Genomic DNA, 138,796 nt, shown 5'->3' with positions numbered 1-138,796 from the left:
ATCTCTATAATCATTATGACTTTAAAACTAGAAGTGACGAAGATGACGTCACTAGAGATCTACATCGAACTGCACGTGGAAAAAATATATATACCTACTTCAAAGATAACGTAATTTAGATATCATTGATCAATTCAATTGACATTAATCTACATCAAATAATTACTGCATTTTACCAATGACTAATACCTATAATCTTTCTGCTTAGATATTCATTTTTTATTCAAAGTCTACGTGATAAGTGTGAGATATACCTACAATATTACCTGAATTTATTAATTCCATAGACATATGGGATAATTGTCTTATGATGTTAATCACATGCTTAAAAAGTTTTATGTACCTATGTATATTTTTTGTTGCCTATGTATAAACAAAGAAAAAAAGAGACAAATAGTGAGTCTGTGGAAAATTTTACCAAATGTAGATAAAAAATAGTAGCTAATAGTAAAATGGCGGTAATTATTGCTATGTTTTTATTATATAGCAGCATCAAGCTTTCTCCCTCATAGAAAAGTATGAAAGTCATGATTACAGTTCTGTTCTTTATACTACCAGGATACCATACTATGTCAAGATGTTTGATAGACTGTTGGAGAAGTTGTCCAATAAATTGCGCGTGTAAATGGAAATACTTTGTCCATAATAATTTCATAGAATAGAATCGACCTACCACATACACTCAGACGTTACGTTTACTATCTATTCTTGTTTTAACCCCCTACGCAAAAAGAGAGGTGTCATAAGTTTGGCGTGCGTGTCTGTCCGAGGCACAATATACGAAATATTAGATCTTATAGAAAAAATCTTACAAAAGAAAGCAGAGTAAATAATTCTAGTAATTGGCTTGAATTTTTAATATTAAATATATCTCTAATATAAACTATTTTTATTAATTATTATTATATATAGGTACTTATTTTATCAAAACAAACTTTAGTTATTGTAACATGATTAAAGTAGTATTATTACCTATTTGAGTTTTATAAGTCAAGTGAGGCCAGTCGTGCCGCAGGGGCACAGTGTGACTGTAAACGCGACAAGTCGTGGGTTCGATTGTCACTCATAGAAATGAAATATTTAATATTTCTATTTTCTTCGCTCTGATATCGATGCGAAGCGCAGCATTGGCACCGCCACTTAACACACAGTAACTCAAGAATTTGAAGAATTCGGCAGAAAGTGGGCAACGGAGTGTTTTAACACTACTACCTGCCATGTGCGAGATACGTGTAGCGAGAAGTTAAAAAAATATATTACCTGTAGTCATACGTATTATAATAACTGCAAGCAGGATATTATATCTGTTTTATAAATTACCATGCCTTGAAGTATTGTGGAAATCAATTATAAGTTGACATTGTTTTAAATTTTTCCAACTATGACATAATTTATCATTACTTATATATTGTTAAGTTGTTAATGACAATAGTAATAAATATAATGACAGATAAATATGTACTTTAAACGAATATATAAAAGTGGGTACGTGTAGTACGGAACTTATTTTAATGAAATTTCGTAGACTTTAACGTCCCATCCGCAACACACTGATAGGGGGCGTCCCTCTTAAGGCGATTTGCACCAGTGGGTTAGGCTGGTGTAGTAAGTGGCGACGAATGCGGCGTTGGGGACCGCCACCCATCACGCCATGTCCGGGACAAACGGGACGGGACCGGGACGTCGGATCTACGTGAAATGTAAGAGGGTTGTTTCTATGGCCGAGACCAAGCGAAAGAGATTAAATTAAAAGATATTAAATTTTAATCTCTGTATTTATCAAAATATGTACATTTTAGCACTTAAAATAAAACGGTAGATCTTCTTCCTGTTTCTTTAATAATTAGATGATTAATATAAAGATAGTAAAAACGAATGATTTGCAAATAATGAGTTTATCATTTACGATATTTTAAATTATACAATCTAATATTAACCTTCACGTTCAAAATTGTTTTGTAATTCGTCGTAAAAAGTTTACTGATAAGATGACATAATAGCTGCTATTAAATGAGTAAGTATTACAATCAAATTACCTCTTTATTTTTATAATTTACTAGGTCTTACTTGCGGCTACGCCCGCTTGATCCCATAAATATAACTAAGACACATTCTAAGACCAATAACTGTGGTAACAGGTACTTACATTGAGGCCAGTAGTGGCGCCGGAGCATAGTGTGACTGTTAATGCGACTGGTAATGGGTTCGATCCCCACTCGAGGAAATGAAATATTTATTTACATTTATATTTTCATTTCGCGTCGAGACAAAGCACGGCGTTGAGTTCCGCTACTCAGCACTCTGTCTAGACTAGGTTCCCTTTGCCTACCTTGCTGTGTGTGGGATACAAAAAAAAATTGAAAACATTATTAACCTAATTAATATAGCCTTGCTCGATAAGTAGGGTATCCAACACAAAAAAATCAAGTAGAACCAGTAGTTCCTGGAATCAGCGCATTTAACCAAACAAACTCACTTAATAATATAAGTATAGATATTCAGATAATTTTTAGATATATCTAATAAGTTTATGACAATGACTGTGTTTTTATATTTTTGAAATAAATGAAAATCTATGACTGTCTCTGTAAAGATAACAGTTCTTTACATCAAAATATTCATTCATTTGTCATCGTTACATTTATATACATTATGTAATAGATAAGTATATTTTTCGTATATCGAAACGTAATGTCCATATTGCTCCTGATTATAATATCATTACATAATTAGTCTCTACAATTACTAAGTTATAAGGAAAAATAATACATTTTTTACTTACTATTTGGTTTTTATGCAATTTTATTTTTGATTCTAGATTCCGTTTTCAATAGGCATTTGAATTTCTCGCAACCCAACATATCGTTTCTATATGGTAATTTCCTGACCTCGTAATATTTTTTATTTTAAAATTATACACAAAAAAAATTAAATAACTAAATTAAATATAAAAGGTAGCCTTGATGTGTAAAAACATTTTAAATAAAAAACAACATGCAAATATTATTTAAATAGCCTGTAAGACATCATCTTATAAGATGGTTAATGATAATTATACTTCACACCCTAAAGTTATTTTCATTTATTTAAACTTGATAAATTTATGTTTTATCAACTTTTTTAACCACTCAACACGCAGTCTTCAGAATTCGGGGAAGTGGAGAAGGAAAGTGTCTTAATGGTAACGGAGTGTCTTAACCTACTCTCGACCGCTGTGCCAATTTGAGAACATTTAAGATTTTTTGTTGCAAGTTCTGAGCAAAGTTTAAAATTTGATAAATTTTATATAGTTATATAGGGTATAGTTGTAAAAGTAAAACAAATACAACAATTACTCTATATTTAATAGTATTAAGTATCGACTAATTGAATATGGTCAAAAAAATAGGTGATGAGGCTCAAAATTTCCAAATATCAGTGTCCTGTATCATGTAATAAAATTGTAACTGATCGCTGTCTATGTATGAAAGATATACGAGAATATCTATTATTGGGGGGCATTTATCAATATAATAGGACTCAAAACAATATTTGTTTGAATTCTTTGTCTATTAGTCTGCGTTTGTGAACGTTAATCACAGAAACGGTTTAAACGATTTAAATGTAGTTGAATTCTGCCACTCAAAATGCAAAGCCACTTGAATTTCGCGAAAAGTGGGGAACGGAAGTGTCTTAACACTAGGTTCCCTCTGCCTGCTGTGTGCGGGATACAGCGGGAACCTGAAATATAGTTTTACACTATTATATTTGGCACTGGCAAACTTCCATTAACATTTAGTGTTTGTTCAGTATTAGAATATTTTCGTATTCTAATAACATTATAAATCCGAATAGATTAGTAAACAATCAATGTTGACAATTAGATTGTATAATAAATAAAAAACAAATAATTTTTAAAACGATAATTTATTGATTTAACCGCAAATATATTAGTTTATATACAGTAAAGGACGACAACAAAATGCAAACGAGAGCCACATATCAATATCAATGCACACTCTGATATTAGCAATTTCCTGTGAACTCTAAAAGTGAATAGCTTAGAACTAATGGAGTCTAAGTCGCATAGCCTACGAGTCCACTAACGTCGCAAACAAACATCAAACCTACGACATCTAATTTTTCCAACATATTAAAAAAATACTGAATAAATTTTAGAACACAAATATCAAATCGCTTTTAGTATCTACTTAACATTTCTATTATGTACATTATTATTAAACTAGAGTCAGGAATATTGACATGCTCATTATAACACCAGTTCACCATTTACTCTCACATCAGTCAATAGTATCAAAAATATAAATGTTTTTTTTTTCTACTATGCACCGGAAGAATACTCAAAGGAACTTTTTTTAAGCCACAGATAACTATTTTAACATAGAATGAGAAAAGTAAAAGTTATATTTTCCAAGTCAGTCACATACTGTATTTTAGTGATTGTTTGAAAAATAATTCACAGATAGCGTTTAAGAAGAAGGCAACCATTCAAGACCATTGTACTTTGTTAGTATACACACAACATTTCATAATAAATTCTACTCAATACACACTATTTCCTCATAAAATTCCAATCAACTGATATAATATGCAAATACAACCTTTTTACATTAGTACATACAGTATCAGATTACTACGTTTACAAACATAGTCGTAGCTAAGATAAAGTTATTCAATATCTATTGCTCTGATTATTTTCTAAAAGAAGTGTAACTTTAATAAGACAAACAACGTCAAGTAGCTACGGCTCTGTTTCCAAAGTCCCCATGTTGTTAAGTGGAAATTAAAACTGTAAATGTATAGACGAAACTGGCAAATGTTACGAAAATCTAAGTTAAAAGGCCACCGTTAACAAGGCGATATCTATAAGACAGTATGACATAAAATTTACATTATTGTATCACCGGCACTGCACACGCGCAACAGAGATGGAGCGTACAAGAAATCAATAAAATGCAGATGGCAGTGCTATTACTTATTATAATGAGCATCCTGACCAACTTCTAAATTTCCTACACGAGGGCATCTAAAAAAACGCAAAGATAGAATAACTTACGAGCGCCGAGTAACTCCTAATTCATCTATGAGACAATAGTACATAAGCGTATTATCTGTATTTTGAGTGTAATTTGTGGGAGTACAGACGCTGGAAATCAACAACGAAAACGATCAACGGAATACCGGGTCAATAGAAACAAGTCCAGTACGAGTTCGAAACGAGTCAACGTATAAACCATAAGCATACTGTAAGAAGTAAGCGTCTATTACATATAAGTTCACAACATAAGAAGAGGGCTAGTGTACGGGGCGTCGGTGGGGGCGCCTCACGAGTCGGCCGGCACGTCCCACTCCGCCAGCCCGCGGTCCACCAGCTCTCTGTTCAGAAATATTACTTGCTGTGGACAGAAATAAACAACACCTTATTAATATTATTTATATCGCTGTAATTCATATTCTGGCCGTCGTAGCGCAACGGAGGTGTGAGACTGTGTGTGTGCGAAGATTGTGGGTTTAATTGTCACTCAGGAACATGAATTATTTCCATTTTTTCATTCTGATAAGACAAAAGTTTATTGCCGCAGTTCAAATTACAGTATCTTTAAAATTGGGTAGAAAGTGGGGAATGAGTGTCTCGCGTCTCTCTGCCTTCCGTCTGGCTTTTATAGAGTAGTTAAAACTGTTTCACTTAAAGTGATGCTGACAAAAACACTCTGTATATTTACATTAAATAAAGCCAACTGTGTGATATATGTACTGTATTAATCATACAAAGTTATATTACCAAGATATTATTATAAAATAGTAAGTCAATATTAAAAAAGGGCAACATAAATAATTCCGAAATAATATCATTGACTGAAGTAAGAAATTGTTATGGCTACAATGAACCCCACAACACTCTAGTCTGCCACATGTCATTCGAAAATGTCTGTCATTATGAAAAACTGTATATATCTACCATATATAGTTTGGCTTGTGTGCCTATCCCACACCAGTGAAACATAAAATATTTCAATAACTTAATTCCCAAATCAACTAACTCCATCTATGTGATTTTTTTTAGTAAAAAGCACGAAGCATACCTGAGGGTTGAGCGTGAGGTAGAGGTGCACGAGGGGCACGCCAGCCTCGTCGTAGCCCGCCACCTGCGCGTGCAGTAGTTGCCCCGCCGTCAGCCCCGCCATGATGCGCAGCGCCTCGCCACTCCACTCCGCCTCTGCGCACATACACCAACGTATTACAGACAATATGTTCAAAGTAACGACGTTTGTGCTCTTGGAGGAATGAACTATTTTTATTTCCTCGCTTGTTACCAGAACAAGACAGCGCGAGAGGATGTGTCTTAACACTGGATTCCCTCTGCCTACCCTATGTGGAATACAGAATGACGCTAAAAACGACAAAAATGTGTTTGTTCTATGTTTTTTATTCTAACTTCATTCATTGCTTTGCACTGAATTGGAAACTTTAGATGTTCAGATCAGATCAGCAGGGATATAAAAGAAACTCTAAGGCATTCTAGATTCACATTCAGATACCAGACCCATTGTGTTGTAGATGAGCTTAGAGCAGTGTCTGAGACTTGCAACCTGAGCATAGGTTTAGGTGGAACCTTTAACATGAGCATTATTGCTAACCTCTACTGTTCAAGCTACCTAAACAAAGCAAAAAAAGCTATTTCAGATACATTGTACCAAAATGGTGGAACAAAGATAATTTACGTCATCATGTTTTATCTCACACTGACACTGTTTTCCAATTATCACACCAATTTAACGCACTTACAGGTATACTTCAACATGAATAGCATAATAATATAATTTGTAAAAATGCAATATATGTAACACAAATATAAACGTATTACGTATTAAAAACGTTTTTAATATGAAAAATACATGCCTAATCTATATATATAAAATCGAAAGGTCACTCACTCATCACGAAATCTCAGAAACTACATGTGCTAGGAATCTGAAATTTTGCATAGGAGTTACTTATAGGACGTAGGTGCTCGCTAAGACGGGAATTTGTATTATTCGACTTCTAAGGGGTTGTTTTCGGGGTTGAAAGTTTGTATGAAACTTCGTTACTAATGACATTTGTTTTTGTCATTCGTTACTAAATGCTAGGAGTCTCAAATTTTGCATAGACGTCACTAGGACGTAGCCATGGAGACAGAAATTAATAATAACATAGTTCACGCGGATGAAACCGCGAGCGGGCCGCTAGTCTATATATATATAATCGAAAGGTCACTCACTCATCACGAAATCTCAGAAACTACATGTGCTAGGAATCTCAAATTTTGCATAGGAGTTACTTATAGGACGTAGGTGTTCGCTAAGACGGGAATTTGCAATATTCGACTTCTAAGGGGTTGATTTTGGGGTCGAAAGTTTGTATGAAACTTCGTTACTACAAATGCTAGGAGTCTCAAATGTTGCATAGACGTCACTAGGACGTAGTCATGGAGACAGAAATTAATAATAACATAGTTCACGCGGTGAAACCGCGAGCGGGCCGCTAGTAATGTATAATATTTCAATCAGTAGGAAAGCATTACCATGTCAGTAGAAAAAATAATTTGAACAAACTAATTATATTTGTATTAAGAAATGTAGTATAACTTTCGGAAATATATAAGCATCAATCATAACTTTCAAGACTTTTCTGCTACTGGATTAGATATTTTCTAATTTTTTTTATATAATAAAGTGGGTGTCTCATTTTCGTACTTTATATAAAAATTTTGAACATTACTTATATGTTGCTTTGTGTTATTCATACCTTAATACAGTGAAGACAACAGATTTTAAGATTTTTAAATGATCATACATTTATTTATATCTATGTATTATTGGATAAAGTCCAAAATAAAACTAATAAAATTGTTTCAAATAACATTGCTCAAAGTAATAAGAAATAAAGCAAACCAAATTCATAAAAATATAAGTCAAGGACAAACTGATAATAAATAGAAGTAAAGTGTTATTATATTATATAAGTATTATGGTATTAGATTTTAGAAATATATATTTAATTTGAAGCAGCAAGCCCTTATATACTGATGGGTACATGATTTTTTAATAATAAGCACAATAAGCGAAAGCTGGATAATTTTATGGAAAAATTTAAATGCAATGACATGTGTGTTAATATTGATTGCTTTATCTAGAAAATATATAAGACAGACTTATATAACTTTAACTGATCAATTTAAACAAATAAAATAAACAGAAAATCATGAAATTTTATGAGACTAAAATAATATTTCTACAATTATGATTGACTTAAGATTTAATAAGCAAATATTACAAAATAATTTAAATCATCAATTTCAGAAATTATATGGAGACTAACCATTATTGGCTGGTTTGACAAAAGCTAGAAGTGCCTCCGTAGCCTGGAACGGCAGAGTCATGAAGTCCGAGCGGATCTGTTTGAGCTGATCGTTGTCGACTGTGAGGTAGCCGCCAAAGTCCACTAGCTTCACTACAGATGTGTCATTTTCTTCTGACGTGGATATGACTTGAGCACGATACCAGTTGTTCTCAGTTGGTGCAGCACAAATGGATCCCTCTGTTTGAATACAAATATGATTACTTATCTATATTTATAATAAAATCGTAACAATTATAAATAAGAAAAAAAACTTACTACTATATACTTACTTTTATATTTCAGCAATTTTCCCTTAACATTTAGTATTTGTTTTATTTTGGTTTATAATTCTATTTTAAAGATTTTAAAGATATTTTTCAACTTAATAGCTTTTAAAATAAATGTTTAATTGAATTGTTTGAAGCATTACTTTTTAATATAAGTATAGATATTGTATTTAAAATGATAATAATCAAACTTAAAAGAAAAATACATATAGGAGCAATTAAAATCCAAAGTGTTGTCAAAATGGTGACAAAGAAACTAGTTAACCTTAAAAATCAACATTAACAAGCTATCCTCTAACTCTTATGACCTTGTTTTAACTTAAGCAAAACTATAAATGTGACATGGTCATTTAAAAATATCCAATTATCCTACTAATATTATTATATTATATTTATTTTAATTATCGTCACGTCACACTCTGGCAGACAAAGCTCTGCGCTGAGTTCCCATACTCAACATGCAATATCTCTTAAATTGGAGAGCATGGGGAACAAGTGTGTTGCTGCTTTTTTTATTTAAGCTTATATTGAGCCAACTGTCCTATTTTACTTCATATTAGATTTGAAAAGACTTGTTCCTTGAACTATTAATACAAATGACCTTAAAATATTTTTTAAACATTAACACACATTGCCAAATATCTATGTCAATGTACTAGTTTTATTAAATGTAAAAACTGACAAACAATAAAAAATATATGCCAATGTGTTGCTTTAATTAATAAAAAGAAATGAGAAAAACAACCTTAACTTTCAGTTATTGGTTGATTGATATAAGATTAATGTAAGTTAAACCAGTTTATCATATATCAAGGTAATTATGTTAATTTAAACCAGGGTTATTCACATACTAAGATGTTTCATAATATGCAAATAAAACTTAATATTTCACAGAATATCAAAATAAAAAAATGTAATAGTTTAGCTAATTAGTAGACATCTAATAAATTATAATAATTAAGCAATGTTTCCTTAGCTTTACTATATATCATAGATATCGTAGGGTCAAACTACTACTAGGTCATACTACTGATCAAATTTAAGACATTTAGTATTGAATAGCGAAGTCAATTCACTGATGTCTTACGAGGATGGAGAAATGAAAATAATTTAACTCCTGATTAAGGATCGAACCCACAGCCATTGTGTTAACATTTAAATTTACCACTAAGCCTTCAAACCTTAACTTAAAAGCAATTATATATATTGTGCAATCAAATCACCTTTCACCGGGCGTGGTAGCGCCGGTACGTCGGGGTCTTGGTATGTGGCGGCCATGAGGCGGTGCAGGGCGTGCAGCGACGGGAACGTCGGGTGCAACGGCTGCTGCAGGAAGAAGTGCCCCGCGCTCACCAGACACGTCATTATTGTGTCATTGTTCACAGACTCCACTAACTGTAACTGATTGTTGTAGCAATTAATTATTTTTTTTTAGCTATACAATGTATCCAGTATATAGCAGGGTAGGGTAAGCAGTCCAATATATATTAGAAGTTTAGCTTAAATAATTAACATTTCACTTTTATAATAATAAATAAATTATAGGTGTGATAATTGTTTAGAAAACAAACATTGAAAAGATAATAGCATGTTTATATGTATATGTTACTGGCAATCTGTATAATTTCATTATTCTATACAATATTGCAGCAATTTTATAGAACACCTGGGGTGTCTAGGCAAAGTATGAAATAATATGAATATTATTACCATGACATACATTAAGTAATTAATAAAATTCCTAGGGATTGTATAAAGTACCTACTGCTTCCTCAATGTATAAAATAAAAACTTTTAGACTTAAAAAAAACTACTAGAACTTAATCTGCCCATAATATCTGCTAAATTTGTTGCCGCAGAGTGCTAAAGATATGTAGGTAATTAATAATAAATATCTGCATGAAATGCAAGCAGGTAAACAAGTCACAAAACACATTTACTGCCTGCCTTCCCACACGTCCCTCACTTCCATACTTTCGTGTTATACCTTCATTTCTACACATTCAGTATTTTGTAGAATACCTAGGCAAAGTACAAATTAAATAATATTCCATAGAATACTTATAAGTTTTTGCTATTCTATACATTGCTGAGGTATTGTATAGTATAAGATGCCGGTAACATATATAATGAAATAAACAATGTAAGTTATAGCCAACATACTTGAAGGAATTCTGGTACAAAAGGAGTCAGTCTTTGATATAATTCTGCACTAATTTCTTGAGTTGAAAACTGAGGAAACTTCTTTTCTGGGAATTTTTCATTAATCATTTCTAAAGCTGCTTCAATTTCTGACTGAGAACCTGGAAGGTAATAATATGAACACCCTAAATGATTTTTATATAATTTTAGATATAAGTATCTAAAATTATATAAAAATAATTGTATAAACAATATTAAAATATTAATTTACCTTCAATTGCACAAATTTTTTGTTTAACTAAATCTGGATGTCTTCTAACATAAACTGTTGCACCTGTTCTTGCTTTTATCTTGGTGACAAAGGAACCATATTTTCCTATAAGCAGACCAACCAGGGCCTGTGATATCACAAATTGATGTATTCTTAATCCTGCCTCAGATGGGACTAAGTTTATATTAGCAGGAGGTGGACTGGCTGCTTCTGAACAACCTTTGCCACTATCACTGGAACCCTGGAAAACAATATATGATCATTTTATGTATATGTTTATTATATATAGATACAACAATTAAAAATATATGAAAATCTTCACCTCACTGTGATTATCTGAGAAATGACACATAGAGGGGCTGGCTAGTAATGGGTCCACAGGACTATGATTTGCCGAATCTCTTTCTGAAATTCTTCTATTTTGAGATGTTGAAAATCTATCATTGTTACTAAGTTCATTACTATTACTAGATGCTTCTACTATATTATTATTAACATGTAACTCTTCATTATCACCTAAATTATTCTCTTCAGTCACATTGTCATCAAACACTGCTGCTTCACATTTTGTACTATCTATTAGAGAAGTATCTGCTTCAGTATTAATAGATATATTTTCTGTTTCTACTTCATTTTCATCTTCAGAATTTATATTGTCATTATTAATATATTTCAATTCAGTTTTGAATGATGGATAAATTAAGTTAGATTTTGATTCTTTAATTATAGTAACATTGCTGTTAGAACAAATCTCTTTGAATTTTTCCACACTTAAAGACATCTTTTTTTCTTTCTCAAGAGATTTTTTCCTTATAACTTTTTCAATTTCTAAATCTACTTCTTCATCAGTCATTTCAAGGGGTGATGAACGTTGAGATCCACTACCATTTGGTATTATATCTATTGGTGCGGATTTAACAATTGAACGTTCTATTTTACATAAAGGTGAAGCCATTATATTTTCAGCTTCAGTATTGAGGACCTCTGCCAGCTCCTCTCTTAAGCTTTTTATTCTTTCTCTTCCGCCAGGGTCAGATTTTGCATATTCTCTCTTTTTTTTTAACCAGAAAATACCTAATAAAACTGCTATTGATGGGACCGACCACATAATCAACTGACGACAAGGTGCCATTGTGAAAAGCCACTTTTACCAATAACCTAAAACAACATAATTTTATGTAATATTTGAATGTAATTTATCTAGCAACAGCAGAATTTTAGTAATAATACATATTTCTTTAAATGTTTATGTTTAATGCCCTCATTTTTAAACTGATAACTAACATGTGAGATTGTGGCAAAAAGTGATAGCAGATAAGTCATCACAACTACATATAATATATTATAGTACATTTAAACATGAGTATTATAACGGGAAATATTTTTTGGTTATACATTGTGTGTATACATGTACACAAATAAAAGAATAATAAACATTTTTCCTTTTAATTTAAATTAAGTTATGCTGTGGCAATATCAATCTTTATTGTGTGTCAAATCATATCTTTTAAATATCAATGCCGGCCAGTTCCATACGGAAATAGAAAAAAAGCACGCATGGGTAATAAATGTAAAAGTCGTCCAATCAGTAATTGCGTGACAGTTTTAAGACACGTCTACATTACTTTCTCGACCATGCTTTATATGAAACAACCATGTGTTTATTTTATACATTTAAAATTAAGTCTTTTATGCAATGAGGGTCACGAGCATCGAGAAAACCTTCATGAACAACACGTAAGCATTTGTACCAAATTAAAAAATGAAAGGTTACGCAATTTTATGAATGCCAAAATTACTAAAAAAGAAAATTAGTTAGGGAAGATGACTTCAATTTATAGTTTCTGTATTATATATCTTTTATGACTAAAAAATGTATACAACTTTTTAATATTAATTGTGGGTTTTTTATTTGTCCACATTTATATAGTTGCCGGTAAGAAGAAATAGTTACTTACTTTATTACACAAAAATACAAAACTATCACTTTTAATTAAAAAAATATTTAAACAACCAAAAAATATGTAACTGTTCAGAATTACTAATAAATTTCACTCAGTAATTAAATACCAACTATCCACGTGCTCACAATGTTTTTTACCGAAGCACAACAAAATTCAATATGGCGATGACAAGTTGGCAACCTAAGATTTGGAATAGATAAATGCTACCATAAAGCACTTTATTATTGTCTATGGTAAAAGTATAGAGAATATGGTTTGCGATTTAAAAATTATAAGACCGGTAGCATTATAAAATCTGTTCCAATGTGAGTCAAATATGGGTTATGACTCAAAGCCAAAGCCTTAATGTCCAGGTAGCCGAAATGAAGATGCTTCGTTGGATGTGCGGAGTAACGAGGCGCTATAAGATACGCATCGAGTACGTTCACGGTAGCCTCGGAGTACGCGACATACGCCCAATGTTAATAACCAATCCTAATCCAAAAATTGCTACCATAGATTGAAATAGACAGAGATGGAGGTAGGCATGCAGGTTAGTGATTGGATAGACATGTCGGACAGTACGAGATAGACGTTAACTGGAGATAGGAGATACATTATTAATATTGGGCGATAGCTGACAAGCTGCAAGAGAGCCGGCTCAGGTGGTACGGACATGTAAAGAGAAGACTAGAGACTAGACTATATAGATAGGGCCCAGGTTCGACTTTATATGGAGTACTGGTCTCATCTCTGGGCTGGCCTCCCAGTATCAGGTTGATCCATTTGATTACATACATTGTAGAGCCGTTCTAATCGTTGGGAACCAAATGTTCTGTAAAAGTCTTGACACTTTGGCTTTGCGTAGGTACTCCTCGCTGTGCGTTCTCTACTGCATATATCATGGGTATGCCGCGGAATTTTCTAACCGCACAGTATGTCACGAACAAGGACCATTTTCATTATCTAGACACATGGCACTCTACTAATGTGCGATTCGTAGGAACTTTCTTCCACGTGCCACGCATGTGAAAAGGCCTACCTGCGGCAGTGTTTCCATGTCGATACCTTCAAAAAGCGCGTCTATCTCCACCTCAAGGCCCTCAATATATCTTCTCTGGTGTTACACGGGGTCCTGGACGGCGGTGATCACTTATCATCAGGTGACCCGTACACTCTCTTGCTTTGTCTTTTTCCATAAAAAAGGTAGTATGTTTATTTCGATATTATAACAATACGCATAAAGTTATAAACTAGTTAGATTAATGATTAAAAATCTAATTTGAAATGTCCTTATTGATCCCTGAGGCTCAAAAATAAGTTTTGCTTTTTATTTGTTTTTTAAACGGTTTTTTTTAATAAATATAATTCGAGGAAATAAATATTTAATATTTTAATTTCCCTGTTCTGGTAACGAGGCAAGCCGTCGAATGGTGTTCCGCCACTCAATATACGATGCCTCTAGAATTTAGCGGATAAGGCGAACGGAGTAGCTTAATACGTACTAGGTTCCCAGGTTCTCTCTGCATACTCTGTTATGTGCGGGATACAGGTGAAGGTAAAAAAAGCAGAATTTGGGAGTCTTGAGATTTCAATTCTTTCATCGGCAAAGGCAAGAAGCACATACTAATATACCATATTACAGACTTGGTTTTCTGTTACAAAAATGACACAGTTCTTCTATTTCCCACATTAATTAAGTGTGGGCAGAATTTCTGGAAAGGGTTAACGCCCACTTGAACCACACTATCATTTATTTAATAAACTGAATTACATTTATGCTATATCGTATATGTTTGAAAATATTTTATACCTTGGGCTACGTTATGGTAGTTTTTGAGGTTTAAAACTCGTTGCGGAAAGCTATGTGGAAATATAACATTAGAAAACAATTTTATGATATATTACGTAAATAATAAAATTTTATGGAAAAGAAACAAAGATGCCTGTACAGATGAAGAAGGAACTAAGATGTTTTGTAAACAAATTACTATCGCTTTTAATGTTTATTTCAATAAGTAAAAAATTTGGTCTGTCTAAAAAGGTTAGGTCTCTAAAGTTCTTTAGAGCTATCAGTTCAATTCTGGGATGTATTTTGAGGCAGCATCATAAGTATCACTTTTATTGTTAGGTAGAGAGAGTAGCTAGCTAGAACTATGAGGGCCAGCGCAGCGTTAGCAACTACCAAATCTCAGTAACTTTTCCGAAGTCTGCCCACCGCGGGTGAACGGTGGATCTATGAATTGGATATTTTAGTCTATATGAGCAAATACTTATCTAAAAATATAAATAAGGCAATAAACTATTAGAAAATATTAATTTTGTTCGTAGGGTATTAATATCCGCATTTGTTTACAAAACCCAGTGACGTCACAGCAGAGCAGCATAGTCTCCGTCAAAATGGCACGAAATTTGAAATGGTAAAGGACCTTCCATGGGCAAATAAGTCCAAACAAACCTTTTTATACATTTACTTAATAATAATTATGGTGTATATTATTGTATTTCTTGTAAATAATTCAAATAACTACTCCCTTTTTTAAGTTAATTCTATTACATTTTTCTTCCAGCTTAATAAAGCTAAATAATTCCGTTAATTGTTTAAATTAAAATATTCAGAGTCAATAGTAGGTTATCTCCCTCCATGTCCACAAGGCTATCTCGATGAACAAAATCAGCTTCACGCCGTATCCCGCTGTATCGGTGAACAAGCTGCTGGTTTATTTTGTTGGATATTGGCCTATGTAAATACTCACCATATACAATTACTGTACTTTCGTGTGTTTTGACCATAAAGAATAATTGTAATTGGTTCAACTATTAAAACTTGAGTCTCTCATATGAGACATTCTCATATGTATACAATTAATAAATACTTAACCTTCTTCACAGTAGTCAGTACTTTCTGAAAGTAGTTATGATATTTGATACATTAACGTTTTTTTTTTGTGTGCTTCTGAATAGGGATTGAAGTCACAATCTGTCGCGTTTACAGTCGCACGCTTGTGCGACTGCGCCACAACTGGCCTCAATACATTGTTATTAATTTGTTATAATTACTTTCGACACTTTATTATTTCTTATAATTTAGCTAAGCTATTATAACCAGTATAATCTTCATCATATTTTCCAGATCTTTAATTCAGCGGGATATGTTCTTATAAAGGTTTGGTTCTTATAGTTTAGCTGGACTGTTATAATTTTCCATCAGATGTTCCAGATTTTTATACCTTAATAGATCATGATCAACAATTTTTATTATAGACTTCAGAAGATTTGCGTGTACAATAAGACACATATAAAAATTTAAAAAATCATAATTTCATGTTCTATTAGCAGATATATTCAATGTATGAACACAATATTTTTTACTGTTTTATTATAGTATAGATGTGATATTTATATTAATTATTATAATACATGCAAATATGTTGGTGGCAACAATTACAATTTATTAGAATATAAAATAAAAAAATTAACACAAACCTTCTTTTCAAGCTCTATATATTTTTAGATTAAATAATTAAATCGTAATTTTGTTATTGAAGTAAAATGGTGTAGTGATAAAAGAGTTATCTGTGAATATTATAAAATTGTGAAAGTACTCAATTCTCCATATTGAACATAAATTAAAAAAGTATTTTTTGTTATGTTTGCCTTTCATGACAAAATTTTTCTTTTCTAATTAAATATTATATTTAGTCAGTGAAATATACTTATATCACTATAGATAAATTTTATTCTATTTAAATGGCATTGTATGTTGAGTGGCAGAACTCAATGTTGGGGTTTTGCGTTGATGCCAGAGCGATGATGTTAATATAAGAAAATAATATAATTTATTCCAAAGTGGGGATTGAATCCAAAACCCTTGTGTTACAGTCCAACTTTTGCTCCTGTACCATGATAACCTCTAAAGCTAAATTTTATTTTATTTTACTACTACTTATGTTGTAGCATGTTAAAAGAAATGAAGATATGTTTGTAACTTTTTAATGTGATATATGCTTTCAATAGCTGACTTGTCCCATATTAAATCTAACATCTTAACTTCTCTGGTGATACAATTTAAAATATTATTATTAATCTAACCTTTTGCTTGATAGGGTAGTTACTCCATTCATTTAAAAATTGTGTTGTCGTACATGTCATGTTGTATACTAAAATGGAGACACATACAATAGGTAGGAGACATGAAAACAAAGTAAATAAAAGGTGTCCTGCAAACAATAAACAAATCTTGTGTAAGTTGCCTATGTATTTGTAAAAAAAATTAACATTTTTAAATTTGCCAGATCAGAAGTTTAAAGTAATTGTAAAAACAATATTAATTAGTAAAGCTTATCAACAGTAATAAACTTTTCAAACGGAGGTCCCAGAATATTCAAAAGATAAAAATTTGTGAAAATTAAATTATTGTATTAAGCAATGAAATTGTAAATTTTGATTGTCTTGCGGACTCTTCTCATCAAGCTGGCTTAAGCCTACCTGAATCAGTGTTAGTTTAATATTATTTGTCATTCAAAAGTGCTTGCAAAAGTAAAGTTAAATAAAAAAGCTATTTTGAGCTTATATTACACGGTAACAATGATCTGAATTACAATTAAATATAAAACAAGAAATAACAACAATTTTTTACATTTAGTTATTTAATTATGTACATTCCTTACAATTTTATACTTTTCACATGGATGAAATTATGGTTCAAGGAATGTTAAGTGAGATTTTGTTTCAATTTAGCTATAAATGTAGAGATATTTTTATACATTTTGTTAAATAAATAATGATATTACTTCAAACATGGTTGAATTTAAAACAATACTGTCTATAAAATCTAGACACTATTGTATACAGCTACTTGTAATTTAAAGAACAAATTACAAACACACAAGGTAATTTATTTATAACGGAAAATAAAATTACATTTAACTTACTGTAGATGGTAAAAATATGTAAAAATATTTATATAGCATCAACAGCATCTGCTTCATCTTCTGAACTAACTTCGTCACCAAATTCAATGTCTTCATCCAAGCCATCAACCGCATATACAACAGTCTCATTAATGCGTACAGTTTCAGGGAATTCTCCGTAGGTCTTCAGATTCCTTGCTTCGTCAGGAGTATATTTTAAGATGACGTCAGCTTTGGCATCTTGATAATCTCTTAAACCAATGAGTATAATATCTCCTTGATTTATCCAGACCTTTTTTCTTAATTTTCCTCTGATGTGGCAAAGACGTTTTATGCCATCAAAGCACATGGCCTCTAAGCGGCCATTACCGAGCATCTTTGTGACTTGGGCGTACTCCTGTCCGTCTTCCTTGAACACTAACTCACGTTTTTCTGTTTCATTTTCATTCTTTCCCCTCCTTCTATTTTTACCTCCTTTTCCTTTATTTTTCGGCATAATTTATATAATCTTGAGTACAAACATATACAATTAGGACTACGAAAATCTCATAAAATAGTTGTGTTGACTGACCTGCCTGTCAGTCTTGATCTGCACAGATTACATACAAATAAAAAGCATAGACAAATGTACGTAGATAAAAAACTTACACATGTAGGCTTTACTAAATTTATGGTTTGTTACCATTTTTGTTTTAAGTATTATTAATAATAGAGATTAGGATGGATTAGGATATATAAAATAAAATATTATGTTCATGTTTCGGTAACACTTACTTATTTTTACTTTGAAACATAAACAAAATGACAATAAGACACATCGGCCACCCTCGGCGACTCACTCAGTCGTCGTATTAATGACAAAATGAATGTAGACGGGGTTAGTTATGTTGCTGGCTTCAAAACTTGCGAGTATTTAACTTTCTAAACTGGGCTAGGGCCTCAAAGACCTCACGTACATGTTTCCGTACATAATTATTTTAAAACACGATATGTTTTTATAATATTACAAGATACACTTTAATATTTTAATTGTTTTATTTGTATTTATAAATGATATGTTTTTCTGCATTGATAGTTTTATATTTTAGTAATATAAATATTATATACTAAAAAATATTCTATTTTTTAGTTTTTATGATGAAATGGAAAAGAATGATCGATCAAGCACGCCAGGAACAAAAATATAGATACTTTATAATCAGCATCAAACAAAAGAATTGGATAAGGAGATTTTATAGAGAAAATAGCACTTCCTCAAATAAAAAGACGCGTTGTATAATTGACATTGATTAAACTACTCTAAGAATTGAGAATGACTTTGACCCGCGTTTCAGGATGTCATCTACCATTTATTGAACATGAAGCTGAAAAGTAGTTCTGGCTTCTTGAAAACTTTACCCAATAAAACTATATAGAAAGACAACACATACTTATGTTGGCTGCAATCGTCCTGTTTGCCTACAATGTTGTTTATGGTACTATTGAAAATCAGTGTTGTCAAAATTTTTATTTTATTACATAAGAGGTTGTTTTTGTTTAATTGTTAGCAAATTTTGTTAAAAAAATATATTATCTGTCCTTTTTTATAGTTTTATTTTCTTAAAAGTCCTCTCATGTGGTCAGGGACTGAATTTATGACTTTAAGTTCTTTAAATGGTTGTGATACGTAAAGTTCAATAAAAAGTTATTTTATTTAAATGGATTTTGTGTGATTTGAGCCTATTCATATAAATTAAGACATAAAATTGTCTTCTTGTACAATCAGTATCATCGAGTATCAATCAGTATCAGTAATAAAAAACCACTTGGAGTAAAACCAATAAATTCAGGGGCCTCACAGGCCCCACGTCTACAGTATTGTTATAAAAAAATGACATCCATAGTTAAAGGTTACTTGTAAAGAAATAAACTTAATGTATTATCCGACGATGGATAATAGAATATTAACAACAGTAAATTAACAATAAAAAATGTGTAAATCTTCAAATATTTTGGTTTCCTTGTTAAATTCTTTGGTTGACCTTTTAGGTCCAATCTAGATTAAAAACATTAGGTATATCTTTGTATTGTTCTTTTTGCGTGTATTTCCATACATACTAGTACGTATATGATAAATGGTATTATTATAAAATGGGGTGTACCCTATTTTACCTAATACGGTTTTGCCTTAAATGCACTTGATAAAAAATCGTTTCTCATATTAAATTAAAGCCATTTTCTCATACTTACTTAGTATGGTTTTTTATAGATTGCGAATACGGTGTTAAAGTTTCGGCTAGTGCTAGCTATGTTTAGTGATAGGTTGCAATATAGCATAGCACAGTCGAGTCGGTAAGGGGCGAGCGTGGGTGGACTGCAGGGGTGAGGCCAGACGGCGAATGAACTGCAGGAAGGGTTAATGCTCGCTTCCCCTGCAGCGGCCTGCGCTCGTCCACCTACGATCCACCGAATACTTTTACCTACTTAAAATGACGCACAAAATCATAAAAATATCTATGACATTAGACGCACCAGTGATTTTATAGTATATTTCAATTTTAAGTCACATAAAATTTATGTAGATATTAAAAGAGAAATACGTTATTTGAATGTTAGTAACTGCTATTTTTGAGGAGCTGATATTTCAGGTTGGATGGTAAATTTTTGGTTGGTTTGGTTTTAAATGTCTCGAGCGGGCCAGACACAGTCCCAATTTTCCAGAAGTATTTCACGCACTTAGTTATTTTTTTTAATAACTTTATTTTTATAATAAACTAGTGGACCCGAACGCAGCTACGCCCGCTTGAACTATACGAATATTTATTAAATATATTTACGAAATTATTTTCAATTTTCAATAGAGAGATGCGTTAAGCAAGCTCTTGGGTGACGTTTTCTAACAACAAACTTTGCAAATCGTTGCTTAGCAAAGATGGTTGTTATTAACATGGCGGAATAAATTGCATGTCAAATTAATAAGTATTTTAATATATTGGTATATATCGAAAATAATACAAATATGAGAAAAAAAAGTATCATATGTTCAAGTATCTCTATATGAGTATTTTATCACAATTAAATTAGCGGTTTGGCCCTGATTGCGTAAAAGACAGACAGTCAGACAGACAGAGTTACTTTCGAATTTATAATATAGGTATGGATTACTAACAATTCCACATATAAATAACCCGCTTTTCCCCTAGACAAAATATGGCAACGCTGGTCCTGGAGCAGGGGCACAAAGTGTTTACAGTCACACTTTAGGTTGTGGCTTCGATTTCCTCTCGAGAAAATGATATATTTAATATTCCCATTTTCTTCTGGTGTCGAGTCAAAAGCGTAACGTTAAGTTCCACCACTAAACATGCTATTCCTCCAGAATTCGGTGGAAAATGGGATACGGAGTATCTTAACACAAGATTCCCTCTGCCTACATTGCTGTGTGCGAGATACAACGTGACGCCAAAAAAACTTAAAGATTTCATTTTCTATGCTTAACTTTGTGCTGGCGAAATTTCTGTGGTGGGGTGGGGTGCCAAGGCCCCTTCATTCCTACAACCATGTCTTATCCCAAATACTACTTGTATTTGCAACAGTAAGAAAATTTTTACAGTTATGTAGTTACAATTTTTTTATTGAAGACAGCCAATAATGGTCTATGTAGATAAAATATGATATATTATATATAAATTTTATATCTATACTAATATAATAAAGCGGAAGAGTTTGTTTGTTTGTTTGTTTGAACGCTAAGATCTCTGGATCTACTGGTCCGATTTACTATGTTTTTAATTTGTATGAAAGCTGCATTCTTGAGAAGTGCTATAGACTATATAATATTAAATTACACACATGTACTAATAAATTAAAATACTTTCTAATTTGACATGTAATTTATTCTGCCATGTTAATAACAACCGTCGTTGCTAAGCACCGGTTTGCAAAGTTTCTTTGTTGTTTTAAGAAAACGTCACCCAAAATGAACTTATATTTTGATATTCATCCTTATAAAAATAAATATATTATATAATATTTAATAAATATTCTTATAGTTCAAGTAGGCGTAGCCGCGTCCGGGTCCACTAGTAATATATAAAATGAATATAGCAATTTGTATCCTATATCTTATAAAACAAAGTCGCTTTTCGTGTCTGTCTGTTGTTTCTAACTCTTCTTCTTCTAAACCACCCAACGGATTTTGATGCGGTCTTCACCATTAAGTCGAGTGTTTTTCGTAGAAGGTTTATATATAGTTTATTATTTGTACATTCTTATGTAAATTAACATAAATACGATAAATGTGTATAAGGTCCTACCCGTTGAGACACTTTCGCGCATGCGCTGCTCTAATGGTAAGTACTACATGAACAAAATGTACTGGAGTATTGTTCCTCTTAATAAGATCTACAAAAAAGTCCGCGAGAGCATATTCGTATCTTTTAAGAATAACGTGTAGTGATCAATTTTCTGTCTATAAATAATAATTTCAATATATTTTTTATTGTGAGGGATATTTTTCCATAATGGTATTAATCCTTATCCTTTAAAATACTTTATTAATTTTCTACATTAAACGAAGATAAAATTTGCTTTTACAATATTTCGAAATAGCGAATAGCTTTAGAGAAAAACGCATTTAATTGTTCACATCCCGCCGTTGACACATCAGCTGTATGTTACTCAAGTTTCACTTATCCCTTATTCTCAGCATATAAATAAGTATATTAGTTACGTTGGCCATTTAATGTAGACCAAAACTGTCTTTTACTGTTTTTCATTTTAATAAGTACTTTAGAAGTTGTTACAATATCAAAAAAATCCTTGCTGCGAAACGGCTCGCCACTCGCCATGCGTCCGCCGCGCCCGTTTGCCTTACACGCATCGGTGGTTCAGTGGTAGAATGCTCGCCTGCCACGCGGGCGGCCCGGGTTCGATTCCCGGCCCATGCATTCTATTTAATTTTCCTCACAGGCAGCCACGTCGTGCTTGCTTTTCATCAGGGACAGAATACCCCCTTCAGCATTAACCACAAGTTCGAAAAAAAAAACCCGGCTGCCTCTATAGCAACGAAGATTTAGTTAGATGCGTTTGCACGTATTGGATAATTGGAGTTGAATGTATTATTTCACATTTTTTGTAGTAGTTATTAGTAGGTAGGTTTTTGTTTATAATTTCTTCCGTTTAAAAATAGTCATTTAACTATGTAAAAATAGTCATTTAAATATATTTTAATAAGTACTTGAAAAGATTAGTAGCACAGATTTAAAATAACGGTACCTACTAAAAAATCCTTGCTGTGTAAAACAATTGGAAAATCCTTATTGAAACTACAAAAATGCGGGTTGCATAAGGGTTTAATTAATTTTCACATTATCTTAAGTGCTTTGCAAACATACATTACATGAATAATCCAGAAGTTAAAGCGGGCGAAGCCGCAAGAGGGTCGCTAGTATTATATAAAATGAATTACCTACATACAAAGTAGCTTAACACATCTACTGGGTAATTATCGTACACAAATTAAAATATTGAAAAAATTGGTAATGGTCATGGTTGTGAGCTCGATCCCCCACTCGAAGGCATCCATCTATCCATCGGCCTTTCAATGTCCACTGCTGGACGTGGGTATCCTCTAATGCTCGCCACTCACCACAAGTTACAACAAGAATAATATAATTTCATTTAAATTAACTAATATAAAGAAAACTGGTATTTGCTACTTATATTTTCGTAGAAGCTTATAGCTTATTAGGTTATAAGGGTGTCTTACAGGTGATTAAAATCATTCTAAGTGGCTGACAACGGATAACATTATTTATAATATTAATTTCAAGAAAATAATAGAAAAATTAGCACTATAATTTAACGAAAGCTAGGTAGGTACAATATTTTTATGCACCTTTACGTAATAAATACCGACCTGAAGTCTCTGAAACAACCAGCATCCAAATTTCATATTCTTTGATACCTACTGATAGTTCTTACTAATATTGGGTGTATACGTAGAAAAACTTTCAAGCTTTATAATATAACGAAAGTGGAGCTGTTCTCGGCTCCCGCTCTAATATAATATATAAGTACGTTGATAAAAAACTTTTTTAAAGTTTTAAATTTATATTTTTTAACATCGTGGTCAGTTAGTAGTAGTAGTCTTCTTTTTGAGATACGATACCCCAAAAATAAATATATAATTAAAACATCTCGAATAAAGTAGGTGACAGGCAAACACATCGTGATAGGGATTGCGCTGTCATTGCAAATATATTTCGGGCAGGCGCTGCGCAAGTTTACATTAATTCATTATTTCGCTAAAGGCCGTCGTGGCGCAGCGGCACAAGAGTGTGACTGTAACGCGACGGTTGTGGGTTCGATATCCACTCGAGGAAGTGAAATATTTATTTACGTTTATATTTCCATTTCTTCTCTCTGGTGTCGAGATAAAACGCGGCGTTGAGTTCTGTCAATGCCTGCAGAATTCGGCAGAATGTGGGGAACGGAGTGTCTTAACACTACTAGGTCCCCCCTGTACCCCTCTGCCTACCCTGCTGTGTGCGGGATACAGCGTGAAGCTGATTTAATTTCTATTTTAATTTCGCTAAATAAAACATAGAAGTCATCTATGCTATGAGAAGAAGCCGAAACAATTATGAGACTACATACTATATGGTAAAAGTAGCATAAAATATAATCTATAATATTTTTACAATGACAAAACAATTAATGAATAGAAAATTTGTCAATAAATTACTTATATCATTTCCCCGACGTATGATATAAATCTATTTAATAGTAGCAGGAACAGTATTATTTAAAATATTTCAAGTGGAATTATACTACAATTAATAATAACTATCTTAGAAAAACATCAATTTGTATCCTGTTTGTGAATCAGGTGTCCAATCACCAAAACATCCTTACCTATATACAATATTTGAGCTCTTATATTAATATAAACAATTCCATACCTTTAAATCATTTATTTGTCGGTTTCCATAAACATTTTTATTACAAAAGCTGTTTATATTTCAGGGGCGCTACCCTACATACAAAGAAAATTTAGTTCAGTTTATATATTAAATAGGATAGTAGGCGGTATATAGGCCTATTCTTCGACAACAAGGTCAGGGTACCAAAGGAAACGGCGCTTGCGCGATAAAAGGTCAAGGTCGGGTACCCTGGAAGATTTTCATTGAGTTCGACGACCCAGGTTCGTATTTCAGGGCGAGTTGCTTCGGTACAAATTGGGACGTGTGACCTTCACCGTGTTGACCGAACAACACGGCACGTGGAACGCGGCGTAGGCGTTGACGTTATTGAACTGGATCCCGTAATATAGATCCTGGCTCTGTGGTACCGCTTTTACTTACGTGGTATTGCCTATTGTTTGCCGATCTATTCGGATATCGAGTGTTTGTTACATGTACGTATGTACATATTTGTTTTCTTTCTACTTTTATATACTGATAAATGGTACCGATATATAAATAACATTTTTGTTATTTTTATGTGTAACATATTGTTTTACTTAAACATAATATGTCTGTATGATGCATAAGTACTGAAAAGAATCAATTATTATTCTTATTTACTTTAATGTTGTTTTTCACCGTTAAGTAGAGAAATATAGTAAATATATATATGATTATAATGCACATTTTTTTGTTTTTTTATTTTTTAAAGAACATTTAAAAAGAAATTATTAAAAAAAAATGTTACCCCATTTTTATAACCTTTCAATCTATATACGGTTATCAATTATTACGGAAAAATATTTAAATGGATTAAATAATTTGTGAGTAATATAATCTTTAATCCAAATATTTAAATTAAATAACAGGTAATTAAGATTAAACAAGTTATTCACATGTATGTAGGTAATGTCAATAGCGAGCGATTAGCGGGCGGAGGCGCGCGGGGCTTGCGCTCGCGGTCACGGTCGGGGACGCGGCCTTGACACCAGCCTCTCCCGGGCTCCGCGAACACGTTTTACATAATTGTTTCGTTTACATTCTAATTTCTATTTACTTTGTATATAAAATTATGTTGGACTAGCTTTTAGCTGCGGCATTGTCCCCGAGGTGATATGAAAATTATTTAGAATTATCTATGACACATGAATTGACGGTGTCGAAGTATTCAAGGTAACCATGGCCCTGACGACAAGTACAGTGGGTTATATTTAAAAAATTAAACGTAACATAGTCCACTCACTTGCACTATAAATAGACTATCCAACATAAGACGTTTTTTTCAAATCGAGTCCAGGAGTTCCTGAGATTTGTGCCTTTGACCAATAAAAGTCATCAGCTATGTAATACTAGTTTGCTGCCTGAAACTTTTTTTTTCAAGCAACTTATTCTTCCAATGAATTTCAAAGTTCGCAAAGTAATAAAGCTCACACAGCCACTATGCTGGGATTGTATAGTATATTGAGTACAAATTAAGCCAGTTTATACATTTCTTCGCAGAGAAAACGATTAATGTTATTAACTCTTATTGCATTATATAGTATCAAGTACAATTTAAAATCAGCTTCAGCTGTATCCTACACACATCAGGGTAGACAGAGGGAACTAGAGGGGGGACTAGAGTTAAGACACTCCGTTCCGCATATTGGAAAAATATATATTTAACTGTAACTTAAGATCTGTGTATGTAGTAAATTTCATATTATATGTAATGTGAAAAAAGGAAAACTTAACTTACTTTAACTTTGCCCCTACCTCTACCCCTACCCCTACTTTATCCCTAGCGGGGTAGTCAGAGAGAACGGAGCGCCAAACGCTACGGTCTCTACATACCTCTTTCGCCTCGTCCACTGTCATCAACCTCTTCATAAATGCCCTTCGGGGGATCCTCATGCTTTTTACGTGACCTTCCTCCAGTATCTTCAATACAGTGTTTTCAAAAGTAAACCGAGGTCTCCCCCTACCTCTCTTACCACTCACTTTTCCATTATAAATCTAAAAAAAAGGAAAAGAAAAAATTAAAACAAACAACATTTATATGCTAAAGGCGTAGGTACAGATTTTTTTACTACACAATTTACACACAATATAGCTACCTATATTAATTTGTTTTTCGGTGCAGGGAAGTATTAAAATAAATATATTTTTATTCATAAAAAAGAGGCAAAAAATAAAAAAAATACGAGAACTTATTTTATTTCGATATTTCTATTTATTTTTAAAATTTGTCTTTTTAAATGAACTTTTACTTCATCCTGTTGTTCTAATTCCGAAACATTATTTTTGTATAAAACGAAAAATTTGAAGCATTCATAAGATAAAAAGACAGAGATTTTTTTTGTGAAACCCGAGAAATCTCTATTTTAAATTATTTTCGTTACTTTCACGCACCATCTCGCACATAGTGGAAAGCGTAAAGACAATAAGTTCTCTATTTTTCGCCCCAAGCCGAGAGACGTTAAGTTCTGCCACTCTATAGTCAGGTCAGTGTTGAGTAGCGAAACTCAACGCTGAATTTTCAAGAGTACCATATATAACTCGCCATATTCAACTAACACGTTTACAGTGCAACACCCCTAATGCCAAGGTAGCCATTTATAATTTTTTAATTAAAAAAATAAACGAGAATATTGTTTGTATGTTGTTTACGCTTAGACTTTTGAGTTCTGTCTTACCATGGTCGCGGAAGTATGTATACTAAATGAATACGTCAAAAAACTTATATAAAAAGAAGGTATAGGTAAATAATTAACTATGTAATAGTTCTAGTTTTTATCTATCTACTAGGAATCGTAATTGTTCTATACCTTGAGCTCTATATCCGATGAAAAAATTATATAAAAAAGATGATTGAAATCAAAATAATCCATAAAAAGCAATGCGATTTTAAACATAAAATAAAACATTTACCGTTATAACATTTTTAACATTAATTTTATTTTTATATTTCTAAAAAGAATCTATAATTTTTGTGAAAAAAAATATTTTTTTTTACAAGGATCTCGCAAAACATTTTTTCGATTTTATAACATGTGTTTTAAAAAAAATACTTTCATCTTTCATTTTCTTGTGTCAATGAAAAATATTCATCAACTTTTACTAAGGCAGCTTGTTATTATTTACTATATTTTAGTTAGCCTAATATGGTTTGTCGTTTTTTATATATCAGGTTTTTATATTTCATAAAAATAAATATTATATATTATACTTTTTATTAATATTCTATCATTTGAATATTGGCGTTGGTTAAGCTTTCCTCGTCACGGTAGTAACTTCTCGGGTTAAACAAGAGATGGCGCGCGCTGCACCTCTGGGCTCAGATAAGAGTTATCGAATACTGACTTTGTCGGAGATATTTTAACTAATTCATACATATTTCTCCAGCACCCCCCAACTTAGCAAATGTGCTTTTATACATATTATATTAGTATATTTCGTTCACTTCTTAACTATCATATTAAAAAAAAACAATAGACATCTACATGAAAATAAGTATTAACGTAATGTAAAGGGAGAAATTACAGTCCTATTATTTTTAAAAGCAATGTATGAAGTTCCCAGATGGGTTAGTAGAATGCAAACCGATACCATCATTATAACTCATCAACTCACTAACTCTAAACTAAGTACTCACTAAACTAAGAAATAAAAAAGTAAGAGTCATCATCTCGAGTGTCATTGTCTCGAGTCGCGACTGTAAAGTATGCGAGTTGGTAATCGTTTTCATTAGTGCAACAAATCAACAAATGCTAAGATCGGGAGTAATGTAAAAACCGTCATTCAGAGCATTGGCGGTCGGATACGGGTTCCCGATGGACTGGCGGTCGGGGGCAGAGGCGCGAGGGAAGGGGGCCGGGAGTGCATCGGGACGTTGACTGTCTGGCTCCTGACTGCGTTATCTGCAGTTGCCCTTTCGTACGATGCACCGTAACCCTCCTGCCACCCCCACGCCCAGGCGGGACACCAGACTACTGCAAACCTCTCACCATTCTAGAGTTCACTATTGACCTGAAATAGCGCCGTAAACAAAATTTGGCAACTTCGATATCATTTAATTGAATGCAGAATTCAAACAATGGCGCAGATATATTAGATTATCTTAATTTTATAATTTATGATATTAAATTGGCAATAGCCAATGTTTACTTAGTTTATAAAAAATAAAAGTTTATAAAAAATATGCTTTGTAGAAAACATTTACAGAATATTTTTAAATGTAAAAACAATATGCAAAATATTTTTAATAAAAAAAAAAGGAGCTACAATTAAAACAGGGATAATGGTAAACTCCTTCTATTGAAGTTTAAAAAAAAGGAAAAAATCTATGTCTTACGTAACTACGTTTTAATGTAATTTAACAATTTTATTATGATTTCAATAGTTTATATACTTTGTGCGTATTTAAACTGTCGAATTGAATTGATCGATATTGCAATTGCATATATGATATGTACATGTCTTAAAATCCATGGTGGAGTCCAGCCATCCATCCATCAATTAGTAGAGAGATCCTAGTGACATGGTACTTTATCATTATCCATTTTATAAAGTTCCCACGTGGCCGATGCTTCAAAATATTTTTTTCTTAATTACTGAATTATTTGCATTACACAACCATAGCCTTTGTCTAGTGATGTCTATAAATAAAAGACGAGCCCTGACATTTTGCTAATATTTCTTTTACTTATTCAAATTCGTAGCTTTATTAACGTCCAGGGACGTTTTAAAAGTCATCAGCAGTTTTTAAAATATGTATTTTCTCAGAAAGTTTTGTAATTAAAACGTGTGTACACACAATGAACGTTGTGTGGGCCATTGTTTTCTAGCCGTGGCTTCGTGTGATAACGATAACGTATAAATTATAGGCAGCTAAGCCTTGAACTCTAAGTGTATAGACCTCTGAGTGCCTCCGTCATTATTTTAATAAACCTCCATATTTCAAGCGTCATGGTTATAGCTGTGTTATAACAACAGTTTATGTATTTATACTGTATTCGTATAATTATTGCTAAATAATACAAATATAAATGTATAAATCAAAATTGATGTTACCAAATATGTATTTTTTTACGAACTGAACAAATATCATTAGAGTATCCTACTAATATAATATTATAAACGTATCTTAATATATAGTACCATAACTTGTTCCACTTTCACGCAAAAACTACAAAACGGACTTAGATAAAACATTACAACAATATAGCTTATATATCAAAATAAAACATACGCTACCATTTACGTAAAGATTTTGTATAATTTGTGTTTTGCGTTTGCATTTGTGTGGGCCGCTAGTTTTATTTTATGAAATAATTGTAACGCTTTTCACACTTGCTTATATTACCATTAGAAAAAATATTTTACGAAATATATTATTCTGCATATTCTAGTAAGAATTTGAATAAAAGTAGAATGATTATTCAAAATATTTTAATAATATATATTATAGTAAAATATAATATATCGTAAATTGTTTATAAAATCTTCAAACAAACATCTATATAACAACCTGCGTATCTTCACCATATTACTCATAATTGGTGATACCACAGTGTAATGAACATTGTTTAAGGTCAGTCGGTACCTGTGACATTGTCAAGGTTCTTGAACGTTGCTTCTGTTAAATGTCAAAAAGGACGAAAATTTCTTCGAGTCTCTTTTTTTTACGTAGTAAACAATATAAGCATTGTTTATATTGTGTAGTGCTTATGTTATTGCATATTTTGTCAAAACAATTGTTTTTATATTCGTTCGTTAAAAAAAATGTTTCTTATGAATTATATTATAGATTTCAAACTGAAATTCTAATTCAAAATATTCTTTATTCAAATAGACTATTTATAAGCTCTTTTGAATCGTCGAATGAACATAGAAACAAAAAGCTACCACCGGTTCAGAAGGCAGTTCTGCTGAGAAGAGCCGGCAAGAAACTCAACTGTTGCTGATCTTGATTATATTATAGATAAGATGTTACGATACATAGATTACAGAGAAAACTAATAAATTTAGAAAATAATTGAAAGTATTATTAACTAATAAATTTAGAAAATAGTAGAAGCTTCAAGTAAGAATCGAACCCATAATATATTATCATCGAGCATTTATCTCATTGAACTTGCATTGATACACTATTCGTCATATTTTTTTAAAATTTTAAAAAACGCAAATAAGCAAATTTACCATTATATATTTTTTTCATTTTGCCAATTGACACCTACTAAATTGTGCAAATTAGAGGAATAATTCTCAAGAGACAAACTTTGAAAGGTTCGTTATAAAAAAATATTATTTAATTTTTTAAATTTAACAGGAATATTATTACGAGGAACCTTTATTGACAAACTCTATCCAATTACACTCCACCATAAATCATTATAATAATTTATATTAAACAAAAAGACTTGCATTTTGGGCAAATCGACCTTGAGATCGCGTCCTCGGGCCGTGTCAACGACAGCGGCCTCGGTCGCCCTCCCCCGTCTCTCACCCCTTGCAGACGCCTTGCGAAAATTCGGGCGATTGCAACAGGAATTAGGGCTGACACTTGCAATTTGCTTTGAAAATATGATAATAATTATTTATAATCTGTTTGTTATATAGATTAAAAATATAAACTGTCAATGTAACTATACAATCGAAGTTCAAAATACAACAAATAACATCATAACCTCAAATCTTACACTATGCATAAAAAATAAATGACGGCTGATAAAGAAAATGTGTTTTCTGTAAGTCAAACGTGTTTTTTCTTTTATCAATTTGTTATTAATACATAAAGTATTTAGTATTTCTAGGAATAAATTCAAAATTATGATTAATTACTGTAGTATTTTATAAATATTTTTATTTAGTAGTTTACTGATAACGCGAGAAATCGGCGGAAAGTAGAGATTGGAAGTGTCTTAACACTAAGTTCCTAGGTTCCCTCCCTGCCTACTGCTGCCTGCTATGTGTTGAACACAGCGAAACTAAGAAAAAAGATACTTATCTCGTGTTTTTACCGTAGAGCCAAACAATCGAATATTATTTTCGTTATGCGTATTATATTTTAAATACATTATTATCGATATAATTAGTGGGTACTACAGCTTGTGACAGCGATTTAGCAATATAATAATGAAGCTACAGTAGTAATGTAGTTTCCATATATAGTTAGGTTTTCGCTAAAATCGAAAAGTCTAATTATAATCATATTGTAATTAATATCTTTATTTATTATGTAGATAGATTCTCTACATGGGTGATAGAGATTTCCACAAAAATTTCGATAGATTTCAATATTTTTGACATAGACAAGTGCACTTTAAATATATGCATACACACCACCACCACACTTCAAACAGAAATATACTTTTTACACCATATAATCGAACGTATGGCTTCTTAAGTCAGAGCGCGTAGACGGTTATCAAAAGGCAGGCAGGTTCATATCCCACTACGGAACGAAGCGGAAATTGAACCCGAGAACTCAGTCTTAATAGATTTTGTAAAGTACTAAATTTTAGTTGTTCTTGACTTGTACTATGTTATTTTAATATCCTTAGATAGAGTTATTACAGTTAATTGAATCTTTAATTTTTGAAAGCTATCTTTATAGAGTGCATACAGGACAAATCTGTAGGTATTTTATTAAAAAATATAGTAGTTTTTCTAAATGGGGTGTGAATCAAATACAAATTTAACACTAGTATAATTATAACTCACATGAGGTATGTACTTAGGTGAGAAAGAGTAACAAAGTGCAATTATGTATAAATATTATAATATCAGGCAGACCAAATTAACTATCTCTAATGTATGAGAAATTTCATCTCATGGCTGCATCAGCGATTAACTTTCATCGATCGTCATGCAGAGGCACTGAATAACTTGACTTTTACTTTATATACATATATTTGAAATCTTAATGTATTTTTTTAATGAAAGCACATGTTCGTGCTTAGAAGTTAAGAACACACGCAAAGGGTAAACCATTGTTATCGCATTACTTAATACGATGAACGCATTAACTTTATGTCGTAATTATTATGAATGCTTTAATACTTCAACAGTAAGATGGTAGGCTGCCTGATTATTTACTCAGTTGCATTTATAAGAAGTACGTTGGAATGGGTCGCGGAGAGCGAAGGAGGCAGGGGTATGAGGGCGACGACTGGCACCGAAGTCCGACATTGAAATACCCTTGCAAGGGCATTCCACTACTGCAGTCCTCGAGGCTCGCAGGGTCGAAACATTTGCGAACTATATTTTGAACTCTACCGCGGGTTTCATTGAAACATTGCACCTTTGCCTAGTTACTTATCTTGTACGTATTACTCAGCTCTATAGTAAGCTTACTGACATTATTATTATTATTATACTATAATACTTATTATTTTTCATTAATAATTTAAGAATGGCAATTATAGCAAATACATTTCTTACAAATATTATTTCATGATTCGACGGTTTATTTCTATTGCTATATATCAGCATATCTAATTGTTAAGCAAAGCGCGGCGTTGAGTTCTGCCACTCAACACGCAATGCCTCCAGAATTCGGCAGAAAGTGGGGAACGGAGTGTCTAAACACTAGGTTCCCTCTGCCTACACTGCTGTGTACGGGATACAGCGTGAAGCTGATTTTATTTTTTAATTTTTAAGCAATTGTGATTGAACAGTATATTGGTACTTTCTTTCTAAACATTAAGTAGAAAATAAATTATAAAAGGATTTTTACAACTCTTATGTGAAGTGATTTATTCCGTATATCCTCTATAGATTTGAATGTATCGTAAAATAACTTTTTAATCCTTGAACGAATGTATCTACAGTTGATAAAAATAAGTTAGCTATAGAGTTTTAGTGGCGTTCCTTGTATCCAGGGGAAGAAGTACACGTCTAGCCAGTGCATATTGATCGGTTGAGGTCGCGACGTCGGCTACACCAGGGGAAATTGGATGCACTTACACCGAATGTCAGAATTATAAAAATTTTAAATTATAGAATCGGGATTCAATATTGTGCTGTGTTAGAACTAGAACGGAGTAAAGCTTAGGTATTTGTTTTTCAGTTTCTCGCATATAGCGGGATAGGCAGAGAGAATCTACACCCGAGTTCCGGAATTCAACGCCGCGCTTTGCCTTTTTATCTCAGCGAAGAAATGAAAATATTAATAAATAATAATTCATGCCCGATTGAGGAATGAAACCCCAACCGTGGCGTTTGTGCCACTGCGCCCCGATGGCATTAGGTATATTTTAAATTTTTATAATTCTCCGGATGAAATTTACACTCTTATCATAACTTATAGTTTGATACATTACAACTATATCAAGTTGGCAACTTTAAAGTCAGTGTATATATTATACTTTTGGCTTCTCTGTTTTGCCGCATGGCAGAGAGAAATAGTGTTAAGTGCCTATGCCTAAGCATAAAAGTTTTAATTCCTATATTTAATGTATGTATTTTCGAATAAAAACTAACTAACCATTAAAAGATAATCAAATATATTTAGGGGTTTCGTAAGACCAATCTACCTATATCATTGATTTTAAACTGTAATTAAATGTTATTATAAATATTAAATGAAAAATCTCTACTACTTCTATAAAAAGCGGTGTGACAACGGCGTGATGCATAAGCTTGCATGTGACGCGCATGCGGCCTGGGACACCCTCCGTCCGCGTGTCCTCGTGCCCTTCCCGGGACAGCCGACTTTCACTCCCGAACTATACATTAAGCATCTATATGACTTACACGCAATGCGTATTGCCCTTGTTCATGTGAGAAATTGGTAATAATAAACCTATATGGGTGGTGGGCACTAGACGTTTTTATCTTATTGAATTATACAATTATACAATTTATAAGTAGAATTATTAGACAAAGATTTTTGCTGATGTTGTTGAGACTATAAGACATTTTGTTATTAGTACTTTGCAAGAATGTTTTTGCAATAAATTTTTCCTTTTAAGATAAAAATTTTCACTTAACATGTAGGATATCGTAGTTCATTCAATAGTTTGTTTTTTTTTAAATGTATACAATTTTTTAAGAGACAGTTTTTAATTAATTCCGATAGATATTGCCTGAGGCACAGTTTTATCTATTAAGTATTTATCTTTTAAACTACCTAAGCATTAAATGATCAAACCAAATAAAAATAAAGGCCATCGTGGCCCAGTGGTACAAGGGTGTGACTGTAAGCCCAACGATTTGGTTCACTCTCGGGGAAATTAAATATTTGATGTTTTCATTTTGTCGCTCTGGCAAAGAGCGGCGTTAAGTTCCGCCACTCAACACGCAATGTCTTAGAATGCAAAATTGTATATATTTGGTACTTATAACTAAAAAAAAAAACTGTAACGTAAAAAAAACAATAAATGAATCATTAATGTAAATATAAATAGACTTCAACTAGACTACATTGAAAACTGTCGCCAAAATATAAGCATCAGCGTCGGCCGTGAGCCTTCGGTGGCAGTGACCCGATAACGCCCTCCACTGCACCGGCGCCCTCCCTCGACTCCCGCACCATCCTCGCACCCACCCGATCCTCCACTCAAGTCAAGAAATTGATAAATCCTTTTTTAACATTTATTTATAAAACAAGGTAATATAGAATAATTTAACAAATATATTAAATATTCGCATTAAATTGTAAGCATTTTTTTATTATAGCTACCTCTACTATATATTTAATTAAGGCTATCGTAGCGCAGGGGCACACGCCTATGAATGTAATGCGCCAGTGGTGGGTTCGATACCCACTTGGGAGGAATGAATTATTTTTTATTAACATTTTTATATATTGACACTGGTACCAAGTGAAACGCGCAGCATTAAATTCCGCCAATTAACACACAATGTCTCGAAAATTAGGTGAAAATATAGAACGGGGTATCACTAGGTTCCCTTTACCTACCTTGCTATATATATGATTGCTATAAAGAAAAAAACTATTTATTTCTGTACTTTATACCCTGAAGTATCATTATATAACGCGGTCTGACCGAATACACAACGCATTCATTCGACATTCGGCAGTCTTAGGGTCCGTGACGTAGCGGATAAGCTCCAAGAGCGTCGCCTGAGATGGTTTGGCCACGTTACGCGCCGGCCTAAGAACTATGTCGGATGCAAGTGCCTTGCTATATCAATTCTTGGAGCGCGACCTCCCGGACGCCCAAGGAAGCGCTGGTTGGATGTCGTGATGCAGGACATGAGAGCCAATGTTCTAACCACCAAGGACGAAAAAGACCGTGCAAAGTGGAGTAGGTTGAGTAGGAAGGCAGACCCTGGTAATAGCCGGGATTAATGCCAGGAAGAAGAAGAATATATTTGGTAGAAAGATATACTGTAGGTAGGTATTAAGTTCTTACACATTTATATGAAAGAAATTTTCTATCACTCCGGCGAGTTCAGGGTCAATTCAGTATCAAACGTTTTAGTCGTAGATAAAATTTTCGTGTATTATCTTCTTTTATTTAAGCGATATAATATATAATGATTTAAGCACATCTCAGATACACGATGTTCAATTGTTGCTATCTGTTAGATGCATATCAGTTCTTATCAGTTGTTATCAGTGAGCGTGCCGAAGTGACCATCGGTTATCGATCGCATATCACCACGGTTCTCCGTAACGAGAGAGAATATGTATTACCTAATTTACATATAATTATCTATATATATTACTATGTTTAACTTAATTGCAATATTTAGTACATTTTTTTTTATTTCGTAATGCATTTATATCTTATTTAATGACTATTTAAAATGTCCTAATACGTTATACATGTAATAAAGCAGTAAAAATATTTTGTCTGTTCATTTAGTATTTATGATTGAAATGGGTGGTGTTACAAATAATAATTTAATTTTTTGTCTTTCTGAAAACATTGAACCGATTTAGTTAAAACTTTCACTAATTGCTTTGTTTTTTCAGCAAAACATTTACAGTTTGTCTCATCAAAATCTGTTTATTAAAAAAAGTTATCGTCAATTGAATGAAGTCAATGCCTGAGTTTGTCTGCAAATATATAGCAATCTATACTAATTTAAAGCGAAAGAGTTTGTTTGTATGTTTGTCATTCGTTCCTTCGTTCATTCGTGTGTTTGCTTGTTGGTTTAAATGCGAAGATATCTGGATCTACTAGTCCGATTTACTAGTTTTCGTTTTGTATGAAAGTTATATTCCTCATGAGTTCTATAGGCTATATAATATTACGATGTAATTCTTAGTTAGCCTTAAATGACGCAATAACTGTTTTAAGCACGTGCGCAAATCTATTCCATCATTAAGGAAATTTTATAAGGATCAGCTTCGACTTTTATTGTACGTAGCTTGGACGTATAATTTTTGAGAAATTGTCAAATTAAAATAATTTAGCGCTCTGCTTACGGCCGCAAGCCAAGGCTCGGGTCCCCCAGGGGGCGCCCTTACCACCAGTGACATCCACTTTAGCAGCCACGTAGTGCTTGCACTTTCTCAATCTTTTGGCAAATGTAGCATAATAACTATAATTATATGATCATATTGATATGGACTATAAAATTTTCTATTAAAGTTTTCACGGAAGAAGAACTGTGTGAAGGCTGTTTAATAAATTACGCATATGGTATTTTGCTTAGTATCTAGTACATGCTTTATGTTATATATATGATACATATTATTCTCGTTCAGTCAAGGCTATACGAAATAAAAGAATATTATTGTTAAATTCCAAGATAGAAGTTTTAAGTGGCGGTACTGAACGCCGCGTCTTGCTTTGCGAAACCAGAGCAAAGAAATATTAATTAAAATTTAAATAAAATATTTTATTTCCTCGCGTGGGGATCTAAACCACAACCAGTCGTGTTGACAGTCACACTTTGTGCCCCTGCGCCACGACAGGCCTCATACTATCATAATATGCATATATATTTTAAATCTAAAATAGTATTGTAACCTTCAACAATTTAAACAATATTTATTAATACACATAGTTTATTACGAAATTATAAGTATATTTTTAAACGACATAACACTTTTATTATAACATAAAAAAGACGAAAGAAATTAATGTAACTTTCAGTCATTTTGACACATAGATGATATAAGTAGATAGCCCTAAAGTCTGTGATGAAATATTTATTTTTGTTTAACTGAAATTACTGAAAAAATATACGGGTCTATTTAATTTCTACTTAAAATATTAAATAAATTTGCACTTATATTTGATTTATTATTATTATTTAATTAATTATTTTGTAGTGTATCTATGAATGAGTCACTGACGGAATCCGAAATGATAACACAATTTTATTTTTATCTTTATCAGATATACATTCCTTACTGTCTAAAAATTTTAAATAATAAAGATTTATTTGTGAAATAATTAAATAATAAATATTAATTTAATTAGGAATCTGTAGCTTAAACATTAATATTTAATTACCTCTGTGTACATTTTGTACATAAGTACGAAAATCCTTCATATTTATTTATTATGCAGCTATAGAATTCGGCGAAACAATTTTTTTTTTATTTTTGGCTTTACATTGTATCAATTTTCATTTTTATTATAAGGGTAATTTAAATTTATAGCCTGTAACATATAGAATAAATCAAATACGTCTGTATCGTTTATTTTATTTTTTTTAATAGATATTTAAGGGTCCATAACATATAGCTATTAGATAAAAATATTTCAGTTAATAGCCGCAAACACTAGCAGAATTTTTAATAGGGAACTTAAAGAGCATTGCACTGAAGAGGTCAGAACCTAAGGTTAAAGTTGACGTCGGGTGTCGGGCGTGCTGCAGGCTGGGCGGGCGGTGCAGGACACCTGAGGGCGCGGGCAAGGGCGCGGGGACCCGCTGCAGATTCACTTTCGTCCGGCCGCGGCCGCGCCACGCCAGTGAGAGAAAGTTGGTCGCGGCGAGCGGTGCGCGCCGACCCGCGCCTGTACTACGCACTGTACGACTGTACTCGTATGTGAGGATTGTGGACGTTTGGAAAAACTTTTTATAGGGACAAAATACTTTATTTATTTTATAACTATTAAATTATACGTAAAATGCAGTGCTATCCTAAGCTTTCGCCGAAACGGGAGCCGGCGGACCACGGGCTCGAAATGGAGATGATGGGCAGTGCTCGAAGGTTGGAACTGCCGGCACCCCCAGGGAAAGAGTTTCGCGCTCCGTGCTTGCTGCCAGCGCCGGCGCCGCCGCCGCAGCCGACACACTCTGTCATCCAATGTATGCGACCGCCGCCACCACCCCCGCCGCCGTCTCGACTCCACAAGCCACAACTTTTTGAGGAACCCTCAAGTTCTATTCCAGATTTAGGTAAGTCGTTGTTGTTTGTATACCATACCATGTTTAAAACTTTACATTTACTTTAATATTCTAAATATGTTTACATGGTTATTAGATTAATTTTTATTATACATGAATTGTTGTGACAATTGTTAAATATAATATTTTATTATATACTTTTAATGTTTTCTATTAAAATTTATTTAATATGTAAACATATTTAATCATTATCTTCAATATAATATGATGATATGGATAAAACATAATTTAGTCTACCTTGACCATCGTGGACTTATACTTCCTGCTTTGGAAAATTGTAACGTAGCGTTTACAGTTATATGGCAATTTCCGGGTGATGACGACGATCATTGAAGGTCATATATATTACAAATACATAATATATAAACAGTGCTTTGATTACTCTTATTATACACGGTAATGTAAACAAAGTAAGGTTACGAACGTCTACATATAGATGATAATAATGATATAACGATATCGAATGCGGATGCTTAATAAAAGGATTTTTGCACAACACTCAAGGATTTATTATTGTATATACTAAAAGTATGTATAGTGAAGGATCACTATATATCTCTACGTATAAATATTTTTATTTGCGATTTTAATCATTAATTTTTATTTCATATTTTCCTCTTTTTTTTGAATAGGGTTTGGGAAATTTTAAATAAAGATTTTCCCTTATAATATAAACTATTTGAGAATTATATATTTGTCGAAATTTATATATATACCAAAAACATATACAAGTAGATATTGTTTATAATTAATTAATGATTACTATTTAGAGATAGTACCAGATCCAGTAGAGAGAGATCCATTAACTTTTATCTTAAACTACTCACGGCATTTTCATAGTATTTCAAAAAACAATGGAAATTGAATTCTAGATTTAATTATATATATCAAGTATATACACAATAAAACACTACCTACTGTGATATATTTATATGTAATGAAAATATAAATTAAAAATAGTATAAATTTGGTCTTTTCAACAATCATCTTTGTCCTTTAAACTTTTTTTCATGAGATAAATGGAACCACAATATTTATGTAAATTTCGCAAACAAAGTTAGAATGAAATTACTAATATACTCATTTAGAAATCACTAAGTATAATAAATCAATACTTACATATTTATACCTGTCACGCTATAACAGCCAATAACATGACGTGACGGATAATCTTAAGCGAAAATACTTAAAATAAGCCGTTTAAAACATTATTCATATAATCATATACGTAAGACAATCTTGTTTTCATTATTAAATCTGTATTTATCGCATTGTAAATAGAATATCTTAATTATGAAGTTATAGCACAGCCGAAACTACGCAACGTAAAATTCTGGAACTTGGCATGTAGATTTCTTAAGCAATCTTCCTCCCCCCATGCTCCAAGAGAAGATTTTCCGAATTGAGAAAATCGTACATATATTATAATATGTAATATGTATATAAGATATTAATATACAAAATATTATATAGAATGATTATATGGAAAATATTAGTATAATGAATCGTTCTTGAGTCGCAAAAAGTGGGGAATAGGGTGAGTCATCAAGTTATTCCCTCTACCTACACCATAAGCGAAACTTATTATTTATTTACGTTACTTTATATAACACAAATAGATATTTGAACCTGTTTTTTTAATATATGACAATTATGTATAATAAGGACAGATATAACAGTCTCTTTTTCTTATATTTTCTTATATTTATTTACTAGTAATTGACCTTTTTTTTGTGAAATCTTAAAAAATAATAATACCTAACGAACAGATTAAATTATTCATGTCATATTATATATGTCAACAATGCAGATAGACCCCCAAATCTACAGACTGCAATGTAGAGCAAACATACCTTTTATTATCAAATATATAATATGAATAAATAAATATAAACACTTTTATCAGTATAGCTATTGTTTAAAAGTCACATATTTGGCAGGGACGTATTGACGTGTATGAAAAATGATTATGCTAACAACGTTTTCGCGAATGGAAGATTAAATAAATATAGCAAGGTCAGAGCGACGAACGCGTGGTGACGGCGCGTCATTCGGTGCCATTAAGGTCACGTTGACATTGGTCCGATAGCAGTGACAAAATAATAGTCATATCATATCTGGTAATGTCAGCGGCGCAGGCGCAGGTGCACGCGACCCCTGCAACCGTCTTCGTTTCAGTAATGCTGAGGAATATTTAGCTTACATAGAGTACCGCACAAAGTGTGCTGCAAAATCGACTGGTTGAGGGTTCGATCCCCACTCGAAATTAAATGTTTATTTAAATTTATATTTCCATTTATTTGCTATGATGTTGGGACAAATCGCGGCGTTGAGTTACGCCACTCAACACGCAACGCCTTGAGCTATAGCATTTATCTATATGTAAATATCAGTTCAACCCTAATTTAATATTGAATATTATGTTTAGTTATGTATTTTGCCGGCTCAAATCTTTAACAATCACGACGACCCTCAACTCATATATACTCATATATCTTATATATGTAGGTATAATACGTTATCACAACCTTCAATAAGAGGAAATTATTTCCTACTGATAGATTATGTACATATAATACGTAGCGTCACTTGTCTATTATTTTTATATTTTCTTAATAATAATAAAAAATTTTCATTATTTACTTCGTTGAGTCAGTCTGTCTGTTCGTCAGAGCATTAAATTGTCCTTATTTTAAATAATTGTTATATCTACATAGTTCCTTAGAAAAGTGAGATATATGACTAATTGTTATAAATTAAACTAATATCATTTTTGTTGTATTCACATAAATATTACAAATATATACTATTGTATAATCAACATGTTATTGTAATCATATAACTTATATATAGCGCAAAATTATCTACATACGAGTACGTAACAACGATAGAACATACAGGGAAGTGTCGGCACAACCTTGCGATAGGTCACCTCGCGTCACTCGCAACACTTATAATAAATAAATTGCTTCATAACACAAACAGCTATGTCAAATTCAATTAATTGTGTAAACAGAGTGTTAAACGGTCAAATTCTTTATGGAGTCGGTCGGCAACAAATAAAATCGAAGAAAGAAAGAAAGTATTCAACCATCGACCCTGCCTCCTACGGCCTTCACTTTGATCCCCGCGCCACCCCTTGTTAATTTGACCGAGTGGAGGTCATGGCCACAAAAAGTTAACGTTTAACAAGATTGATATTGAAATTTAACTAAATAGTATATTTTTCTGTTGCTTTTTTAATTTTCATGTATATTATTTTTTTAAATATATTCTCTGATTTGTAATTGTATTGTATTGTATTGTATATATATTAAAGACAATACGAATGTGAAGATTTTAAAGAAAATTTCAGAAAATAAGTTGATGTAAAGAATCTTATAATAATAATTAGAGCGGGTTATATAAATATAGCCAAAATACACCAATGCCAGTGTTTGAACTAGCACACGATATAGGAAGTATATTAGAGCTATCGTAAGCACACAGCTATACGACAAGGTCAAGGCACAATTGTAACATCACTGCCGAGAGCTACAGCCGGGTAGGCAGAAACTCGGTGAGGCAAAATTCAAGGCAGTATTTACTTATATACGCATATTTAGTGGTTCTATTGTCAATGTTTTTTGTATTGAGACGTTATATTTTCTGGTTTTATGGTATTATATTGTTGGTTTTAAATAAACTTATTTCTTCAGTTAAATGCCATCTTTGTATTATAGTTAACGTTTCCAGGTGAATGAGGAACTAGCTGTTTCAATTCTTAGAGTTTTCTTTATATTTAATTGATATTATGCTATAACAGTACACATGATATTTTTTTAAATATATTTGTTATGTGTGCCTATATTCGCTAAGGTTATAATGTTATTATATAAAAACTGAAACGTCGAGTTTGAATCAAACTAGAAGCTAAAAATATTATCGTTCTTGCATCCGCGTTTTTGCAGTTCGAGTGCATTGAAGGCCATTGATAAGAAATCTCCTATATTGCAAACGGCACTGCTTAACTGCATCACATGTGTGTTATTTTAAATCTTAAAACTTTTGAATACAGTATTTTATCAACTTATCTTATTAATTTATATGCAAATTTGTTAACCTTTTTATTAGTTTAAGTTCTAACAATATCCTAAATAACTCGTATATGCTATAGTTAATATATTATGGTTTAACTGACAAGACGATAACGCCCCTGACCCACGCACTCCGCTCGCGTTGCCATGGTCACGGCCGATCGATGCAGGGATGCACCCGGAAAGACGTCTCGGTCAACATTATTTATCGTCTATACACAGCTATGGATTCCTCTTTTAAGTAATTAAATATATAAATAAATATAGGCGGAAAGAACTTTAATTATTCCACGAATTTGTATCTCGATTATATAAATATTTTGTAGCTTTAACTAAATTAAACATTATCTTATACTTGTTGTATATTAGTCTATGGTTGCCTATATATTACTAAATACATAATGTTCTCAAATCTCAAGTATGTATACAAATATCATACTCGGTAATCGTTATTTTTAAGCACGCGTTCGTTGACCCTACCCCAGAGTTGTCATGTTTTACATTACAAATATAAGTGAATCAACAAAACACTTTAAACATTATGGAATGGATGGTTGTTTTATACAAATTTAAAAAAATCAGTTCCCCGCTTACAGCGGGATAAGCAGAAGGAACCTAGTGTCAAGGCACTCCGTTCCCCACTTTCAGCAATTCCGAATTTTTCGACGCATTACTTGTTGAGTGGCGGAACTCAAGGCCAGGCTTTTGCCTTGGCGTTAGAGGGAAGAAATGAAAATATTAATAAATAGTGAATCATTCCCCGAGAGGGGCTCGAACCCACAACCATTAAAGTCACGCCCTTGTGCCCCTGGCCTCGGCCACGACGGCCACGTTTTTTTGTTTTTACTGCGGATATTAGAATTGACAGTATTGCGGACCCTACATACAAAAATATGATATATTATTTCAATAAATACGATAGGTAAATGAAAATAATCTTGTCCGACCTTCACAAAGTTCCAGATAAAAAATAAAGTCACGTAGCAAATACATTAAGCGTTTCATCGTTAAATAAATTGCTTCATTATTATACAACTACAGTTTATGCATTGTTTCTTGTAAATGTCCACCATGAAATCAAATTGGTTCTAGTTCATTGATTATTATCACTTATCTCATATAAATATAGTTTAAAGTTATACAAACAGATGTTATTTGTTATCATTATATTCAAAATTAAATAATTTTTCAACTTTCTACAAAGAATGAACAAAAGAATGACATGAAAATAATATTATCTTACGAAATTCTTAACAAAATAAGAATAAATGGATAAGAGTAACTATAAATGTATGCACACACGATTTAAACGTCATACAACAACATCAACAAGCCAACGCATACTGATTACGTATGGCCGTCTCTCTTTCACTTGCATCTTCTAGCGAAACGAAAAATTACTATTATTTCTATTATTTAAATTGACGAAATTTGTAGTATTATTTTTTTTTAATTTTCGTAAATATTTGCTGTATAATCGAATATTTCTGTTTAAGTTTCAATAAAAAATCACTACTTATTATTTATTTATCTTATTCCGTAACAGACAGGGTACGGTCAAGGCAACGCATCCTTCATAACATAAAAAGAACCTACGATCTCCGGCTTCACACCACTTACAAACTACAATCATTAAAAAACAGAAAAAAAGCAGACTATAAATAAATAAATTTCCTGGATTAAAAGCCAATCTTCTATTTTGACGCAATATCTTATAACAAAATATATAATCTGTATAACTGCTGCAACATTACATACATACATACATTGAAGCAGCAACAATGCACTTCGGTGCAATCGAATACCAGGCTCACATAAAACGGAAGGGTAAACATTTTGTTTGCTGCGTAACAAGTGCATTTTAATGTCAGCGTATTTTATCTGGTTTGTTGAAGCGACTTTAAAGGGGTAATCGTTCGTTCACATATCAAAACTAATTACCTATGCATCGTGTTTACCTGTGTGTGTTGTTTTTTTTTTAAATAATAATTTGAATAATTAATTTTAATTGACGATTTTGTTTGACTTTCAAGCATATTTTTTTATATATTATAACATTTCTTAATTAAATAAGAAATAAAAAATACTTCATCTTTTTCAACTTATTATTTGGTTTATTAAACTTCACATATGCTAGAGTCCAGTCATGGCGCAGGGGAAAAGCAACTGTGTGACTGTCAACGCGAAAGGTTGTGGGTTCGATTCCCACTTGAAGAAATGAAATATTTCTCTGTTGTCAAGATAAAAGCGCGGCGTTGAGTTCCGCCACCCAACACGCGGAGATAAAGTGGCGAGTAGATTGTCTTAATAGTAAACTCCCTTTACCTATCTTGCTACATGCAGGATACAATGTAAAACCAATAAATAATTCATGATTTTATAATAAACTTTTCATCCATTTTTCCCATAAATTATTACATTTAAAACATCTACAATATTAATGACTGGGACAAGGCATACAAGTACATAAGAAATATTCAATATTAAATAATAAACACGATTGTCGTCTTACTATTGAAGATCGTGAGAATGTATTCTCTCAGTCGACGAGGTAGCAGACGCGTTAAATCTTGCTTTTTTTAATTTACCAAGTATGTTCAGCTTCACTCTATATTCCGCAAAGAGCAGGGGGCAGACGGAACCTATTGTTAAAACACTCCGTTCACCACTTTCCACCGAATTTTTCGAGTTGAGTGGCCGAACTAAACGCCGTGCTTTTGTCATCTTGATAGAGCGAAGAAATGAAAATATTAATAAATCATTCCCTGGAATAAGAATCAAACCTGCAAACAGCGCATTACAGTCACACCGTTGCACCTACACGATGACGGCCTCAACAAAGTATGTGCAGCGTAAGTAATTATGACATCGGACTGAAAGCAAATATTCCTCTCGCTTTTACTTGATTACTTATTGCATGCTGTGACTATACACACCTACAAGAACACTAGTGTGTGTTAGACGCAATCGATGTTGCTTTCTAAGCAGTGAAGGTGAGGTGCAAGCCCGTTGCACTCGTAGTTCAAGTTTAGTGGTGCGCGGGCGCAGGGGCGAGAGCGGGCGCAGGAGCGAGCGCGGACGAGGGCGCGGACGCGGGCGCGGCTATAATAGAGATCGTTGCACATCTAACGCCCTGTGCAGGGGCAACGAACGCGCACAGCTGCCCGGGAAATAGATCCCGTCTTGACTATTTCAGAACGCACTTGCTTAGATACCAGTCCCTCACGCTTCTAGCGCCACCAGTAATATGAGGCAAAAAATTCAATGTTGAATGATAACAACAGCGATATTTCTAGTACCTATAAAAGCTCCCACATGTACGTGTGCCTTATATAGAATAAGTATCCGGTGTTCATAATTTCTGTTGTTAATTCTTTGCGTACGCGTACTTTTTTTTATTAGAATTAAAACATTATTAAAGAAGGCCCTCGTAGCATAGCGGCACAAGAGTGTTACTGTAACGCAACAGTTTGGGGTTCGATCCTCACTCGAGGGAATGAATTATTTCATTTAGTAATATTTTCACTTATTCGCTCTGGTACCACATTACGCCATTGAAGTCCGCCATTAAACACGCAATGCCTCGTAAAATTTTCCCTCTGCCTACCCTGAAGTATGCGGGATACAGCGTGAAGATGATTTATTATTTAAGAAAAATAAACATCTAATCATTGTATTAAAAAAGTATTTTATTTCTTAGGCAAAAAGAAAATGAAACTATATTACAAATATAGCCTATACTAACTGCTAGTTATATTGTCGACTCGGCCCACTTCGCGAAGTTCAACAGGGCGTTGCACTTTAGATGTGAATCTAATGCGCGCGCGTCGAAAGTGATTCACATACTCTCACCGCGCTATGAGATTTCAAATCGCGCATTAATATTTATTGGCTTGGTATTTATGAAACTGAATGGGACGATATGGATGGGTTTTATGCCCTTTTAAAACCTATTTTTTTTTCTATTAATAAAGACAAATTAAATTGTAGGGAAGTTACTATAAAAATTATATTTAGGCAGTAAATAATACCCATTTTTTTAATTTATAATACCATTAATTTTATAATAATTGAAGACATTATTAAATTTAATTTTAATTTTAAGATATAGGGAACCTAGAAACCTAGTGCTAAAACACTGTTCCTTTTAAGACAATTCGGTTCTCCACTTATAAGTAGTGTAAATATACAATTTCAATAATAAGCAAAATTAACTCCTATTTTTGTTTTAAGTTAATTAATGCTAACATAATATCAAAATGAAAGCTATTCTTTTTAAATATATTTTTACTGCTTATTTATTACTGCCTTAAATAGTTCAGTTCTAAAAAAACTATTTCTAACTATTTTCAGATATATTTAGTGCTGAATCACTGAGCGTCCTCTTTGTCACAAAAGAACACTCATCACTACCAAATGTATGGCAATGTTCCTAAGATATATTAAGCATAAAATAGAATTCAAATATATATTTTTAACAATAATATACAAGTGTATATTTCTATTATAAAACAAATTAAATTTTATGTAAGAATAACAAGTTTTTACATTAGAAACTAATGATATCATTTAACCACCGTGAGAGATAACGAAGCTGCACGGTTAGTTAGCTCGCTATTACTCGGTATATACGAGTAAGTAGCGTGAACCCAGTTGACTTGACTGGGCTAGGAATGTGGGACTAGAAAAAAGACTGCAATGTTAGAAGTATCTAAGCACGAGTGCACTGGCCGCGCGGTGCCAGTGACCCGGCACCTCGTGCGCCGCGCTCGTAGAAGCGCTACGGACCCGCTACGATTCTATGTTTGTTTGTTTAATTTTTTTTGTTATGTAATTTGTGTTTAATTTAAAATTTAAAGGTAATGGTTTATGCTTTTTATTTTATATTTTAGTTTTGTGTCATTTATTTCGTCTGACAGAAATATTTACACATTTCTCCAAAATCAATAAACTTTAATATCACTATAATTATATAAATTAAAATTTTCAAATTAAACTTTTTATTTCGTCTCCAAATTCGTCTTAATTTTACAAAGAAAATCTTTTAGATTTTCTGATATTGTATAGACTTATTAATATAATAAACCAACCATTTTTATTAGGAGGAAGCTAACAATAATGATAAGTAGGTTTTGGGAGAGCCCATGACGCGTACAAGCTAGATCAATAGTACTGGGAATCCCTCTTAAGTGTCCTGAATTCAGGGTGACTAATATCTGCAATGGAGTCATATTGAACTGTTGTTGTTTGCTATAATGTAGAAGAGAGGAGGAGGAATTAATAATAAAGTTTAGAAATTATTTAACAATAAAATTTTATTGATCTTTTGATTACTTCTCAATTTAAATTCTGCTGCCCTCAAATCAAATTTCAATAAAACAAATTAATAATTATAAAAACTAGTTGCAAATTATGTCATTCAGGTCAGCCACAACGTCTTAAATTGATAAGGGAGAACTGTATAGATAAATAATTGAACAACATCATAAAAATAAGCTTAGTTTTTGAGAAAAACAGTGATATTTATATATTTTTACATTTAGAGGGTCTAAAAGTTCTGAATAAATGTTGTCAATGTAACACGCGTAAACGAACGCGTGGTTTATGTAAACGTCAATTTAGACGACAAAAGTAATTCAAAATATTAACATTTTGTTTTAAATGCAGTAAATTGAATTCAATGAATAAGAATGGTACTGACGTTTATTAAATAATTCTAAGGGTAATTAAAATTAATAGGTTTACTGACTTTAGTTTTTAATTACCTTAAATGTGTTTCAGTTATGTTAACATAAAGGTAGGTTTTATACAAATGACTAGATAAAAATATGCTTTAATTTATATCTTTTAAAAAATCCTGTATTCTAAACGTTAACAAAAATTGACGTTATATATCGAAGTACTTTTTTTATATTTTGGCAGGCTTACAGGTGTTTCAATGTATTTTTTTACGCTTTGCCTCATATATAGCAAAGTAGACAGAGAGAACCGAATATTAAGACACTTTTTGGCAAAGTTTATCCTAAAAACCTACTTCATAATGATAATCATCTTCCCGCTGTATCCCGCACACAGCAAAGTAGGTAGAGGGAACCTTGCCTTAAAACACTCTTAGACTTGACTTCTCATTTAGTGGCGAAATTTACGAAATTAGGTTATTTCTATTAATATCAAACTTTTAAATTAGAAATCAAACTCGACAGAGACAATTATGCATTACTTTTTTCTATGTTTCTCATATACACATATAATTTTATTGCAACCTTTATTGCACCTTTTATTGCAATTACTTTATATGAAATTCAGTAAGAACGCGCACTAAACGAATCGCACCGCTTGCTGTTTGTCAGAGTTCGCATATGAAATTAGCGATGCGATGCGACCGCACGACCCGGCCGACGACCTGCGCCGTCGCGCGGGTCTTGACCTCCGCTGCGCTGCCCCCTGGCGCCTGGTGCCTGCCGCCTGGTACCTTAGCTGCATTACTCATAACAATTACCAAAAATTTAAAATTTAATCTTTATTTGTTTCAATTATAAATAAATTAGTTAGTAAAACAGTCGTGGCGCCTCCTGCGCCCGGGGAAATGTAATATCTATTTAAATGTATATCTTCATTGATTAATTCTGGTGTCGAGGCAGAGGGAACAGAGTGTTATAACACTAGGTTCCCTCTGTCTAACCTGCTGTGTGCGGGATATAGCGTGAAGCTGATTTTATATATGAAACGTTCTGAACTTGAAATTGTAAATGTCTACTAATCTATATATACAACAATGTGCTGACTGCTGATAGCTATAATAATATAATCAGCATTCAATTTAAATTAAATTACAATTAAAATATTTATTTACATATTTAAATATCAATGTAAAATACATTCAATAGTAAACGACATTCACTAAATAAATAAGCCTCAAGTCAATGAGACTACTATGTCCATTACTATATAAAAAATTTTTACGAGCAGCGTGAGAAGGGACTCAAGAAGCAAGGTAGTTAGTATACAATTCAAATCCAAGTTGTTTATCCTTTTTTCGCACGGTGCAAGTGCTGATGCCGATGTTGGGTCTACGTAACGAGGGTACAGGGGCCGTAGCACGAGCGGGAGTCGTCGGCCCCGGCCAAGGCCCTCGCGGTCAGGGACGCGCTATCTAACTCGATTGCAATTACCATAGTCGCATAGCATTAGAATATATTTTTATATGTACTGTGCTGTTTGCAGTTAATGTCAATAACTTTAGCACTTCGGTTAAAGGTCTTTTTCTTCGTTTTTGTGAGGTTATAAATTGTTGTTTATTAATACAGCTAAAATGTTTTAAAATTAATTATATCTACGATATATACAAAATGTATGTGTAAATTTATATGTTTATGATAATAATATAATTGTATATCATCAAATAGGAGACCAGTCAAGGTGCAGGGGGCATCATAAGCCTGCGTAAATGCGACAGGTTCTGGGTTCGATTCCCACTTGAGAAAATTAAATCTTTAATATTTTTGTTTTTCTCTGGCTGACACGAAGCGTGGCTCTGAAATCCACCATTCAACACGTAATACCTATATATATAGATACATTTTTTATATATACATAAATACTATACTATGAGAAAAAGTAAAAATAAATAAATAAAACGCAGAGGGTTTAAAATGTAAATGTAATGTATATTGTCTGCTGACGTACATACATATGTACATATGTCAATAATTACTAATTTATGTGTACAAAACTAAAATGCTTAATTTAACACACTATTACGTAGGTATACGTCGTAGGTGTAAAATATATTCAGATTAATTATAACTAGAAAGGGGTAGACCTATAATTATCATTTCAATAAATAAAAGAATAAAACCCTCAACAAGGAGTATCTTAAAGGCTGTCGAAATAAGCCCTCCAAGTCTTTGTAGTCGCATAGTAAAAGCGTAACAGACGGTATTGTAAGGTGTAATCACACAGCGTGTGTAATGCAAGTCTGTATGTATGTCGACACGTTGGCGGTGCGGAAACGAGGTGCGTCAGGCTTCTCCCGTCTAGCCCCACACCCTCGACCACCCTGTCTGCAAACACCCCCCGCCTGGCTTGCACCCTGCCTCCCTGTAATTCACTCTCACTAACCCACTGCAGCACAGTCAATCATGCATATCGCATAGTCTAATTCAAGGCGATGGTCATGTCGGGAACAGACTGGGGGAATCGTTTTGGTTCCTTATATTTTGTATACTATAAACTATGTTAAGTATGTATCGTAATATAGACTATCAAGACAAGAGGTGGGTAGTTGTAAAGGAGTTTTATTTATATTGGTTTTGAAGTTAACACTAAACTTATTTAACTTATCTTTAATGTTTTATAAATTATTTCAATGATGATCATATACTTTTATTTTACGTCAGTTAAAAATTTATTAACTTTTTCTCTTCTAGCACCACACACTATAAATATATTTTTTTAACTATCTTCTCGTATCTTCTGTGGATGTGTTGATCTGAAATTTATATTTATCGTGCCCAACAAATTGTCCTCAAATTCAACAATTAATAGCGATTACTGAAAGAATATAACAAGACATAAATATATATAAAATATCATTGATATTAATTATATTTTTTATCTATTTATGTACGAGTAATCGACCAAATATTGCTAATTTCTAAGTAAAGTTAAAATTAGCAATAAAATACGACAGACGTTATTTCAAGCCTATTTAAACTTTTATTGCTAGTGAGGGTTCTGTCGGTGTCACTCTACATCACTTAAAGTCGATGCATTCTGTTTTTATAATGTCTGCAAGTCGTTGGTGAAAGCGCAAGGGAGGCGAGCGGGAGGCGGGGGGCAGGCGCTAGGGAAGTGCCCCCACGTCTAGACTGGGTCGGTAGTTTTCCGGGATTCAGCCAGCTTTAACTGCAGTCTGTTCACCCACTCACTGCACCATTATATACATGTAGGTATGGTACGTAGAACCGTCTGAGGACCCTCGTCGCATCAGACGCAGTTTTGTATTACTTTTTCTTTACGTAGACGGCTGTATTCAGGGTGGAGAATGAATGCTCTTGTCTGTAAGGGATCCTTTAGGCGGTAGGACAAAAATGAGCCAACTTGCGACGCTATTTGCTGTCTGTGCTATAAAAGGGGAAAATATCCGATGAATGTAGGAATAGAATAGCTCTTAGTCCCTTACACGCGTAAGGGTTTACCTACTTTTTTGTAGATTGTTAATTATTATTTAAGAGCACCTGCCTATATAAGAGCAAACTGTTTTTTGTTTCATGTTCTAGTTTTAATGAGAAATAATCTTTATTAAGTTATCTTCTATATATCTTATATTATCAAAAGCATACACTGTTCTCATTTAATATTATATGTATAAAATATATATTAAACCCAATTAAAGTATTGCATATAAAAAACTTTACAATGCTTTGTATACTGTGAAGTAATTTCAAATCTTATTCAACTAAATGAATATTTTAATTAAATATTAATTAATTGCTACATTCAACTTTTATTTAATTGATAAACTTGAAGTTAAAACACTATTTCATAAGAAATTTATGAACTGAGTAGGTTACCTATTAGTGTTCTATGAAATTTCAATTACCAGAGAAACCACCGGATGTATGTCTTCTATAGCATCTCTGGTTGCAGGCTAAACAATTCATACATTGAAATGTCCCATGAACTAGTAACAATAGCCTATTTATAGCTGAATGTGGTTTTATCATAATTATACGGAGAATGTATGCATCAGGCTCTTTTACTTTATACTGCTGTTGATAATGTGAACGCAAGTTTTCTTTCAAATACGTGTATTTGTTTTTTTTTTACATTTTGAAAGTGTGATTGCTTACTTAGGAAAAAATATTTATTAAGGACTAGTGGACCCGAACGCGGCTACGCCCCCTTAAACTATACGAATATTTATTAAATATATTTATGAAATTATTTTTAGTTTTCAATAGAAAGATGCGTTAAGCAAGCTCATTTTGGGTGTCGTTTTCTAACAACAAACTTTGCAAATCGTTGCTTAGCAACGACGGTTGTTATTAACATGGCAGAATAAATTACATGTCAAATTAATAAATATTTTAATATATTGGTATGTATACGTATAAAAAAATCTAATTAAGTATTTTTCTTTTCTATGTATGGAATAACACTTCAAAAATGTAAAAAATATTTAAAGCCATTATTCTTGAGTAGGAGAAAATTGTCAAGAGGCGCGAGTACTAATCTCTTTATCTGATGAAAAAGGAGTACCACGGATGATGGTGACAGGAGAGATAGCTGTGAGCTTAAACTTTTTAAATATATATTTAGGTGTTTACAATATTTTTCTCATTGTACAACAGAGTTCTTTTAAAACAAAACATTAATATATTAAAAAAGGAAATGTTATTTTTATAAAAATTAAAAAAAAAAATAGAAACGTAAAGTTTGTTTCAACATTACCTAGTACTAATGGATTCAATTATACTTCTTATCCACTTTTCCACCGCTCTATGGAAGAGGAAATTTGTTAGTTGATTCCCGTCTGGCGCATTTCGCTGAACTCTCTGTCAGAGCTGACGTTTATTTGCAATGAATATGAAAATTAATATATATTAACTATGTGTGCTCGTAGCACGTTACTAATGTATGTACGTTGAATTCAATTCACCCACTCAAATTAGTTATGTCAAAATATAATTATGAGAATGACTTTATTAAAGTTACTAGCATTTAACTAAATATTTTATATTTATATAATTTTAAATCATCCATTGTTACTCAACACGCAATGCCTCCAGTATTCGGCAGAAAGTGGGGAACGGAGTGTCTTAACACTAGCTTCCTTGTGCCTACACTGTAGGTACCAGTACGTAATTGTCTTAAATCTTTTATCTCTGAAAAGAAAATAACTTAAACTATATGTACGAATATATCATATTTTATACGGGTATTCCTATTTATTTGACCTAACTGTTGAATATTAAATAAGTGAAATAGTGATGAATTCCTTCAACCATTAGCTCCGTGATCCACTTATAGATTCCAAGCTTGAACAGTTGCTTAGTCTTCCTGCCAACGTCGGACGATTACAGTCTCGAAATAGTCAGGCTAATTGTGTTTCATAACAACTCTGAAGGGTCGTAGGAGGTATATTTAGAGAGTGCGGCGCGGGAGGAGGGATAGGGCGCGGGTGGAGGCGAGGCGAGGGCGGGAGGGAGAGGACGCGGAAGCGTAGGGCGGGTGGAGGGCGTTGACCGTGAACGTGGGGCGGCATCGATCGAGTCGGGCGGCCATACCCTCGCGCAACGGGAAAGTGCCCGCCTCGCGCCTCGCGTCACCACCCGGCCTGCACCGCCGTCATCGGCCAATGATGTCATTAATGATACACGCCAGTGACCAGACAGACACAAGCACTACTGCAATACTACATTAGTTGCTTTCATGAAACGTATGCCAAGAACTGTGTTTATTTATAATGATTCTTTGCTTTCGAACTGAACGTTTTAGTTCCACGAAATTTGTAAAATTTGTGTTGTAAATGTGAAATTTAGAAATAATAAGCATTTTACTATTTCTTTTTTGAATTCCAGCATTAATTTTTCTGAACACATATTCTACACATGACTAAACATAATAAATGCCACATTTCAACACAGAAGCTATCTTAACTCAAACCCTCTTGCCTTCCTTCCCTCGATGTAATAACGAAATTAAAGTTAGTAGGGTGCTTTGGTCACGGGGGAAGAACGCGGAAGTCTACATTCTGTATCGGAACTGCGTCGATTGGGGAAATGTGTTAGGTGAACATTTTTTATAGCTTATATCGAATATTAAGCCCCCTTTTAAATAAAACCTTTATAAATATAAATAAAATAATAGTGGAATATGTATACTTATTAGTCATAATAAAATATATATTTTTAAAAAATCTTATCTTAGAAGCGTTAGTAGTTATGTACGTTACATATTAATATATTTTTTATAAAAATAGCATTATTGACAAGTAAACATTTTAGTCCATTAAAAATAAATTCAAATTATAAACAAATATGCCTCGTTACGATCTCTAACTGAGTTTCTGAATTCGGCGCGTACTAAACATACTTCCAATCCCTGACCTCGCCGCGCGTGAGAGCGCTTCCGCGTGGTACCATGTGGCCTTTTCATAATTAAACAATATTGTTGTCTCCTTTTAAATGAAACTGATAACGTCGTTAAGTCGGTTGATAGGTTAGTATTTCGCATATAACATAGTAGCAGGTTTAAATCTCAACAAGTTTTTTTTTTTATCTAAAAGCATTTAGCAAGTAAATATACCCTACAAAGAAATAATAATATAATATTTATTTATATAAGAAAATTGGTAAAATGTCTATAAAAAAAATCAAAATCTATCTACTCTAATACAAGACAAGACGCTCACACCGTACGGTTGCGCCATACACGAATTCCTTACAGACATCGAGATGCGATAACGCACGAGGGGCGAGCCGGCGCGGCGTGGGGAGTTGAATGTCGGGCAAGGGCGGCGTGAGTCACGGCCGCGATCAATACTGCAGCGGGAAGTGCGTGCCACCTGCCACCTGCCACCACCGCCACCACCACCCACCCGGCTGGCTGCACTTTGACACTGCCTCTACTGCCCCTATGAGTCGATTTCTGTATACAGTTAATGCTGAATGTGAAGCGGTTGTAAAGCGAAACACTATTTTACAAGCCTTTTGAAGTCAAATTATTTATTATTGTCGTTTTTCACTAGTTTCACGCTGTATTCCGCATATAGCAAGATAGAACGAAGTGCTTTAACACTAAAGTCTGACTTAGTCTACCTTAGTGTTAAAGCATTCAGTTCTCATTCCGCCGAATTTTTTGAGGCATCGCGTATTTAGAGGCGGAAATCAACACCGAGCTTTTGCCTTTATGATAGAGCGAAAAAATGAAAATATTAATAAATAATAATTAATTCCTCTGAATAGGGATTGAACCCACAACCGTCGCATTACTGTCACACCCTTTTGTCGGCTTGTGTCGGCCTTAAATTTATTATCAATCGTTATTTAAGGCTCCCTTCAATTAAATATTGATGATGATTTGTGAGTATGGAAAATAGCGTTTTGGTTATTGATTTCTCTATAACCATGAGACGCATACATAGATGTCTACATTCATTTTATTTCTCTGCTTATTTACTTTAGAGACGATTATGATACGGTAATAACAATAAGATTACTGTTTAATTTATTGAGTGGAAAATTTAATGTGTAATAAATGTAAATAAGTTTTTTAGTAGATACTATTCGTTTTGCAATTATCATAATAAACTGTCAATAAATCAACGTGCTTACGCTTTCTGCGCCCTAAGACACTTACAATAAAAAATATAATAAAAATTGAAATTTAGATTGAAGTCAGTCGTAGCGCAGAGGCCCATAGTGTGACTGTAAACCGATTGGTTGTGGGTTCGATCCCCACTCGAGAAATGAAATATTCATAATGTCGAGGCATGATTCTGATGTCGAGGCAAAACGCGGGGTTGAGTTCTGCCACTCAACATGCAATTCCTCCAGAAAATGGGGAACGGAGTGTCTTAACACTGGGAACCTAATGAACCTCTGCCTACATTGCTGTGTGCGGGATACAGCGTGAAGCAGATTTTTTTACATACTTAAAAATATAAATGAATATAATTAGTTTTAAAAATCTCATCCTCACGCAGGCCAAGTCAGGGCAAGCTGTTAATTTGATATAAACAATGCTTACGTCTGCTTTGCCCATGACATTATTGAGGCACGTATAAAAAGAAATATTCTATTTTTCTTGAATGTTACATATCTACGACATTTGCTTACTTTTTATTTTATTTTATATTTAAGAACTTGATACCAAATAAGATACAAAAGTGACTACTGAGCTATGATTCGCTATTGGTTGTGATTATAAAAAACTTAATATTTATATTTGAGACCATAGAGGCGAAGTGGGATACTGTACTAAACGTATGGACTGTATACGCGGGTTCGATGCGGCCAGAAGGACTAAAGTATTTTCATTTCCACACTCTTGTCAGAAGAGTCGAATTCAGATAGAAAGCGGTCTCTTTTTCTACTGGGGCTATGAGAGTTATCCTGTCTTCCGTATGGTAAACAAGGCGAACCTATTCAATTTTATTTAATTTTAAATATATAATTCAATTTCCTAGTTATATTACATTTTTGCATATAGGTTTATATTCAAATTCTTTTAAGCGCCACCAGAAATCGAATGCCTCGTTATAAGTATTATGTTATTTATTCATCAGCCATTTGATTAAGCGAAAATATGATCTACACTGAGCGTTAAAATATTTAACACCAATGACCTTACATTTGATAGCACTAAGTACATATACTATAGTTAGTGCTAAAAATTCAAAGAAACGTACACCTACAAGTATATCAACAATACATATAATAAAAATGTATTTGATTGTTGTCTTTATATGGAAGATAGTTCTGCCACTCAATACGCAATGCCTCCAGAATTCGGCGGAAAGTGGAGAACGGAGTGTTTTAACACTAGGTTCCTACCATGCTGTGTGCGGGATACAGCGTGAAGCTGATAAAAAAATATTTTTATATTTTTAAACTATTATTGAACATTTATTAATGTAATAGAAGCCAAAAAAAAATTTAGTGGTTGTGTATGCGTTTGGGCACGCACAGGTCATACATTTTTTATTTAAATACAGATTGTTTTATGTACACACTTTTCATTCATGATTGAGATTTCACTAAAGTTAAATTATTATAAAGTACTTTATTCGAGTAAATTTCTATAAAATATCTGTTAAATATACTAATCGGGAACAGAGTGTCGTAACACCAGCTTCCCAGGTTCCCTCTGAAAAAAAATGATTTTAGTATAAGCACAGATTAAAGATTGTTTTAGTATTTGCAAAAAAATATTTACTTTAAAATACTGAGATAGCTTCTGAAACATTATAAATCATTATTAATACAAATCATTAATAATAACAGACTAACCTAGAATAGACATTTAATTTAATAGAACATAATTATAAGAAACAAGTAAAATAACTTATATATAATTCCTAATATATAAATAAATATTCGTTATATTTTAATTAACAATAGAACAACTAAATTTATATTTTAAACATCCAGTCTTGTAGATACTAAAACAATGTATTAGCACCTATTTCTTTATTGCTATAGATAGCTATGAAGTTAAATATAAATATGTCACGTGTGACGCAGATCAATCCCCTACATCATTTCATTCACCAAGAAAGATATATTTTTATACTAATTTATAATAATAGTGACCTTTTATAAAAAATATTAATATAAAATAGATATTGACCTAAACGCGGCTGAAATTAAATATTAATTTACATGGATATTTCTATTTTTTCGCTCCGGTGTCGAGCCAAAAACGCGGCGTTAAATTCCGCCACTCAACCCGCAATGCCTTCAGAATTCGTTAGAAAGTGGGGAACGGAGTCTCAACACAAGTTACCCTCTGCCTACTATTATACGGCGCGAAGCTGATCTTAAAAAAGATATAACAATTTTAAAATCGAGTTTAGTCCTTGGCTATTAACGTGTAAGCAGTTTAATTACCCTCTCTGACATTGTATGCTCTGATGGCTTCCTTTATTATATGATTTGTTATCTAATCTCTTATCTAATCAATGACTCGTGCTTACGGACAAGGTCAATATCAAAATTGCTGATTACGGAAATATAAACGAAACGTAATTCTGTTTGCAAATTATATTTTGTTGAAGGTTGAAAAATAAAATCGTTTTGTCATTTAAATGTTTTTTTTTTATGAAAAAACAACAACTTAATGGAATAAATAAATAAAACGAAACAAATGTAGAGAATAGCGTAAACACAGAATACGTCTAAAACTGCTTAAGTAAAAACTGATAAGGAAATAAAAATATTAACAGATTAACAAATAAACATAATAAAATTAATAAAAAAACTGAACTCCACACTCTTTCATATATAATCGCTGGACCAGCACTGCGCTATTAAGACTTTATGTGGCAATGAGAACTAATAATAATAGGTGAACTTGACATTGAGAGCAGAGGCTCGTCATTACGCCGTTCGCCGTCTCTATCGCACCGTCCGATAACGTTGAGGTTAGACAAGGACAGATAACGAGTCGCTCTGTGTTCGCGACTGTTTGTAGGTCAGTCGTGTATTTGTTCCGGACGATAGTCGGAAAGTCGACTGGAGGTTACAGTCCATACTGCATATGTATATGGTTATTTATGTTTCTTATTATCGTTATATATGTGGTCTGAGATGCTATTACGTCTCGGTGAACGTAGATTTAACAATTATTTATTAAAAGATGTAACATATTTATTTATATGTAAATGACAAAGTGTAAAGTGATTTTTTTATTATATATTATTACATTTTAATGTATATAGATATGTTAGCAACTGTTTTTATTTTATTATACGGAATTCTATTGTCATTCTAAAGTTATTTAGGCTTTCACAAAAAATATATAAGATTAAAAATGTAGGTATTTTTCATGAAAATTTACATTAATAAAATTACGAGAAGTTTTAAGTAAATTTAGATCTAAAAATATTCGTTTCTTAGACGTTTTGTACGACTACATTAATTGGATAAGTCTTAATACAACAAAATAAATTTCACGCTTTTTCCCACACATTTTTACACTCCATATTTCAGTGCCCCGAATTATTTATGACTTGTAATACATATGTAAAAAACTATTACACAATATTATTAAAATATTTCTCTAGCTCTTCAAGTTTACATGAAAGCGTGATCTGGTGGAATTTTCGCGAAATTATTTGCCCCAATACTTTGAGATTTTGAAGCCTCTTTGTTCAGGAAAAGTCCGCAAGATGGCGTTGTGTTCACCAAAGCCTTTGAATTAAGGTTGTGTCCTTACGAACCAGATGGAGCTACTATGTAACAAGTTTTAAAAATGTTCAAAATTTCTAATAACAATATTAAAATAATATTTTGTATTTTTTGTTTATATTAAGTGTAATTATATTTTTTATTAAATTATAATTCATTATTGATTTTATTTATTTTTAAATTACAACTGTCTGGATGTACTATACATTTTTTTAATTTTTCGTAATTGTTGTTATATGTATGGTATAATCTAACAATTTTATATATTATAAGCCTGAATTAATATTAATCTTTATTAAAATTATTTTAAGTAATACAATGATTTAATGAGTAATCTATTTATTTCCGACAACCGATGGGGAAGAAAGGTCCTCGAATGGCGACCACGTCTCGGCAAAAGGAGTACAGGCCGCCCTCCAACCAGGTGGACCGACGACCTTAAGAAGACAGCGGGAACCCGCTGGATTCAAAGGGCGCTGGACCGGACGGAGTGGCGAGCATTGGGGGAGGCCTATGTCCAGCAGTGGACCTTAAAAGGCTGATGGATCTATTTTTTTCGCAAATTTTGTTAACTAGACGTAAATAAGGCCCTAAGTAAATAAGGAAGGACAATTAATTGATTTTATTGGAATGATTTGATGAAAAATTATTACTTAACTAAAATTTACAATACTTTTTTACTAGAACATAAAACTACATGAATATTACAACGGCATTTATTTTTATTTACTTTAAGAACATTATAGTAATATTTAAGTATAATTCGTATTCAATATAACTTGCAAAACATAGTATTCCGTAGTACTCACCGCCGCACTGATGACGCACGCACGCCGCCAGCGGTCGTCGCTCCCTTTACAGAAAAATGACGTTCTTGACTCAGTTTATTTATTGCATATTTACCCGCGTTTACGTCATTGTTATTTATGTTCGCCTACATCTTTTTATAACTATATATTTTTTAAATCACATATTAGATTTTATTTTTATGTCACCGCCATAACAATTATGTTCGTTGGTCAACACTAATCTGATATAATTCTACTCTTGATATAATTGATGCTACCGAGGTGAGGTTGATATATGGCTAAATGACCGTGATAAGTGTGAGTTCAAAACCTACTTGTAGGAAAAATTATATTTATAATATACGATAAGTTTAATATCGCCACTCATTACTAAAATAAAGGATTTCATGATAAGTATATCCTGCAAATTGCCCAAAGTACCTTAAGATTATGAGTATACTTTATTTTTACTTGCATAATAATGTGTGAAAAATTAAGCATCGTAAATTAAACTTTGGACAGGAAAAATAACTATATATGCTATTTATCAAAAGAATTCAAAAACTCACGCAATGCAATTATTGTATATCAGTAACAGATTTAAACAGGTAATATTCCCTTAAAAGATTAAATTATATTTAATATTCTTTTACGTGGCCATATTATAAAATAAATGTATATACATTTTTAGGTTTAGAAATAATTCGACGTAAATTTGAAAAATGTGTAAATTAATTTTAGTAGCGCTACTTGATCACAGATGGCGCCGCATGTAGGAGCTTTTACTGATAAGCATGGATATATGATAAATATTTAACTTCAATACAACTCATTAAAAGCTCTATTTTATCGATCAATTAATATTATAATTAATAATATATTATATTTATTAATGTAACTTTTACATAAATTATTTTTGTGTAATATATGATATAGTTGTTTTAAATGGCTTATAATTATAACCATTTTCAATGTTAATGTTATTAATGTCAAACTTTTAATACTAAGTAAAAAACAAACTTAAGAAACAAAAACAATAACTTTAATGAGTGATAAATTAAGTAAATGCGAACCAGCTGTTAATTCAATACCTTGAAGCTTAATTAATATTAGCGGGCGAAGTGGTGAGAAGCAGTAATCTAAAAGACCTTCAGCACTATATCGATATGATAGTAATGTAATAAAATAAAACGGTATGTTGGAGAAGGGCGGGCGATATCGTAACTGTAGCTAACGATAGCGGAGTCGCGATGCAACCTTGCAGAGTTTGTTGCTCCGGCGAGGAGGGCCGCGCGGAGGAGGGCAGGGGGAGGGCAGAGGGGGGGAGGGCTCTAACCTCAAGTGACATGGTCTTGCGACGGCTGACATATCGCGATGCACTGTCTATACTGCCTATGCCTACTTCACTATTTTAAAATGACTAAACGATAAATATAAAATAATTTTAGGTCAACCTTTTACGTATATTTTATATGAACAAATTGTGTTAAACAGATAAACTTCAAGTTTAAATAATAAATAATTGTTTTCGAAAATAAAAAGCATGTTAATGCACATTCGAATCTATTATGTTCTACTTGTTTCTATATGGTATATAGTCTAGTCTATCTAATAAGCTTGTTGAACGAATGAAATCTTCAACAGATATTAGTCAACAAGTTTACCTCAAACGTTGGGCAAATGTGAAATCTATGCAGTGCAGTTACTTAAATTGCTTATAATATTTTGCTATCAATGTTATTCTACCATTCGACTTCTTAACTTCACTTTCAGACGCCCCGAGGCCGCACGGTTGCCTGGAAATAGGACGTATGATATTTCTTTGTTTTCATCAGAGTTAATTTCCACCGCCCCTCGGAGCTCGCTCGATCTCGTTGTTCATCCAATGACGTGACCTATTTACAAATACAATAGAATAGTTGTCACTAGTCGCCTTTCTCCATTCCACCACCATATACTGCCCTATTATCATCATTGAAATCTTAAAAATATTTTAAATTTTTCTATATTTCTATATTACTTCTTGTATTTATTACAACAATGTGCCGGGATTGTTCAGGATTTCTTTCATTCCGTGCGTAGCTACCATTAGTGGGGTGATTATTGCGAAGGTCGTGTCGCAGCTGGATCACAACCAGCGTCACCAGTCCAGCTCCTCGCTGATATCAACGTACAGAGTGACGATACACAGCGGTCACGATATTTTAAAACTCCATCTAGCACGCTAGAGATAAAGCTTATTTCTGAATAATGGTCGCGTCGGTCGGTGGCCTTACCTCATTAGAGTTCATGCACCCGCGCGAAACTGGGGCACGTACCTCGTGCGCCCCCCTCCACCTGCGCTCGCCGCCCCCTCGCCGTCCCGTTACCTACCACTAGCTTTCATTGAAATGTTACTATTACTCGAATTTGTAATTTCATATCTACTACGCTATTAAACTATACGAGCATATCGTAATTCCGAATTAGTTGACTTATTGGGCCAATTACGTAGTTGTCCGAGTCGAGATCGCTCTTTGTTTGTGTTAACTCGAGCACCGATGCTGTTGATAAGTTATCGGACGAATTGTATGTGGCAGTCATTATTTCTTTTGGTAAACGATAGAAGCTATGCTATTGGACCTACAACAAAAGCATACCATGAAAATTATTTTATAACAGTTGTACCAAAAGAAAGTAAAACAGCCGTCAAATTAATAATTTTATTTTTCAAAAAAAATGGGAGAACAACAAGAGAAATGCCACGAATACGAGTCCACTGAACCAGTATTGCGCGATCCGGTGGTTGCGCAAGCGCACGAGAAAGTGCGAGTAAAAGTTGACGCAACCAGCGTCACCACCGCCACCGCCACCACGTCACGCGCACATGCGCCTCGTGGTACACACGTAGAGTACACCGCTCACGCATTGACGACACCCGATTAAAATTGAAGGAGTTATACAATCTTTCTTATAATAATGAATGTTTCTCCAATTCTTATTATCGATTATATGAGAAATGAAGGCATCACATTTCTCGATTCATTTAGACCGAACAATAATTTTATGAACTTGTTTTTCTTATTATTATAATGGCGATGAAGTAAGCTGTATGTTATTCACTAAAATAACCGCAAACAAATACAAACAGGCTTAGTTGTAATGTAACATATTAGTCATATATGTATGTTAGTCATCTTGCATAAAAATATCACGCTTGGCCGGATTAAGAAGTTATCAGCAGTGGCTGAAGTCATCAGGTACCTATCTCCAAGGTGTTACCTCGATGTTGTTTACTAACCTTCCCACCACGATATGGTCTGTATCGTCCGGTCCTCTAGTCCATTATCTGATACCGAATTATATTTTAAATTTGCTAATTTTGTTGAATATATTTTAAATATATGCACTTTGTTTTAGCTTTTAAACAACAAAGCTTTCTTTAAAAATTGACATAAAAGGCCTTATAAAATATATTACATATTTATATCACATTTCTCTGAATTATAAAATTATAACTAAATAATATAATTTAACTAAATTAAAAAACACCATAAGCATTTCAATATTCAAATAATTTTATAAATAAATTTAAAATATTCATACTGAACACTCGTTTACATTATGACCTGAATAACTGTATTGACGAAATGTATGTTTGTCGGTCATTTTATTTCATTTTTGGGTGAAAAGATACGTAATCTAATTTAGAAAAGTGTAAGATTTTAAAGTTAGTAATTTCCAAAGTTGAGGGTTGAGAGGGCGGCGGGCGAGAGGCGAGAGGCGAGAGGGAGCGGAGGTGCTCTGTGGCGACAGAAATAGGGCGCGGAGGACAGAGCAAGGCTGCCCCGGTTGCCGTTCGTCGACCCGCGCCCGTACCTACGAGAACGTATCTACGGACTACGGAGTACGGGCTGTTGTGCGTGTGTGCGTGCGCGCGTGTGTGCGTGTGTGTGTCGTGTCTATTGTTGACGATGCATCGGCTAATTAAAGCTGCGTCGACTAACTATGATTTTCTCAATTAATTAATAATATATGTCTAACATAATAATAATACCAATTCCACTTTCTCATTGTCGAACGATTCTCGAAATGTATTAATGTCATTTATTTTTAATCCGTAAATTCCCTGAAACAATCGCTTTTCCTGTTTGTAATTTTCACTATAAATGCCAATACGACATCTATCGCAGAATAGGTGCAACAAAAATACTGAAAATACTTAACCATAGCAGCGCAGTCGCCCCCCACGCCCCAACCTCTCCCCCGCGATAAGGGCACGAGTTCGTTGCCCCGATAGAGGCTGACCTCAAAAACGAGGACACTGCAAAATTAGGACGATGTCAACATAACGACTTTAGCGCCGTATTGCTTCACGCGATTTTACACTCTAACTCTTTATTATACGATGTATTTTAAAATGCAACACGTTGTTGGACTACATATATTTGATCAATTAGGCAAATACGCTGACTTCGACAGCAGTTAGCTAGGTTGAAGTATTTCACTCTAGGGTAATAATAGGGTTTGTTAAAAATATGCAATTTTATATGGAACGCATGTCGAAAATATTAAATACAAATAATAAATATAAAATATATAAATATTATATTAAAAATATTATATATTTAAATCCTAATATTTTTTTATTATTTTGTTACAGGTAAGACGAATTTATTCCAGTACCATTAAGTTTCAGAACACGAAGACAAACCTCCCGTACGTACGGTATGACAATAACTTTCTCATATTGTATATTCTTGCTAAAATTTAGAGACATGTAAAATAAATAAAAAAAAATTAGAGACACGTCTCTTGCTGAAATCATACTTGCTCTCTATGAAACTAATCTCACGGCCTCATTACCTGAAAAGTTGAGGTTATTGAATTCCTTGAAACGCTTATTAAGGAGTAATATAATGAACTATACATACATACAATCTACAGTTTTTAATTTTCAATTTTTTTTTACGTTACAATGAGGCTGAAAAAGAAAAGAGAGCTTTTTTAATTGAATAGTTTTTTAAATCTACAATCTCTCAATCTGTAAGTAATACAAATATTTTTTGAAAACAATGTATATTGCCAAATTATCAGTAAGTTGAAATGCAATTTGATAGAATAGTTACTACTGCTGCTAGTATAGATAACACTCTCCTGATGTAGATCACGTCACAATCTGTGATAGTGTTTTTTGTTTATTTTTATTTTGAAAGAACATAATCACTTTATTAATAATTAATTAATAATTTATTTAATTATTTAATAATTTCGAGGCCGTCCTTGGCGCAGCGGCACAAGGGTGTGACTGTAACGCGACGGTTGTGGGTTCGATCTCCACTCGAGGAAGTGGAATATTAATTTACGTTTATATTTCCATTTCTTCGCTCTGGTGTCGAAGCAAGCGCGACGTTGAGTTCTGCCAATCAATAATGCCTCCAGAGTTCGGCATAAAATGGGGAACGGAGTGTGTTAACACTAGGTTCCCTCTGCCTACCCTGCTGCTTTAATTTTATTTATTTTATCATTTCTCGTACATTTAAACACACACTAAACTAATATTAACTTTACAATATACGTTTTGAAGAAACTATTTAGACAAAAACAAGATTTCATAAAAGTAAAATTCGTAACGAACTCTATAAATAGGTCCCCGCCGATCACGTGGCATCCCGATTATCATTAGACACGTGAAAGGAAACGAGGTTGTGGGGATTATTCTGAAACGTTATACAGTATGTCCGATAACGAATGCAGTGGAAATGTGAATGCATCGCCGGACTAAATATAGCGCGGTCGTTGCACTGCATCTGGGTCGCTCCCTGTCGCTCCCCGGCGCTCCCCGTACCACCCTTGTGTGTATCCAGCTGACAGAATATAATTTCTGCAAATTGTTCTGGATATTTCTATACGAACAATATACAATCTGCAGCCAGATCAAAATTAATTGAAAGTTCGAGAAGAAAATTTATTGGGATGTGTTTTTTTTTAATAAATGTTGGAATATAGTTTAGCTTATAATTTGAATTAAAACTATTACTTTATTATCTTATCAACTATCAACTATGGAAGTTGAAGTAATTTACTTTTTATTTTAATTTTTTTTTCATTCATAAATATAGGCATACTAGGTACTTTTTTGCGTATATTTCAAGATTTAAAAAAATATTTTAAATTTTTTATTTGGAAAATTGCTTAAGAGCATACGTGACAAGCAATTAATATTAAGTTATATATGTATCATTAAATCACCACTTTATAAATTGCACACAACTTATTTGGATTGTTTCCAAAGACAACTTTTTACTTTATATCGCCTTTCAGACAAATTAAAATATTCGCTTTAAGACTTGGCTCCGACAAACAAACTTATTAACATTAAAGCTTATTGTAGCTAAGAATGTATTAAAAGTTCAGCAATTCAATTTAAAGTTTCCTCTCGGAACTGTTATTGCGATGATCACCTCAGGCTCGGGTGTATAGAATCTAGTCAACAGTTTTGGACGATGGTGTATTTTTCCTCTTGGTAGAGGTTAGGTTGCGGGAGGCGAGGGGAGGTGAGAGGAGGTGCAGGGAGGTGCGGAGCGGCGCGGTGCGGGCGGGTGTTGCAAGTGGGGTGCATGGCCGGCCGTCGGCACCGCGCGACCCTGACTGACTTATCTTGCGAACGTGAGCCGCGCGCAAATTCGCATTCTAATGCTGGCGAATTTTACAACCCGCGGCGTGTTTGCGGCTCCATTGCTATGCACTATTATGTGTCAAATTTATTATTTCTTTACGAGCTTTTACATTGAACTTTGACTTTTGTTTTGTTACAATTTTCCTGTTGTTGGAATTGGAATACATAATAATAATATATACAGAATAAATAAATAATAAAACTTTTTTAAATTATACAGTAGAACTGTGTATATAAAATGCCTATACGATTAAGAAAAAACGTGATATGTGTCCAAGATGAAGCTTTCTTAATATAGGACGTAGAGACCAAGAGTTTCATTAAAAAAAATCCTTATCAACAAAATTACTCGTATATTTGTATTCACAAAAAATATATTAAGATACACATATTAGCCATGTAGACTAATTATACAATATACTTAAACAAATTAAATTACACCTCGCCAAAGCTTCGGAAATAAATCAAAAGAGATATTTTTGAGTAAATAATGCTAAATAAAATATTAAATGTACCATTTATTCTTATTTTTAGATTAATTGAGGTTATCCTTAAAGTTGTTGTTACAACACATACTATGTTTTGTTAAGAATATAAAAAATCAGAATTGATGTATGTTGTTTTTTAGATCATTAGTGCCAAGGTATGATTTTTTATGTACCTACCTAAATATAAAAACTGTGACGTCAAATTGCCGCCTTTACATATATTAAAATTTCTTATTTTAGTAATGTTTTTTTAGATTAAAGCATATTATTAGACAGAATACAATATTTATATCTAAATATATATGTCGCCATTAAGACTAAAATAAGTTCGTGCGTTGCCATTTAAAATGGTTATATTTCACCTTGACGTAATGAGTTACAGGTAGCCTTTAGGTATAGTAAGAGGTGAGTCTAGGATCTTAAAAGCAGAGAGGCAGGGAGCGGCCGCGGCCGACTCGGACTTTGTAATACAATCGGCCTAGTCAGCGTTCGTTGCCCCGCGCCGCCGAGGCCGTTGCGGGGCGAGCGAGCCCGAATGCCAACGGAAATCGCGGATCGAACTGCTGGCGCTGAATTCGAATACGTTTGCACAATACACTCTGCATACTGCACACTGCACTTTTGATACTGCACACTGCAGCTTGCTTTCTAAAGAAATTGAAAGCTATTCTCTATGTTGTTTTTTACATAAATTATAGAATACAGCAAGGGCAAGCAAAGGGAATCTAGTGTTAAGATGTTGCCTTTCTGAAGGCAATAAAGGCAATGGAATTCTGAAGGCATGTTGAGTGGCGGAACCTAACACCGCGCTTTGCCTCAACACTAGAGCGAAGAAATTAAAACATTAAATATTTCATTTTCTCCAATGGGAATCGAATTCACAATCAGTGGAGTTTACAGTCACATGGTTGTTCCCCTGTGCCGCGACTGCCTTATTGTAATTCTCCATGTCAACAATAAATATAGAAAAAAATATTGCATTCATTCTGCATTCACATAATGGAATATAAAACAGCACTAGAGCGACAAAAGACAAAGACTAATAAATATAATTTGTTGTAGGTAATACAACAGCGTTTTTACAATATCGTACTTTATGAAATTTTGTTTAGAATTATATATATAGAGCCGATTTAAAAATGATTATAATAAAATTATTTAAAAGAATGTCCTCGAAAAACAAAACAATAAATTATACCGACTTCTAATAAGTACGACAAGGAGTTCACTCTTATCGTTATAGCAGTTATTATGCAAAATAAATTTGAACTCAAAACAACATTTTAAAAATTACGTAATGGCAGTAAGAAATCAAGCAGTCTCTTGACACTTTAACCCAGTACGGATTCCGGAGACGCTAGTGCGACGCACCCAATTCGCGTTCATTAGTATGGAGACAGTCTCGCCACTTTCACTCTCACCGAGCAATAACAAGTGTTACGCAAGACGCCGCTCGACAACTCTCTACTGGCTTGGCTGCTATCTCCACGAGCGGGTTAGCCCCACCAGCCTGGTACTCGTTGGTGGCGAGGCAGCGAGGCTCGAACGAGATGAGAGCATAACTCTCGCAAGAATGCTGCAACATCTCCGCGAAACGACGTAAGACGCATCCTCGTACCTAATGACGAACGCAGAAACGAAAGTGTAATGTTTCGATTTGTTCATAGTGGGTCAGCAGAGTAGGCCAGCTCCAACGGGGGTCGACGCCCGCGCAGCCTCGCCAGGTGAAAGTGGCCCTCCTCGTCCCCGCGCTCCCTCCGCTCCCTCCGCCTCCCCCGCTCCAATGGCGGTAAAGCGCGTCGGCGACTTAGCAGCGCACGCGCTTGTTTTTTGCAACTTGGCCATGGTGCCTATTACGAACTGCGAAACACTGCCCCGGCTGCAAATATGTAAAGATATGACCTTTATTGTAAAACCATATGACATCATACTGTTATTGCAACTAAACTATTTGTAGATATTTCCGTCTTATTTTAAAATTATTACGACGTGGCGAAGTTGGTTAAGTAAATTTTGACACAAAAATTCAATTTTTAAATTATTTTAGTTCGTAAATATAGTGAGATTTCTATATACATTGTACTTATGTATTAATAAAAAATCTTTCTATTATTATAATAGTTTTAGTTATTTACATTCATCACATATTTAATAATGCAACTTTATGGCACCTACTTATACTTAATGTTATGATAAAAACAGTATCTTACAAGATTTGAATGGGATTTGAATAAAAAAGCTTCGCACTCACAAAGCTCGCACAGCTATAATAAAATGTTTAAGATTACAATTGACAATCTGAGACCAGTCATGGCGAACAGGCACAAGTAAGTGACTGTAAACGTAACAGGTTGTGAGTTCGATTCTCAACAGAGGAAAAAAAAAAAAATATTTTCATTTTATTCGCGGCGTTGATTTACAATAAACAAATCATCAACAAACAATGCCTTCAGAAAACTGACGACGGAAAAAGGGAAACAAATGTGCCTTAATGGGAACATATTAACATTAGGTTCATGTTCGTGCCTATCTCGTTATATGCGGGATAGAGCGTGAAATAAAAAAAAAAGACTAGAATTAATTAAACAAAACCAACATACCCTACGTGCAGCACTTTATATAACTATCAGACAGTAGTTTCTAGTGATTGAATAGACTCATCTTACGTAAACTTACATACGAGTACGTAATAAGTGTTACTTACATAATATTTGTTCCAGTGTTTGATCTATTAACTATGAATGCTTGCTAGCTTTAAAAACGATTAGAATACAATATGTACATTGTCAGACTTGAATTAATTATAATATGACTGTAATTATAATGAGTTTGAAATTCGCCAAGAAAAGCAACGCGCTTGGCTTGTATTTAGAACCAAATAAATAAAAATAAATGAGCTGCACGCTGCTTCAGCAGGGTAGGCTGAGGGAACCTAGTATTAAGTCACTGCGTCACCCACTTTCCGCCGAATCTAGAACAAACTTGCTATTTCAATGACATCATTACGTACTCTACGCAAGATAATTCTAGAAAACAAGTGTCTAAACAGAAAAATGAGTGCCTTGTTCTATATGAGATTATGATATTTATTAGTTAGTGAGTTAGATGGGTGAACGTTTGATAGCGAGTCGAGGTTAACCGCGGGCCCGTGTGGAGCGAGCGGTTGCGACAGATCAAACAAAGAAAGCGGCAACCGCTCGGCCTTGGGGAGTTCGTCGACCGACTTTTGCGCGTCGCAAGGTTTCGCCAATCGGACTTCTCGCGGCTCCAGGATATTGCCAATTTTATTCAACGATCTCAAGGCTGCTCTGTCCGGGGCAAGCCTCTTACTTTTACTCGTGTTTTTGGCCAGGGGAAATTCTTTTCCGTGGTTTACTATTGTTTTCAAGGCAACCTTATGCCTAAATAAATACATAGATAAGTTGACAGTTAGATAAAAATATACACGTAAACAATTGTTATATAAAAATATATATGTATAGAGATTTTTTTTGTCATTTTGATTATTTTTTTTAATTTACTACGAATATTTATTAGATTTCGCTAATGCTACATTTGTATTTAATCTAGTTAACTTCAAAGGTTTCTAATAAAATGATTGCAAAGAAACGTGACATTCTTTGTTTCCCAAACAAAAATTCTTTAAAATATGAACATCAACTGACAAACCTCCCAACCAAAAAATCCTCCATTATCGCGAACGAACTTCAATGTAGATTACAAATCGCTGACGTCAATGTCCAGTGCTCTTAATTTCATATTTTGATATAGTGAGTAATACATTTAACTCATTTGTCTACAAAATAATGAACCCAAGACCTAGATTCGTGGTTGCCTTCAATAAATAAAAATATTTTAAAATTAGAAGCTTATGAAACGTAGTTTTTTATTATTTTGAGACTAATATTACAAATAAACATAATTTATATATTTCTAACCTCGAATGGATTTTTATTTTTCAAGACTGACGATAAATATGACTCACAGTTAAATTAAAGGTAAATGAAATTAATATAATTTAACACCTATTTAAACAATATTTTTGAATGTCAAAGTTAATATGATATTGAAATTTATATTTTAAAGTCAATGAAATATCCCAGTCAATGTGTATTTAATATACATCATGAAAACTGAATATACTCGTAATACACTACAATTATTTTTACTATCGTGGTGCAGCGATACAGTATCTCACTGTAAACGACGGTTGTGGGTTCGATTCTCATCCTGAATTTTTTATTGTTTTGACGAGTTCAAAGAGAGTGAGAGTGAGTTCAGACGCTCGACGCACTATCTCCAAAATTGGGTGGAAAATGAGCAATGGAATCTAGAAATCTTAACAATATGTTCCCTAGGCTCTGCTTACTCTGCTATTTACGTACGGGGTAAAACTAATTAAAAAACGTAATTATATATTTATTATATATGTAATATGCAAAATTTCAAGGCTATTTATGCTCTAGATTCTTCAATTTTTACTATCAGCTAATTTGTTGCATTACTTTAAGAGAAAAAAATTATTACCTATATTTACTTTTGTTTCTTAATATTTTTATTGTATTATAAATAGAAATAACAGAAGATCATTCAAGTGAATTTGCATACATTTTAGTACACAGTTAGTTCACTGTTATATATAAATACTCACGCTTTATTCTTAATATGCTTAACGACTTGTCAAGTTGTGCAGAAAATATGAATAATCACTCAAGTAAAGTAATGTATGTATTTCAAATAAATAATTTTTATAAGTTCTTTTATCGAAAGCACAAATTTTTATCATAACGGAGCTAGTGTAAATCATTGAAATAGTACTATGACTTTTGTCTATATTATATACATGTTCTTTCGTTGTCTATATTTACACGTCAAAGTTACGTCAAAAGCTGTACAAAATCAATAAAATTTTACAACAAACATAATAATGCTTGTCCGACCCTGAGTCTAGACACAGTGTTAGGAATTATTGTTTATGATCTAACTTTATTTTTATATTTAATTTAGTGTCAAATTTCACTGGACGTAATCAACAAAAACAATTATTTAAATATTAAATAATAATTATTTAAGTATTATTTTTTATATATTCTGTATTTTATTATTTAAATGTAAAATGGCAGATAAATTATTTAATATTGATTAAATACTTGTACTATTTAAAATGTTATATTATGGTAATATGTATTGCTTTGATTGACTGACGTAGTAACAACATATCTAAATAGTTTGAATATAGTAATCCCTATGAAGGGTGGTATGATTTTAAATAATAATAAATTCATATATGTGATGACTTATTTAAAATATAAGTATTATTAATACAAATATTTCGGTAAACTAATAGAGTATATAAATTATACTCTCTGAGGGCTGAAGTCGAAATAGGTTTAATGTAATCATCGATCGACCTAGTTGTCCAAACTTCAAATAATTAAGAGTTGGTAATATCATCTTAGTTTGCTATTTCAATGTAATAAAATATTCCTAGTAAAAATATTATATTTTTAAGAATAACCAAAAATTATCATATATTTTTGAATTATCAATGTTTCTTTCTAATGTTAAGAAAAATATTGTGAAAATCTACGACAATGACTTTCTACTTTCATGAAAGCCATTTGCTAAGATCGACACAATATTTTAGACTGCTTATTTAGATGTTCAATAAACGTCACTCATGCTACGTTTACAATGCAATTAGAAAGCGAATTGTACAAGTATTAACGCAGCTCGTATACTATCAGAAGAAAGCGTAGAACGTAAGAAAGTTAGTACGCGGGGGGGAAGGAGAGGGGAGAGGTATGCGCGCACGCAGCACCAAAAGTGGTACACTCTCGATCTCAACTCGCGTCGGTGAGAGTTGCACGAAAATGAAAGTGGTGTGTCATTATTAGGTCCACTTTCCATGCTGAGGTCAAACACCTCAGACCCTGGTGCTCTAAGCAAGTTAATTAGGAGTCAGCGTATCACTTCGCGCCGCGCACATCACTTACACATGTGTGGTAATCGCGCAGGAGTTGCGTATTTCAATATAATATGTATTTATAATTCTTCATGGGAACAAAATTTGTTTTGTCATCTATATTTAAATTATGTTTATTTCTTAGTAATATCTACTAGCACAGTAACACAATTACAATTTCAATTTCTATCACAAAAAAGCGCGAAGGAAATACTACAACGAGTTAAAAAGTGTGCATATCAAAGAATACAAAGTAGGTGAAGCCCAGCAATATGGGACGAGGGTGCTGGGTGCTGGGTGACGGGTGAACGACCTCTCGTGACGTCAGCGCGACCTGATGCTGCCCGGAGCGAGCTTAACCCGAACTATGACCTGATCAATGGTACTAGCTTATATAACACCAACAAGAAATGTATACTCGCATATGGATATTATATACTGAAATGACAAATAACAAATATTTGTTATTATTTTTATATATAAAAATATTTAATTTGAATAAGTATTTTTACCTATGAGAAAACAAATGGCTTCACTTCATTGCAATGGAAGAAAGATTGTTTCTTTTTGGTAATATATATAAAATATTAAATACAATTTACATTGATAACATTGAAATTTACATTGATAACATTGAAATTGACTGTAAAATACCTTCACGAAGTAGACTACAGTAAGATATATAATAGAATATTTTTCTTATTGTTTTATATCTTTGTCTCATTTTGAGATAATTTAAAAGAAGAACTCATCGCCACTCTTTGCCTTGTTTGAGTGGGAACTGAACCCACATCTTGTCACATTTACAGGTCCTCTGCGCCAGCACTGACCTTTTTGGAAATAATTAAATTAAAAATAAATTAAAATAATTAAATATTTAAATTATGTGTCTCGATAATTTTTTTTTTTAACACTACGTTCCCTCTGCGCACCATGCTCTGCGGGAAAAGGCGTGAAACTGCTTCTTTACCGTGCAATTAAGGGAAACTGACATCACTATAATGCAATTTGGATTTAATTATTATAACTCGAACCATAAAGGAACATTCATATGCTCCTTAAATTAAAAGTCCTGCTGCTGTACAGGATTAGTCAATGAAATATGCACCTATATGTGTACTTAATAATTTTCTAACACAAAATTTTACGAATATATACTCTTCAATTTGGCGTTGCTTCTCATAGAATAATCAATGGTCATAAAAATGTGATGTTTACGGCAACCCGCGATCTCTTAGCGGTAAATTAGTCACCTTGGCCTATAAACTCGTCTTCGTTCACCAGCCGATTCGCCAATTCTAGATTTAGGTTTTCAGATCAGTGGGTTGAGCTGGACGTTTCCAATTCGACAGGCTATGAGTTCAAGTAGCATATAATTCTGTCGAATTGAATGTTTATACAATATAGTAGATTAAATGAAGGCGAGGCGCGCTCGGTTTCGTTTCGTTTGAAATGTCTTTGCTTACATTTTCTTTCTCATTGTATACTGTCTCTTATCGTTCTCGGTGAAAATTATTGACTATTATTTATAATAGCTCTTAGTCATTGTTTTTAGATATTTATATTATGTTAAGAGTGAAAGTTCACATTTCTCGCATAAAGTGTTAGTGTCAAGACACTTCGTTCCCCAATTTTTGCTTAACTCCGTAACATGAGTTGAGAGAAGAAACTGAGTGCGCGAGTTGAGCTTTGTTCTATGTAACCATTAAAATATAAAAATAATATAAATATAGCAACAATTGAAATATGGAATTAAGGACAAAAAAAATCGATGGTCGAGTGAGTATCTATCGTAAGCGTAAACTCGCAATATTTTTATCGTTCTTTTAAAACACTACGCTAAAAAGTGTTTTTGTAATGTTTTTTTTCAAAATAAAAAAAAATAAATATGCGTTTTTTAAACATGTATGTAATCGAAAACTACCCTTGTTAGTAGTTCCAAACAGCAATAAAAGGTACTTCTAGTTTTCATTTTCGATACCTTACCTAAGGACCCCGGTGTAACACCTAGTCCTGATAAGACAAGTCCCTTTAACTCGGGCTCCCGAGCCCGTAGGGGCGGGCGGCGCGTAGAGCGTCTACGCGCGCCCCTGCGGCGAGCGGCGGCGTAGCGCGGCGCGCCATTCGCGCTGACACCGCCGCCGGTCGCACGCGCCCCTCTCGCGACGGCTCATGCGTCTCCCGCCAGACATGACTGTGACCGAGTGCCGCCGTCCCCTGGACCCTGCCGGGGACCAGCGCCGCCAGACCCACCAGACCACGGACACCGACGTGCTCCTAGGCAGAGTTCTAGCAGGTGAGCCCCGCGATCAGCTGTCGGCCGATCAACCGTCACGCTGCCATTGTTTACCCTAGAAGCCTATGTTTACTTCGTGTGTATAGTTTTTGTTAAATATTTTATTGATGCATCTTAACAATATTACTTCAAATGCTGCACTGTCAATATTCGTTTACTCTGAATTTCTTCATCAGCATTGTTAATGACTTACACTATTATTAATAATTTGTAAATAACATCAAGAAAAAAAAATATGTAAAACATTGAAGTTACCTTACGTAATTGATATATTTCTAAAAATGATAGACGTGATAATGTCCTTTTCACTTTCCTGCGAGTCGTAGAGCGGGTGCGCGGGGGGCGACGGGGACGCGTGCGGGGCGGCGGGGCACGCGACGGGGGACGGGCGCGCTGCAGGCCGCAAATCTAGGTCAAGCGGAGTTCATTGCCCCGGCCTTCCCGGCTATATTTGACGACGCTCGCTAATCGCCGCCGCTTGTAGCTTACTGCTCGATCGTTATTGTTTTACTGATTAATTCAATAATTATAATTCAAAGTTTATATATTATGTTGACAATTTTAAAAACTATTCCATAATTTTTTATTCTATTAGCAAATCTTATATAAGATGAATAATCTGATTTGTCAATAGATGTGTATTACATTATGAACAAAGAGCTCTCCGCCCGCCGTCACCATGGTCGATCGTATTTCGCAAGTGTGGCCCATCGCTGAATGCCATTTTATTTTGGAGGCCGCGCACACTCGGAGGGCCTGCGGTCAACGGCCCCGCGCGCTATCTAGGTCGCCTCGGAATAACCTAGCGCCGATACTCTAATAATAATCTAAGCCGAACCTTGGGACCTACAGTTGTCCTACTCTAACGCGCTAAGCGCCGTTTACATAAATAGCGACAACGTTCATTTTGCAATACCCGTCTTAGACTAACTAGGTTTCACTGTCTCTTTCTCTCTTGAAAGCGAAGTTTGCTCGAGTAACTAGTTGAATGAGACACTAAAAACTAAGTCTAATTTATCTAAAAATAACGTAATTGCATATAACTTTTGATTGAACATATTTCCTATATAATTTCGCATATCAATATAATATCAATTAAAAAAAGTCGCTACTTTCTTAAAACGACATCTTTATTGCTTTAAAGCACGAAAGTGTAAATAAGCGTAAATAAATAATAAAAATATGTAAAAATATTTTTAAATTACCACAACTGACATGGTGAGCTATAAATATGAAATGTACGGTGTAGACTGTGGACATATCGTACAGCGTACAGGCGTACAGGCGTACAGGCGGCACAGGCGGCCGCGAGAGCGGAGCGGCGAGCGAGCGGGCGGGCCTATTGCGATCAAGGCCTCCAGTTCGTTCACCCGCCGCAATTAGGTCACGCTCGTCGCCCTGCCCCGCGCTCCCCCGCGCTCCCCCCACACAAATAACTGTTCAAAACTCATACTAAATCCGTCCCTGTAGTGTCACAATAAGCTAAGCTTGCATAATTACCTTAATCGCCTTGTTGCGTTTAACGCCGCCACAATCGGTGACCTCGAACTCTGAAAACCTAGTGATGGTTGTTTTTATTTTATTTGATTCGTAAACTACAATATTTAACAATTGTATATTTAAATGTTATATCTTCTTTATTTGAATAAATTATTGTTTATATAATTATATTATTACTTAAATTTTCTATATTTAGATGTTAAATATAATCAATATTGTCCAATAATTCAATACAAATGGTTCAGGTAATACAAGAATTGCATCTATCCATTAAATAGCTAAAATGATATCTTATTTAGCGAAAATAAATGAAGAAACCATTAAAATTTACAACATGAAGAAACAAGAAAATAGTTTATAAAATTAATAAGTAATATGAAGTAAATAATTTTAACTCAATTTTAAATATATTACATATCATAAAACTTTTCTTAAGAACTTAAAAGCTGCACTTAAATCGTACGAGGCGTGATTGTTATGGACTCGGTTGTTAAGTAATTGCAACTTTAATTAACTTAACCCGGTCAATGATTGAACCACGTTCTTTTCTTATTCAATTTCATATAAGTACATACAGATTGGGGCAATATCTTCTTCAATATCCTATTTAACTTTAGTAAAAATATTATACTTGTAGCATTCAAGCACTTTTTTCTTAAATGCCGTATTATTATTTACTTTCAATATTTATTATCTACTAAAAGTAATATATAAGATAGGACAGTTTTTATTTATCAATCGGCTAAAATAAAACAAACACTTATATATTAAGGGACATTTATCAAGATAATTATAATATTGAAATGTGTAAATATTTAAATTTCAGCAGTTTCTGAGATTAGCGTGCACTATTGCAACAAACAAACATATAAGTAGATTGATCTATTTTTTAAAAGTTTTCGTTATGGATTTCATAATTCTATGTCCAGACAACGCTCAGTTACAATTTTGCTATTGATAAATTTTTACAAATAGTATAAAACAATTTAATAAACACATTTCATAACTCTTAAAGTAATGTTTGAACGTGGTGACAAAATAGGGGGTTGAATAATACGTGAACGCGGGTGGAGGTACGGGAGGTGGGAGAAGGGGGGCGAGGCTGCAGGTCGACGCCCGCGCCGCCCTGACCCCAATTCAATGCGCTCGCGTCATCGCGGACCTCTCGTCCAGGCACACTGAGCGGAAAAAACCCATTGCTTGTTACAACATAACCACTTCATGAAAATATTGCAGATTTTAATATTTCATGTTTTTTTTATTAGTTTGATATACAGTATGTGACTGTACGGGCGACGATTGTGGGTTCCATCCCAGTAGGGGAATGAATTATTGTTTATTAATAATGTCATTTCTTCCCTTTGGTAACAAGGGAAAACGCGGCGTTAATTTCCGCCACACATCACGCAATTTCTAAAAAAATGGGCGGGAAGTGAGGAACGGAATGTCTCAAAACATTTCCTCTGCCTTCCCTGTTATATGCGGGATACAGCGTGAACTGAAAAAACATATATACTGCAATGTCTTTTTCTTGAAAAATTTAAAGTATCTTGACAATTATCTAAAAGACATATTTTATTTAATAGTACGTTAAATACTAAAAATAAATAATAATATTGTGTCTCAACTGTCCTAAGTGTGTTAGTAACTTTATATAGTGGTCTGATTTTTTATTCCCCATCTTGTTTTCCTCTTAACCCGTTGACCTGACCATGTTCTAAACAAAATTAGTGTTATGATGTTTGAGGCCAGAAACCACCAATTTGACTCCATAGCCCCATTTTTATATAGTTCAACTTAATAATATGTAAATATAAATGGAAATATGTTATAGGGAATGGAATGTTTTAACACTAGGTTGAAGGTGATTAATATATAAATAAATAGCCTTTTATTACATTGATTTAATAAAATAATTTCAGCAATAAATAATATTGGTTTTAATATCATTAACTTCAGTTAGTCATGCATGGGTATTTAAAATATAATTATACTGTTAAATTAAAATTGAATTCAAAGACATACTTATTATTTTCATAGTGAAGGCAGGACTTGAATGACAGCCAGTAGTGAGTTCAAATGTCTTAAAAGAAATATTTATATTATATGTATTTGCTTACATTTTTCGCGATCAACGAAAAAGCGCCTATCACCTGGATTGGATGTACATATCAGTAGGTTTTTTAGCATCACTATGCATTTTGCATGTAGTTAAGTGAGTGGTATTAGTAGGTCAAGTTAGGTAAGTTAGGCTTGTGTTAAAACACTCCGCTCTCCACTTTCCGCCGAATTCTGAAGGCGTTGCGTGTTAAGTGGCGGAACTTATCGCCGCGCTTTTGTCTCCTGCGCGACTCCTGGACTAGGACTTAATTCTAAAAATGTCTTAACTATTTTTTAAATTTAGTTATTTTATTATTTTACTTTTGCTATCTTAAAGGATTCGGGGACGGATAGCGACTACGCAGATGTTACGTTTACATTAAAGTTGATGATTGAGTCGTTTGACCCAGTTACGGCAGGCCGTGTCGGTGGTAGCGGGAATCTACGTGCTCTTTTCTGAGAGTAGGTTAGGGAGTGGGGTCATTGAACTCGGCAAATCCTTTCTCAGCTTTCCCTGTATATGTTAAATGTTTTGTTTTATTTCGTATTTTTTTGCTTTTAATGAATTAGGTCTAGTTATAAAAATTCTTATTTCTTAATATCTCTGTAATATATTATATGTTAATTTACAAAGTATTTGGCGTTCCTTTAATATCTATATCTTGATAATATTTATTTTAATTACTTTTAACAAATGTATAATTAAACAAAATATTTGTTAAATAATGCATAACAGGCACATAAAAGTGACGAGGCATAATAGTTATTCCAATAGCATAAATATTTAAAAATAATTTTATTCACTCTACATTCCATAAGTGCATAAATAAAATAAAAGATATAATAGCTCTATTATGAAAATTAAACCAATGAACCACTGTCGTATCAACGCCATCTGGTGCCGAGTAGAATCTTTACGAAATATTCAACAGATGGCGTTGGTTACCTATGTTCAATTTCAATAACGAGATTATATAAGTCCGCCCTACATACATCTTATGATTATACTAAGATATATATTAATTGTTATTTGTTATTTTTTATTTATATCTATATAACATAAGAACTGATAACAAATATTATTTTTTTCAATTAAATTAAAATGATGAACTATTTCCGAAATACCATTTTGATATTTTTGTTTATAAAATATCTATTTTTAGCACTTCGTCGGTGTGAAAATCGCAGGTGTTTGCACTAAATTTATAATGAAAATGGCAAAAGGCCTATTTGTTCTTTTGAGACCTAAAAATACCAGGGTAGGCAGGCTCGGGCCGTCAGCTCCTGGGGTGGAGGCAGCGGGTGAGGCGGTGTGACCGTGAACTCAGCCGACCCCTGCCGGCGTACTACGTTGTTCATATCTGTTCTTCGTGACAGACAAATTATTTTTTAATGATTTAGTCATTGTTATCTTTTTATATAACGTATGATGTATATGTCAATAATATACACAACCTCAATTATTTATTAATTGAATAACCAACACAATACATTCAAGACACTGCCATTAGAATATTGTACTACCAACATATTGCACTATATACTAGTATAATTTTTTATCAAAATCTAATTTGACTTCTAGAAGTAGCTAATTATAAATTAAGGCTGATGAGAAGGGGGGGGTAGGGGGTTGAATTGACGTCACGGACGCATGCGCGGCGGTCGCCCACGCGCTCGCATCGCGTCCTGCCACCGCTTTCGCGCCAAACTCTCCTCGGTTGCGCGCCGCGTGCCAGTCCTAACTCCTAAAAGATTCCGTAAATTCCGTAAAGTCAACAATCAACGTCAACCATGGAAATCACCCGTCAACCCGTTGAGAATGATATGTTGCCGCCGGACCGAGTAGCCGGTAAGAATTTTTTTTAAAAAGTAGTTAATTTTTATTTAATTTCTTGCCGGTTGTTCAACTTTGATCTTAATGTTCTATTGTATCATAAATCTCTTTCGTATATTTAATTAATAATTAGATTTAGATATTTTTTTAGTTTAATGTTATTCTAACTATTTCTAATAAAATAAGAGACCTCGTTTAGTATAAGCCACAGAAGTTACTTTTAGTTTGACTTTTCGTAAGCCTGTCAGGATCATTCGATAGTCATATTTTATTATGGGGAACAGAGTGTCTCAACACTATGCTCCCTCTGCCTACTCTGCTGTGTGCGGGATACAGCGAAGCTGATTTATATTTTATTGTTATATGATAACTAATTAACTTAAAATGTTGCTATTACAATTTCAATTATTTCTGGCGTTATTAAAAAAATACTTTAACGTGATTGATCGATTATGTCTTGGAGAATAGACATATATTAAGTTTACCGAAATTTATATTCTCAGAGTCTTATATCATATAAACAAATTAAATATTCACTTAATAATAATATTTGTCAGCAATGTCCCACTGAATTAAAATGCATTCGTATGAAGGATATAGACCGGAACCTGTTACCACTTCGCAGCCCTCGCGGTCGCCACGCACCATCGCCCATTCGCCTCGCAAGCATGCATATTGCATGGTGCACTCACATCCGTCCTACTTTCATGCATATCCTCTGGTCATATATGAAACGTATGGACGATATCGATTTATCGTACGTTGCTATAAATGATATCGTTAATACTGAGTGGATTTCAATTTTTTGTGTTGTTAATTCTGATATCACAGGAATTAATCCTTTTTTGATTAAGAACTATTTTATTATATTTTATGTATTGCGGCCAGTAAACGCAACTGGTTGTGGGTTCGATCCCCGCTCGGAGAATCTTAGATTTATACTTTCATTTCTTCGCTCTGGTGTCGAGTTAAGCGTGGCGTTTAGTTCCGCCAACCAACATGCAATGCCTCCAGAATTCGGTGGAAAGTGGGGAACGGAGTTCAGTTTCAGTTCAGTAAGGTAACATTAGGTTCCCTCTGCCTATCTTGCTGTGTGCGAATACAGCGTGAATGTGATTTTACTATCTGTTCTTGTACCTATGTCAGTGTAGCGTTTGATACAACTAAATTTCAAATGAACAGAGAATTTCATTTCAATTTAGGGCTGGAACTAAATATGTTCTAGACAATCCTAAAGTTTCCAGCAGCTCACGAGCGTTCCTCATGTCCTATCCTTCTCGGCCTACATCACGATGACAACGCAATGGTCTTTCAAGTGTAAATGTTCCTTAAACATAAAAGAAGGCATATTACACAGAACGGTTCCAATCTTCTCCAGCTCGAGGGCTCCTTTCAAGAAATTGTAAAGCGAGACTCAGCGTCGCCCTACACAGCTGCGGAGGAAAAAAAATAGGTGTGTGACTGAGTGTGCGTCTAGTGCGCGACTATGTACTTAGAGTGCATCGCTCCCGGGCGGGTGTCGTCGCACTGCATATAGGCCAGTGCACGCGGTCCCCGGGCCCCCTCCCGACCCGCCGCCCCTCGCACCGCGCACCGTGCACCCCCGCGCGGCCCCCGCGCTGCACCTCGCGATTTTCCATTTCCATCGTCCCGCTCGCTAATTTCAGTGCGCCGCGACGCGCGATGTCGTAATGCGGAGAAATTTCACAAACCTTTCTCTGAACGTGTCTGTTACCTTCCGCTTGAGGTATGAATACGTCTCCGGTGTACTTACTATACGAGTACACCAGGAAATAGGTACAAAGTAAACATGAATACTTTTGCTTGATGACATAGTATATATTTTTTTATTTTGGGAGCAACTTTAGCCATTAAGTATGCTATTTAATTGAATGAATATTTATAGATTCGTAACACTTCGTGGGCTTAAACAATTTTTTTTCATAAACATGAATACTTTTGCTTGATGACATAGTATATATTTTTTTATTTTGGGAGCAACTTTAGCCATTAAGTATGCTATTTAATTGAATGAATATTAATTGATTCCTAACACTTCGTTGGTTTAAGCATAGTTTTTTCAATACATGCTTGATGAAAGCCTAAATTTATTTTCATATTTACTAAATGTTTACTAAATATTCATAAATCTAGGGAATAATTCGTTCGCTTCGTCTCTCCACATTTCCCAGTATTAATGAACTATAGTTACTCTAGAAGCTTTACCCGCGACTCTACCTGCCCTAAATTTTTTATCTACTTTCATCATTAAGCAAAAATATCAATATTGCAATAAACAGAACGACCCAGTCTTTTTGTTCAGAAATTACGTTCAAATAACTAAACGACGGTAGCACGGATTCAAAACGTCGTATATGCGCAGCGCTCGCGGTGAGTTACGGCGTTATGCCGGCAAGTGCGCGGATGTAGTCACAAGTTCCCGCGGTCGTTGCCCGCTCGATGCGTGCACGACTCCCCTATATCGCCGTATCAGCTAATTCTCGCGTCCCACAGGCCACAGTCGCCACAGTCGCCACAGTCGCCACTTTTACCGACTGGCGTCCGCGATATTATACACTTTTATTTTTAATTATATGAATATACGATGTAGAAATAATACTTAGATTCTAACATTTCGATATTAAATAGATTGATATTTGGAGTTTTAATTTTTTTTTATAAATCAAATATGAATACGCGAGTAATAATAATGCAGAGCGAATGCGTGAACGCGGAAACGGTTAATGCCGTTAGGTAACTGTACAGGTCTAGTCTAGAACAATCCTGTACGGACCTGGCGATAGGATCGGACGACACGTCCTGAATTGATGAGCATTTTCGTTAACACACCAGTCACTATTAAAAACATCATAAAATTGGCCCTAATCTGTTAATCTTACAAACATGTTAGAAGCCAGTCGTGGCGAAGGGGGTGGCACATATGCGACAGATTGTGGGTTTGATTCCCACTCGAGGAATTAAAATATTTAAACTATTCATTTCTTCGCTCTAGTGTAGATGTAAAGCGCGACGTTAGAGCTCTGCGACTCAACAGGCAATGCTCCCAAAATTTGGCGGAAAATGCATATACTATCCACACGGTCCTCACGTGCCGCTTGAAGTTACAAAATAAATTGTTAAAAGAAAATTACACTCAATTTTAATATATGTACACGTTACAAAACATTGTAAAAATATCTTTTGTACCGTAAGTAAGTCAATTTACGAAAAAAAGACTCCAACAAGACAAATTGTGATTAGTGTTGAAATTCCAAAGGTAAAATTCCTTAAATTCTAAAGATAAAATTCCAAAAACATATTTCGAACTATTTCTAACTTTGGCATAGGTAAGGGTTATATGGAAACCAGGGTGTAAGGTGAATGACCGTGGTCGTCGCATTGTCGTGCGACCATCGCCACCAGCACAAGTGACACTTCACATACCCGTAGCTGCTGTCCGCTGCATGCAAATACGTCCTTATGACATCACTTACTTTCCATCCTATTGCCCAATCGATTATAAAACCATTTGAAATTAATTAAAAATGTTACCCAAACTTTTATTACCAGTAATAATTATAATCGAATATTATCAAATAAATTGTGATTATTTTCATATAATTTGTCTATGTTAAAAAAAAACAACAAAATGATATTTTTTATCTATGCTATTTTCGTACGCTGACGTAAACAACGTCCTTGGAGCAATACAATTGAATAAATATCGGATACGTTGGGTCACTCACCCTATTAACATGTATAATACCTAGTCATAGAGTTTAAAAGCACGCTACCCACATAACACAAGTCTAATATTGTTTAATATCGTATTATACAACAATAATAATTGTATACAAACGACTTCCAGTACCAGTATTATAGTAATAAGTGTAGGCAACTATAATTAATAGTATGCGGCATGCCTAGTGCCTAGTGCTAGCAAGAGCATTGCCCTTCCGTATAAACTTATCGTGATATGATCGAATTTAAAAATAAAAGTAATTAACTTGTATACTAATAGAAGTTCAGAAGTTCAGCAAACAGAATAATAGAATTGTCAATCCTATATTATTTTATAGATATCAACTTTAAACTAATATTCACATATATATTTTTAATAGAATAACCCGCCAAATGAAAGCCAAGTTCAATATTGAATAATATGTCGCTTTCGACTCAAAAGAATTGTAATTTTAATAATATCCCGAGTGAACACAATGCTGGGCACCTATATAATGATTTCGATATATATTGATTTCGATTGTTTTGTTGAAAAGTGTAGAGCGACGCTTTATTAAATATTGTACTTGGCTCTCTTTTGATTCTCAAAGAGTTCTAAAAAGTATCTCGAAATAGTTCCTGTAACATTACACAGTACACATGGGGCATTGCTTTCGTTAACGATATAGAGTTTATTTTAAGTAAGAAATAAGATTTTGTATTGGTTTTTTAACTTTTATTATCTATTTACTTGCCACTGGTCAATTCTATTCTTACTATCAATTAAAATGTAATTTGTATATAAATGAATGGTTTATTAATATAGTCTATAATGTTCTCGGTATTCCCTAAGAGGCCGAGTGAATAATATCTTCGCTTTACACGCTTTACAACTCTGACTCACTACCTCACATTTTGCGAATCAATTTGCACATTTCAATGTACGATTCCTAATCTATACCCACCCGCTACTTGTATCTTAGTCTTTTAGTAGTGACTGAACTCTCATCTATATATATAAAATCGAAAGGTCACTCACTCATCACGAAATCTCAGAAACTACATGTGCTAGAAATCTCAAATTTTGCATAGGAGTTACTTATAGGACGTAGGTACTCGCTAAGACGGGAATTTGCAATATTCGACTTCTAAGGGGTTGTTTTTGGGGTCGAAAGTTTGTATGAAACTTCGTTACTGCAAATGCTAGGAGTCTCAAATTTTGCATAGACGTCACTAGGACGTAGTCATGGAGACAGAAATTAATAATAGTTCACGCGGGTGAAACCGCGAGCGGGCCGCTAGTAATACATATATTTCTTCTTAATATATAACAGGATAAGCCTAATCTTTTAACGTTCTTTCAAAATATAAGAACTCCTTTGTTTAGTACAAACAAATTGTGAAGCGATTGCATTATCTGTGACATACATAGCTCGCTCGATAGCACAACACCGATAAGCCGAACAAAACATCGTCTCGGTACATTGACCCAGAATTATATAAAAAAAAAAGTCCTCCATTTTGATAACGATGTGACAATGACATTTTGTGTTGACCGCGCTTTATGGAATGGAAATGTTTGTCATCGAAAAACAAGAATTAATGTATTTATTTATGTCTTAAATTTGAGTTAAATTAATATCTTAATGGTACGTACTAACTTAGGACATTTTTTAATTTTAATTATACTTAACTATACTATAGATTACTGATTAAGCCCCAACACGTGGCTGTCGGGCCTGGACAAATCCCAGATCACAGAGCCCATGGCCGTGTGCACAGACACAGGCACAGGCCGGGTGTATCTGTGTACGTATACAGCGGATACATGTCAACTTTCTCGCGGTTACGTAACGCGACTCGCGGAGAGATGTACTAGAACGTTCGGTGTCATCGACCACGGAACTGCTTACGACACGCGCTCGCTCACATTCGGACGATATTTAGAGAATGTAAAAATAACATAGTAGATTATTATTCTGTAATGGGAATTTTGTGTGGGTCAGATTTAAATTAAATTTAATTACTTTTTACATAAAATTTATTGGAATATTTAAGGTGAAACGTTTGCTTTCTTTTGGAAATGTTTTTTTAAAAAGTAAATGGTTTTGATAGCGCATGTAAATGTGTAATTAATTTTGTCAACACTTTTTTTGACTGGACTTATTCCTGTTTTTATTCATAAGACTAATTCAGACATCTAGTGAAAGCTATATTATGTAATTTTAATTATATATAATTATTTTCTTGTTTAATTTACGGAATACTTAATGAATAAACAATAATATTTGTTTAAAATATATGCATTTGGATATAATAAGCTTTATATACAATCAAAATGACAGTTTTTCAAATATATATATATAATAATAACCATAAATTGGTTACGTTAGATTTTTCTATAACATCAACCCACACCCACAATATGTGGTTGCTCTTAACTCCGTGATATTGATACGATAGTTGAACATTGCTTGTGTCTGTATCTGTATAACGAACATCCGAAGGCTTAGGTCATCGCTCGCGCGGAGGTCAACGCCGGAGCGCCACACGTTAAGCTCACAAGTTAAAGCTTTTACGACATCTGATTTATGCCAATTGTCGATACGGCCACTTCATATCGAAACGTATTTATATCGAAGTAAAATTATTATTACTTTTGTACGGGAAATCGATTAGTTAAAAGATAAATTATTATTATTTTTGTACGGGAAATCGATTAGTTAAATACTATAATAAAATATTATTTGAAATAAAAAATAGTTTATAAATAATTAGACATTTTAAAATAATACTAATTTAATTACTTAATCAAAGATTGATATACATTGTTAGTAAAAAAGTAAAATATTTAAAAGAAAAAAATATACTGGAAGTTAAGGTGTAAACTAGGATATATATTGTAAAATTTTTAATAACTGGACCATTGCGAACCTCCCCAAATAAGATTTGAACCCACATAAATGCGTTTCACAGCGTTATTTCATAGTGTACATTTTTTTATTTGTTTTCCACATTTCCAAATGAATGCACATAATCCCTACTAGCTAGTAGCTACGACCATATCAGTTTACATAGTCATGTGTGTATTCGGGTCAATATGAAAACAATGATATTATTTATTTTGGATATGAATTATTTATGTATTGAGTTTGACTGTCTTCGTTTACTTTCTTTGATACAACTCGTATTGTAGGTCAATATAAGAGTAAACATTCACTTGGGTCTCTTTGTGTAACATACTTCTAGTACTTACAAGACCTTATTAAGTTTAGATATTTTAATAATTATAATTATTTAATTATTAAAATATCTAGATTTAATTAGGTTAATATATTCTCCTTCCTTATTAAATATACAGCATCAGTAATAAGTAAAGCACGCTAAATGACACGTTACGGATTACTCGTCGTAAAAGCCATTAAGATTAGCGGACAGCTCACAGAAATAGAGGGGCGGAGGGCGGAGAGCGGAGGACGGAGGTACGGTGTGACACATCAGCAATTATAAGTGTGGAGGCGTCATTGAACCCGTGTTATTGCGAAACAACGGAAACCAGTCCAGCGCTCCCCTCCGCCCTCCGCCCCACGCCCGAGAGCCTCGGCGCTCCTCGCAGTCCTCTACACCTGCTGCGAATTTTTAAATCCTAGATTATAGTTGACATGCGGTCAGCTCCAATATGACGTGATGGGCATGCAGAGGACCGGTTACATCACCTTGCTTTAAGTGTAAATAAAATTACTTTTTTTTACTTATTATGTTATTTTTGTGAAATGCACTAAGCATATATTAAAAATTTTATACCTATATTTAAACACTAAAGTCTAAATATATATTTTAATTATACACATTCTGTGATTCATTTAATTACAAACTATGCTCTTAATTACTGACCTACGCCAGAAGATAAGGGTAAAACATATATGTTTAACAGCAATAGTAAATAAATATAATTAATTATGTCACCGAACGATTATGCTGTCGTTACATCTACGAGCAACAGCGGCGACCTAAAAAGTGACGTGGCCGATAGTGCTGCAGTCGGGGACCTCACCGCCTCATTCGCAGGAATCGCAGGTAGGCTATGGGGTTAAAGAACTCCGGTGCACTATATCAAATACCATTGAACTCGCGCCGTCCCGCTCGCGCAGTGCACCCCGCTGCATCGCCTGCACCGTGCACGCCTCGTCGTGCGAATCCTGTTCGATTACGCGACGCGCATGCGTATGACATTATCTATCTATCTATCTATCTATACAAGCATATCTACGTGTAGGACACATGTGCGCTACCTTTGTGAGTCTATGGTTGAATAGATTTTAAAAAATATACACACATGTGTACCAGAATGTGGCTAAAAATGGTTCATGGTTCATCACAATGGTTTCTTGTCTTTTATTGGTTTATTGTAATTGTTGAACTTTTTTCTGCTATTTAATTTTTATGTAAAATAAAGCACTGATATGGATCACATCATATAAATAATTTAGATTAATAATAAGACCAAAGCAATCGAAGGTGTTTAATACGTTCTCGCATCTGTTGCGTAAGTTGCGTATGTAGGTACTATGTTTAGATGCAGAGGCAGAGACCAACCATATGTCAATAATCAAGTGTAACGAATGGAAAGTTCAAAGAGGCCATCGACATGGGCCTAGCTCGCTCGCCGTCCAGCGGCGGCCTTTACTGCGCACTCGCTAGAAAATCAACTTAATTCGCATTTTACACTTCAGTGGAGCTAGAACACGATGAAGTCCCCCAGGAAAAGTTCTCTAGGGATCAGCTTTGCCAATCAATTATTAATATTTAATAAGTTAATTATAACGAGTAAAGAATAAAGAAGTTTTAAATAGTTTCTTATTGTTTTCTAACGGAATTTGTTGAGTCACGCCTATGTATGTGTATTTCAATAAAGAATGCCTTAGTTATATACTCACCCAGGTGTAAACATGTAAACAGCATTATATCTTACATATAAATATGAAAGCGTCAAAAAGACAAAGTGATAATTTCAAGGTAAATGATAAAAAGTCAATGAACTTGATAAAGAGAAATTTAATTGCACGTAGGCGATGTCTTGTTTTATACATAATATCTCAAAATATTCCATTACGTTATTGTTATAGCTTATATATAGCTATATAGGTGTCATGTTATGAAAATATAAAAGTAGGTTCCCCTACATTGGGAGAGCGGTGACCGGCGCGGGTGCACCATTTCCCCAAATTGCGTGGTCCCAATCCCTACAGACCTAAAAATTTGACTACGGGTCGATAATATAAAACCTACCTCACGTAGTTGCCGTTTTTTAAATATTAAGTACATTATTTATGTCTTTTTTTATTTATTTTTTTCAATCATTTTAATTTCGATAAAAGTTACATTATGATCAAACATTTACTTTTATGTATTCAGAATATGGTTAGAGTTAAAAAAAAACTAAAAACCCCATAGGGGCAAAATAAAAAATCAAATAAACTAAGATATCTATTTAATATTTACAACGACATTACATATATAAGAATAAAGTTAATTATCGATCAGTAAATGTGAAAAAACATATTCGATAACACCTTGAAATATAGTCCATAGCCCACCAAAAAATAAAGAACACGTCAGCTAGTTTAGCTAGTTTTGCCTGTGAACTGTGCTGTGCCTGTGCATGTATTTAGTTATCAACTTCGATACTTGTTTACCGCGGTGCGCAGACCTTGAGATTCGGCAGCGGTCAGTGGCCCGAGCCTCCGCGCCGACATTATACATTTTTTATCAACCAACCGACTATTTGCTCTGCTAAGCTCAATTTAGATATTTCAGCTAATCTAGTTACGATTCCATATATTTGATTTAAGGTTTCATTTCATTTTATTACTACTCTAACGAACTCTACTATAGTATAGGGAATTATTGTTGACTTCTTCTTTCTCATGACTTTCTTATTCTTGTTTTAATTCAAAAAGTAGTTGATGCAACTGAAGTTCAAAATAAAATAGGCAGCTAGTAAGAAAACAATATAAATAAAAATAACATGAATCCCCTTAATGTTATTATTAATCTTAATGATATCTAAAAATATTACTTTAATTCAAATAACACTTTTAAAATAAGTATTTCAAAGTAAATAATACTTCAAAAATTCTTCATAAAAAATATTAATATTATTGCTAAAATCCTTAAATTATAAAGCAAATGCCGATTTTGACGGTAATTTCAAGGACGACCAGCTGGAGTTCAGTAGCCACCTTCAACTGTGAATGACACCATTTCGTGCGTTGACCCTATACATTTCCTGTGCGGCAAATAATACCAAGTTGATTTTATAATAGCACGAACACGTTTAATAATATTTGAATACATAAGAATAATTAACAACCGATATACACTACAACATGTTCCCTCTTAAAATCTCAACATAAGACTAATAAATATTTAATTTGTTTCAGGTAAGTGTCATCGCTACGACTGCAGGTCTCCAGCATTATCGGTGAGATTGGGCGCGTGTTATCTCAGCACGCATTGCGTTCTCGTTAGAGCACAATGCACCAGGCAGCAGGCACAGGCTGCAGTGGTGGAGTCAGTCACCCCGTCCTAACGGCGCTCGCCCTACAGCCGCTGACTCGCGAACAGCCACTGCCGTCATTGTCGTGCGTTCGCTTACTAATGCAACTGCAACTGTACTCTTGATGCATACGTAATATCTTCACACCGACCGACCCCTGGTCTATACCGCCCTTAAATATTAACTTAACCTTTAGTTGTTTAGGTAGAAATGACCTAAAAATGTGTTTTTTAATATATTTTGTAAAGCGTTAATGAAGTCCGAACACCCTGCTGTGTCCTTCACCAAACCCCTACGTAAATGGTCACGGTTAGTCATTGTTGTAATATTGTTGCGTATAATGACAATTGTACAATGAATTGTACTAAAGTATTCTGTGGCAGAACGTTGGACGTTTACATTTTATTTCAAAAAAAAAATTAAAAGCATGTATAACGTATTATTAGCAGGTTTGATTTGATCTTTGTTAATGGTTTTCATAAAATTATTAAAAATAAAAAAAAAACTAAAAATACCTTAAGATTATAGATAAATTTAAAAATAGAATCACCTACTATATGTTAACGTGACAATATATTGTTGTGAATACATCGCAAAATATCCCGCTGATATTTTGTCATTAACATTAAAATGTTTTAAGGGAATCTGTGCTCCGCTGAACTATTAGATAAAAGTATAATACACTCGCGATCTGGGAATGTCAGTTATGAATGCCCCAAACAAAAGGAAGTTGAAAAAGTAATCTTTTCAAAAAAAATTTTCGTTTTTACGAAAAAAACTTTTGATTGAACTATATTTTTTATTGCAAGAAGAGTTGAGTTTCGCGCAAATCATACAAAGGTCTTATAAATGCATTGGCCAAAAAAATGGATGTTACCTGTTCGTGAAATCTGAGATGAAAAGAAAGGGTACTTTTAATTTTACCTCGCTTTTTGCAGAAACGTAAAAATTGTATTTTAAAAAATCGAAGTGAAAAGGAAGTTGGCACAAAGGTTAAAAAAAATCTTAAAGTTTTTGTTCCCCCGACAGATGCAATAAATCCACTCTATGCCCCAAATTATTATATGGGTCAGAGGTAAAAATTTAATTATACTTTTACCATTAGAGATGATATTATAAATGACATTAGTTTTCTATATCATTTTTCTAAATCAAATTTATCATAAAAACAATAGATAGTTTTATTTCTAGATTTTCTTCTAGATTTTATATGTTACCTAATTATATTTTATGATTTTAAAAATAAAATTAAGTTAGTGAACGATGGCAAAGTGGTACAGACACGGTGGGAACCGTTACACGCACTCGCGGAGTTGAGTGCACGCGCGAGCGGTCGCCGACACCACTAGTTATTACTGTCCCCTCTCCAACCGAAGAAAATTCTCAACTTCTGCATTACATAAGATAGCAACTGCTGTTGCAACTTTCTTCAAAATATGATTATAGGGCCCAAGTGCCTGCTGGTTTCACTACTGACGTGGCAGACAAAAGAGCACGCGTGCGACGAACCTCCACGCCCAGCTTATGTTTCCCCGCCAGCAGGAAAACGAAACCCCCAAAACTTAAATAATAATTGCGGATTGCCCAAAAATCGAAACCATCCGATTATAACTATCGGTCTACTTCTTTACTTATCGCCGTATGTTCCACCAACTGTCTTTAATTATATAAATTATTCGAGGTTGAACGACTGCTTTATTGTTAAACATTTTTTATCAGCCGCCATTTTGTGACACGATTTTATACTTTCAACTCCTCTCTTAAGAACGGTTTTAGATCAAATGAGGAGATATTAGATGTTCTTAGCCTATCATATAAGTAACGTTAAGCTGATCCTACGCAAAATATTGTTAGTTCAAAATGTACCGCAGATTTTAATCAAAGTCAACTGTATTGCGTATTAACTTTGAAATATAAGATTAAACTATCGTTATTTCAACGTAGAAAAATCCTATGGCTAAAAGAATTATAAATAATTAATTATTTCTATTCAAAATAAAAATATTATGCGTTGCATCGATGCGGGGGCGCCTGCAGTAAAAAAGTGATTGAAACCAGTCTGTGATTAAATGAAAGTAGCTTATAGTATAGGTAATATATAAAATACTTTCTCTCGTTTGCTTGCACTTGAAATTAATGTAAAACTTAGTTTCTTGGCAAAAGTAAAAATAACTGGTTTATTGCTAATTTGCTAGCACTATCACACGTAGTTGATGAGATGAGATTAATAGATAAACATTTTTGAGACATTGATGTCTTATTACTTTTTTTTAATATTTAATTATTAATTGAAAAAAAAAAGAATAAATAAATTAATTTCACGTTCCTAAAGTTCAGCAAAATATAGTAGAACTGATCACAAAGTACCTTTTACTCTACTTATTCCAAATATAAGTAAGGAGAAAAGAGAAATTATTCAAATTAAAGAAAAAGCAACGTCAACGATTATTAGGATTAGTCATAAAATATAAGTATCTATCCTAAAAATATTACAAAAATTAAAAAAAATCGTACTGACTAGGCACACACCGGTGGGGCGGTTCATACAATATCCTCACACTAACAACTCTATTCAGGGAGGCAAGGTAGGGTCGTATCGCCGATTTAAATAAAGTCAAGGACCATTTGCGTGGCAAACAACGACAGGGTCAGTAGACTCGAGCGCGCAACTGCCGAAATTATCGCGATTTACACGCGCCGCCAAGCCAACGGACGCGCCAAGGTCATGATGGACGCCCCACCACCGACACCACCGCACCCCCCCTCGCGGTTATCTCCTCACCATACTGCTGCTCCAGCCGCAGAAACTGCGCACTTTATTGCCAAGTCGCTACAAAGGTTCAAGGAGAAACATTTGGGACAAATGAAATTTGAAAAAGAAATCCACTTTCTGAAACAAAACTTCTATCATTGAATGCATGTATTATATTATTTTTAGTATTATTAGTGTAGGTATACTATTAATTCATTTAATTTGAAATTTATTTATGTAATTGGTGGAAAATTACATAATAATTTTTGATGATGGCGATTCTAAATAATAAACAACAGTTGTCAGTTTCGATAGGCATTGCAATTAGCAATTGAACGCCACGTATTACAACATAATATCAGATAGGATGACAATTAATGAGGTCGCGGGTTTAATATAATTAAATTAGTGAGCGCACTTAGAGGAACGCGGCTGCGGAAGCTGAGCACGGGATGCGGGTGTGGGGGGCGCGGGTATGGGGGGTCGTGGAGGGGGGGCGGCAGGTGGTAACGTCAACGCGCGGCCGTGAACTTTCTTCGGACACGTTTTCAGAATCGAATGCTGCGCAGTATTCCGCGCCACAGCCTGCCGAAGCGCCTGTAACCCCTCGCCTCCTCGCTCTGATTACTTCTGCTGCTACGTATTATTATTTCACATTCTAAACCACTTAAGTAGTTTGAAAAGAAATAAATTCGACGAACGTAAAACTTTTTCAATTTTGTTTTCAAGGAAACACTCATAAAAATGTATCTGGTTCGAGTTCAAGTATATTTATTTATACTTTCAACAAAATATTGATGTCGTTCACTAAAAATCAGGACAAAATTACAATTTGATAAGCTATATCACCGAAAAATAGACATTTATACATAATGTTATTCTATAAAGTGTCTAAAGTAGCACACTCTCATTAAAAAGCAATGAAAAAGACATAGAAAAGAAAATAGACACAGAAATAATTTCACCGATTACTCTATATTATCTAGAACTAATGAGACTGAGTAAATGTAACAGTAGGAAACGAATACGCTATCAACTTCCTCATTCTCGCCGCTGTTGTGTATTGCAAGTAATGTAACGTAACGTGCACGCTGTACTAGAGCATTATACAACAGTGCATCATCAGCCCGCCTGCGCCCGCGCCGCTCTGATTACCCACCCGGCACCCCCCCCCCACTTTCTTATGAGTGTCTTCTTTTTTTATTATGAAGCACTGTCTTGGTCTAGTCTTGGATCTGGATCTTAATTTCTACGTTCCAATTAGCTCCAATATTTTATTATAGTATATCTTTTCGTATATAATATTATTAGTTGAAACAATATTTGAATTTTCAAACGAAACTATTAGTCAATTACTTGTTTACTAATTAATTATTTACTACTATTTGTACGTAGCCGTCCTCTGTGTGGAGCAGGAAGTCCCTCTTGGGAGTAAATATCAAGGTAAAATAAGTGCAAAACGTATCGGAGGGAAAGGTATTGATTGCATATATTTTTATTAATCTAGTTTTCTGGAAACTTCCTTAAGCGCAAATCTCAATATCTAATTTGAAAATAGAATGGATTGTTATAGTCTATTAATATGTAATATTAAATGGCAATTTGGTTAAGCAGTATTAAATATAGTACAAATACATAAATAATACTACTTTTTCATTTAAAATCTAAATAATCCAATACAGTTTGAGACTTCCTCGAGTAAATTTTACCTTGAATTTGAAGCACTGACTGACATTGCGGTTAATTCGGTATTTTTTGACATTGGTGAGGACAATTTGTCAGAGGAGGAAATATATATTTTGGATTTATAATATAATTAATGTATCTTTAAATTTAAAACAATTATGAATCAGAATTTCTTATCACCAGACGCAGTGACAATAATTTGCTGAAAACTATGTTTGTAGAATTTACCTTCAAATAATATTTAAAAGGCATTAAGCGCTCATGTTTTTAAAACATTTTAAATAACTTTATTAAAAAAATTTAAATAGAAAAAAATTTTGGAACAAAATTAAAAATATATATGCACAAAATATTCAGGAAACGCAATTGACATTTGCGTTTCTACGAAGACTTTTGGAATTTAAATATACCTAAATCATACGAATCGTGTACCTATATTCCGTATATTTAAAAGAATAATTTTATTACTTTTACTTGGATCGTTTTAAATAAAAAGAATCTTAATTAAAATTTCAAAATAGTTTTCAAATGACGATAAATAGAATGTCTGCTTAAAGCTTTGGGGTTTTCGCCTAATAAAAGTCTACCAAATCAGATATCAGGGTGTTTAATGATAAAACAGAAAAAGTTATCAGCAGTCTGTATCTAATAGATAGCCTTAAATATCTGATAACTACTTAGAATATTTATTCATAATCGTTGAAACTGGCCCTAAATTAAGTTCAAAGTGAAGTATTAATAGGTTGTTTAAACCTACACTACTTATATAACCTAAGTGAACCAAGGTTGTTTATTATATGCCTTTATATTCGGATCAACCAAGTTTTTCGACCATCGATTTTCTAGAAGTATTACGCACGTCCCTTATAGGAATGGAGAAAACTTGGAAAAGATATTTTAATAATTCTACAGAATTAACTTCTAACCCATAGATAAAAAAAATCGATACACCGCACACGGGGCCCCAGTGGCCATCACGTAGGTACTCATACGAGTATGTAGCCATTAATTGAGCGCAGCCGACACACCGACCTTGGCCTTGGTACGGGTTGCCGAAACGTCGAGGTCGGTAGTCGGTACGATTGAACGCATCCGGATCACACGGCTAGTATGTATAATGATTATTCATTCTAATATTAACATATCGACTCATGTCATCTACGTCAACCTCAGCTCGTTAATGATTTAACAAGTCCAGCTGTTGCTTTTTTTTAATATATATTTTAATATATTAATAATTGTATTTGATTTTAATGTTAAATAATTTTGTATTATTACGTACTACGTACAAGAGACGATCGGGACGCAAGGGCATAAGGCAACTGCCATGCGATGGTTGTGGATTCGATTCCTAGTTGAGTGAATGAGTTGTTATTTATTAATATTTTAATTTCTTCATCGAAAAATTCGGCGGAGAGTATTTTAACACTGGGTTCCCCCTATTTGCGGGCTAGAGCATAAGGCTAATTTCATTCGATAATGTATTAGGTATTTACGTAATATATTATAATATGTTAATATTAAAAAGTTGTGGCCAAATGCAATGTCATCATTTACAGCGAAGCGCTACAGCAAAACAGGGTAATTGACTGAAGGTGACCTCACGTTGCGACGCGAAGGTTCACAAAACTTCGGATGTCGTCATGTCGAAATGTAACACGTGAAATTATTTTATATATATCATATAGATATAGAATTATTTTAATACTCAACAAAATTCATGTCGTATATATTTTTGATGCTAGTCGTAGGCTAGGGGCACGAGTATGTGACTGTAGTACGCGATGTGGGTTCGATCCCCACTTGAATAAATGAAAAAAATATTTAAATCGCGGAGGCAAAGCGCGGCGTTGAGTTACGCCACTCAACGCAAAACCTCCAGAATTCACCGGAAAATGGTTAACGGAGTGTTTTAACACTAGGTTACCCCTGCCTACCCTACTGTGTGCGGGATACAACGTGATATAATTATTATTTATATTTGGAATAGAGCGTAGTTCCTAAACGTGGCAAGCTGTATGTGGAGCAGACAATAAAAATGAATTTGATAGCTATAAAATACGTCTACACTGTGGGCTCGTGTTTCGAATGCGCTTCACATAACCGCAGGTCTCAGCAAGGCCTTGACCGAGCCTCGTCCGACGCGAAACATTCGGCACCAACCGTCGTATCGCCAGCGCCACGTGACTGACTACGAATAAATTTTTCTTCGAATCTACTGGTACTGGTCTTCAATTACAATTTTGGTACTTAAATATAAACATTCCATTACTTGGAGTTGGAGATGACTACAGTAATTTAATAACATGCTTAAAGTGCCAATTTGAAATAGCTACTTTATATATATTTTAATATTTTATAACATTTATTCATTACTTACCTAAGAGCGATTTCATCAGTTATAATGTCTTTCGAATTCGTATATATCATTGTTTAATGATTGTAGTAAGAAATATCTTCGTAATATATACTCCATATTCACAGGACTCGTTTGTCCGGTGCAGCCAGGCCAGTTCGCCCGCTTCGCCTTTATGTCCTTGGTCCAGAACCACGAGAAGGCCGTCCGGTCCCTCAATTGTTTCATTCGACTTTCCAGAGGACGTTACAGCCGCAACGGATTTAAGATTCAACCACATCAGCTTATTCGTTTTTTCTCTCTTTTCTTATTATTCTACCTTTGCCTCTCTCTAATGTGGTTCGTAAATATTTAATTTAGATAAACATCAATTTTAAAATCCGGATATCGAAAAAACGGAAACCATAAAGTGAAAACAATATGTCGGTTGGTATATTTTTTATTTCTCGATAGAAAAAAATATACGACTTAACGAAAGTGTAAAAAGTAAATCGACCCTACTGCATTCGCACTTCGACAGCGGTCAAAGAGAACACTGCATGTGATACATGTGGCCAACGACGGCAACCAGCTTGTGTAATTACACTATAATTTCAATTTTATAATCTATGTACTAGAATTGAATTTCATATTGGCAACCTGTAGCTACCGTGTAATTTGATATTTTGCGTCCCGAAATTAAAAAGCGAGGGTAACGGAAGGAAGTAAAAAAATTGGGCACCCATTCACTTTCACGCGGTTATTATGAAGTGCACATATGGCATTGTTGTTTCATTGTCTATCTGTCGCTTAAATTATAAGTGTACTAAAACACGTTGCGCTATTTACATAGCAAAAGTACCTATTACATAATAAAATAAGATAAGTATAAACATGCAGAGAAATATTTTGTCAGTGACGAAATGCCTTACTTGGCACGCTTAAGGAGATGTACCAACAAAATACAGATAACACTAACAAATTTAAAGATAATTAAAAAATATATATTATACTAGATACACAAACGCGGCTTCGCCCGCATTGTTATATGTTATAGCCAGATTCTTAACAATAAAATAATAATCTAAATCTTTGATTAATTGTAGCCTATGTGTTATTCTGATGTCAAAGGTAAAGTCAAAGTTACACACACATTAGTATGGTAAAATAATTAAACATAAAAAATAATAGTTATTGTTTTTTCAATTTTGTCTATATCTAATAAACATCTTGAATGTTCAAATATTAAAAAAAAACCGCAAAAAAAGCTGTTTTTTATAGCACGCCTAAAGCCCAAAAAACTTGGCATCCTTTGCACAATTCTATAACCATCCCTTATCACGTGGGAGGATATTTGCGAAACCCACAAAAACCAGGTCTTTTGTGATGAAGGAAATATAGTGAAGCGCAATAAATTCAAATAAAAAGTAGGTGCACCTTTAGAATGTTGCGCAACCCTTTTTGCTAGTAACGACAATTTTTGTGACGGAAAACATCTGACATCTGGAATTTCGATTTTATTTAATGTGTAGTTTTTTTATCTGTTATAGCATATTGAAGTCAATATACCTACTTATAATTTTTTTTTTAGCCTCATGCTGTTTTCAACACATGGCAGAATAAATCGAACCGACAACCTTCGCGTTTGCAGTCACACGATTATGTCCTTGCACCACGATGGCCTAAATATCCTTACTTATACAATGGTACTTTTTATATTATTATCGTAATATGTATGACTTAGTACATATTTGAGGCTAATGTTAAGACATTCTGCTTCCCATTTTTCACCGAATTCTAGAGACTTTGCGTGTTGAGTGGCAGAACTCAACACCGCGCGTCGCCTCAACATCAGAGTGAGGAAATGGAAATATTATATATTTTGTTTAAATCACCTAACTACTCTATTTTCCGGCACACACTACACTACGCAGTACAAATTCTAATTTTAAATTACCTACAAAATGAAAATAATTTTTCAAATTCAGAACTTTTGTGTAGTGTATAAAGCGCCTGCGCGGGTGGTGGCCTTGACCGGCCTGCGCCAAAATTTCCAGGTCGTTCACCCGCTCTGACGCCCACCGCCACTCGTCTTTATCTCACATAAATAAGTACGTCGGCAAGCTAATATGTATTTTAATACTGGGGCGTAAGATCGAAATTACATTGACTACCTGTACTAACGAATGTTATATAAAATTAAGTCATTTATGTACCTATCGGTTATAGAAACTTGTTTATCAATAAGCCTGTGCATGCTAAAAGGACATTATCGTAGTTTTCATCGTAAATTTCACGGCTATTATTATATTTAGTAAATCGTAGAATTAGTCCACAGAACATGTAAACTTATAGCACAGGTAGGTTTTGTAAACACTGCACAACGAGTACACCTCTTGTACGGTGCCTACTGTAGATACCAACGAAAGACAATTACGATTTAATTATTTTCAATTTAAATTTCTTATGCACCTTAAAATTTAATGATTGACTTAAAATCCTATTTAGAGATCGATATATTTATATTTAAGCCGACCATAGTACAAACACAGTACTATAATATAAGGCATTGGCTCACAGCAATCATTGAAGCAGTGCGTGTTTTTGTAACAACTATTGAAATCAAATCCAGAAGATATCAGATAAATATAAACATTTTTGTTATCAATGTCGTCATTTGGGAAGCAGCTGTCGGGCGTCGGTCAGAGCGGACCCCGGAAGTGCAATCAGCGCTAGGCTAGGAGGCAAAGGGGCCACTCTCCGTCACGCGCGCGGCGACCTACACGGCGGCGCTCGCCTTCCATTAGCTCCATTTTGTGTTCAAGTTCACTCGCGAGTCGTCCCATCACCGAAAATATTTTAGTAGTGTGACGCAACCGGCACGGCTCCGTCCCGCTCGCACACCAGCGTGCGCGCTCTCGCCGACCCGCTCTCGCGCGACCTTGGCCGCCGTGCGCCCGCAAGGTTCGGGTCTTCGAACTCGCGCGGGCGACGGCGGGCAGAGGCGCGCGCGGGCGCGGGCAGCGGCCGCTCCGCCAATGGCTGGCCGCGCTGGCGTGCGCGCGCCCGCCATTGGTCCGCCGGCGACGCGGCAATGACCTCGGAGACCGGAGTTCGAAGCGCGGCGAGGCTCGCGCTGAAACGTAGACTGAAAGGCTTCGTAGGGCCGTAGGGGCGATTTTCCCTCAGCGGGCTCGGGCCCGTCGCCGAGGCGATTGTATCGCACGGAGCGCCGAGCATTTTGCAGACTTTCACTCTTAAGGGAAACCTCGCGCTGGTGTAGATAGAAGTGCGCGCGGCCCGGCTCAGTTCGTCGTTCGAGCTCGAGAAAGACGCACGCGACTCGCGCGCTGTCAGTTTTGCGCGACGAGCGACCTTCATCCTCCGCGACGTGCAGATCACGCATTTCGGCTTATGCACTCGTGTCCTATATTCCTGTAAATTGTGCACTGGACAAATGTTTAACGGTCACGGGTTCCGATGTGGTTTATGTGTGGTGTAGTGTAAATGAAACTATTTATTATTTTGGTTTAGTTTAATCATATGACTCTTAGTGATGTCTCCGGACAGCAGCCTAGGGCGCTATGAAGCGCCAACAGCCGACTCCATGATGAACTCTGCTCATAAGGAGAGAGAACCAGAGCTGCATATAGGTAGGATGCGCCAAGCGCTACCAGCATTAGTTTGTTTACTTTTGACTACTTTCAAAATAAACATTGTGATGCTGAAGGTTAAATATAAACTTATTTCAAATTATTTAACCTATAAAGGTGTATGAATTGAATTTATTCTAATAATAAAATCATTCTGGAAAGCAAACAAGTTGTTCAAAATTAAATAGATACCATTTTTTATTAACATTTATTATTGACTAAGTACATTTTAATAATGCATCAATATATTATACTGACTTTGTACAAGTTAATTGCCTTTATAGAATTATATCTTTAAATAAATACAAAATATTCTTAGAACTATTTGCAATTTATTAAATTTAAATTCTCTTCGAAGGCAAGTACTTTATTGTTAAATACTTTAACTAAGAACTTTTTAAATGAAGTCTGTGATAACTTTTTATCTTATTATAAAATTTATTTAAAATAATATGATTCTTCCTTTTTATTTTCGTGAATTAACTGTCTATAAATATATATTAATTAACTATTTAATTTTTCTTTTCCAAATATCGACATTAATGTTGAGAATGACTTCCTCTAATTTATTATTAATTGGTGTAATTACTCGTTTACTGGTTGTCAGTTAATGGATACGTAACTAGTTTTTATTTAAAATCAAAACTTAAGTGATGTGACCTACTTATGGTCAGCTTTGCAAGTCAGCTGTTCACACTGTAGGGTTCATTCATATTAATCCATTATTATTATATCGACTTACAATAATTATAAATATTAAATTAAATTACATAAATTACATAATTTGTATCAAAATTGTTTCTTTCATAAATGTCTATTATTTTTGAAAAAGATAAATAATTTATATATTTTTAATGTTATATACTTTTTTTAAAAAATATCGTTAAGTTGGTACCTGGTGCCTAGTACCAACTTAACCATAAAAAATATTGATTAATCGTTTCCTTTATGAAATTGAAAGGATTTTAAGCTAATGTACATTTAGTTTCTACATCAAAGGGCTACGGTTGCGGAACGAAAGTTTAATATATTGATTGTTGAACATTAGTGATGAAAACGAAGAAAACAATTAAATATCGTTGTGCAAACTACGTTATGCACTTCACGGGAGATGAATGTGTTACATCGCCCCCTTGCAAATCGATGAACTACAATAGAATCCACAGGGAGTCAGTATAAATTAATGATCGATTCCTAATGATGTTATCGTTTGCTTTGCTTTTATTGATTGCTTTAAAAGCATTTTATCGATTTTTAAAAGTAACAAAAGAATTAACCGTCGCTCCTGAGAACTCTAACCCTTTTATTTAAAAAAATATATATAAATGATGTTTGTTCAAACTAATGTGAAATTCGAAACAAGCATTAGTTCGTTGCAGGCGGGTTCAATGTAACGCTGGCTTCCGCTTTGGTGCGGCCCACCACTTTTACTTTTCTCTTGAGACTAGTTTCACTATTGACTGGTTAATGCATCTTGACACTATTATGTTATTATAACAATTTCAATAATATATCTATGTAAATTATCAAATAATCTGTTGTAAAATATAAGTACGGCTTTTAAATATTTTAATACACCTGAAGAATTTTCTTCAAAGTTATTATACTGTCGAATAAGTTATTTTAAGTTTAAATAAACAATTGAAACTGGAAATTTAGTTCAAAGACGCATAGAAAAATTGTAGCATTTACATTGTTGCCAACTAAACATAACACGATATCTAAATGGACATATTACAAACACATTATACAAATAGGAAACAATATAGTACGTGATAGACGTGGACTATCTATCTATTTACAAACAAGAGTTGCCGTGACACAGTTCCACGGGCAGCGTGACGAGCTCCAAGCCATCTCTTGCACGCCTGGCCGCCAGCACCGAGCGTTACGTGGTGCACTTTCTAGCTCACTTTCCTCGCCTCTTTAATTGACGTAACTATGTAGCAGCCGACTCTCACGCGTTAACAGAAAAACATTCGAGTTGCATCACAAGTAGAGAAATGAACGCGCCGCTGCCTTTGAATTTAATATTTCTTAACCTGATTTTCTTTATTTTCTTCAAAATCCTAACGTGCATTATATAGGTTATAAAATGGAGCTAATATAGGATGTTTGTGTTGAAACAAATTGTTTGATGCAACTAAAAAAAGAAAGTAGCACCATAGAAAGCGACCGTTCCGAACGTCGACCCGAGGCAAGTGGTTTACACCAGAAATAGAAAGTTCCTTCCTTAAGGCAGATCGCTCCCTTAACAAATAAACAAACGGGCGAGGGAAAGTGAGAGCAGACGGCGCCCCACGCTCGAACCTGTTCCCGCACGCACCCGCTCCCCTGGCCTCCACCTACGTCACGCTAGAGCTAGATAGAGATGCATCCGTGCGTTTATCAACCATTGAGCTAGTAACAAATCGATTCGGCTATTAAATATTCTGACAGTTTTAAATTCTTAATTAAGAATGTTTTGGTTTTGTTAATATATTTTTGAATTATCAATTATTTAGGGATGTTTCTTCTGATATTCGACCGAATATTTTTTAAAAAAGATAGATATGTACAACTGGCTGTTATGTGGACGTACTCTCACTGGAAAGGTGAACGACTTCCCTCAAGTGCAGCACACATATAGCGCTTTCTAAAATAACCATTCAATGTCACCAACAGACGCAACGTGATATTATTCCCTTACGTCACGTAGTTTATTACGAGCTAATACTGTTAGCGTGAATTGCACAACCTTATTATATATTTTTTTGCTGATTTATTATTTGATATTGAATCTGTTATCACGTTATAATATCTAGTGATGTCAACAATCATTGGTAAAAATCATTGAAGATAAAGAAATTAAAAAATTAAATTTTTAATTTTAGTTTAGGATGTATTTTGTAATTTTATACACACATACGCCTATAATATGAACAAATAATTTATTGTTATTTTCTTTGTTACAGAATTTGATGGCACTACGGTGTTATGCCGTGTGTGCGGCGATAAAGCAAGTGGTTTTCACTATGGCGTACATTCCTGTGAAGGATGCAAGGTGCGTACTCTATTTATTTTATATTACTTAATTATATAATTAATAATGTTTCAAATTATTTGTATTTTCCTTCAAGCATGCTCACCAAAACTAATTTTTATGTTACTGCCACTCAAAAGTACCATTCACGCCAGCCAGTTTTATCGTAAATTTTATATCGGTTATTAAAATCGACAACGATAACAGCCTTCACTAGTTATGTCATTCAATCGATACTATAGGGACGTACCTTAATGGTTAGGAGAAAGTGATTATGATATTTCATAGGTAGACGACTTTCACTAGGTATAGGAAAATATTATCGTCGATAAATCAAAATATTAAGCTTTTCGTTTCCGTAACGCACCTACGATGCTTATTGATATTCAATTTGTAAAAGTATACGGCATTTATTTATAAACTGTATGAAACTGGAAGTGTTTCAATGTCCTAGAGTTTCTACAGCAAGGTCGCGATACACGGAAGACAATCTCTGTGCACAGATAACAAAGCTCGACCATGATATTTTTGATGTATAAACTATAAACATTCCAATACCTTGCTAGTGAATTTTTGTCATGCGTGAAAAGTTGCAATATGAAAAAAATAAAATCAAATCAGCTTCACGCTGCATCCCTCACACAGCAGGGTAAGCAGAGGGAACCTAGTATAAAATCCGTTGCCCACTTTTAGCCGAATTCTGGAGGCATTGTGTGTTGAGTGGCAGAACTCAACACCGCGCTTTGCTTCTACAGAAATGGAAATATACACTTTATGCCCCTGCGCCTCACCAGGCTCCATAAATAAATAAAGTTTAATAATATTTGATACGAAAGCGATGGCTTCATTTATATAGATACCTGTTAAGTGTCATTAAATGACAAAGAAGTAAAGGTTTTAGAATAGTTTTGGGGTCGCCCAGGTATGTACCTGATGGCCTCAATTCCGTGGTCAGTCCTTCGCACCCCAATCTTATAAATCGTATTTTTGTTGTTGTTGTTACCTGCAGGCCGTCTGCCCTGAACAATCTCACGGGAACGGGTCGCCTTCAAAATGTTTTATATCGTGTTTTATTTGCAAAAGGGTAGCGGACTAGTTCACCTTAACCTTTTTATTATAATGTAAATAAATAGAAATATTTACTATGACTGTCTTTCGTCATTTCGATATTTTAATAATATATATGTCATTCTGATAATGACTGCCCGCATACAATCTTTAAAGTTTCAACTCGAACTTGTCTCCGAACAGAAGATTTCCTGTATTTATTTTATTAGATGAATTAATACCGTCTGGAAATATAAGGAACAGAATTTAAAAATATCTATCAATATAAAAATATCAAAAATTACTAGTTCAAATTTAGTATAATTATTACGTAGACCACCTCTACCCCAATTAGCTATAACAAAATATGAAAGATTATCGTTCGAGAAGTGCGGTGTAAGTGGTTAAAGGTCATATTTACATGTATAAAAGAAACACGAGGAAGACGAGAATAGAAGTGCAAGTGTATAGAAACCGGTTACAAGATACCCGTCTGGTCATCGGTTGGGATTGGGACGTGTCCTTGATGACTGGGGGTTACGGCCGTCTGGATCATTGTTTCTTAGGAAATCTTTGTAATAAATAGCCATAAAATGCTATAGTAGGTTTTTTTTATAACATAATGAATGAAATAAATATATTCAAATTATCAATAATTTACTACAATCTACAGCTGTTATACTATTTATCTATTATAACGCGTCATGTTTGCAACACTAGCGCCAACTAGTGGCATACGAAAGTGAAACGCTAAAGTGAGGTGTCGCTATTCGCCGCGAGGTGTCGCTACGGTCGGCACTACCTAAGCATCTTGTATGTTCAATTGCGAACGAAAATTGTGAATGAATGGTTTTTACGGTCTACTACGAACGGGGCACGTGTCCATACGCACTGGAGTCAACGACCTGTGTTTTATACTTATACGTCTTATAAATTATAATTTATTATTTAATAATTATTTAATATTTACTTTGTGAGAATTAGATATTTTTTTTTTATTTCCTTTAATATTACTTACAAATACTTTTATGTTAGACATTATGGTCTTAATTTCGTCTATTCTGGTACAATACTAGGACATTATTTTTTTAATTCCTTAAATAATATTCAATTCACAATTAATAATAAATAAATATAAATCTTTTATCAAACAGTGAGTTAAAAATGTTTTCGAGATGGCACACGAATATACTTTAAAAGTAATTCTTCATCGCTATGCAAGTTCTTTGTTCATATAGTGACCGACATATTTTATCGCGTTGTGGGTCGCTTATTTTTTCGGCACCGATCTGCAGCACAGGGCGAGCGGTCGTCGGCCTCTCCGTCTCTCCTCTCCTCTCGTTGCCGTAAGAACTTTTACGGTCAACGAATGTATAGTATGTACGCACCGTGAACGTAGCCTACATTATTTTTTAACTGTCGGTTTAAAAGTTCGTTGATCTCGTTATTGTATATTTTAATAAGAACATTATGTATTTAATAATAGAAACAAATAAGTTTTAAAATTAAAAGAGAGGAATAATCAACCTTTTTAACTAAATTGGTTGTATTTCTTGTAAATAATTAAATATTGATTTTGATAAATTTATTGATATATAGGAATTATGTTGATAGTACTTATAGATTAGTATTTCTTTGTTTTAATTGTCATTTCTTAAAAATATTTTTAAATGTCTTACTTATACATATTTATATTTTTATTCGCACATTATTTATATTAAATAAGTTATTTATTATGCTTAAATATAGATATAGCTATATAAACTAATTACAATAATCAGGGATATTTCGAGTATAGATTCGCAATATGTCAACGGGAAGTGAATCACTTACATGAGTCACAAGCTTTGTTACCAAGTAAATATCGTAAGCTGGCGAGCACGTAGATTGGACTGTTAGCTAAGGGGTCGGTCATCGGTCGAGGCTTCCTTGGTATCCAAGTTGATGCGTCAGCGTATTTCGCTAAGCCAACGTTGGCAGTCATTGTCCGCGGGACCGTTAGTCGCCGCGCTAAGCCGCACCGCTGTCGCTTACAGCTTGTGTAAAGTGACAGCCGCGAATGTTCTCGAAAGCATCATAATAAACTTTTTGCGTAATCAAAACAATTATTTGTATTAAATATGTCGTTTGAAAATGTTACGGGACCGTCAACTTAGCTAATAATATAAAATGTATTTATGTTTAGTATATTTGGATTGTATATTATTTTTTTATCTATTCTTTAATATAAACAAAAAAATATAAGTATAGATATATTTTTGTATATTTGAATTTAATAGTATTTTTAACAATGTGTCCAATAAATATTTCTTTTCACAATAATAGAGCCTGGTTGAAATGTTATTTTTTCTGTTTCACTACGAGAAAAACGTATTATCCAATACTATATTTCTAAAATTAACATAATAACTTCCACATATAGTTTCAAAAACCCTATTCAATATGTACGAGTATAATATATTTGAGTATAAAATTTCGTCTATATAAGTACATAACACGTGTTATACGCTATTGTCGTAGTCATATACTCGTACATACGTTAGTTTGTTGTGAGTATTCGGAAAAGGTTTTGTTTTCGCGTGAGGAGGTCGACGACCGCTCGGCCGGTCACTGCCCGCGTTGCGACCAATTATGGGCCACTCGTACAGCGCACAATGGATCGATGGCAGTACGAAATTGGGCCAGCGACCCGAGCGCCTCTCGCCCCGCGCCTCTCCGCCGCGCACTCGCCTCGCAGCCTCCGCCTAATTTATACTCGTAGAATACGTTGTAGTAGGTAATCTATGTTTATTACCGTTAATTAATATTCATGTTATCTGATGCACCACTTGTTGTTTATTAAATAAGTTTATAATCTATCTCTTAATCTATAATATATTCGACTAGTAAGTTAAATTATTATTTTATTAGCTATTAATTTATAGTACAATGTCAGATCTATATTATATCTTATACTATTGACGAGAATATACGACTTATAAAACGACACTAGAATCGATGCACCTCTCGTAAATCTCGTACAGCTAGTAATTAAATAGGATCGGTGCACCCCTAGCTCGGAGCGCGCGCGCATTGAGGTAGGCCGTGACGCATGCTGACGTCATCGGGCGTAGAGCCGGTCGTCGCCCCGAGCTGCCGGTGTCCTAGCTCCCGGGCGCGCGGGGGAGCGAGGGGGGGTGTTGTGCAATAGAGCGGTCGACGACCCGGGGTGAACGACCGCGCGCCGCGACGCCCGCCGGGATGCGCCCGGCCTATATCCGGCGCAGGGCGCACGGCGCACCGGTGCAGTGGCGGCGGCGCATTCTAGAGCGGCGTGCGGCGTGGACCGTTAGGAGCGCGCGCGGACGGCGGCGGTGCGCGGGCCGCGGGGGCCGGGGCACTCTCACTTTCTCGGGCGGGTCGGCGGCCGGCAAGTAGGTCGCGCGGGTAACTGTGCGCCGCGCGCCGCAGCGCCCGCACAGTCCACCGTCGGCCGCCGCAGTTGTGACTCGCGTCTGTGTAGACCGTCAGTGCGCGTGCTGGTGTCGAGTGAGTGGTACTTGCTGGCTAGTGAATGGTGCTCGAGATGGCGTGCGGCGCAGAGTTGCGCGAGCGACATTCGGTGTTGGTGAGCATGCTGGAGGCGCGGCGGGAGTCCAGCGACTCCGGCTGTTCCAGTGACGAGAGTTCGGACTCTAACTGTAGCTGTGATCCTCAGGGCTTCTTCCGTCGCTCCATCCAACAGAAGATCCAATACCGGCCCTGCACCAAAAATCAGCAGTGCTCCATTTTAAGGATTAACAGAAATCGTTGCCAGTACTGCAGACTGAAAAAATGCATCGCCGTCGGAATGAGCAGAGATGGTGAGCTATTAGTTTATATTATTTGCTATATTTTTCTATCTTGTTATACATAAAAGTTATAATCTTTTAAGTATAACAAGAAAAACTAAGTTCTAATAGCATGATAATAAAATCTTTGTTTAGTGATTTGAAATCTCTAAGTATTGTCAAGCGTTTGCTTTGTTAATTAACACTATTTTGAATAATATACAATAATAAAAGTACATATTTCTAAATTAATAAATATAATTCCATTTCAAAATAGTATAAATGTAGCAATTTAAATTGTATATCATTCAAATAATGTAGAGCTCTTTTATAAGTGAGTGTGTCGGGCCAGTCTAAGTTGGCTGTATTGCAATCCACATACGAGTACGTAACGCGCACGGCAAGGTTGATCGTGCACCCTCTCGTAATTATTCTGTAATCCGAACGAGCTAAGTGGGTCGCGAGTCGCGAGCCGAGCGCGATCGCTGCTCCGCGATCAGATCCTATTTGGCGGTGCTGCAAGCGGGGCACAGGGGCGCGGGGGAGGGGGCGGGGAGAGAGGGAGAGGGCCGGGACGTGTGCGGTGTGGGAGGTCGGTTATGCAAGCGCGGGTGAGCGCACGCTAAGCGGGTCGACGGCCGTCGTCGCTCGGCTACGCTAGTTGCGACACTTACGACGCTTACGCTTACCGCTTTAAGGCTGAACGCGCGATTCGCGGTGAAAGCAGAGAAAGGTGCATTTCGTAAGCGCGAAAGTGAAATTTTTGTTTTCACTTTCGTAAAGCGGTTCATCGCCCTTGTATGGTTTCTCTAAATATATTGTTACAACCGTGAGGTCTTAATACATTTTGATAATACAATTGTTTATATTTTATACACAATACGTGTTATCGTTACAACGTTATTTACAAACAATTATACGTTCTTAGACGTCATGAGTAAAACTTTTTTTTCTAGTATTTATGATTGATTGGTAACAATTTTTGCCAAATTAATTTAATAATAGGTCCTAAATCTATTATTTTCATGAAATATAAAATATATAAATAAAAATACATAATATATATAATGAGACATAAGATATATAATCAGATATATATGTACATATTTTAGCAAAACAAAAAAATATTAATTAATATCTCAATCAAATTAAGAGTTGTTATTTTTATATCAACCGTGTCTAGATACAAACCGTGCAAATTACTACGTAGGTTTCGCCACTCATCGACAGATGGCGCTAAGAACTTTATAATGACAAACGATTAACGGCCCGGATGCTTACTCTTTTGAGTTAGTAATGTTAAATATCAGAACCTTTTTAGCCTTTTATTTTAAATTTAAAAAAAACATTTGAGAAATAAAAAAATAATAATAAATTAACATTTACTTACTCTTTGTGGTAATTATATTTTACTAGTAAACGAATAATATTAATCAAATTTACATATAGAAATAAAAAGTGACATTGTAGTTTAAAATGTTAATATTTACTACAACACTTTGTAAATACCTATTATACTTTAGTTTAAATTAAAAATATTATGTGATTTTTAGATTTTATTACATATGATGGATATTAAAGACGATAAAAAATAGTATTTGCGTACTTGTGTATAAAATGTAGACCGTGTATGTGAATAATGTATAAAATCAGATTATTTTAGCGAAAGCAGTAAAGTCTTATTATTTCCGGATAACACATTTATTAGGCAGAAATAGAGATTTTAAGTAAAAGCAGGAGGCGGGGGCAGGGGCCTGCGCGGAGTTTATTGACGGCGCTGGGGCCGCCCCCCTCCGCCCGCGCGCCTCCCGCCGCCCGCCCCCCCTCCTCAAGTTCAAGGTTGGCGCGGCGCGCGCCGCGGCGCAGTGCGAGGGAGTCCGGCCCGCGCATCGGTCGTCAGCCCTCTTTGTTATCGCTATGTCAGTGCGTCGCACCGCAGTTCGCAACGAGAACTCGAGCTTCGACCACAGCGACTTCGCCGCGGTCTGACAAACAATTATTATTATAGTATATCAAAACATTGGACCACGATCACACGGATTACAGTGCTCTCGTCTATAACCTACGTGCTATGTGACGTTTGTTTTATATTAGTATAGTCTACTACAGTTACCAAACTTATTTATTTATGAGTGGATTTTCGGCTGTGAATATATTTAGTAAATAGTGACAAAATATTATTATGGTCTCAGACATGGGTGAAGATTTGCCAATTCTCAAAGGGATCCTAAACGGAGTCGTCAAATACCATAATGCTCGTATGTATTATTTATATTTTTCGTGTTTTTTTTTTTTCATAACTAAATAAATATAAGTACGCAATAGATGTTTATTTTAAACATTGTTAGTAGTTTTTAAAGCAAAGATAGAAATAGATATAGACAGACATTTATTTGTAGTAACTTCTAGTTATTTATTAAATAAACGGTACTTCATTTATAATTATTTCAAATTATAATTATAATCGATTCAAGTTATAATTTTTAAAAACTATAATTATTCTATTTATTTATTATTGCCGAATTTATTAAACATACATTCCCATATATCTATGAATATATTTAATATTAAATTAAAATATAATTAAACACAATGATATTTATGTTCAATATAATATAGTACCAGTACTAGTACTAGTACTTCCAATATAATAATAATAAATAATAAAACTAAAAAGAAGAACACTTGCATGAGCAACCGCGAACAATAGGTCATGCATCTGGCGCGACACACTTATCGCAGGGAAAGTCAGGAGAAATGGCGAGAGGGCACTCTCCGCTTTCGTTTTCAACCGAGCGCCGAGCTCGAACACTTTCACCGGCGCGCGCGCACGCGGGCCGCAAGCGACGCGCACGCCCCCGGCGCTTACTGCCTTTCGGTCCGTGATCAACTAGCGCGAGAAAGTCGTAACACTTTTTAGCGTGACCTCGCGGTTCGCGCATTGTCATCCGTTTCGAACTAGTTCACCGAATTGCAATACGCTGGCTCGGAGCCTGTGCCTGTACTTAGAGGCGAGGGTCGGCTGTCATGGCGGCCGATGAACTTTACCCCCTCGTCAGCTGCGCGTGCACATGGCCCGCCGTGCACCCGCATATGCGCTCGCCAACCGACAGCTGCGGTCTAATTGTACGTAGCTCCTTAGCGCGGACCTTGCTCAACAATCCGAACGTTGCGTCTACCTTTATTTTAGTGTTAGTTCATAATAGTCAAGTATTTATATAAATTTTCTTTTGTTGCAGCTGTCCGATTTGGACGCGTACCAAAACGCGAGAAAGCGCGTATTCTAGCGGCGATGCAGCAATCTTCGTCGTCGCGAGCGCAGGAACAGGCCGCCGCCGCGGAGCTAGATGATGCCCCGCGGCTGCTGGCGCGAGTGGTGCGCGCCCACCTCGACACCTGCGAGTTCACCCGCGACCGCGTGGCCGCCATGCGCGCACGTGCTCGCGACTGTCCCACCTACTCTCAACCTACTTTGGTGAGTTCACATATAGATCACATTTTGAATTTCACGAAAACATTCTAAATATATTTCATTTTAAACTTAAGAATGTCAATATTAACTTTATTTTCTTTTGTTGTAGGCTTGTCCATTGAATCCAGCGCCGGAGTTGCAGTCCGAGAAAGAATTCTCTCAAAGATTCGCCCACGTTATCCGTGGCGTGATCGATTTCGCCGGCCTCATACCTGGATTCCAGTTACTGACTCAGGATGACAAGTTCACATTATTAAAAAGTGGTCTCTTTGACGCCTTATTCGTGAGGCTCATTTGCATGTTTGATGCCCCACTCAACAGTATAATATGCCTCAACGGGCAGCTTATGAAACGTGACTCTATCCAAAGTGGAGCTAATGCACGTTTCTTGGTGGACTCTACATTTAAGTTTGCCGAACGTATGAATTCCATGAATTTAACTGATGCCGAAATAGGCCTCTTCTGCGCCATAGTCCTAATTACACCGGATCGTCCTGGTCTTCGCAATATAGAGCTTGTTGAAAGAATGCATGCAAGACTGAAAGGTTGTCTACAGACCGTCGTTACGCAAAACAGACCAGACAGACCCGGTTTTCTTAGAGAGTTAATGGATACACTACCTGACCTACGTACCTTGAGTACACTCCATACGGAAAAATTGGTAGTTTTTCGCACGGAACATAAGGAATTATTACGGCAACAAATGTGGGGAGACGAAGAAGGATGTTCCTGGGCAGATTCTGGCGCTGATGAATCCGCTCGCAGCCCCATAGGATCAGTTTCTAGCAGCGAATCTGGTGAAGCTATAGGTGACTGTGGCACACCATTGTTGGCTGCCACACTGGCTGGACGCCAAAGACTGGATTCTCGTGGATCTGTGGATGAAGAAGCTCTCGGTGTGGCTCACCTGGCCCACAATGGATTAACCGTAACGGCCGTTCGCCCTCCACCTCTTTATCGTAAGCTCGATTCTCCTACAGATTCCGGTATCGAGTCTGGGAACGAAAAGCATGAAAGAATTGTGGGCCCCGGTTCAGGCTGCTCGAGTCCACGATCATCCTTAGAGGAACATTTGGAAGACAGGCGGCCGCCTGCCCTCGCAGACGACATGCCAGTTTTAAAGCGTGCTCTAGAGGCGCCGCCAATAACGCGTCCGCCCTTCGATGTGCCACGTCCTCGCTCTCTAATGGAGGAAGCGTACAACCGTCATAAAAAGTTCCGCGCCATGCGCCGTGACACGGGTGAGGCGGAGGCGCGCGCGGCGCCGCTCACGCCGTCGCCGCAGCCCCCGCAGCACCCGCACCCCGCCAGCCCAGCGCACCCGGCGCACTCACCGCGGCCGCTGCGCGCCTCGCTGTCGTCCACGCACTCGGTGCTGGCAAAGAGCCTGATGGAGGGCCCGCGTATGACGCCGGAGCAGCTGAAGCGCACCGACATCATCCAGCAGTACATGCGGCGCGGCGAGGCAGCGGGTGCGGGCGAGGGCTGCCCAATGCGCGCGGGCGCCCTGCTGGCCTGCTACCGCGGCGCGTCGCCGGCGCCCGAGCCCGCGCCTGTGCTGGAGCTGCAGGTGGACGTGGCGGACGCGCCGCTCAACCTCTCCAAGAAGTCGCCGTCGCCGCCGCGCTCCTACATGCCGCGCATGCTGGAGGCGTGAGGCCGGCCCGCGGAGCCCTGCGTCTCCGCTACCCACCCCGACCTACTTTAAATTGAATAAACTGTAGTTAATGATCGTTCGCAAATCGGTTTAATATATTATATGTGATAATTCGTTTAAGACGCGTGCGTGAGTGGCCGGTGCCGGACGAGGAGAGCGCAATAGACTGAAACATAATTTAAGACTATATAAGTATAATTTATAAAGCAATGCAGCGCCGGTCGAGGTGTGTTTGTGTGTGTGTATTGTGCGTGCGTATGTGGGCGTGCTCAGTCATTTGTTTGTTAATGTAATGACAGGTTGTCGAATTAAAATAAAACAAACTTGTAAAATTATTTATTTGTTTCTTTTACCTTCCATCATTTTACAATTAAAAGAATACCATAAATTAGAAATTTACAAAATGAAAATAGAAACCACATTGATATAATACTGAATTATAATTAATTATAAATAAATAATAACTCATTTAACTTCTGATGAACAATCTATTTAAATTTTGATAAAAAATACAAAAACTATCAAACATTTTATTGACATAAAAATAAGTGTATTTAAGACACATCTTATGGTCTAGCTTTGTAACATTTATTTTTGATGTAAGAAATTAGCACAAGTTTCGTCTACTTATAAAGCGAGTACTTCGACTTCCATTTAGATTAAAGCAAATGGACGTGAGACAGAACTGACAAGTGATGCAGGTTGATGACCGACCTAGGCCTCGGCCCTTGGGCGCTCTTCCGTCTCGGCGGCCTGCTGGCTTCCTTCCGCAACGGAACTATTGGAGGCACTTCGTAATCTATTCAACGATCTCTTGGTAGTTTCTGGTCAATGGTAATTATATAATTTATTTAATTTGACATCGAAAATTAAGATAAATTTAAGTTTTAAATCGATTTCATGGTAGTGAAACTAAAAATAAATAAGCAATGTACGAGTATAATTTGAAATAAGACGCAGAATTTTGAATGAAAAATATGTATTATGTATACACATATACAAAATCATTTTTTGAAGTAAAAGTCTATATTTGAGTCTAAAAGTCTATATTTGAACTTAGTTTAATTAGTAATTAAATCTACTATATATTTCTGGAAAATCAGAAGCAAATCTTTTTTATACATATGATAATATGTATTGATCGAGAGGTAATGTCACAAATTAAAATTTCGTTTAAACTATGAACATCGATCTTAAGATCAAAAGTTAATTATTATGCAACGAGATGATATCAGATACGTATGTGATAGCGGCTATTGACCGAGAGCCGGGCGCATGTCGCCGCGGGCGGCCCACCGCGCAGTGCGCGGCGCTGCCCGGCCGTGCACTTGACTCCTGCGACCGGTGCATCGCCCGCCTGCACTCCTGCCACCGACCTCCCGACCTCCCGCCCTCCGCCTCCAGCTTCCACAGCCTCCCGCCCACGTAATCCTTGGAAAGGTCATACCGCTATAATGACATGAAAACTTACCCTGTACTAATATGGCGTTTTATATTTTCCGAACGCAATGAGAATCCATTTTAGTTGTGATTATTTAGTATAATATAATAAAATTAACATAGGTACTTTAAAGGTCTTTATTACTAAATATTTATGAATATTGCAAAAACGTTAAATTTATTTAGTTACTCAAATGACTTTTTGAATGTCAACTGTCACTGTCAGTTGCTAATAGCGTGACGGCAGTTAGGAAGTTAATATACAGCTGTAAATAGTCAAGCTGGAGACCTTCAGGCGACACACGGCACACGGAAAACCCCGAATGGCCCGCGACCTTGCACGCCGAGGTCGCGCCCGGGCGACGCTCACGGAAACAGGATAGCTTATTAATTTTATTAATATAATAATGTATTAAGTACTTATTAATTAATCGCCTTTCTGTTTTATTAACAATTATCCTTTAAAGTCATGTAGGAGTATCTGTGTACAGTTGCTGGCTTACAAAAAAGTAGAGTTATCTGAAATACAGTATGAAAAATTATTTTAATTGGTGAAAAGATTGTTGTTGTCGTAAATGGCAAATATCTTTCACTTTTTACCTGATTATGATGTTATTTAATATTTATCAGTAAATGAAATAGGTACAGAATACACATCAAACATCAACAGTCTGAAATACACTTCCAAATGTTTTATTATAGGCGTTAAACTTAAAAGCGACCAAGGTCAACGCGAGAACCTGAACAAAACAATTTGTAAGCTCGAGTCTTATTTTATTAAAAAAAACGGTTGGGGTCTGTGTCCTTGCAGTACATCCACCTGTAGGTTGCAAACAGCTTTACCTCTTTGATTAATCGGCCAACTCGGTCAATGATTACTACCAGTTCCCTTAACTGCTAATATTCGGAGGTAGTATATTAAATTTTGCACGAGGTGGTAGGCCGTGGGCGCGGGGCGGCAGGCTCTCCCCCTGGGGGGTGGAGGAGGCGCGTGGGCGGGGGTGTGCGGGGGTGCGGGGCGCGCGGGCGGTCGGCTCCAAGGTCGCAGAGTCACAGCCGGGCAAGGTCGCCATGTCCGCGCGTGCCCGTGCGCCCCCGCCCGCCCCTCACCCCCGGTCACACCCTGGGTTTGCGTGGGACGCGACCTTTATCCACGCTCCGGAGAAGTAATTGTATACATACATAAATACTTGATGTTTTTTTTCAGGCTTACGTAACGCACCGAGCGAGGTTATCAGTTTCAGGAAAATGTGTATAATCTCATTCTTGTATATGTCATTGAAATAGGTACTTACGCAGTAAGTAGTGTTGTATCTCACGGAAATCGTATGAAAAATGTATTTATCTAGAGTTTCACTTAGTGTATCAGTCTTGTCAAAAGTGCATAATATGCACGACTGATGACTGTGAGTATAATATTAATACATTTTATAGTTCTTAAAATATTGTTTATGTATTTTAAAAAAGGTGATAACATTTGAAGCAAGGCGTGAAATTTGATTCCCAAGATTTGAATTCCTTACTCAACACGGATAAGAGAGAACTAAGCGTTTTGTCTCTAGGATTTCTCTTGCTACGCGGCAAGAAAAGAATGTTGTAAAAGCAAAGCCCTATAAATAACCTATAAATTAATATATGTTACCTTCGTGACTGTAAAAAAAAAGAGGAGCCCTTTATAGACGGATATCGACACTTTCTTCTCTACATTATTATCTAATATTTAACATTATTTAGGTTTCTCTCTGCCTAAGCTATATGCGGGATACAGCGAGAATGAGAAGAAAAATGAATGTATTATTTTTTCCTTATTCGTAGCATCGCAGTTACAACAGAGCGAGTGCTTATCTATTACGCAAGACACGTTATCAGCTTAAATTGTTCGCTAATGCTTCCGTCCTCGACCTCTAAGACTGGTGTAAACACGTATGTACGTACAATGTACCTATCTATATATGTATATGTAAGACAAGTGTGTACCATAGATATTGTTATGTAAATACTTTATAAATTAAATATTCACATAGTTTTCATTATTATTATTCTGAATAAATAAAAATATTTTTATTTACTGTATAGTATATTGTATTATTTGCTCTATTATTTTTATATTTTCAGATAGGGTAAGTTTGTGTAAATTGTAATATATTACAAATGTATTTATTTGTAACTAGCGACTCACTCGCGGCTTTGTCTAAGTCCAAAAGCTAAAAAAAGTTATTGTCTTACTTATTGCAATATTGTCGCATACCATAGTTTATATTGACACAACTTTTCTATTTATGAACTGATTAAAATAAAACAAATACTAAACATTGAGGGCAGTTTGCCAAAATAAAATAGTGAACGGCATTTAAATCGGTGAAGCCGTTTCTGAGATTAGCGTGCATAAACACACAGACAAACAAGCGAACCTACAAACAGACAAAAAATTTACAAATTCCGATAATCGATTTTACTATGCTTCTTAGTTCTTCTATAGTATATATATATATATATATATATATATATATATATATTAACAAATATCTATGAAAATATCTATTATCTATCTACATTATTCGTCCTTCTAACGAAATGAAATATTATATAGAACAGTAGGTTGGTATAAAATTGGCCTTAATATTCCTATCGCAGCCTTGATGACAGGCTTTTCGGGGCAGAATCTAGGTTAGGTACGTTGGGAGAAAGGATCGAGGACAAACCCAATTATGTCAAGAGTGCCCTAGATATGGTAGAGCCACATAAGAATCTTAAATCATGTTTCATTATTTTTTCTTAAAAAATATACTATATTTTTATTTTATTTATTTATAACAAAGTACATTAAAATTAATTATTCTTCACGGTCTTAAGCCCGATTTGCCGACATTTTTTATCCGTAGGTACATTTCAAGAATATGTATATTTTTTAACGTTAAAGATAATATTTAGTATCTACAAATTATATATATAATGTAAGAGGATGAACGTTAAGAAGTTGAGGGTAGAGCGTAGTCCCGGTCAAAGGTCGCGGCAAGGACGCAGGGTCGCGCCATCGACCGCTGTTGCGGTACTTCACCTTATAACTATTATAAATGTGGGTAGGAGGCAAAATTTATATACTTGTTGATTGTTTGCTATCAATTTGCATTAAGTAGAATATTGTTTTTAACCAATATTATATATATTTGCTTCGCTGTGGTGTCGAAGCAAAGCGCGGCGTTGGGTTCCGCCACTCAACACGCAATTACTCCAGAATTCAGTGGAAAATGAGCAACGGATTGTCTTAACACAAGGTCCCTCTGCCTACCCTGCTGCGGGAAACAGCTGATTTATTTTATAATACTTTAATTATTATTTAAATATCTCAAGGTAAGTTTTATGGGCATATAACAATTAGGTCAAACTATTTGCCCTTGACCTACGGCAACACGTCTCTCATAACACTCGCGGCCCAAATACAACGGATGCCAAGACAAGGGCGCTCGCATTTGAGAACAATACCATTGAACTAAGATAATCATTTCTTTTTCTAAATACAACATTTTTACAAGAAAATGTAACGCGAAAATTATCTAAGCTGTTGGATTACGTGATGAGAAATAATAGTTTTTGATTTCTGTTTTTGTTTTAAAATGTTTTTTTTCATATTATGTAGGTTAGGCTAGGTTCATAAATTTTTCATAACCAAAAAGTATTAAATATTTTTGCGTAAACTTTAATAAAAAAAAGTAGGCGTTTCTAACGCCTAAATTATGACATTATTTTTTTTTTAAATGTTGTAAGTGCTTTATCTTAAGATAAAAACTTAAATATAACGCAATAGTTTCTAACAAAACGTGTCTTAAACATACTATTTAATATCTGTAGATTTCCGGAGACGTTACATCAACACTATTATAAATTATCTGTAATAATTGCAAAATAATACGCTATCTGTACAGCGGTAGGTACGTACCACGTACCTAATCTTACAACTAAATAAAACTCGATCGATCTGAAAATAGTTGTTTGACTTTACCATGACCTTGCGCAAAAATACGATCGACTTCTTAGATACTGGGGCACAAAGGAAAATCGAGATATTGCGAATTATTCCGGGAAGTTTTATATGGTGATTAACATAGTGGTGGGCTGTGGTTATTCGAATATCGCGACACACTCGCGTTGCTATATCTAATATCTATTTGTTTAATTCTATTCGCGAAGACGGGCGCCTGTGTGGGTAAGTGTGACATTGAACTTCACTCTTCACGCGGCGGCGCACGAGTTGCGTAACTATTCAAGTATTTAGCGAGCCGAGGATCGAGATCGACGGGCGTCTTTTGAAGCGTGATACGAATCATACTGATCTAGAAACAATTTTGGGTATATATTTCTGTTAAATTATAATATTTTCTTTTATTAAAAATGTATACAAATGTCTATAGTTTGGTTTATTTTTTTATAAAACAAACTCAGACAGACTTGATGCGGTCAAACGCAAGCCTATAAAAAAAAACATTTAACACGCTTACAGTATTTAAATTATTATTATTATTTTATTATTAATAAAAATAATATTTACAGAAAACCCTGGGTAACTATTACATGATTATATCAATTACACGCGTCAGCCCTGTATGGGCACGTGCAAGTGTCACGTGGTAAATTTGACAGTGACATTGACATTGGTTTTAAATTAAGAACGCGGGTACCCGTGACACTATGCGACTATTGTCCTGTTTGAACTACTGCATAATAAATAGTCTACATTTATTGATGTAATATCAATATCAATACCTGTATTAAAGCTAAGTTGGTAAAGCGATTCCCGAATTCAATATAGTCTGTATTACTATTTATTATAAGAGTATTTTCATTTCTTTTTTGTCTTATATGATATCAATTATACATTTAATGTTATAAATCATAGCCAGTCTTGTATATAATATGAGGAGTGACTTAAACCATAATAGAACTATTATTTAATATTATTGAATAAAAATTCGCTTTAAAATTATTTTTAAATTTTCAGTGCTTATTCTCAGAAGCGAAATTACGGACTTCTTAAAATAATATAAATTATAATAATATTTAATAAATCAAACGATGTATCCTTGTATAGCACTAAATTGCAAAGTAGCCTTAGCGCTTCCGTGACTGGTCGAGGCCGAGCAGCGTCACAACTCACAACGATATTTGCTAAACCCGTGTCGTTTGCTGGGTGCAAACGACACTATGCACGACCGCGAAGACCACTGCGTCGTACTCATTTACTTCCTGCCATATTGCCATATTTGCCATATTCCTTTGATTAATATAATTAAAAAATGTAAGAAACGTGAATATTATGTAAGATTTCTAAAAATAATGTCTAGAGTAGCTGATTAGGTAGTTTGTTGTCTATCAAATCAACTGAATGTCGAATCCGGGAGATGGGTTTCGGGACCGTGTTCTCGTATCTGACTGTACAAATAGCTGTAACCTTGAGATTCGGCGCGCGCGACAAGGTCACCGCGCAAATCGTTATCACAATGACGTCAGCGTGTGACCTCCGGGAGACCTTGGCTGAGGTGCCCGCGATAACGCGAGCGCTGATGGCGACCGATAGCGTGCGTTACCGCCACGCCGCGCGCTGCTGCTTGCTGCTGTCCGGTCACGGTAGTTATTAGTTGTTAACCACAGATGCCGTTTTACTGTCATCTTCTAAAATTAAATATATTTTATTATAGTTTTATTCTAGAAAATTAGTAAGCTATCTTACGTATCGACAAATCATATAATTTAATATTAATTTATGTATATATATTTGCCTATGAGTTTACAATCTATTGTAATTGCCTATTTTTTATCTGTTCTAGAATTATTGTTTTGGAATTCAGCCAAATATATCGCATAAACTGATCAAAATCTCTTTCTACATGTTTATCGTTGCCGTCCGCAAAAATATATTCCGCTGGCCTTGTGATTTCATGGCCGCGCAAAAATATCGGCGTGACATTCTAAGCTATTTTACTATCTTTGAGTGGTTAACCAGGAAACGTTGATTGAAGTTGACCACGCCTCGCTCCTCGAGGTCACATTTAATTTTAAGATAACATATTATATATAATAAGTAATATTAGTAGACTTTAAAATTAATTAAAAACAAACACTGTTACGTGTGGAGTGGCGGAATTCAACGCCGAGCTCTTGCCTTGGTGTCAAGCGAGGGAATGAAATTATTGATAAACTAGCGGACGCGCGCAGCTTCGCTAGCTTATTTAGGGGTGAATTTTAATAAACCATGACACATGTCAATGAAATATTTTTAAGAGTCTCAATTTCAAATTTTATAAAAATCAGTGGCGTTTTAAAGATTTTTCCATACGAACTTGCAACCCCTTATTTGCACCCTTAGGGGGTGAATTCCAGAAAACCATGAAACATGTGTTTAATTATATACGTTTAAGAGTCTGAATTTCAAATTTTATAAAAATTGGTGACGATTTAAAAAAAACCTATACAAACTTTCAACCCCTTATTTGCACCCTTAGGGGGAGAATTCTAGAAAACGATGAAACACGTGTTCAATTAAATACTTTTAACCATCTAAATTTAAAATTTTATAAACATCGATGCCGATTTAAATTTTTTTCCATACAAACTTTCAACCCCTATCTCACCCCTTTAGGGTTAAAATTTTTCAAAATCCCTTCTTAGTGGATATCCAGATTACGAAAGTAAGCATCTGTCCAAATTTTACGTTTCTACCTTCAGCGGTTACGGCTATGCGTGCGTCTTACCTCAGTCAGTGAGGACAAGTCCTTTTATACATATAGATAATAATTAATACCCCCGAGTGGGAATCGAACCTACAACCATCTTGTTATATGTAATGTATGCATTAAAAGTAAATAAATTAAGCCATGTAACTAATGTATTTAACTGACACCAATAGCATATCTCTACCGTAATTCTGGTCTTCTAACACGTCCGACGTCGCCCTACAATAAAACCTTGGTATCTGCACGCAGAGCTGTTTCGTAGAGCGGTAATGACAATTTAATATAAAAATGTAACAAATTCTTCTATATTCAGGAATTTGTTACAATAACAACTGACGTTACAAGTAGGTAAATGTAATTACATTGAGGAATTCTTTATCGTATAATAATTTGTCTTTATATATGAAATTAAAGTGTATAACAAAATTTCTCTCAAATAATGTTTTAATATTTATTAATACAATTATATTATATTTGCATTTGAAGAAAAAAAATATTAATACATTAACATATTATTCTTAATGAAATAATTGTCTGAGTAAAAATTTTTGATAAAAAAAATATTAAACAATTTGTTTATTAACTAATTTACTAAATTTATCATACATATAAAAAATAGTGTTCTGGTCAACTATTATTATTTACATTAATATTATTAAAAGTAAAGTCAATGTGGACGCTCTAATTACATAATTATGAACTGATTTTTGTAGAAACTGTTCGAAAACATTGTATTCTTTAAAATACAAAAGAAAAGTTAATAAGTAAACTGTAAAATAGAAATAAAATAACAATAAATCTTTTATAGTTTTGATAACAAAACGAAAAATATACACGTGTCGATATTGTAGTTACTAGATTGTTATATTTACAATATTTATTTCTCTACTATTATAAGCAATATAACGTGATTTACAATAATTAAATCACATATTAGGTAGTAGGCAGAAGGAACCTGGGAACCTATTACTACGACGCTCCGATCCCTTTAAAACACTTCCCCACTTTCCGCAGAAATCTGGAGGCCTTGCGTATTGATTGGAAGAACTCAACAAAGAAAATGAAAATATTAAATATTTCACTTCCTCGAGTGGGGATCGAACCCACAACCCGTTGTTGTCCCGTTACAGTCACAATTTTGTGCCGCTGCGCCGCGACGACCTCACTACTACTATATTACGTTTATTTTTTGATTATGAACTAAATAGAAAATTTGTTTCAAATTCATAATGTTGCCTCTGCTAAAATAACAATGTTAGTTGGTTGTTAGTTTATTTTATACAGAAATATTTATATTTCTAAATAAATATTTTAAAAAATATTATGTAAAAAACAAAAAAAAGTGCTCTTCCATTTATTTAACAATTCTAACATAATGTAAAACATTAAAATTTAGAGATATTAGGTTATTGTTAATCTAGAGCACTGCTTTTGGGCGAGGCATTCTCGACCTGAATCCCAATACGGACACGAGAGAAATCTCCGACGTTCGGATGCTGCGTGCGAGAAAGGTGTTGTGTTGGACATAAGAGAAAGGACTTCGTCCTTACAAGGCTGAGATTATAGGTTTATTATAATAAATATTCATTGATTAATTGTAATATTAAAATACTTACTTATAAATAATGACATTTTAGTTATTACAGGATCAATAAGTTTTCGTTCATAAAATATTCATAAAAATAATTTACCCCATCGCTTTTACGTTTAAATTTTAATTTATATATAATAATAATTCAATAAGAGAAGTCACATGACCTAAAATATTGCAAAACTTGATTCTACGCTAGCATTGCTTTGATAATTCAATAACAAATTGACTTAACAAAGAGAAAGTGGTAAATTATACAAAAGCTACTAAACTACATATTCTGCAAAGATTTTTCAAGTTTGCATTAAAAGAAATGTATGTGAATGAATTATATATATGTATGTATAACACTTTTGTTGGTCACTAGGGCAGTAAACAGATGTAGTAGGTATTATAAGTGATATCACCTCGATTTCTCTCCAATGCGGAGCTTAACGACGGTGGCCGGCCCTCGCCACGCGTACCGTACTATTGTTACTATAGCTGGAGAAAACGGATGGATGCTGTCACCGTGTTCTTGCTTCGCTTGACTTATGACTTACAAAATCTACATACAATTATCGACGATGTAGGTCAGGGCAGTAGGCCGTATAATCATACATCTCTGTTCTCCAAACATTTATTTGAATTTAAAAAAAATATTTAATTTTTCTTTTTTATTATATTGATAGTAATTATTATGCACTTCAAATCTCTTTAATATCTTTACCGTCAACGTTAACACAAAAAATACAAAATGTTAAAATTATTCATTACATAAATGTAGTATTCAATGCTGGATTTAATTTTTAAATGCATATTTTTACTATCTATATTTTTTGTAAAAAAAAAACATTGCATAGTGCATTATTTTACAATAAAAGGTGTAATAAGTAAGGTTCAGTAGATAAATGCTATACCATTGAATTATGGAGGTCGTCGATTACTTAACTTTATTTAATATTCAACAAAAAAGTATCAAGTTTTTAGTTATATTCATTTACACAGAAAAATTATCAGGTCACTGACCTCAATTTCTTGCGTATTGATCTACACCAGATTTGACGACACTCGCTGATGTTGTTTTCTTATTATAACCAAGTAATAAATAGGACGTAAAGACAAACGAGCTCGATGGCCGTAATTTTTTATTTAGACATTTTGAAAGATAAAATTAAAAATACAATTTTAAAAGAAACGATTAAGCCAACTAAACAATATTTCAACACAGAATTTATATGTTGTCTGCTACAAATTTAGAAGACGAGCAAATTTACGATATCTCGCGATAATCTCTTTGACATCCTAATATATGCATTTTAACAAATTATTAATTCAAAATATATTTAATATAATATTATTAATAGGATTTAGGATAGTATAAAATAAAATTAAAAACTCATCGTTGCAGCCTACGACTGTGTTAGGTGGGTCATCACGTGAAAATGTGCGTGCAGTTCAGCCCTCGTCTCCACTCCGGGTATCGCAACGTGACTACGCTTGTTATTGAGTAACATGCTTAATTTAGATTATTATTAGAAAATCTATATACTTTACTTACTATTCTACACGACAGCTCTGAGTTCGATTTTAATTCGAGGAAATGAATTATTATTTATTAATTCTTTCATTTCTTCGCTCTGGTACCAAATGCTTCCGAAGTTCGGCGGAAAGTAGTGAACAGAATGTCTTAACACTAGATACCCTCTGCCTACTGCTATACGGGATACAGCTGCAGCAGCTGGAAAAAAATAACCTCGAATTTTGAATTGAACAATTGAATAAATGATTATTAGCTGTTAAAACATTTGCTCTGTAAATTGTTTAGAGCACATTTCAACAGAGTCACTAATATATGCCAGCCATTTTTTTTTAATTTGGCGTTTTCGCAACGAGTGGGCGATTTGTTTACAATTGTGATGTGTGTGATTTAGTACTTCGAACACGTTCAGTAGTATGGCGAGCATGCTGTGCAAGGTCGTGACGTGTTTTAGAAGAAACGATAACAATAGCTAATAATGGATATTACTGCTTGTAATATAATCATTTATTTACCTACCGGGAAAAATGTGTATTACTATATGTAACACTAGTGGTCTCCTGCAGCTTCGTTCACGTGGATGTTTTCACTACTTCTTTATTATTATCATTTCCTACTTGTTATCATTGATGATGAATTTAAAGACAAAATTTGGATACATTGCTTTTATGAAGTGGCTGAACTCGAGCCTTACTTTCTTTTACAGGAGCAGGTAATAGTAAAGAATTTAAATATCAATAATGATACTTATTAAGTCGTCAACGTATCGTACGTCGCGATTTTGGCGGGACGATATATAAAAAAAAATATAGTCTCTTATAAGAAATCTTGTTTAAAACTATAACATTTAACATAAATTTAATTATAAAAATATATGTAATAACATATATGAAAAAATATATTCATACAATAGTGAACTCGCGTAATATACAGTGTATCACAAAATAAACAACGACATAGACCTTGTAGTCATACTAGGAAATGTCTAGATAAATTGTAGTACTGAGTATGGGTATTAGGTATAAATTGATAAGTAGATTCGAATAACTCCAACCCGGAATAGAGCGGTGACTCGAAGGAGAGGGCTATAATAAAACGATTTATATGAGATATTTACTTAAGTCATTAATATTGTTGTAGAGTTAGCTTCCTCCTAAGAATCAGTATAATTAAACCATATTAATTTAATAAATAATAATAATATAAAAAAACAAGTAAATATTTTTTACAAAAAAACGATTCCTTCAATTTCAACCGGAATCCATAACCATTTATTTTTATCCTATAATAATTTATTTATTCAATTATTCGTCTATTTGGCGCGCACATACTTAATGCAAATTTAAGAATTATGTGATTTTCTCATAGCCACATTATCAAAAATGAATGAAATTAAAATGGGAGCACGCAGGAAGCACCAGCTTTTAAATAAAAAACGATTCGCCAAAATCGGTTCACTTAGTCAAAAGTTCTGAGGTTACATTAAAAAAACAGTTAAATTGATAACCTCCTTTTCTTACAGAAATTGGTTAAAACAATGATATCAATATCAAGTTATAAAGAGGTAGGACATGATTAGGACAGTCTCAGATAAACACCTGTTTCGCAGATTTATATCCATTTAAGGTGCGTATACGGAGGAGTGTCGGTAACCTTGAAGCAGCATCATGCGATATTTTTGCTCTCTACGTTAACACGGAAGACTATTTCAAGAGTCAGGGTCGCAATGGCGGCGCCCGTCACCCGTGCTGATCGCCGCTCGCTCGCTGCTTACGTGTAAGTGGTGTCAGGTTTCCTGAAACACCACCCCCTTTAGAATGTCAGCCAAAAAATAAATATATATATATATATTATATTACATTTTTCTTATTATCTATATATGACATGTTCCCACTGACTGAGGTAAGACGCACACACAACTGTAACCGCTGATTGTAGAAACGTGAAATTTGTACATCCACTAAGAAGGGACTTTGAAAAATTTTGACCCTAAAGGGATGAAATAGGGGTTGACAGTTTGTATGGATTTTTTTTAAATCGCCATCGATTTTTATAAAATTGGAAATTTAGACTCTTAAAAATATTTCTTTGAACATGTGTTTCTTGATTTATTCAAATTCACCCCGTGAGGGTGCAAATAAGCAGGCGAAGCTGCGCGCGTCCGCTAATAAGATTATATAAGCGTAATATGTAAACTGTATACACTCTCGATTCATAATATTGTTTTATATACGAGTAACTACTTTGAAAACTTGTTACTTTTTGAATACAATACTCGCTCAAGATCAATCTACAATGACATGCCAGTATCGAAGTTCTCGTGGACCGTTTGGACGACCTTAGCCCGCTTGTGTGAAGGTAACCTATAGACATGTAAATAGACAGGAAGCCAAACCAATGTCAGGAGTAACGTAAGCCATTTTTGCGTTTGTAAGCGATTATTATTAAAAATAATTCTAAGGTTATATCTCTATTATTAATTTTAAATCTATATGTTACTGGCAATCTATATAATTTTATATAGACATATAGATACTATTAAAATTGGCAAGGTATGTGAAAAAAACAATACCGATTTATAGAAATATATCCTATATCTTTTTATATGTAATTCTTTTGTATGTATGTTTAGCACTCTACTCCTCCTAAAAGGCTGAACTGATTTGGATAAAATGCTAAATCCTTATTTCAATGACATCCTGGTTTAAAAATATAATTAGACTAGGTTCAGGTAGTGTTAAATTATTCGCTGTACATATATATAAGACTATTCTGTGATAGTACTTTTTAAATCTTAATTTTTTCTTGCCATACCTTTCTACATATGATCAGGAAATGCTTGACTTAGTGGTGGTTGAAAATTAGTCATTAGGTTCTTTGTATCTAAGGTTTCTGAAATTTAGAAGGCAATGATATTATAATAATATTGACATATATAAATATATCAACGAATGGGCCAGAACCTTGCAATTGTAATTTGAATGAAAAGGAATATGGAGGTTACTTTAACAATGCAAGCAATAAATATTTAAATTAAACTTACCTGGCCTTAGCTTAATAATCTGGATTTGAATCTGACCCATTAGACCGGAAGTGCAAAAAAAAAGAGGACATATTAAAGAAATTGTTATGGCCAGCAAAATACATATTTTTACACGATTGTTCTACATCCCTCAATTAATATACATATTAGGTATATGTTTTTAAAATCAAACGAATAATATTTTTACGAAGACGTTGCAATGGAATACTTGTTAGCTTTTAAACTGTTAAGGGAATTGTTTTTCCTTTCATACTTATAGTAATTCGGTGTAACATTACATTACAAAATCTTATGAAATCGTTCAACGCGAAATTATGGAAAAAATACATTTATAACAATATGTGGAAAAATTCTCCATAAATGACCTTTAATATACAGACATTAATTCTTCATTGCGTAACAATATCAAATATGGAAGGACAAACCGGCTGAACCATTGACGTTGCCAGCTAAGAATGTCCTCGGAACAACCTCCAACGCAAGCACATGCCACCGCCGTCGTCAGCGGGACCTTGAACTTTGTGAGCTCCGCGGTAAACATGTTTGCGCAGTGAGCACTGCGCACTCGATATTACTATGACGTCGCAGTTCTCCCTATAGGTACGATATCATGTACTTACTTAGGTATATTCTAGTCTTATTTATCGAGCTGTTCTCGTCCACGTCTGCACGTGGCTGTAATTACAAGGACAGTGTTGGTTTAACGCCCACTTTTGGTAATTATTCCAAGACTGTCGTCCTGACCTCGTCCACTCAAATTTCAATGATTATTTACTAAGTAATTCATTATTTGAAAAATGTTCAGGCTTTTAAAGGCCTAGGCTTTATGTTACAAATATTATGCAATTCTTAATTCTTTTTTTAGCTTCATGTTTTCCACACATAACAGGGTAGAGAGAGAGAACAAGGGAATCTAGGGCTAAGGCTGCCGTTTCCCTTTTTTCGTCGAATTTTAGAATTACGTGTTGAGTGACACCTCGAGTGGGAATCGAACTCACAATCTATTGCGTTTACCGTCTCATGCTTGTGCCCTGCGCCAAGATTATCCTCACCAATTGTTTGCCAAAATACTTTAAAAAATCTCAGAAATTGTAATTATAAAATTTGTTTTATGTGTGGTTCAAACTCTACTGACACGTGTTTTATTTACATTTACCGTATAATAAAACTAGTAACGCATGCTCACCGTACATACGAGTACTCGTATGTAAGTATTCTATTGTGACGTCGTCCACAGCGACGGCGGCAGTGCATGGCGGTGGCCGAGATAACGAGCACATCAAGGCCGACGCGTGCTAATTACAATTACCGTGAGTGGACACTCTTTGTTCCAGTGATGATGGATGCCGGTCGCGAGTGTCGAGGACTCGAGGAGTATCGCAATGAGATAACAGGAAGCGGCCGCACTCCGCGCTCGCCAATGTCAGCTCGCAAGGTCGAGTGCAGCTACGCTTGCCGCTTGCACCCCGCGTTTTTATATTAACTACGTATCTAATCTATATCGAAGTAACTGTAAGGTCCCAAATCTGTAAAAAGTCTTGTCTTCAAAGAGGATTGTGTGCAACATAATTATTTTACATCTAAAGGTATATTGTAATAACAAGAAACCATTTTACTTTTGAGCTAGGTAAAAATAGGTAATATTATGGCTTTTTTATAATCTCCGTATAGGAAGACTTTTCAAAAATATACTCTAGGTCGTAACAGAGAGAATTGGTATTACAATGATCTATATCTTATCGCTATAGCACTAATCAGAGAAGCGAGCGAGACCTTGAGTTTCACCCTGAATATTTTTATCCGTACATTTTGCAAACATATAAAAAATATCCGTCGGTCGTTTAGTTTGTATGAATATATTGGATTAAGATTACAAAAATCTATTCGATTAATTATAATTTTAGATTTTATCTAAGATTTTGTAATAAATAAATAAAAAAAAAATCATTTTATTGACATTTAAATGTCTGTTTTAATAATGCAAAATAACATTTAATAACGGTTAGTCAGCTTCCTGGTCTATAACGTTCGCAACTCGCCAGTGTCTGTCCACTCGGTGGCGGATGATGGATAGCAAGGTCGGACTGATCTAGGAAGTTAAGCGATCTGACCTCGACCTTGCGCGTGCGAAAAAATATTCGGCACAGCAGAGTGCCTCCTCATTCCTCCCACGTTAGCTCGCATACATTTAAATACATAATAAAAATGACCAAATACGGTCTAGCAACTGGCGACATCTTCCTACATATATAGATTGTCAGTATATAATGATATATTACGTAATCTACAGCAAATATCTACTTATACATATTAAACAATTGTGCGAATTATTTATTGTCTGTAGTATGTACTATATATAACATTAATATAATTTGCTTCACTTCTTTACCGTTACGTTGGAAATTTATTTAATTAAAATATTAAACAAATAATTGTTATTATCTTTGTCTCCTTCCATTATATTTTTTAAGGAAGTGAATTGTGCTATTGTCATTCTAAATGTTTTTCTTAGTCTGCCAAAATTACATACACAGACAAATATTTTATCTAATATTATCAGATTATAAGCGTACGTTAACGCAATCAAATGTGACCATGAAGCACTGACGTATTAATAGTAACAAATAAAAGAATAGCAGAAAATATTGCCATACCATCTTAGCAATGAAGTAACTAGTGGCGGAAAAGACTGAAGGTCATTTTTATTTGCGGAAAAAAATAACAGGTTATTATAATATTATTCTAGAACAAATATACGTATATGGTAAATATATTTAAGAATAACCGATGCTATTAAATTATTGTCAATATGAAACTAGTTGAGGAAATGTGTTTCCTCATAGGAATTTACGAGTATGACGAGAAATGCCTTGATTCTTGAATCATCTAAATACCAACAAGCATTGTAGCAGTGTTTAATAAACTGGTGCAATTTCAAGAAACTTGTATGGCCTGACATGTGATCATTGCATTGTGCAATACGAGAAAACTGAAAAATATTCATTAAATATTAATAATTGTTGGTATAATTACATATATTGTTGATCCAGAGTTGTAATATGTTCCTTGTTTTATTTATATTGTTGTATTTATATGTATATTGTTTTTCAAGGAAATCTACATTTATCATTTACAATAATAAATATACCATTATATACAAGTATAAATAGATTATTAAATTTGACGACTATTAAAGTTTTTTTTAACATACATTTGAACTTAGGCACATTGCATTAATAATAATGTCCGAAATTAAGCATTAGACGGTGCCTTTATAAATAATTTTTTTCCAACTTTTACAAAATTTCTAGATATTAATAACTTTGTTTACTTATTAATTGTATTTATTACATTTTGTTTATAATAAATAAATATTTTTTTTCATATATTGAACATTAAATCTTTGAATAGTAATATACCTATGTAATCAAAATACCGTGCAAAGTGGAATAGGTTAAATAGGAAGGCAGACCCTAGGAATAGCCGGGATTAATGCCAGGAAGAAGAAGATAGTCCATAGACAGTCTGTAAGTATAATATATAATTTCTTTTCTAACGACACAATGTTTATTAATCCAATGATTTTACATGAAACGCAAGCAGCACAATGTTATGGCAATAATTTTCCATTGTGGCCATTGTTCTCGTTTTGTTGCGCAACGGTATTTGCCAAACATTTGAACGCCTTTCGATTGCTACCGTTGTTTATATAAATAGAGCAACGACGCAGTTTTTCCAAACGCATTCACTTGAAAATTTATGAATAGAAAGACATTGCTTCAAATGTATATTATTATATATCTATTCTCATCTATCTTATCAATACACGATCGAGATATGACAATGGTTTTCACTGTTAACAAAGATACGACGCATAAACGTGGTTGAATTAGATTCGAACGAGTGAGTTATTATTAACTTTTCGCATTAAACACACATCGTCATACATATAAGTTATAATAAATATATATTAATATAGAGATCAGTCGTAGTCGTTAGGTTTTGGGTTCGATTCCCAGTCGAGGAAATGAAGGGATCGAAGCGTCGTAACAATAGGTACACAGGTTCCCTCTGCCTACTACCTAATATGTGATTTAGTTATTGTAAATCACAATCTCAGCACGCAATGTTTCGGGAATTCAGCAAAAAGTGAAGAACGGAAGTGTCTTAATGGGAACGGAGTGTCTTAACACTAGGAACACTAATAGAAAATTACACAACATATAATAATATTAGTTACATATGTACATCTAACAAGTGTACACGAACCACTCGCGCTTAAGTCGCTATACTTATACAACTATATTAGTCGACTGACCTTACTCTTGAACGATAGAGGCGCAGGCGCACCGCTCCGGAGCAGCGCCCTTACCTTATCATCACAGTCACTTGTTGCCACATTCCAATAGCTATCTGCATTCTGCACACATGTCCATTTGTTTACTTTAGGTTCATTAATTTTAACCTTATTTATAATTTACAATAATATTATATACCACTGATAGTAAAGAAAATGTAAATATATATATATATGTATATAGAACTCGCTTTCACGTGCAATACAAGTGATGTTTTGATCATGTTGTAAATATCGTCTTGGCTTTATATGGCTTTTTATAAAATTTTAGAGTACTATATATAATATATTAGATATATGTTATTTTCTCCATTTTTAGCTTGAAAATATCACTAAAATCTCCTCGTTTTTTGTCGTTAAATCAAGATAAAAACTAATATAACATAATTTATGTAGGGTTGTTTTCGCTTATAGTTATATTAACTCCGAAGAAAAAATAAAATATAAATAATTTATTGTATACTAGCGACCCTCTTGCGGCTTCGCCCGCTTTAACTACTGGATTATTCATGTAATTTATGTTTGCAAAGCACTTAAGATAATGTGAAAATTAATTAAACCCTAATGCAACCCGCATTTTTGTAGTTTCAATAAGGATTTTCCAATTGTTTTACACAGCAAGGATTTTTTAGTAGGTACCGTAATTTTAAATCTGTGCTACTAATCTTTTCAAGTACTTATTAAAATATTTTTAAATGACTATTTTTAGATAGTTAAATGACTATTTTTAAACGGAAGAAATTATGAACAAAAACCTACCTACTAATAACTACTACAAAAAATGTGAAACCAAATATATCGCGCTTAAATAATACATTCAACTCCAATTATCGAATACATGCAAACGCATCTAACTAATTCTTCGTTGCTATAGAGGCAGCCGGGTATTTTTTTTTCGAGCTTGTGGTTAATGCTGAAGGGGGTATTCTGTCCCTAACGAAAAGCAAGCACGACGTGGCTGCCTGTGAGGAAAATTAAATAGAATGCATGGGCCGGGAATCGAACCCGGGCCGCCCGCGTGGCAGGCGAGCATTCTACCACTGAACCACCGATGCGTGTAAGGTAAGCGGGTACGGCGGACGCATGGCGAGCCGTTTCGCAGCAAGGATTTTTTTGATATTGTAACAACTTCTAAAGTACTTATTAAAATGAAAAACAGTAAAAGACAGTTTTGGTCTACATCAAATGGCCAACGTAACGTTTGTACTTATTTATATGCTGAGAGTAAGGGATAAGTGAAACTTGAGTAACATACAGCTGATGTGTCAACGGCGGGATGTGTCAACAATTAAATGCGTTTTTCTGTAAAACTATTTGCAATTTCGAAATATTGTAAAAAGCAAATTTTATCTTCGTTTAACGTAGAAAATTAATAAAGTATTTTAAAGGATAAGGATTAATACCATTATGGAAAAATATCCCTCACAATAAAAAATATATTGAAATTATTATTTTTAGACAGAAAAATGATCATTACACGTTATCCCTAAAAGATAAAAATATGCTGTCGCGGACTTTTTTGTAGATCTTATTAAGAGGAACAATACTCCAGTACATTTTTTTCATGTAGTACTTACCATTAGAGCAGCGCATGCGCGAAAGTGTCTCAACGGGTAGGACTTTATACATATTTATTGTATTTATGTTAATTTACATAAGAATATACAAATAATAAACTATATATAAACCTTCTACGAAAAATACTCAACTTAATGGTGAAGACCGCATCAAAATCCGTTGGGTGGTTTAGAAGAAGAAGAGTTAGAAACAACAGACAGACACGAAAAGCGACTTTGTTTTATAAGATATAGGATGTTTAATCTATATATATAAAAGGACTTGTCCTCACTGACTGAGGTAAGACGCACGCACAGTCGTAACCGCTGTGCGTAGAAACGTTAAATTTGGACAAAAGTTTACTTTCGTAATCTGGACATCCACTAAGAAGGGATTTTGAAAGATTTTAACCCTAAAGGGGTGAAATAGGGGTTCAAAGTTTGTATGGAAAAAAATTTAAATCGGCATCGATTTTTATATAATTTGAAATTTACATTTTTAAAAGTATTTAATTGAACACGTGTTTCATCGTCGGGTTGAAAGTTTGTATAGGTTTTTTTTTAAATCGTCACCAATTTTTATAAAATTTGAAATTCAGACTCTTAAACGTATATAATTAAACACATGTTTCATGGTTTTCTAGAATACACTCCCTAAGGGTGCAAATAAGGGGTTGAAAGTTTGTATGGAAAAATCTTCAAATCGCCACCGATTTTTATAAAATTTGAAATTTAGACTCTTAAAAATATTTCATTGAACTCATGTTTCGTGGTTTATTAGAATTCACCCCTAATTACGCAAGCGAAGCTGCGCGCGTCCGCTAGTATTTTATATTATTGTATTTTTGTATAATTTCAAATATATAACTAGAATACATTTCAAAGTCACAGCTAATGCAAGGAAAGTATGTATAGACAACAATTGTTGTGATTCCTCGAAAGGAATTCGAAACCTCAACAGGCGAATGCAATTTATACCTCGTATTTTCCCCGTAAGTACGCAGAAGAAGTGTAATAAAAGATCATTGGGCTCTGCACTTTCTGTCTAAACAAATTTTCAGTTATAAATAATGTGGGAAAAATATTAAAAGAATAATTATTTATATTATGAGGTCAGTCGTAGACGTAGGGGCACAAGCGTGTGACTGTAAATACGAGGGGTTGTGAGTTCGATTCCCACTCGAGGAAATGATAAATTTAATATTTTCATTAGCCTTCGCATTTGTGTTTAGACTCCCCTCAACTGAAGCAATACCTCCAGAATTTGGTGGAAAATAAGTAATAGAGTGCCTTAACCCTAGATTCCGTCTGTCTAACGTGAAGCTTTAAATAAGATATTAAATATTCCTTTAAGCATTCATAGGAACTGCGCCTCTATTGCATCACTGTTGATAGAAGTTAAAACAACAGTATTATTTAATACAGAATATACGCAAATTAATTGCATGTACGGGTAGCGTGTTAGCTTGTTATGTTAAAGCGTTATTTACATACTTATGTATATGTAAGATGGTTGTGGTTAATGAATGGAATAAAAAATATAGATAGTATCGACGATATTACGATAGGGCTGCAGGCTAGGCTAGCAGGTTAAGCTATCATCTAAATATTTTAATAATATATGTGTATTTGAGGATGCCTTTGTCTAGATTATTTTTAAAAAGTTGTATTTGTTGTAATGTGTGTCATTATTAAAACAGACAACAGAAAATACTAAGTATGTAACTAATGCAAATAGAATACAAAATAATCTTAAAATATTTGTCAAAAATAAATCTATTATAAGCATACCATTCATGATAATTTTTTGTTGAATAAAATTTTTATATATTTAATAAAATAATTTTAGATGATTTTTCTTGAAAATTGATAACCAAGTTGTCGACACAGTGGTTTTTGGATTATAACAAAAAACAACTGTTGCTTTATATCTAACTTCTGTAGAATTGGTTGCGATAAGTACGGAACACAAGCTTCTTTGTATGATGTACAAGTAACTATCAAGTATATAACAACAAACTATGTAATGTGTGTTGTGTTCTGGGAAGTAGTTTAAATACTTAATAGAAGGAATATTTTATCCAATATGCCTTTTAGGAAGTAGTAATAAAGTTTTTAATTCATGTCAGGTATAATGCAAAAGAATAACTATAGCAATTTTCTAAACAAGTATATAAATGAATATATACAATTTTAAAATTGTTATTAATATACTTAATATAAAAAAAAACCATGACATTAATATCAACATTATATTTATATTCTCAATTAATATAATAAATATATTATTTGGATGTAAAAATAAACGCAAAATTAACCAATCCATTTTCATCTCCGCAAATCAAGATAAGCCTAGGGGCGTATCTACACATATAAACGACGACTCGCAAAGTGTCATTTAAACATTACTCACACCATCTGTTACGATACCGGTATCAGCACTGACTACTCATACAATAAACATAGCAGTTAGCCACTGAGTCACGACATACCTACATATATACATAAAAAAATCTGTTTCACGCTGTATCCCGCACACAGCAGGAAAGGCAGCGGGAACTTAGTGTTAAGACACTGCCGACGACCCACTTTCTAATTCTGGAGGCATTGCACGTTGAGTGGCAGAACTCTACGCCGCGCTTTTCCTCGATACCAGAGCGAAGAAAATGGAAATATAAACGTAAATAAATATTTCACTTCCTCGAGTGTGGATGGAACCCACAACCATCGCGTTACAATCACACTCTTGTACCGCTGGGCCATGACGGCCTTTATATACATATGTATGTATATTTACTTCAATGGATAGGAGCTTATAACAATCAGTTCCTACTTGACTCGTGTTTCATATTGTCACCAGCTCGTAGTGACCCTGAAAACTAAACGGCAGTAAGCAACACATCTACATAAAGTTCAATACATCGCTTCGCAAAATATTCGATGACTTCCTTGTTTGTCATTGTGATATTTTACTTGTTAAATTAATAATAAAAATACAATTTACCACCAAGGTCACTTCGAC

General features: G+C 34.3%; 3 protein-coding genes across 8 annotated transcripts; 1 reads left to right on the top strand and 2 right to left on the bottom strand.

The window, feature by feature from the left end:
* Positions 1–3,887: 3,887 nt before the first annotated feature.
* Positions 3,888–13,203, bottom strand: spoon (A-kinase anchor protein spoonbill). Of its 2 annotated transcripts, none has more exons than XM_085204720.1 (8): positions 13,041–13,203; positions 11,405–12,240; positions 11,083–11,323; positions 10,833–10,972; positions 9,893–10,070; positions 8,362–8,580; positions 6,084–6,217; positions 3,888–5,396 (listed from the first exon to the last, which is right to left on the bottom strand). In XM_085204720.1, exons 2-8 carry the CDS (start codon positions 12,212–12,214, stop codon positions 5,325–5,327), a joined length of 1,794 nt encoding a protein of 597 aa, XP_085060846.1. In that variant the 5' UTR covers positions 12,215–12,240; positions 13,041–13,203; the 3' UTR covers positions 3,888–5,324. The 2 variants fall into 2 exon arrangements, with proteins under 2 accessions (XP_085060846.1, XP_085060847.1); XM_085204721.1 differs by having other exon boundaries at positions 9,893–10,064; positions 13,041–13,194.
* Positions 13,204–17,002: 3,799 nt separating this feature from the next.
* On the bottom strand, positions 17,003–18,546 carry eIF1A (eukaryotic translation initiation factor 1A). Its single transcript, XM_085204722.1, has 2 exons — positions 17,960–18,546; positions 17,003–17,245 (listed from the first exon to the last, which is right to left on the bottom strand). Exon 1 carries the CDS (start codon positions 18,432–18,434, stop codon positions 17,988–17,990), a length of 447 nt encoding a protein of 148 aa, XP_085060848.1. The 5' UTR covers positions 18,435–18,546; the 3' UTR covers positions 17,003–17,245; positions 17,960–17,987.
* A 20,240-nt stretch (positions 18,547–38,786) lies between these two features.
* Positions 38,787–115,875, top strand: Eip75B (Ecdysone-induced protein 75B). Of its 5 annotated transcripts, none has more exons than XM_085204715.1 (5): positions 38,787–39,198; positions 105,488–105,576; positions 110,300–110,444; positions 113,651–113,886; positions 113,993–115,875. In XM_085204715.1, exons 1-5 carry the CDS (start codon positions 38,928–38,930, stop codon positions 115,538–115,540), a joined length of 2,289 nt encoding a protein of 762 aa, XP_085060841.1. In that variant the 5' UTR covers positions 38,787–38,927; the 3' UTR covers positions 115,541–115,875. The 5 variants fall into 5 exon arrangements, with proteins under 5 accessions (XP_085060841.1, XP_085060842.1, XP_085060844.1 ...); XM_085204716.1 differs by lacking the exon at positions 38,787–39,198 and adding an exon at positions 76,219–76,394; XM_085204718.1 differs by lacking the exon at positions 38,787–39,198 and adding an exon at positions 81,771–81,843.
* Positions 115,876–138,796: the final 22,921 nt, after the last annotated feature.

The sequence above is a fragment of the Heliconius melpomene genome, chromosome 20 (genome assembly GCF_056956725.1).
Source record: "Heliconius melpomene rosina isolate 202511_hmr_F chromosome 20, ASM5695672v1, whole genome shotgun sequence".
In the NCBI taxonomy this organism is placed as follows: domain Eukaryota; kingdom Metazoa; phylum Arthropoda; class Insecta; order Lepidoptera; family Nymphalidae; genus Heliconius; species Heliconius melpomene.
This window is presented reverse-complemented; position numbering and strand designations above follow the sequence as displayed.

Bases quoted from the DNA above. Each gene is read 5' to 3' on its own strand.
- spoon (XM_085204720.1), bottom strand. From the start codon at position 12,214: ATGGCACCTTGTCGTCAGTTGATTATGTGGTCGGTCCCATCAATAGCA. The intron at 6,218-8,361 runs GTTAGTCTCCAT...GTATGTGCGCAG, and splicing joins TGTCAAACCAGCCAATAATG to AGGCGGAGTGGAGTGGCGAG. The intron at 5,397-6,083 runs GTATGCTTCGTG...TTCTGTCCACAG, and splicing joins ACCTCACGCTCAACCCTCAG to CAAGTAATATTTCTGAACAG.
- eIF1A (XM_085204722.1), bottom strand. From the start codon at position 18,434: ATGCCGAAAAATAAAGGAAAAGGAGGTAAAAATAGAAGGAGGGGAAAG.
- Eip75B (XM_085204715.1), top strand. From the start codon at position 38,928: ATGCAGTGCTATCCTAAGCTTTCGCCGAAACGGGAGCCGGCGGACCAC. The intron at 105,577-110,299 runs GTGCGTACTCTA...TGTGATCCTCAG, and splicing joins ATTCCTGTGAAGGATGCAAG to GGCTTCTTCCGTCGCTCCAT. The intron at 113,887-113,992 runs GTGAGTTCACAT...CTTTTGTTGTAG, and splicing joins CCTACTCTCAACCTACTTTG to GCTTGTCCATTGAATCCAGC.